This window comes from Pinus tabuliformis, chromosome Q (assembly GCF_031772625.1).
Source record: "Pinus tabuliformis cultivar Carrire ecotype Pingquan chromosome Q, CPIR1, whole genome shotgun sequence".
Taxonomy (NCBI): Eukaryota; Viridiplantae; Streptophyta; class Pinopsida; order Pinales; family Pinaceae; genus Pinus; species Pinus tabuliformis.
This window is the reverse complement of record NC_142296.1, coordinates 141,306,233-141,450,411: the sequence shown is the minus strand read 5'-3', so window position 1 is coordinate 141,450,411 and position 144,179 is coordinate 141,306,233.

Below are 144,179 nucleotides of genomic sequence, written 5' to 3'. Positions count from 1 at the left end.
ACTATGGGTTGTATTATATTTTGTTTTACGAAGTCGCCTTTCGTTGCATGCACTTGAGGAAGGGGGACAATATGAATTTATCTCTATCTAAATTTCTATTATGGTACCAAATCATAATCATTGCTGGTGTCACCAAGGTGGGAGATAGAGTTGTGCAAAATCCGACAGAATTGAAGAGCCATTAAACAAACACTGTGATAGGTGGATTGATCCATAGCAGAATAAAAGCCAAGAGGGGCATGGTTCAATCGTGGCCTACCAAATTGAGATCAACCCTTAGAATGGATTGTACTGATATGATTTATGACCAATTAAAGAACCTGATTTCCCATGATTATTCCAAGGAAGTTCTAATGCTTTTCCAGGTGTGTTCCAAAGCTTGGTTTAAGCTTGAGTGGAAGTGAAAGAAGTTGCATTTCTAGGTACAAGGAGCGATATGCCGATGACAACCTTTCATTGTACCATTTCATTATAATTACCCTTTGTCTCCTATATATACTAAGAACACCTAGTTCTAGGATAATCAAATCTTGGCTTATATATTGTACTAATCGTAAAAGGAGTCTTCTCCCTTGAAATTAATTGCAATTATTTGTTTCTTATTATTTGAAGGAACAAGGCTCATAAAATTTGGTGTCATAGCTATGATCATAGTTTTATACTCCAAATGCGTCATCTCAATATTTTCATTATAACGTCTCTTCAATTATGTTTCAAAACATGAAATTTTGATCAAAACTATACAACATCTCAAATTACATTTGATAAAAAATTTAGGTTTTGGTTCATTACACTTTTGTAGATATTCTCTATGGAATTTAGAGCTCATGAATGGTCCTAAAATCAAATTCAAATGATTGATCTTAGAATCTTTTTTATAATTCTTTTTCTAGGAAGATTCAAATTACAAAAGTCTTAGCATATTAAGAAAATATCTCAAGGTATGTTTAGGAAAATTTGTATAGCTTGATTCACTATGATTTAATAAATATATCCAATGTAATTTAGGGTTGGTCAATAATCCCAAAATTAACTTCAAATGAGATTTCATGAAATTTTCATTGTAACTTTTTTCTATGACTCTTCAAACTATGAACTTTTTAAAGATAGGAAGAGACATACCAAAGTAGTTTAAGTAAAATTTTCATTATCATATTTAAAGAATTAGACACATGATATGCTATACAAGTTTTCTTTTGGGAAGTGACCAAGACTAGGCATATTTTGTGAATGTTACCATAAATTTAACTTGGCACATCAAATTTTGATTAGACCTATGGCATTGTAGAGAAGAAATATCATAGTATTTTGGACTAAATTTTTAGGTTAAAAAGGCCTCAAATTTTAGATATATATTAGGAGAAACATCAACCATCTAAATAGTATACAAATTAGGGTTTTGAAAGGCACATAACTTAGAAATAACATAACTTTTGATTATAATATATATTTTTGGTAATTTAGAACTTGTGCTGAAAGGGAAAGAAATTGAATAGTATTACTTATTCAATTGGCTCCTAAGGGTGATTCAAATGTTAATTCACTTTTTTAATATCCAAAAATCTCATCCATCACTTGTTAGAAAATGAATATTTCCAATACTATGGGTCTAATTTGGAAGGCTAGTTGTCACATATGGAACAATGTATGAAGGAAAAAAAAGGGAGAAATGTAAAATTTCAAGGAAGAAATGAAAAATCTCAAGAATAGATATGAAGTTTGATCATTAAAAATAAGCAAGAAATATTAAAATCCATGGCTAAAATAAGGAAGAAATAAAAAAATATAAATCTTGAAACTACATAAATTTTCTAAAAGGGATATGGAGATTGACTGAAATAATGAACATAATGAGAAGCATAGTGTTAAGACTCAATCACAAGTATGGCAAATTTTATCATAATTGGAAAGCAAAAATATTGAATAGAAAAGCATAATCATGACTTTTCAATCCGAGATCCACATCATCAAGGCTTCCACTCAACACTGATGAAGTACTACATTTCGAAAATCAATATTAGGAAGTTTGATGGTAATGGTCCTATAACATGGATATTTTAGATGGAAACATATTTTGATATATACCAATTGATAGCCTTACAAAAGGTAAATATGGAATCCACATATGTGGAATAATATCAATTAGTATGGAATAAAAGTTTCTGACTTAACAAGAACTTGATTGAGTTATTGTTTTATTAAAGGTTGTGTTTAGTGAAAAGTGGTGATGCAACATCACTGTTTTTCATTTTAGAGCTAAAATTCCATTATTTTCAACTATGGCATTAAAATCCAAATATCATGACTGTAAAATACACAAAAATAAAACCTGAAATGCAAAAGTAGTGATACAACGTCATCCTTTTCTTAGAGTTAAAATTTGAACCTTTTTTCATTCATGGTATCAAAGAACGAATATGATGACTATGAAAAAACTTAAAACTCAACACCTATGTAATGTACCTCCTGAGCCTACCCAGGAATTTTTCCCCTAGGCTCCATTAACATAAAGATTTCTTCATTTATAGTTGAGTTTTAGTGGCCATCACAAGTGTATTTAATCGGTCATTACAAATACAATGATTATATTATTCTTTAGATAAGCCCTTAGTCATTAACCCACAACTAGGACAAAGGGTTAAATCATAGCATACAGTTATTAAAACTCTTTGATATCCCTATCCCAACATGATTGGAATAATGTTTGAGTTTTCTATAACTAATAAGGATAGGAAACATGATTAAAATCCTAATACCCATATGCAACATGTCACACCATCAATTCTTTATGAAACATGGAAGAGCATTGAGCTTCATTATGCATGACATTGATAGTTGTGAATCATCAAGAATTCTATGGGAGACATTCCTCCATAACTGTTCCACATGCATGAACATTTGCATAACAATAGAGCATGTTATCCCTCCTGATCAAATGTAAAGATGATTATAATAACCTTGACATGGATATACGATCATGTTGGCATTATGATGTAGGTGTTGTGCTTGGTAGCAACTCACATAGATGATAGTTCACAGTGCAACAGGTTAACAACAAAGGATTATAGATCAGACTTCGGAAATGGTTTAAGAAGTATACACTGGTTGATTTTGTCCAAGTCGGTATACACACGGGTTAACAGAACAAAAGAAGCATATACATAACACGCACTTTCACAAAAGGAAAAGCGCGCATGGGATGGAAAATAAAGTTGTTGGTCCAAGGTATTGGTCTGAGGTATTTGGTGTGAGCTATTAGTCAAAGGTATTTGGTTCGAGGTATTGGTCCTAAGTGGTTTTGGTACGATATATTGAGAAAGGCCTAAACCTATATAAGGACGAGAAGATCATTACGCCAAAGTGTGCAAGTGAATGGGTTTCTGAGGAATACTTCTATCTGAAGTATATGTTATGTTGCAAGGGCTATGATTATGAGATGATCTGAAATATTTTGTGCACCTTGGATACATTGTTAGATTAGGATGATAAGAACTAAAATGACTTATTATTGCATGATATGATGTTGATTGGGCTAGATCTGAATACTAACGAATGTTTTATTCTGTAAATGTTATGATCTGGGTATGACAGAAGTCTAGAATAGTTGTGAAGTTTTAAGTTAGTATTTTTAGATCTGTACGCTGGTTCGCTTTGATAAAAGTGCGTATGCACGCTGGCTCCACACATCGAAGTAGCATATACATTATGAAATATGATGTTTGAAGTTGTACTTGGTTCTAATTGTTGGTACAAAGTTCTGGGTTTTGCTCTGTGTTTTGGTGATTGTGTTTTTGATGATGTTCTGAATGTTCAGATTGATTGATTGTGATTTGCTTCAATGGTGATGAGTTTTCAGTGATTGGTTGTATTGCAGTGATGATTTATTTTGAGCTTCAATGTTGCTGATGGGTCCAGTATGAAAATTTGATGAGACTTGGCCTTCACATTGTGGTTTTGTATTCCAAGAGTATCCAGTGTGAAAATTTATGAAACGTGGTCCCTGGAGGATAATGAGGGTTGGAGTCTTCAGTGAGGAAGTTGAAGCTTCCTACTAGTAGTGGCTGGTGATTTGATTAGGGGGTTGGAGCTCCCTTCCAGTAGAATCTAGAGAGAGTGTGAAGGTTGTAGCCTTCTCTAGGTCGAAGCCTACGTACTAGTAAACATATAAGCTAGTACAAGAACTAGGGGGTTGTAGCTCTCTTCTAGTAGAAGCTAGAAAATGAGAGAAGGTTATAGCCTTCTACAGGTGGGTGCCTATGTACTGGTATGAATCTACACCAGTACAAAATTGTAAATAGGTTTTTATTATATTAAAAGAAGATAACAATAGGTGGTTTTTGTCCCACATTGGGTTTCCACTTTAAATCTTGGTGTTCATGGGTGTTGCTTATGTGTGATGGTTTATTCTATTATTATTGCACATGGTTATTGTTTATATGGTTAATGAAGTACTAATCGCGTGATTAAAGATTAGCATATGAAGAATTAATTGAATCATAAATTTGCTGGATATATGGTGGTTGCTTTAAACATAATTGTGTGTACACACCAATTACCTTCATTAAAGTAGCGTATATAATTCTGAGTATGAAATGAAAAATTTATTGATTTGATAATACTAATTCATGCCCCATCTTAGTATTATTTCCAACAATTGGTATCAGAGGCACGTCCTTGAGAAGAAGCTTGATCAGTTGAAGGGAGATCTTTCAAAGTGAACAATCACGAAGGCATGGGATCTATCAGACCACCAATCTTCAATGGGAACAACTTGGTATATTGGAAAACATGAACTAGAGCGTATCTTTAGTCACTTGGAGCTGATGTTTGGGAAATTGTGGAGAAAGGATATCAATATCCAGCAGCAGTCCCCACAGATCTAGCAGAAAGGAAAACATATGAAATCAATGGCAAAGTTGTCAAAACCTTATTCGAAAGTCTATCAGAATCACAATTTTTCAAAGTCATGTAGCTCAACACAACCAAGCAAATATACAATACAATCATTCAGAGCTACGAAGGTGACTCCCAGGTAAAACATGCTAAACTACAAACTCTCAGAATCCAGTATGAAACTCTCAAGATGCATAGTGATGAAAGCATTTCTAGTTATTTCTTGCGAGTAGATGGGATTGTAAATCATATGAGAAATCTAGGTGAAGAGGTAAAGGAAGCTACTTTAGTTGACAAAGTTTTGAGATCTTTGTCTTCTAAATTTGAGTCAAAATTGTCTTCCATAGAAGAAAAATAGGATCTTCAAACTATTACTGTGACTCAACTCCATGGAATCCTAACTTCCTTTGAAATGAGAAAAGGAGGTCCATCAGATATGAGAGAATCTGCTTTTAAAGCATCGGCAAATGGAAAAGAAAAGAAAGAGCACAATGAATCAGGACACATTTCAAAAGAAGAAGATGAGGTAAATTTTGTCAAGAAGCTTCAACGGGGTTCTAGAAGATTCAGAGGTAAGCTACCATTCAAATGCTTTACTTGTGGTAGAGTTGGTCATTACACTACTAAATGCCCTCATGTCAAAGGAAAGATGTCTGTAGAAGGTAATAGAAGATATTATACTAATGATGATAGTGATGGCTTGTCAAATAGTGATGAAAATGATTAGGAAATTAAACTACTCATGACATATGAAAATGATGCCTTAGAAAAGGAATATTTCCTTAAAGAAATCAGTCAACTCAAAATCAGTTTGGCAAAAAAGGATACATTCATAAACACAATGACACATCAACTCATTGAAAGGGATAAACACGATGAAGTGCTAGAATGTGGAGTAGTAAGTCTAACAAAATAAATTGAAAAAACAAAGACTCTGAATCTTAGATTTGCTAAACGATTGGAAACATTAGATGAAATCATCAAAGTTAAATGTTCACCTATTATAAAGACTGGTCTTGGTTATCATGAAGGTGAGTCTAGCTCTCAAGATGAGGTAAGCAACTCCAATGCAAAATCTGAAATGCTCAACAAGGAGATAAAAGGTCAACCCCATCAACAACCAAGGAAAGAAACACTTCAAAGAAAAACATTTCCACCTAACTATGGAAGGGATGATTGTTTCTTTTCTGTGACAAATAATGTTGTATGTTTTAAATGTCATAATTTTGGACATGTTGCAGCCACATGCAGAAGTAGAATGGTTCAAGACTGTCACACAGAAAGATCATCAGTTTCTAGGTACTTTAAGGGATATTTTTTTGCTTGCAATATGTTTGGTCACAAAGCTATTGATTGCAATAGAAGGAATGTCAAACATGTAATATGCTATGCATGTAACAAGTTTGGACATAAAGAAAAGGAATGCAAGAGAAAATTTTTGCCACCATACCAAAAGGAGCAAACATCATCACACTCGAAGGTATTAAAGAAGAAGGAATTATTGTCAGAAAGATGTGGCGTAGCTCAGTTTACACACATAACAGACCCAGGGGGAAATGAAAGTGTAAAACGTCAGTATTCCAATTCTCATATGCAGTTATTATGAATAGAAGTCATTTATATACATGAGTTAGAAGTTGCATAGTTGTGTATATGGTGTTTTGAAGAAAAAGAAGTGGGACGGACTTGGGAAAAGGGGTTTGATATGGTTCAGTCAATTATCAATTATCTATTCTATTTTGATTAATGCTGGTTACAGTCTGATGATGATATGTGGAAGTGTTTTTCTCCCTCATAAGCTGTTAATAAGTTGATGAATAATTGGTTGATGATGATAACTTGATGATTCTTACTAACAAATGTAATGATCAAATAGTAAATAGTTGGCACAGGTTAAGGGGGAGCATATGCTTCTAATAATGCATTGTTGGCATTATATTAGAAGACTTTGGTACATGATGATAATTATATTGCTTGATTCACATAGTTGTTTGATTCAGGTGACTCTTTTGATGATGGTCATATACAGGCTATTGATCTTGATGCTGGTGACAAACGCTAATGGTGTAGATCATATATGGTATATGATAGTTGTTGATGACTACCATGGTCTTGTTTAGATTTTTGATCTTTGTTATAAATGTCATGTATATCATTTGATGTAAAGGTCATGAAAATACCTAATTTGTAACCCCACTATGCATGGGAAGGGTGATGTGATAATTGTTATTCTAGTCATGTATAAACATTTGGTATATCCCCACTTGGTTGGGTGGATGAGTCAAATTTGGTGTATCCCCACTTGGTTTGGTGATTGATATATGTATGAGTCATTGGTCTTAAGGAGGTCATACTCACTTAGCTGAGTTATAGAGTCATGTTATTCTTTTGAAAAATATATTTTTAGACTTTGCATGTACTCAGGGGGGGCATGGACACCATAATGTATATCAAAAGGGGAAAATATCTTGGTCCTACCTTTGCCCTTGATGTCAAAGGGGAAGAGTACCTTGGTGTTGCAGTTTCCATCAAGTCCAAAGGGGGAGATTGTTGGCATTATGATGCAGTGTTTTCCTTGATAGCAACTCACATAGATGACAGTTCATAGTGCAAGGGGTTAACAACAAAGGATTACAGATCAGACTCCATAAATAGTTTAAGAAGTATACATTGCTTCATTTTATCTAAGTAGCGTATACATGTGGGTTAACAGAACAAAAGAAGTGTATATGTATACACACACTTTCACAGAAGTAAAAGCACATATGGGATGGAAAATCAAGGTTTTGGTCCAAGGTATTGGTCCGAGGTATTTGGTCCAAGGTATTGGTCCAAGGTATTTAGTCTCAGATATTTGGTCTAAGGTATTGGTCCTAAGTGATTTTAGTTTGAGGTATTGAGAAAGGCCTAAAGCTATATAAGGAGGAGAAGATCATTAGGCCAAAGTGTGCAAGTGAATGGGTTTCTGAGGAATACTTCTATCTGAACTATATGCTATGTTGCAAGGGCTATGATTATGAGATGATCTGAAATATTTTGTGCCCCTTGCATACATTGTTTGATCAGGATCATAAGAACTAAAATGACTTATTATTTCATGATTTGATGTTGATTGGGCTAGATCTGAATACTAACACATGTTTTATTATGTAAATGTTATGATCTAGGTATGACAAAAGTCTGGAAAATTTTGAAGTTTTAAGTTAGTATTTTCAGATCTATATGCTAGTTCGCTTTGATGAAAGCGTGTATACACGCTGGTTCGACACATCGAAGTAGCGTATACATTCTGATTGTTGATGTAGAGTTCTGGGTTCTACTATGTGTTCTGTTGACTATCCTCTGGTGACGGTGTTCTAAATATTCAAATTGATTAATTGTGATTTGCTTCAATGATGATGGGTTTTCAGTGATTGGCTGTATTGCAATGGTGATTTATTTTGAGCTTCAATGATGCTGATGGGTCCAATGTGAAAATTTGATGAAACACGGCCTTCAGATTGTGGTGTTGTACTCCAGGAGTATCTAGTGTGAAAATTTATGAAACTTGGTCCCTAGAGGATACTGAGGGTTGGAGTCTTCAGTGAGGAAGTCGGAGCTTCCTACCAGTAGTGGTTGGTGATTTGATCAGGGGGATGGAGCTCCCTTCCAGCAGTAGTTGGAGAATGAGTGAAGGTTGTAGCCTTTTGTAGGTCAGAGCCTACATACTAGTAAACATATAGGCTAGTACAAGAACTAGGGGGTTGTAGTTCCCTTCCAGTAGATGCTGGAGAACGAGAGAATTTTGTAGCCACAGGTGGGTACCTGTGTACTGGTATGAGTCTGCACCAGTACAATATTGTAAACAGGTTTTTCTTATATTAAAAGAAGACAAAAGGAGGTGGTTTTTGTCCCGCATTGAATTTCCACCTTAAATATTGGTGTTCATGTGTGTTTCTTATGTGTGATGGTTTATTCTATTATTATTACACATGGTTACTATTTTTATGGTTAATGAATTATTGATGCACTGATTAAAGATCAACATATGATGAATTAACGGAATCATACGTTTGCTGGATATACACCGGTTGCTTTAAAGACAGTTCCATGTACATGCAATTTACCTTCATTGAAGTAGCGTATATAAATCTGATTATGAAATGGAAAAAGTTATTGATTTGATAATACTAATTCACCCCTCCTCTCAGTATTATTTCCAACAGATCACACAAGAGTCACATGTATTATTCAATCCATCATTTCCATAAGAGAGGTAATTTAGTCATCCATATCATTGAATTGTATGATTTAACATCCTAATAAGTAAGAATTAACATGAAACATATACCATGCACATGAATCTCATCATAATTGGGGGAAACACCAGTAAATCTACTAATACATAAGCATCTCATGTAATTCATTCAAACATTCTCATGGCAAACAAAGTTAGGAAATCATCTCATAGAAAAAATAGCACTATAACAAATAGAGAGTAAGAAATCAACCTACAAAACATCCATGCAAGAGTATTCAACCAGGAAGAAAATGAACATCACTTGGAGGGAGGAGCTGAAGATCTTGCCAAGGATCAACTATCCACAATTGATCAATGCACTAGGTATTTAATACCCTCTTTCATGATTTCGTTACCATTAGCGGCATCCCGCTTTTATGGGTTTTTCCATTGTCCTAGGTACTTTTCAAAAAAGCTTGTCTTTATCTCCCACGAGGCTTTTCCTTATAAAAGCTTTACTTTATTTCCCGCAAAGCTTTTATGGCCGATGGATCTTTATCTCCCATCCATCGGATGGATCTCTAATCCAAACAAGCTTATCTAGAATCAGAACTAGAAGCTTTATCATGAAATATTCATATCTATCCCATTCCTCATGGGATTTGGCAAGAATCTCCTCTCTTCTAGTGCTCCACCCTCCAAGTGATTTATTTTATTAATTTATTTAATAACACATTTTCTTTTCATATTACATATCACCTAGCCTTCCTTAGCTTAGGTTTAGAATAGTTTAACCCACAAAGGATGATATCACACCTATATTTCCTCATCTTAGGTTTACAATAATTTAGCACACAAGGGAGGGGCGTTACATACTCCCCCACTTAAATTTTACACCACCCTCAGTGTATCACTACATCATGTCCTCGTTCACAGGTAGATGGTTTCTGAATCAATAGCTGTCATGGATTTGCCATATGATGCAAGTTTTTGGATGTACATTGGTCACAAGGAATGCTCCTAGCACATCTCCTTCCATTGCTACATATGTCTCAAGGAGTGCTCTCCTTTCATAGCTATCTGTAACATTGTTTTCAAACCATTTGTGACAATTTATAGATGCAAAATTTTAACTATGATAAATATCATAATCTATTACTTAATACTATGGAAGCAATTATTACTTATCATTTATTTTATCTAAAGAATGCATGTTCTTTGCCTGTGTTCTTTCAATCCTTTGTGTTCTTTTCGAACACTTGCTTCTTGCAGTCTCTCTACATACAATACGTCAATTAGCATATTTTCCACATTAACATTCCTGCAAGGTCATAATAGATTAGCTCACATAACATATATATTCATCGTAATTGTATGTATGCCAAATGCAATTAACCATGGTTAGTTATACCAATCTTACTTTCCTTTTTTCTATGTAACCTCCAGGTCGGTTGCCTTGCCAAACATTTATCTAATGCCTTCATGCATACCTACACAATATGTATTATACACACCGATATACATATCATATTTCAAACATGTAACATATGTAGTCATACGGGTACCATATGCAATGTTGTACATAGTACCATCTATGCTACAACCCATTATACCATTCCCATGGTATCACCTGCATGACAAAAACTTTGTCCACATATTTTTCTATCATGTTAGTATCATGACAAACCTTCCTTTATCTTTTTCTAGCCATTAAACAAATGTGCTCAGTTGACAAGGAATTTGTATGAGCTTGGTTCATTTCTGAAATCAGAGAAAGTTTTATCAAGTGTAAATCATTTTTAGATTTCATGTGGTTGTAACACAAAATCAGTAATATAGTATGCATAATGTTGTAGCATTTTTTTATTTTGGTAAGTTAGTATCAATTAGTCAAAAAATGTAAATATATTTCAAAAAATGTTAAGTTAGGATATGGACAAAAAGAATATTAAATTAAATAAAATGTTAAAATAGATGCCCTAAAAGATGGAGGAAAAAAATAAAATGTTAGCTTAGAAAGAAAAGAAAAAATAATAATAAACTCTGAAAGTGTTGCAAATCCAAATGTCACTACTCTTAGTTAATTTTGTTTTTGCAAATAAAGGTTGTGCGTAGATTTTTTAAATGCCACACTAAGTTCATAAAATCCAATTGTACAGTTTAATCATGATTAGATTTGATTTAAATTTTTTGTCAATAGGTATAAAATAGAATTGGCTCAACAGTTTAATCTGAGCCAATCGAGGAAATAAGGGATAAAGGTAGATTAGTCATTAAAAGGAAATATTGAGTTTCTAGCCTAAATTCACTCGGATGAATAAATGAAAATGTTAGGAGTATCAAGGGTAGGTAGGCATATGAGAAATAATTGGAGCATGAAAGGATCTTATCCTAAGTTCTATCATTAGATAACGCGTGCATGCGATGTCGCATTTTACATTAACTATGAATTCTAAGCACCAACGTTACTTGATAAACACCTTAAATTCATTCATTTATTCCCCCATTACACAAAATTGTCACATCCACCATTAAATCGTGACCCCACAATCACTTCCGCCTTACATGTTAAATCCCTTCCACCTTACCTTTCATCCCACATGCTCCCTCGAGATCCAATGGCCCACTTCCCTCCTCGGCCCTCATTTGCCATTTGAACTTTATCGGCGGGGGGGTTCGAAGTGGGAAGTTCTCGAAACTACCTTATTAAACCACCTTATCCTCATTTAAGTCTTCTGGGACTAAAAATCCCGAAACGACTTAGCACCTTAAGATACTCCCGAATGTGGTTTACATGTGACTGTTTACCACCACTCTATGTCGCCATCCATGTCCGCTCCACATCACTTCTTCCATCTAATCAATTTCTGCCTATCCATTGTTCATTCAATTCATAACTCCCATGAATTTATGTCCCAAAGACTCATTAATTAATACCATTGGATAATTAATGTAGATTTAACCGTTCATTCAATAGCTCCGCTCCAATTTTTCCATTAAAAGCCTTGTTCCTCCATGAAAATGGTTACACAGTGCATTTCTGTAACCAAATTGATCACTCAAAGTTTCCCTCCTTATAGCTCAAAGATGGTTCGACACTTAAGTAGCTATTTTTTCCTATTCAAAAGAAAATCGACATCTAGGTCCACTTGTCTCTTTTTCAGTCATACTGTTTTTACTGTGATCACTCTGTTTCACACCAATTTTTCCATTTCTATCATTTTTGATCTGAAAAATCATTTTATAAAATACCTCCTAAGGGAAAAGAAGTTGCAGAAATCCCAAATCCACTTGTACACCCACAGGTTGATTTCCATCCTAACCCCCTGGTTGACAGGGATTGTAAAATCATTAAGACTTTTCAATTTGATCTATATGACATTTACTGCTGAATGGAATATCAATTAATTGATCAGATAAATGAAATAGGACTTTGGGACTCCCTCCTTCCCCACTACATTTTCCCTTATATACACAGAGCACCTAAATTTGTCAGGAAATGCCATGAATCCTATGACCCTAGCCAAAGAGCAATTATTTCAGCCACATGAGAAATCCTTTATTTAATCAATGTTGAGTCCATTGAAAAGATGATGCAGGCCCCTATTACTACACCAACCCATTCTTTTTCCCATGAAAGCCTGATATAAGCCTATTAGAAACTAGATTTTACTAAAAGACCCCAGACTCTTGAAATTTTCCTAGCTATTGATAGTCATCTGTGTAAAAGAAACCCTCCTTATGACTCATCCATGTTCCCTGATAGAAGCAAGAAAATCACCACCATTTTTTCCTATATGCTTGGTTATAACTCTAATCAATATGTTAATGATGCCATCCTACCTAGGTTTCTTATCTATCTTTTCTGTTGATTCCAAACTGACTGTTATTTATAATTTCAGCCAATTCTTAGTTGAAGCCATACATGAGAAATTTTTCCAGTTTAAGACTGAAGAAGCATTCAAGTATGCTTCAGTCCTTGTATACCTTTTCATATATTTCCATGGAGACAAATTTCCATTTACCTTCAGAAGCTAGATGAGGAAGGAAACCAACAATCAATGATCTTTTGGATTACAATGGGAATGAAGGAGAAAGAAGAGTTTACATATAAAGAATTTATGGAATTGTTTATTAATCCAGATATCTGCCTTATAAGCAACACTCCAGTACCAAGAATCAGTGATGAGATTTTCAAAGTATTACAGCTGGTCGACCAAGCCACAACAGGAGATTGGTATCTTTACCAGAACTACATAGAAATCAGGGTTTATGGTTGTGAGATTCCACCCTAAAAACTTCCCAAGTACCTCCCCGTCAGAATATTTGCACTGGAATATTTTAGGCAAAGGTTAAATGCAGATGAATTACACTTTGTGGCAGTAAAGAAGAGATCTCAATTCGAGCTAAAATCTCAGGTTGGTTCATTCATTTGCAATACCAGAGCAACAGGAGAAGAAGCAGACAAGTTACTAAAGGAAATGAAGTTTGGTCTTAGTTTCACTTGGTCTTATGACCCAATGGGAGTGATTTCTAAACTGAGGGTGGAAAACAAGTTTACTACATATCACCATACAACCAGGCCTGAAATAGAACAATACAAAAATCAGTTGGAATGCACAGAGAACACCCTCCAAGAAGCTGAAGAGTAGGAAGTTTCTACTTCAAATGTACAAACTCCACTTGCACAGGAAAAGACAGCTAAAAGAGCAAGGGAAGAACAATCATCCCCTACAACTGAAGCATCAAGTCAGGGCTTTAGGATTGTGCATAAGAAAAAGAGACCTAGGATCTCTGTGACTGTTGGTGTATCACACGAGTCTCAAAAAACCACATTTGATGGACATTGAGAGACAATGATCTATACATAGTCTGGTGGATAGTCTACCCAGTCCCCAACTCATTCCACTACTTCTCAAGAACAACAGGTAATTCAAACCAATGGAAGCATTCAAAAGGACAAGGAGGAGGAAATCTTTCATGTTTTCAGTGAGATTAAAAAGAAGAATGAAGAGTTGAAATTGAACACCTACACCTAGTTTTGGAAACATTCCTTTAGCTCTCAGGCTAGACTTCTTTCAGTCTTTGACTCTGAGAAGGGAAAAATGAAGATGGCTTTCCTGCAAGCTCAAATTCCACTACCCAGAACTCATGCACATTATCATAAACAATGATCATTTGAGTTTAATGTAAAATATGTGCATCTAATTGATCAAATTAAGATGCACAAACAAACTGGACATATGATTTCTTCCACCTTAACTGATACTGCCATGAGATTTTCAAAGTTGTAGGTTACCTTAGCAAACACAGAGTCACAACTCAAGTTGGAGAAATTCTCCTCATTGGCAAGGGACGCAAAGATAAAATATTTAGAATATTTGGTGCTGAATACGGGATATGATCCCTCCAACATAAATGTTGCAGAAGAACTTGTTAAGAAGAAAATTGTTGAGCTCTTAGCATTAAGGAAGCAACTTAAACTACTGGCTTCTAAGGACCCAATTGCTAAATAGATTGAAGAAACTAAAAATCAAAAGTCTGACATGATGAAGCTCATCATGGAACAAAATATGCAAATAAAACAGATGGAATAGAAGATGGAGAAACTAGCCAAGGAGAAAGGGGAAGTTGTCAAAAGAGCTCAAACTGCAATGGATATAGTACCCCTTGCAGCAATCCCTGTAACTAGGGTTTTTGCTTCAGCCACAACATCAAATACAGGTACAACAGAAGAATCTGAACAACTTGTTGAAGCTATTCAAAACTTGTCTATTCAGACAGGAGAAATCAAGAAGTTGCATAATGAACTCAAGGAGTCAGAGCATATGAAAATAATCGCAGACAATTCACATGTAGCTGAGTTGTAGAGAGAAAAAGGTCATATTAAAACATTGCAGAGGGAACTCAAAGAATCTTACCTTGGAAACAAACTGGGTTTGGCAAGGGAAATTATGTGGGAAGAAATTACTGAAGCAATTAAGGATATCTAACCGTATATCAAGACAGTATTTGATCAAAAAGACCTCTTGGAGAAAGCTCAACAAGCTGTTGAAACTATTTCTAAAGAGCTTGAGGATATGCCAGAAATTGCTTCTGATATAATCAAGTTCGTCAATTCTAAAGACAACTATGAGCTTGAGGAATTAGGAATAAATGACAGGACAACAACTATATTTAAAGTAAAAAAGATCATGACCAAGAATAACCTCATCCCTCAGTTGGAAGAAAAGTGCAGCAGTGTGAATACAATAGTTCAACAATTTTTCAGTAGGATTGAACCCTTCCAGCAAGGGTTTTTCTCTCTATGTTCGTGAGTAATGAAAAATTAATTCCGATTGAGGATTATGTTCGAAAGCTTACAGAGGTAGGCACCAATGCAGCTTCAGTTTCAAACATAATAGGTGCAGCAACACCAAGAGTGGTGCTAAATTCACTCAGGAACACCTTCTTCATTTTAGATGAAATTAGGCATATATTTCCAGTAAAACCCACTTTCACGAAGTATACAGAGATGGATGAATTTTACAGAAGGGTAACAAACATATCTATCCCAGATAAGAAATGCTAGGAAGAATTAACAGATCTACTCAACTAGAGGGTGATCAAACAACATTTAGCTTTTACGGGAATAGTTATCACAAGTTCAACAATTTTCCATTTTTTCAACAATAGTCGTCAAACAACTCAACACCAAAATAGGCTAGTTCGGCTAGCAATTTATATTCATGATTTTGTAATTATCTATTTTTGTAAAATAGTTTAAGGTATTTTCCTAGTTCTCAAATTGTATAAATAACTCTCTTTCATGAGTTATTAACGGTTGCACCCTTGAATAAGCATTTCTAAACATTGAACGTACTTGAATTTTTTGGATCATTAATACAAAAGAAAATGGATTTTAAATTCTGATTCATACAGTTTCATTTTTCTGTAAGTTCATTCCAGTTTTATTTCACAGTATTTTCTTCATATATCCTTATGTTTCACAAAGGTAACCAGGTAGGAGTAATTGTGTTTCAATTATTCTTATAAGCTTATGAAGTGATCATCTATAAAGAGAATGAATTATATAAATTGTCTATTTTATTAATTCCCTCTAAATCATAAAATCATCAGCATCTGTTGTAAGCTTAAGCATATCTTGTTAAACCTTCTGAACATAGTTTAAAGGTTTTCTTACTTATGATTATTTAATTTTCAATTTGAAGATTGTGATAGTCATACCACCTCTCTATTTCTGCTCACCACCATGCAAGCTATATCACTGTGTGGATTTTAATAGCAGCCCTATATTTAGATATTAATATTATTCAAAAGGTTAGGCATCACTGTTTTAAATCTATTTCCTACACTGGTCCTCCAAATTTAAATAAAACCCCCAAAACAATTATCTTAGATGCCCTCGCATGATTGCTAACTATTATCATCTCAGAGATACAACACATAATTGCATCTTAAGAAGACTATTAACTCATAGTTTAGTAATCGTTAGATCAGTACTTAAATCATTTATCTTGGGTGATTTACTATTTCCCTTTTTATATTTCAACAACTTAACCACCCTGTACTATACTTTACCAACGTGATCATTATGTCAATCATGTTCTTTTCTTCTGTAGATTATTCTCCTTTTATAGGCACTCGGGTAGCCACATCTTTAAGGTTGTTGTACAATGATTTCTATATAAATTGCCTAATGAACCAAAACTAGTATTGGAATTTATCATGAGTTTGCAAGACAATTCCCACCATCCATTAAACTCAAGACTCTTTTATGCCATGGATGTTTGACATCTATCATCAACCAAATGATAACTACAATATTGTTATAAGGCTATAATATTGTACACCCATGTGCTTACATGGACAATTCATATGCCTCATTATTATGTGTAGATTTTAGCATGATTCTTTCCGCAACAACTTTATCTTGACAACCCATTCACTAGGCTTATGATAGAAATATACCAAACAATCCATGACAATGCATGACTATATGTATCATACAATAAAAAAATAATGATGCAACATGGATTTCCTTTATTGAAGCAGTTATGCCCAACTATAATGTCAATGTCATTATAATATGTGTCAATTTCGTCAATGTTAATAAGCAACAACATAATAACCACAAGCTCTTTTGGTCCATATCCTCAGGATGACCCTTTTCTCATTACTTATTAGCATCCCTTATTTAGTTATTGCGCTAACATTCAACACTTATCCCGCCTGATCCTATATTTTCACAATTAACCTAATGTTATTTGTTTAATCGTAACATATTCATCAGTTGTACTCTTTGCTTGATTATCATTATAACATGATAAGTTATGCTAAATATTACCTTAGATATAATTCAAGAAACCAGAAGTCCTATACATGGATATAAAGGTCAAATTCTGTATACTTGCATGACATTCCAAGGAAAAGATAGTTTCTCCTACAATTCAAGGTATAAATAAACACCAACCTTAATTACTACAAGTACTAACTTGTGAATAAGTCTAGATTATAATCATTAAAATCTTGTCCAAATGAGAAGTTCAACGATGAGTCCAGGAGGTGTCTCAATTCCTAAATTGGAAGGGTTCCTGCTTGTTAAGTATTAACCCCAGCACCTTATCTGTACCTCCACAATAATTTCATATTGTTTAAGAGGGACTCTTAAGCTTAACAGACTCCTTTTTATTATCAATCAAGAAGCATTAGATCTTGCTTCTTATTAATTACCATGGCTTACATATTATTGTATCCAAGGATTCTTATGTGCACAAGTATGCACTTCCAATGCATAGGTCTTCGTATATTCATGAAAATGCTATTATTTAATCATTTTTTTTTTTGAAAACAATTCCAACTCCAAAATGCCTTGTATAGAGGACTAAATAAAAAATAAATGTGCCATTACCTGCTCCTTAATTCTTAACGTTGTTCATGGAAACCTTTTTCATTGCATAACACTTTACTAGGATTTATCATTTCCTCTTTTTTTATTATATAAAATCATCCTTTCATTTGGCCAAGTCCCTACATCATACTTATACTAGTGTCAATTTGCTTTATTTATAATTGAGGTAACGTGATGACTATATTACTAACTTCATCACCTACTATATACCTCTTAGAATAATTTATTTCATTCCCAGTAGAAACTGAATTTAACCATTCCCAGCTTTAATTTTCTACAAAGACAAGAATATCCTAAGCTACCTACAAAAATATTTCAATCAACATAATCCTCCATTACATATATTCTTATTATAACATGAACTAGAGGTTTGTGGCTTCAACAGAGAAAAAAAAAAACGATTAAATTCACAATTTTTCACTCAATGGACTTGCATGCAACCCTAACCATTATTGTGAATATCAGTAAACACAAACATGAGCTCAAGCACAACCATACCCTTATCGAAAATTGAAGGAGCATAAGAAAGAGCATCTCCTCGGTGCAACTTGAACCCTAATAAGGAATTAAACAGTGTCCCACGTTCACATTGCTTTATAAGTCAACTTTAATAGCCATATTATTCGATCTTCAATGGATGATATAATATTATATATTGATCATTTTCGGAGGAAACTAGCACACTACAAATACTTGATAATTTTGTTACTGCCAATGCAGTTACGACTATATTCTGCACACAAATGATCATTGCACGAAACCCATTTGAATGCATGTGAGGTATTATTATCTTAGTTTGAATGAGAAATGTTGTACAGGTTATCTTGGGTCATAGACATATACCTTAACATAGTTTTGAGAACAGTGAACCAAAGGAAGTTTTAAATTTGCATGGTATTTCATGATAACAAGTTTTGTAATTGGATTACACTAGCATATTTAACTGATTCAAGACTTTACTAAACCTAAGAATCTTATATGATTTGTGTAAATTTAAAACTAGCCTCTGAATGCATTGAACAATCAATTCCATTACAGCATTAGGCAATTATCTAGTCTCTCTCTGATAAAAAGCCACAATTTAAATGCATTACAAAATTTTCTGAGGGGAATTTCAAGACTAAGAAATCAAATGTTGTGAGCTATTGCATTTCACCTCGGCATAATTTACAGCGAAACCAAGATAAGTGACTCCCATTTATATTATTATATTTTTTTTATTAAAATGATCAACCCAAAATTTTTGCATGGATGAAAGTGATTTGATTTCATGTCGGTGTTGAATATTGTGGCGGAGGAATTGTGTAATGAACGACTTACTTGTTGTGGAGTGGCAACTTCCAGAGAAATTATTTTTTGTATCGGCTTGCCACAACTATGATAAGCAAAACATCATGGATGCCAAACAACTCCCATACAGTTCAACCAACAGCCTTCGACGATCCTATTGAGCCCCCTCATGGCGCGTGATTTCTTTCGAACAACTCAAAGCAATACAATTTCATTGGCCTACTGGACTCCTTTTCATGCAACACAATAACTATTCCAATACGCTTTCACAACTATTCGAAGAGTATTCCATCTATTTTTCATACGTTTTATTTATGCATATATGTAATCTGTAACTGTACATCGAATTTGTATAACAACACAACAACCACTTCTATAATATTAAAGGATAACGTTCATGAGGATCTCATTTATTATTGTATTTTATTACATATACATGATTATGTAAGTGATAAGAATTCAATGCTGATTTGCATATGTAACCACATAGTAGAATCCACATAAATGACCCTGAAAAATGCACCATCCAAGTAGAGATTATTGGCCAATTTTGATTCCCTGCAAAACCCACATAATTTGTTGCCTTCAAATACAGAGGCTTCTGCCGCCTGATCCATTCTAGGACTTGTTGAAACAACTGATGTCTGCCATTACTATTTGTTACTTCAACTCAGTGGCATACTCATATATATTTGTCCCTTTAGAAAATGATTAACAAAGTCTCTACTATATCATGAGGGACTAATGAAAAAAGGGGGGTTTACGAAATGTAGAAATGAAAATCTGGGCATTTCAGAGGAAGGTTACATTTTTGAAGAGTACACGAAACTTCAAGATTGGTTTTGCGATCATGTGGCACACTGTAAAAGGGTAGTTGTAATAGTAACCACCACTGAGGTGAGCGCGAGACTTCATGGGAAATAAAGGCTTTATGTTCTTTCCATATTAATTCTGAAGTCTCGATCCCACTCTTATCTGTTCGTTACTCAGAGATAAGATAACGATATATGGTGACCTTTATCCTCAGCTAATCCTCATCCTACTGCCAGCGATAGATACCCCATCTAAAGAAAGAAACAACGTTGACTTTTGTTAGAGAATCAACCCATCATTTGCTTTTACTCATAGCGTTTTTATCCCATGTTAAACAACATAAAAGAAATGGAGCCCAACCTTTCCTACCTCTCCGTAATGCAGTTAGAAACCACAATCAACCAAAGTTTTGTGCTGGAAAATTTTCCTTCTCTATTCAATGTGTTTCCACCTTTTGTCCGAAAGCCGGTGGACAAAGGAACAACAATCGCTTATCCTAATTGCTTTCCTCCTTGGCAATAGCCCATGGTTGGAAGAATCTCACTCTGATTCATGACAACTTTACCCAACATCTCATGCATGCCTTCCTGCATGCATTTTTTTTTATAGTTTTAGTTTAGTTTCTAACCAAATATTACCTATTAATTATTCTCAACTGCCTTCAGTTAACTATCATCATGCTCGGAGAGTATAATACTAAAAGGAAATTTCACGAAATTTTTCTACTATTGGAGAGTAGTAAAAAAATGCTACTTTCCTCATCAACGTATGAGAAATAAAAGTAGCACGCCCAGGGTAATGACTAAAGCATCAGGCACATACTCACAAGGGAGGAGCAATAATTTGTTGTTTATTTCCGTTCGGAAAAAATTCAACAATCAATCCTCTAAGTATCCCTATCCCTATCTTCTATACCAGAGAGACTGAAACTTGGAGACTCGTAGAGATAGAGGAATGATGCTTCATTCTCCACCCCGACCTAATTTTTGTGATCTAATTTTGGGAATTTAAGGTTATTCCCACATTCGGTTAGGTAATGACACTGAAACTATTAACTCATAACAATCTTTGTAATTCTTGTAATTGTTTAACTTTGGTTTAGCACTAAGCCTCTGCTTCCAACTACTATGATCAATTGAAAATATATGCTCACATTGTGTCCTTCAGTTCACTTTCCATAGTGAGACTAGTTGTCTTACCTCAGAGACATCTCCATTCTTCTGAATAGATACCAGAATAGACTTAAAACAGAAAACTCACACAACTTCATTAATTTCTTTGCTCAATTACATCACACTTATATAAGAAATAACACAAGCTAATTCCTAACCACTCATAACTAATTCTGTTCAACCACCTACAACTAATTCAGTTCAACCACTCATAACTAACTATTTCTGCATTATTCTCACATCCTCCCTTAATGGAGAAATGGATTTTCTACAATACCTAACTGACTTCTAAAAACTTCAAATTTGATTTTACCAAGGGGCTTAGTAAATATATCAGCCACATTATCCTTGGTGTTACAAAATATCAATCCAATTTCATTTGACTCAATTTTCTCACGTACAAAGTGGTACTGTAACTCAACGTGTTTTGTTCTAGCATGGTAAACTGGATTATGTGCTAATTTGATAGCACTCTGATTATCACAATTGATACATGTTGCACCACTTTACGCTTCTTCAAGATCCGCAAGAACTCTCCGCAACCAAATAGCTTCACAGGTGGCATTGGTCAAAGCTTTGTACTCTGATTCTGTTGATGATAAAGAAACAGTTGGCTGTTTCTTACTACTCCAAGATACGACCCCTGATCCAATATGAAATGCATAGCCAGAGGTAGATTGTCTGTCATCTGGATTTCCTGCCCAATCTGAATCAGAAAAACCTGTCAGTGCAACATCAGATTCATCAGTATACATAATACCAAGATTCACTGTTCCCTTTAAGTATCGGAGAACTTTCTTTGCAGCATTCCAGTGATTTCCTGAAGGCTTAGCCATGAATTGACTAAGAATACTGACTGAGTATGCAATGTCTGGTCTGGTAGTGGTGAGATAGTTCAAACTTCCCACTAACTGACGATATAATGTTCCATCTGCCTCTTTCGATCCATCTTCTTTGTACAACTTTGCATTCTGTTCTAAGGGAGTTGGCATAGCTTTGCAATCTATCATATTGAACTTTTTAAGAATCTCCTTTGTATATTTGCTTTGAGTGATCAAAGTTTTACCAGGTTCTCTCCATACCTCAATTCCTAAGCAGTAATGCATTTCATCCAAATCTTTCATTTCAAATTCCTGTGACAACTGAACTTTAATTTCTTCAATTAACTTGTGAGCACTGCCTGTTATAATGAGATCATCCACATACAAAGATATTAAAGCAACATTTCCTTTTTCATCTTTCTTAAAATACAAGTTAGGATCATTTTTGCTTTTCACAAATCCATTATGAAGAAAGAAGGTATCAATCTTTACATACCATGATCTTGGTGCCTGTTTCAAACCATACAATGCCTTTCTTAACCTGCAAACCAGATGATCCTGTCCCTGTTTGACAAACCCTTCAGGTTGAACCAAATAAACTTCTTCCTTTAAATCACCATTTAGAAAAGCAGATTTGACATCCAATTGATGTATATTCCAATTATGTTTTGTGGCTAAGGCAATCAGTAATCTAATTGTATTCAACTTAGCTACTGGTGCAAAAGTGTCTTCATAATCAATTCCCTCCTGTTGAGCATATCCTTTTGCTACTAATCTTGCCTTAAATTTATCAATTGTACCATCTGCTTTAAATTTTGTTTTGTACAACCATTTGCTTCCAATTGGAACTTTATTTTCAGGAAGTTCCACTAATTCCCATGTTTGATTGTTCATAATAGAAGCATACTCATCATTAATAGCATTAATCCATGGTTCATGTTGTTTAGCCTGCTCATAATCAATTGGTTCTTCAACATTCATTATATTAGACATTAAGGCATAGTCTCAATACCTTTCAGGAAGCCGAGTCTGTCAGGACGACCTTCTTGGTGTGGGTGTTCCATCCATGATTCGTTGGCTTTGAGGTGTATCACCTCCTTGTGATGACTCACTGCTGCTAGATGTGCTCATACTGCTGCTAGCATCCTGATCCTGTACCTGTACCTGGACCTGTTCCTGTTCCTGCTTAATCAAAGTATCAAGCTTGAGATGTGCATCATTAGAAATATGCCATGTATCATTCTTTGTGTTACTTTTATCAGTCTGCTCATGAAACAATACATCATGACTTGCAAATAGTTTATGGGAACTTGGATCAAACAATTTATAGGCTTTCTGATCCGTACAATATCCAATGAAAACACACTTGATGGACTTGGCATCAAGTTTGCTTCTGTTAGCCTTAGGAATATGAGAAAAAGCAGTACACCCAAAGACTTTGAAATGACTCACATCAGGTTTATAACCATAAAGAACCTCAAAAGGAGTTTGAAAAACTAATTTCTTAGTGGGACATCGATTCTTCAGATAAACAGCAGTGTTAATAGCTTCTGCCCAGAAACCATTAGAGATGTTCTTACCTTGCAGCATACTACGAGCAGATTCCACCAAGGTTCTATTCCATCGCTCAGCAACACCATTTTGCTGAGGGGTATGTGGCACTGTGAATTGTTGTTGAATTGCATTAGATTTACAATAGGTGTTAAATGCTTTTGATTTATATTCACCCCCTTGATCAGATCTGAGTATTTTAATACACTTTCCTGTTTGTTTTTCAACCATATTTCGAAACTCTTTAAAATACTCAAATATGTCACTTTTCCTTCTAATGAAATAGACCCAGGTATATCTAGATCTATCATCAATAAAAATAACAAAGTATGAAGCACCACCAAGAGACCTAGTTTGCATAGGTCCACATACATCAGTGTGAATTAATTCAAGTATATCATACTTTCGTTTCTCAGTATGAACAGGAAACTCTTCTCTATGCTGCTTACCAAGTGCACAAGCTTCACATGGTAAATGTTCACACTTCATAACAGGAAGACCTTCAACCATTGATTTCCTTTGTAACAACGATAAATCATTGTAATTGAGGTGCCCATACCTGTGATGCCATAATTCTGCTGTCGATGCCTCTTGAGATGTCAATGCAACATGGCGCTTGACTGTCACATCCAATCTGTACAATCCTCCAACCCTGGTACCTGTAGAAACAACCTTGTAGTGGTCCTGAACATCTTTCACTATACACCCCAATTTACCAAATTCTACTTTTAAATGATTATCAGTGATAGTGGAAATAGATAGCAAATTCTTTTTGAGAGCAGGTACATACATCACATTATGAATCTGTCGCATTTGTCCATTAGGTAAGTACACATTTATTATGCCATAGCCTTGAACTTTAAGTGACCTATCATCTCCTAGGTAAATGTGTGTACCATCAGATTTCTCATAATATTTATCATACCATTCTTTATTACAAGTCATGTGTGCCGAGGCACCAGAATCTATAAACCAAGCATTCTCATCATCAGTTTCAGCAGACAATGCAGCATCAGAAAGAAATAACTTAAGATTTTTAAATCCATCATTCACTGAGGTGTCTCTGTTTATGTAATTTCCATTATGCCTGCTCTGTCTTTGATTTGATTCATTATTCTTTCTCCTATAGCAATCTTTAGCCAGATGTCCAGGTTTTCCACAATAATGACATTCAATGTTCCTTTTAACATAAGAATCAGGAGGTGCCATACCTTTCTGTTTTGCTTGAAAACGTCCTCTGTTTCTGTCCCATGGTCTCCCTCGGAATGGTCTTTGGCCTCTTGCAGTCAAAGCCAAATCAGAACCATTTGACTCCAGTTCAAAAGTTTTCATGCGCTCTTCTTCTTGAAGAAGAATTCCAGCCAATTCTTCAAATGTAGGAGGTGTCGGTCTAGCTGAGAGAGCTGAAATAAAGACTTTATAGTCTGGGACTAACCCCTTTAAAGTAACAGTTACCAAGTCTGTACTAGAAACCTTTTCCCCAATATCACCAAGCTTATCACTAAAGTCTTTAATTCGGGAAACAAAGTTGCTAATGCTTTCATTGGTATCCATTTTGATAGATAGCAGCTTTGTTTTTAAAAATAAAATACGGTTTGCATTAGAAGTTTCATACAAACCTTTGAGAGTGTCCCATGTCGCCTTCGAAGTTTCACAGTCCCGAATGTGAGGAATGATATTGTCCTTCACTGACATGCGTAGCAGCACCTTTGCTTTTATTTCACGCTTCTCCCAATCTTGAGTGTTAGTAGGAGGTTGAGGCTTGGTCTCGTCACCTTTTACAATCGGCCAGAGATTGTATGCCTCCAGTGTTGTGATGATCTTAAATTTCCAATTTACATAGTTTTCTCCATCAAGTTTTGAAGACTCATTTAAATATGAATCTGCAAGGGGATTAGCCATTTCTCCACCAATGACCAAATTCAATCCAACAGGAAAATAAAACTCTGCCTATCTGTTAATTAGCTGTTAACACAGATAGCGAAGGTCGGGTGCACGATGCAAATTTTGGGAAAGACTAAACAAACTTGAGGTAAACTGAGAAAACACGGGGTCTATGGAGCAAAACCGAGCCAATCTTCAACAAAACTTAAGCACGACCTTCTTATTCAAGAAAAACAGACACTCACAACAAATGGAAGCTCTTACCCATTTACAGCAAATGCTCACGGCAGATCTCAAACGCTCACGGCAGATCTCGGCCTCACTGTCTCGCTACAGTTCTTGACAGCGTTCTGGACAGCGACGGTTCTCGACAGCGTTCTGGACAGGGCCAACGACGGTCTCGCTTCTCGACGGACGGTTCTACACAGCACCTCACTGTCTCGCGTCCACCAGCAAACAGTTCTCGATACGCACAGTCGTGAGACAAAGCTCACACACTCCACAGGGCCGTCAGGGATCACAGGGTTACTGCGCACACTCTAATGGCAGAGTCTTACTGCCCACGAAGAGGAGAGAGGCGCAGACAAAAGTGCTCTGATACCAACTTAAAACAGAAAACTCACACAACTTCATTAATTTCTTTGCTCAATTACATCACACTTATATAGGAAATAACACAAGCTAATTCCTAACCACTCATAACTAATTCTGTTCAACCACCTACAACTAATTCAGTTCAACCACTCATAACTAACTATTTCTGCATTATTCTCACAAATAGACCATTTTTCCCACACTACCTCGGCATAATCCTTATATGCCTTCTTTGTTTCCAATTGGAAAAGCAATAACACCTACCATATCATTATGAGAAAAAAAAGTCGATGAAGTGCTAGTTTAAAGTTCAAGTCACTTTAGGAAGATTGACACTAGCTCCCATTGTCTATTTCTACTCAGATAGGTTTGAGAATTCGCCTTTGTTACTCTCTTCCTACAATAATACCCCGAAATGTAAACCCACCAGATGTTACAATAACACCCAATCTATCACCTGCATCATGCTTCATTCCTTTTGTAATGATCTAGGAAGAACATGCTTGTCAAATGGTGAGTTCTACATACATTTTCCGCATAGGGTAGTTTTCTACACAAATATAGCTACAAGCTAGTAACAAAACATATATTAATACATAACATCCTAGAAATAGTCATGAAACAACTAAATCAACTTAGTAAACCTATAGTGATCCATTCAGAAGTACATTCTAAGAATGTAGAATTCTAAAATCAAGTGCGAAATGCAATAGGTATATAGATTCATTGTCTATGTCAACCTCCACGCATTGCATTTAGCTGAATGTAACTCTTCTCCTTCCAACCTATGTATGTTCCTCTTCCTTGCTCACAAGGATTTTGCATCGGCCAGTAAGCATGCAAGAAAATGGAAAAATTAGCCAAATTGATCTTGGGGGTTGTTCTTTACATATTTTTCTGAAATTTCATGAAACATTCTTTGGTATCCTACTATCTGTTTTTCTTTAGATGAGATGTCAGACAATTGTAACATTTCCAGAAATTGTCACTTCTATAATTTGCAATGCTTTGCAATTTAGATAGTTTTTTTCACCTTGTTGTATGCAAAATTGGGTGCAGCCAATTTGGACAAATTCTAGGGTCTGAATTGCTATAGATTTGAACAGATAACCCACATAGTTGTGTTGTTGGTCAATGTTCAAACATTCTTTTTGCATTATTTAAAAATTAATATGCATGTAGTCTTCTACTCCTACAACAAGATCCTTTGACACTTTTTTTTTTTTTTTTTGCACAAAACTTCCCACAGTGTGGGTTCGATTAGATTTTTCATACTTAGGTAAAATATGCCTCTTCATGTTGATGGTGTAAATTTGTACATGGTCTAAATCACCACTTCTAGTGGACCGCTAATATGTTTTTGAATGGGAATTCAGATCACAGATAATGACGTCTTATATCGGCCAGAAACTCGTTTCTTAGGGCTAATCATGTAGAACATTCATAGTTTTTTCTTGAAACCTTCGCTTCTATTTCTCTATTTCCTTTTTTTTTTAAATGTTGGATTAATTCTTATCCTTATTCATATTCCACAGATTGGCCCATAGGCCGAAAGGTTTGAACTTGAAGCTCCGATACCATTTGTAACGTTCCTCCTGAGCCTACCTAGGAATTTTTCCCCTAGGCTCCATTAATATAAAGATTTCTTCATTTACAGTTGAGTTTTAGTGCGTATCACAAGTGTATTTAATCAGTCATTACAGATACAATGATTACACTACTCTTTACATCAGCCCTTAGTCATTATGCCACAACTAGGACAAAGAGTTAAATCATAGCATACAATTATTAAAACTCTTTGATATCCCTATCCCAGCATAATTGGAACAATGTTTGAGTTTGCTATAACTAATAAGGCTAGGAAACATGATTAAAATCCTAATACCCATATGCAACATGGCACACCATCAATTCTTTATGAAACATGCAAGAGCATCAAGCTTCATTATGCATGACATAGATAGTTGTGAATCATCGACAATTTTGTGGGAGACATTCCTCAATAACTGTTCCACATGCATGAACATTTGCATAACACTAGATAATGATATCCTGGCTGATCAAATGTAAATATCATCATAATAACCTTGACATGCATATGTGGTCACATGAGAGTCACATGCATTATTCAATCCATCATTTCCATAAGAGAGGTAATTTAGCCATCCATATAACTGAACTGTATGATTTAACATCCTAATAAGTAAGGATTAACATGAAACATATACCATGCAAGTGAATCTCATCATAATGGAGGGAAACACTAGTAAATCTACTAATACATAAGCATCTCATGTAATTCATTCAAACATTCTCATGGCAAAGAAACTTAGGCAATCATCTCATAGAAAAACTAGCACTATAATAGAGAGAGAGTAAGAAATCAATGTACAAAACATCCATGCAAGAGTATTCAACCAAGAAGAAAAAGAACATCACTTGGAGGGAGGAGCACCACCACCCAACCATGAATCACCTCTGATTCAGCCTGAGTCAAAGATCTTGCTAAGGATCAATTGTCCTCAATTGATCAATGCACTGGGTATTTAATACCCTCTTTCGTGATTTAGTTACCATTAGCGATGCTCTGCTATTATGGATTTTTACATTTGCCTAGGTCTTTTTCAGAATATCTCGTCTTTATCTCCCATAAGGATTTTCCTCATAAAATCTTGCCTTTATCTCCCACAAAGCTTTTATGTCTGATGGACCTATATCTCCCATGCATCTGATGGATCTCCAATCCATCCAAGCTTATCTAGAATCACATCTAGAAGCTTTATCATGAAAGATTCATCTCTATCCCATTCGTCATCGAATTTGGCAAGAATCTCCTCTATGTTGGTGCTCCACCATCCAAGTGATTTATTTTATTAATTTATTTAATAACACATTTTCTTTTCATATTACATGTCACCTAGCTTTCCTCAGCTTAGGCTTAGAATAGCGTAACCCACAAAGGAGGGTATCACACCTAGCTTTCCTCAGCTTAGGTTTACAATAATTTAGCACACAAGGGAGGGGTGTTACATACTCCCCCCCCGCCCCCAAAAATTTTACACCATCCTTGGTGTATCACTGCATCATGTCCTCGTTCATAGGTAGCTGGTTTATGAATCAACAGCCCTCATGGCTCTACCATCTGATGCGATTTTTCTGATGTACATCAGTCACAAGGAGTGCTCTCCTTTCATAGCTACTTGTAACATTGTTCTAAAACGATTTGTGAGAATTTATAGTTGCAAAATTTTAACTATGATAAATATCACAATCTATTACTTAATAGTATTAAATCATCTATTGCTTATCATTTATTTTTGGAGAGTTTTTCAAGTTTGTTAATTTTTATTTTTTATTTTTTTGGGTTAAAATTACGAATTAATTGACATTATGGCCAAAGTGACTAATACCTTAAAAAAACACAAAATGGAATATAGATCTAAAAGTGGTATTAGATAAAACAAAAATACTAATTGATTATGTTTTTAATTAAATTATATTAAAAAAGTGAAATTGAGAAAAAAAATGTAAATAATGTTTATTTTAAGGAAAAAATCAAATTTTAAGGGTAGAAAAGAATATAAAAAAAATTATTTCCCTATTTAAAAAGAAATAGAAAACACCTTTTTCTTAACAACTAAGGAAACCAATTAAGAAAACCAATGAGTTTACTTTCAAAAATACAATATATTTATATATATATATATATATATATATATATATATATATATATATATTTCTAATTTATTAGGAAAAAAACTAAAATACAAAGAAATAGAAGAAAAAACATAATTAGAAAAATTAACTTTAAAAACAAAATAATTTAAAAACATATATACATTTATAAATTAAAAATTACTAAACCTTCCTATGGGGCATCTCCTCTCTCGAGTCTCATCCTTTCTTGGAAACCTTGCTTCTTGTGAGGTCCTTTCTTAATTTCGACCCTATGACTTGGACATTCATTCCAGAATTCTCTCTTGTGGAAACCTCACCCCGGTCCATGTGTGTCTAATTTACGATTCCCCCCTCACTCTTTGCTAAATCATCCCCCTCATGCAACCAACATGCCCTTACTAGGAGCATATAATCAAGGTAGAAAATGGGCTCAACTTAGAGTTGGAGGCTTGATAACAAATTTTTGGAATTTAACCCCATCTTATTTTCAGGAAAAACTCTTACAAAATGAGAGGGAAGTTGTCAATCAATGACACCTTCTCTCTGAAATGTAGGTACTAGAAGACATGGCTGAGTAGATGCTCAATTAAGGTCACACACTTGGATGATATAATCAATATATATATATGGTGGACCTTTATTTTCATATGAAGTATTTTTTGGGTGAAGTATTACTCGACAAGCATAAAAAATGGGAGGACATTCTCCTTTCCATGGAGCACCTACATTTCCACACGTCATATCTAACTCATCGATTGGAGTGCATCGACAAACACTCTGCCATCCCTATCGCTACTAGTTGCTCATTGAGAAATTGTTGAGATTTTCTGTTTTAATAAAATAGGCAAAAATCTCTGTAGATGACAACAATAGGATTTTTTGTTGCTAGATTAACTCCAGGTTGTTGGGAGAGAGTTAATGCATCCTAAATTTGATGTGAGAGGATTTATGAGGCAGTTAGATTCTCCTTGCTATAAAACAGGTATCCATATGGATGGTTTTAGTGGTGTGAGAGTTTGTGAGGATTTGATTAATTTTGTAATCTCCTGTTTGATTAATAAAGATTGCCGATGCCTATGTTTGGTGGACGTAGCCCAGATTGGTTGGGTGAACCATGTTAAAAAGTTGTGTCTCTTGTGCATGTTTTAATAGCTGTGTATATGTTTTTTTTATGTTTGCTGTGCATCTGATCTCCAACAATTGGTATCAGAGCAATGTTGGAGTGCTGGAGGTGCTGAGATTGCCTGCTGGAGGTGCGTGTTGGAGATTGCGTGCTGAAGATTACCTGCTGGAGCGTTGATATGGTATTGCTGATTGCTTTCTGCTGCACAAAACATCACTTGCTGTGTGCTGCGTTGAATGGCGTTGATTGGTGCTGCCTGGAGTGCGTAAGCTGCGTAGAACTGGAGTGGTGCGAGTAAAGGCGGGCAGCTGTATTGCTGGAGTCCTGCGTGGAGTGCTCATTCAAGATTTCAACTGTTCAGGTAACAGTAACAGTCCATATGCTTGTTCCTCAACAAGGAAATTAAGTAACTAGAAACCAATTGGAACGTCGTATATGAAAAACAACAGTTAAATATTGTTTTGTTATAAGACAAAACATTCCAACGATAAACCCCGGCCAGAGAGGTTGTAAGTAATTTCCAATGTAACGCAATTTTGGCACGTAAATCAGAGTTATTTTAATGACCTGAGGAAAATAGAGCAAGATATGTGTCCTATTTTCTAGTTATCATGGAGCGCCATGTCTATCCCGCTACTTGGTAATGTATTCAGAGTTTTAAGTCTTACTGCGGAAGATTGTTTTTTGGAAAATCGAGTACAAAGTAGTTTGCACCGTTAGACACTGCAGAGAGCCCGACAGTAAGGCTGAGAGATCAATTGATGGCAGTTTTCCAGCTGCCATACTTGAACCTTGTGAATGGAAGCCAGAATGTCACGTCTGCCAGCGAATGAGGCCACGGGACTGTGATGATTGATTATTTTTATTTCATATTCTCAGAGAGTAAGGCATAGGCAGTTTACTTTTACTGTAATTTTGCACAGCAAAAAGTTTGTTTTTTTTTAAAACAAAGGCTACAAGGCATAGGCAGTTTTTTTTATTGCTGGTATTTAAAAGTTGGATATTGGAGATTATTGTGTTTTTTGGTTGATACAAAATGGCGAAAACTCAGAGTGCCCGGTTTGAAATTGAGAAGTTTAATGGCAAAAATAATTTCGAGATCTGGAAGGTGAAGATGTATGATTTGCTTGTCCAACATGGTGTGGCAAAGGCATTGTTGGGCAAATCCAAACAGCCTTACAACATCACAGATAATGAGTGGGCCGAGATGGATGAAAGAGCGATAAGTGCTATTCGACTGTGTCTGGCAGATGATGTCCTGTTTAATATCGTGTCGGAGACAACGGCTGCTGGTTTGTGGATGAAACTGGAGAAACTGTACATGACCAAATCCTTAACCAATAGGATTCTCCTGAAGCGACAATTGTACAGTTTGCGAATGAAGGAAGTTATATCGATTGCTGATCATTTAAATGCTTTTAATACTCTTCTTGTGCAATTACAAAGTATAGAAGTAAATATTCAATCCGAGGATAAAGCTATTACTTTATTGTGCTCGTTGCTTGAATCATGGGATCATTTTGTTACTTCTATAAGTCTTAGTTCATCAGAAACTATTGAGTTTGATGATGTAGTTGCATCCTTATTATCGAAAGAAACAAGGAGAAGGTCGCATTCAGAAACCTCTACATCAGAAGCTATGATGGTTAGAGGTCGTTCGAAAGAAAGACACCCCAGGAGGCCAAGCGACTCACGTTCAAAGTCGAAAGGGAAGAATAGTAAGCTAAAGTGTTGGTTTTGTGGCAAATCAGGGCATTTAAAGAAGGACTGTTGGAAGTGACAGCAGCAAACTTTAAAAGCAGATTCTTCGACAGAGAAGAAGGAGGCAAATACGACAGATACAGGTTCAACATCTGGTTCAGGTATGAGTGCTGAAGTATTATCAGTTAATGTGTCAAATCATGGTAAACATTGGTTGTTAGATTCCGGTGCATCAAACCACATATGTATCCATAAAGACTGGTTTAAGACATATAAATCAATTGATGATGGTGTTGTGTACATGGGTAATGATGTAACATGTAATATTGTGGGAATTGGGAGTATACAACTGCAAATGTTTGATGGGACAACTAAAATGTTGACTGATGTGAGGCATGTACCAGATTTAAGGAAAAATTTGATTTCATTAGGAGCACTTGATTCAAATGGATATAAAACTGTAATTCAAGGTGGAGTAATGAAAATTTACAAATGTATTTTACTAGTTATGAAAGCTAAGAAGGTAGGAAATCTATTTCAATTAGAAGGAAGTACAGGGTCAGATTATGTGTCTACGGTGTCTGAACATGACAGTAGTTCCATTCACTTATGGCATCAAAGATTGGGGCATATGAGTGAAAGAGGGTTAAAAATTTTGGCTGATTGCAAGTTACTTCCAAATCTAAAGTCTGGAAAGTTAGATTTCTGTAAGCATTGTCTGTTTGGAAAAGAAAGTAAGCAAAAATTTAAAACAGGCAAACATACTAGTAAAGGCATACTTGATTATATCTGTTCAGATGTTTGGGGACCAGCCCCTACAACTTCATATGGTGGTTCGTCTTATTTTGTATCATTCATTGATGACTTTTCTAGGAAAGTGTGGGTCTACATGTTGAAAAGGAAGTCTGATGTTTTTTCAGTTTTCAAGTAGTTTAGAGCATTGGTAGAAAACAACACTGGTAAAACAATAAAATGTTTAAGAACTGACAATGGTGGTGAGTTTACTTCCAAGGTGTTTGACAGCTATTGCAAGGATGCAGGGATCGAGAGACATAAGACCACGATTTATACTCCTCAGCAAAATGGAGTTGCTGAACGCATGAACAAGACTCTTCTAGAGAGAGCAAGGAGTATGCTAAGTAACACTGTGTTGCAAAAGGAGTTGTGGACAAAAACGGTGGCAACAGCTTGTTATGTGATAAACCAATCTCCATCGACAGCGATAGGCTGCAAGATTCCGCAAGAGGTATGGAAAGGACACCCTTGTGACTATTCTAAACTCAGAGTGTTTGGTTGTGATGCATATGCTCTAGTGCCTAAACATCAGCGAACTAAATTAGATCCAAAGTCTAAAAGGTATATCTTTGTTGGGTATGGTGTTGGAACAAAGGGATATAGATTGTGGGATCATACTACCCGCAAAATCATCATCAACAGAGATGTAAAGTTTAATGAATCCTCTCTTGTACAGTTAGATGTAGATAGTAGATTGAAACAGGATGATGTATCTGACTTTCAGCACATTCAGTTTGATAGCATTTCTAATGATAGTCATGATGACCATAGTTCAGATACTAGTCATGAACAGGTTTCAGAATCAGAACATGAACAGGGTTCAGGTATAGATCATGAACAGGTCTCAGATACTGATCGTCAAGAAGTTCCTACAGATGGTAGTCAGCCAATCCAGGAAGCGGCAGAAACATCCTTAAGGAGGTCAACAAGAATCAAACGGCCACCAAGAAGGTATGATGATTATGTTACTTCAGTTGCATTTACTGCTAGTGATGATGAACCTCTGTGCTATCAGGAAGCAATAGAAGGTTCGAAAATTGATAAGTGGAAAGCAGCCATGAAGGACAAAATGATGGCCTTGGGTAAGAACGACACATGGGATCTGGTTGAGCTTCCGAGAGACAAGAAAACTGTGGGGTGTAAATGGATTTTCAAGCTGAAACGGGGTGTGAATGATACGAAAGACAGGTACAAAGCAAGGCTGGTTGCAAAAGGGTTTTCTTAGAAAGCTGGCATTGACTTTCATGAGATTTTTTCACCAGTAGTTAAAATTGTTTCAATTAGAATTGTGTTAGCATTAGTTGCTTTGCTTGATTTAGAGTTGCAGCAATTAGATGTTAAGACTGCATTTCTACATGGAGACTTAGATGAGGAAATATATATGGAACAACCGGAAGGGTTTGTTCAGCATCGCAATGAGAAATTTGTCTGCAGGCTCAAGAAGTCATTATATGGCCTGAAGCAGTCGCCTCGGCAGTGGTATAAGAAGTTTGATTCTTTCATGTTGAGTCAGAAATATGTTAGAAGTGAATATGATCATTGTGTTTATTTTAAACAGTTAAATAATGGCGTATTCATTATCTTGGTATTGTATGTTGACAATATGCTTTTAGCAAGCAAAAGCATAGAAGAAATCAATAGGTTGAAGGCTCAGATGGCAAGGACATTTGATATGAAAGATCTAGGAGCAGCAAGACAGATTTTGGGCATGGAGATTTTCATAGACAGGAGCAATGGTAAGCTATGGCTATCACAACAGAAGTATATTGAGAAAATACTTTTGAGGTTTGGTATGAATAACATGAAGCCTGTGTTAGTCCCTCTCGCTTCCCATTTCAAGCTTTCTTCGAGTTTATGTCCTAATTCAGATGAGGAAAAGGAATTTATGTCTCAAATTCCATATGCTAATGTAGTAGGGTGTTTAATGTATGCGATGGTGTGTACATGGCTAGATATTTCACATGCAGTTGGGGTTGTCAGTAGGTATATGGAAAATCTGGGTAAAGAACACTGGTCAGCAGTGAAATGGGTGCTTCAGTATTTGAGAGGCACAAGTAGTTATTGTATTACTTACAATAAGAGTAGTGAATCTGTTTGCGGATATGTTGATTCTGATTTTGTAGGTGATTTGGATAAGAGAAGGTCAACTTCAGGGTATGTCTTTACTCTTGCAGGTGGAGCTATTAGCTGGATGTCAAAGCTACAAAACATTGTTGCTTTATCCACTACTGAAGCAGAATACATTGTTGCTTCGCATGCTTGCAAAGAGGCGGTTTGGTTGAAAGGTTTGCTTGGTGAGTTTGGTAGGTTACAGGACAACATCAGGTTACTTTGTGATAGTCAAAGTGCAATACATTTGGCTACGAATCAGGCCTATCATAGTAAATCAAAGCATATTCCAATTAAGTACCATTTTGTAAGACAGGTTATCACTGAAAGGGGAGTCTCTCTTGAAAAGGTGCATACAAAGGAGAATTGTGCAGACATGTTCACGAAACCAGTCTTGTTAGAGAAGCTATGCTGGTGTTTAGCTTCTCTTGGCTTGCAGAAAAGATAAAATAATAAAGAACAGGGCATCAGGCTAATTGTTGTCAAGGTGGAGATTGTTGAGATTTTCTGTTTTAATAAAATAGCAAAAATCTCTGTAGATGACAACAATAGGATTTTTTGTTGCTAGATTAACTCCAGGTTGTTGGGAGAGAGTTAATGCATCCTAAATTTGATGTGAGAGGATTTATGAGGCAGTTAGATTCTCCTTGCTATAAAACAGGTATCCATACGGATGGTTTTAGTGGTGTGAGAGTTTGTGAGGATTTGATTAATTTTGTAATCTCCTATTTGATTAATAAAGATTGCCGATGCCTATGTTTGGTGGATGTAGCCTAGATTGGTTGGGTGAACCACGTTAAAAAGCTGTGTTTCCTGTGCATGTTTTAATAGCTGTGTATATGTTCTTTTTATGTTTGCTCTGCATTTGATCTCCAGCATAAATAGTAAATATCCAATCCAATTCATTGCAATAGATTCAAATTACTCGTGTTAGCCTATTATCTCTTGTAACGTTTTAAGTTTTTCAACCACCGGTTTCTTTGTACTTCTTGTAATCTCGAGAAGAGCCAATTTTCAGCATATGTATTTTGTAGATTATCTAGGAAATGCTTTGTCTTCTAGCTCCTTAAAATGAGTACATTTTTGGATACAATCAGGCACCATTGGTGACCAGCCAATCTAAAATCTCTTGCGCTCTCATGTAACATTTCATTTGGAAGGAAATATAAATATTTGCTTCATTATGTGTGTTTATATATATATTATGACATTCTATCATTCAATATTATGGCAATGTGTAATTCCGTATGTGTAATTACGTCTATACTCACGATGGAGTTGACACATTTCTCTTTTAAAATTAAAATAAAATATTCTCTAAATAGAAACGAAAATAATAAAAGAATAAAAATGAATATGCTATGCATGTATAGTTAAGCGTCTGTAATATAATTTCATGTAAAATAATTAGAATTTTAAATAAACTATTTCAAGATGTATGTTAACTTGTATATATCTATGTATAGAAAATAAGTTTTATGGTTAAAATTTTTGAAGTAGTCTTAGTATTTTATAGTTTGGTCCTTTAGGTATATGTTTTTTTTTTCAAAATAGAAAATAAGATTTTTTGGACGTGCAAATTTCAGTTATATACTTCATACAGTATCCAAAAATACAATTGAAACATGTTTAAGTTATATACTCTATATAGCATTCAAAAATTGAATTTAAACAATGAAAAATTACACATTGTATTTTGTCCTCTAGAAGTGATTTGCACCTCAAGAAATTTGATCTCTCTCGGCTCATATTAGATCTGAGCTTAACATGGATTTATACTATTTATAATGATGATAATTATGTTGTTAGGCATGTCTATTTTGGAGTAGGGATTTCAAAATTTTAATTCAATTATTAATAATTATTAGTGGATGGTTGGGATTTAATCTCCACATAATATTCTAGAATATTCATAGTAGTATATACAACTGAAATGTTGATATTTATCTCCAAAGTAGTTATGCCCATTTTTACCTTTTAAATAAATTGATTAATTAAAATAATATCATAAGAACAAGTGCCATATGAAATGAGTTATGGCTTTTTGAACACTTGATAAACCATGGTATTGGTCCATAGTATTGTAACATAGCTTATTCACATATTAAGAATCTACATGATAAAATGGTACACATATTTAACTTATGTATCATTTTTTAAAATTAAGAATAATAATAATAATAATAATTTAAAATGAAATTATAATTTAGTTAGATTTTTATGTTTTTTATTTTTTATTTTAGCAACATGAGATGTATCGTGAAGTAAGTGTTTTGATGTTTGTTATGGATTGATGCCTATATGGCTACATTAATGTTTATAGTCTACTAAGATCAAATTTAATTCATGATACTTTGAAAAAATATAATGAATTATTTATTCTATTTTAAATTTATCTATTTTTAGATTAAAAACCTTTGGAAAAAATAGAATAAATAGTCATAATTTTTATAAGTTAAAATATTTTTTTTATTTTTATTGTTGTTTATTTAAGATTATATTCTCTCAAAATGACTTCATAGAAAATTAGATGTCATTGTTTGAACTAAGTCATATCATAGTGTACCACAAGGGAAACCAATACTACTAATAATGGATAATAGTCTATGTCTATGAAAATGTAAACAATTATTACTGCAAAGTTCATAACTACTAAAATAAGCTTAACTATTTAAATTAAATGACATAAGCCAAAGGGTTGTAGAAACATCAAGTGTCTGATGAAGTAGCTCGGGTCGAATTCTAGGCACTACCACCATCTAGGGCTGGAGGTTTTAAGCCACATTGGATATGGCCTTCTAAGTGAGGTAGTCGAGCATCTATGCTAATGAGAAAAGAGTGTCGGTGGCATTGAACGTGTTGAATTTCATTAAAAAAGGGGATGATTTCATTGCATTCCTCGTGCTTTTCCTTTATAACCCCACCCATAAGTGTCTTCATTTTCCAGTGGAGGGTAATAGAGGCAAGTTATTGGCTCTATATTCCTATGGTATGCCTAGGGTCGGGAACTAAATTGGCTACTTCAACTTGGATTTCATAATAACAGGAAGCTTAGCAATCATTAGTGGTAAAGGCTTCTAGTTGGTGAATTTAATCTTGGATTTCTAGGGTGTGAAGCAGTGGAAAATAGCTACATCATTTTCTACTTGGGATTGAGCTCACAATCGACCATAAGGGCCTATGCCATCAGATCCCCAGTGACAACACATCCTTTAGAAGGGTATGGTATGTTGGGTCACAAAAATCTAGAGTGAGGATGACCCCCATGTTGGAATTTGGTTGTCAATGATCTCAACCCAAGAAAAAACCAAAAGAAGACTCACTTTTGATGAAGAAAATGACAAGGTATATCAATGTTTTTATAAGTAATACCATCAACATTTTATTTTCCTCGTTGTGTAAATTCCAATGGTAGGTGGCATGCCACATAACTACTCGTGGTTGAGGAGATATGCTAGTTTACATGGGAGCCACATTGTATGTTCAAAGTACCCTAAAAGGAAATGTTTCAAAGTAATCTTGCTTATTGATTAAATAATGTTGTTTATTCTCAAATAATTTGATTAAATTATGCAGGGATTATCATCCCTCCAAATAAGGACTATCCCAACCCAAATTGACTGGCAAAGGAGGCTTATTAATTATAAAAAAAGAAATTGTAGGTTAATTTAGCCTTAAAGGATTAATAATGTCAGCTCTAAAATTTTTCAAATTTAGAAATTCAAATTTTTAATTTTGTAGGGTTTGCTCCATGAATTAAGGTCAGGTTAGCCCCTCTTCAAAGGCCCCCCAACTTGCATAAATAAAGTGGTCTGGATCTATCCATAGTGTGCATCAATTAATTCATGAAACATCAATTGAATATTATATTTCGTATTTTGCTTTGAAGTTAGGGGCATTCATTAGCTAAAGTAGGATGTTGAAATTTTGTCGAGGTTAAACAAAGTTTTGTATGGATCAAATATGAACTGTAAGGTCATGTTTTGAGGTAGATTCAAGCTTAGTTTCTAAGGCTTATTGAGGTCGATTCACACTCTTGTGATGCACTGCTTGGATATATTTTAAGACATTATTTGGCATGGTTCACCAATTTTTTTTAGAAGTTTTGGGCTTAACTTTTATACCTTTCTGAGGATTCCCTTCATTGGCTAAAACATTCCTATTATGTAATTTGTTGTGGAGTATTTTAGGGCTATTTTGTGGCTATTTTGGGATTCCTTTGAGGTTTCTTTGAATATTATTCTTGGGTCTTTCTAATTAGGGAAGAGTTTATGCTCTTCATCCCTAGTGAAGAAGTTTTCCAAGGCTCAGATTTGTATTCTTGAGGCTCACTTCAGATGACATAAGGTTGGTTTTTGAGGCCTATTTTCGAACATATTTTAAGACCTATTTTGAACACTTTCTAGGATAGAAATCTTAGGCATATTTTAACGGTGCCTTAACCCTCTTCTAGATTAATCAAGCTATGCTTTCTAAGGTATATTGCAGACCTATCTAAGGCCTATTCTGAGACTGATTCTAAGACTATTTCCAGAATTATTTAAGGTATGATCTAGTGTTTAATTCATTCTTCTCTGAGTAGTCCATAACAAGTATCATCATGATCCTTTTTATATTAATCATAACAGTTTAAGAGGTATGGAATCAAGCTTAATTTGATGATTAAAATGGTTGATCTCATAACTAGCCCATGATCATTCATAGGAAAAATTGACATTTGAATTAGGGGCACCATAGAAAGAAGAGTAAGGTCCGTTGGAAGGATAAAAAAAATCTTGGTTAGGGTTTGATCGGAGATTTTTTAGTTTTCCTTCAAAAGGGTGAATAAGATATTTGGATGAATCGTTCTAGTAGTAGAGATTGAAGATCATCATAAGGAGTAGTGTGTTAAATTGTTGAATTTTGTGCAATCAGAAGTAGAGGAGGATTGCAATCAAAGATATAACCTTTATGGAAGGACAAACTAAGAGCATCTTTGGGGTAATAAACTTGGAAAAATATGAAATATATTTGTGGCTCATTTATCATCAAACTTAACAAAGGTATGAATCATGTTTTGTGAATTGATTAGTATATGATTGAATTGTTGATGAGGAAAGAGTTGGATGTAAAACAATTATGAAGTTTGATATAGTTTCGCACATCATTATATATTTGAAGCATACATCAACTATAAGGGTTAATTGAATATGCTTGTAAGTGGGTCACTATCCCTGGTATAAGAGCCCACATTTATTTTTCTATCCTTTATTTTCAGGGTGATCAGATGGTGGAAGGCAAAGAGTGAAGTATTGCTCAAATTGGAGCTTAAAAATACTTCAAGGTGGTAGGATGTTGTTACCCCAAGTTGGAGCTTGCAGGGTGTTTGAGTATCCTTTCAATTAGAGTTGATAAAACTAGGGTGTTAGAGCTAGTAAATTAGGGTGTTGGACCATCCTTTTAGGAGTTGGAGATTCCTAACAAGTATAATGTTTTTCTATAGTACTAGGAAGTTGTAGCTTCCCATTCAGTTCGAGCAAAGGAATATTGTACTCATTAATTATTAGAAAAACATTCACTGGTTTTTCTCCCATAATGGTTTCCACTTTAAAATTTCTTGTGTAGTATTCTTGTGATTTGTTGTTGATATATGTTATGATTTTATGTTAATGCTATGCAAATTTAATAATTAACTAATTGAAGTGAAATATAGATTCAACCCCATCTTCGTATTTCCATCTCCCCATAAGACAAAAAAACCAATAAGATCATGAGACAAAATATGAAGTAACAAGTTTTACCAATAAAGACTAAGCTACCAAGGATGTCTAGAGTGAACTCTAGCAAGATGAAACAACTAGTTAATGGAGATGGAGGGACTCTGGATAGGGTTTGAAAACCATAAGAAACAAAAAGCACCAATAACACTGCACACAACCAAGGTACTCTAAATACAATGCACCAACAACCACCATGTAAAATCTATCAAATTGAAATAGTTGAAGGAGTTATAGATATTGGACATAGAATGAATTCTTGAGGAGTGGTCGGCCCACTAGGTTTGAAAATACTTTAGTTCAGGGACCTAAATTCACCAATCACCACCCCCTACTCAAGATTCGGTTGTAACCGCCACTATTAAAGATTTCAAAGGCATAATAAACTTGAAATAAGAAATGGAGAAAAATTCAATATTCACATTACTCAATAACTATTAAATAAGATTACATAGGATACAAGCAATAATAAATGACTGGAGTGAAACTCAACCAATCTAAACTAACCTGAAACTAACTATGACACCTAGATTGATAGTTATGACACCTAGCAGACAAGAAATGGGTAGTTGGAATTATTTTCTTCAACACTCCCCGTTAATTATAACAACAAAAAAATTACACTAAGATGCATGTTGGTTTAAGTCTCAACTAGGGATACACTAAATAAAAGTTTTGACATTAGCATGCTTTCCCTTTTTCTTTTGTTTTCTTCTAGATCTTGTAATCTCAAAATTGCTTCAACTTTGTATTTTTGTTGTAGGCTTCAAATTTCAGTTGATTCATTTGTTGTTGTAGCTCTTATATCTACCCATGAATTTCCTCTACTTATTCAAATATTGGCTTCCACATGTCCTCTTCTATAGTGTGTTTTTCATCATCAATCCTTTGCTCATGAATTTGTTGCAACATGAGATGAGAATTAAATTTTACCTCTTTAGGTCTCTTAAGACATGAAAATTTAGTAACATTTCCATTTTCTACAATGTCCATGTTGTCTTCAACATTCATTGTTGCAACCTCTATGAAAATTTCATTAAAACATCGTGTTGAAAGCCATGCTTCATGGAATTTTACTTCATCTTCCAATTTTGTTGTTTCTACTTTCTTGATGTTAAAATCTGCACACTCAAAATCAATGTTAGTTTTAAAAACATCTGTAAAACCATATCGATTGTGTTTTTCTTACTCTACAATCAAAGCTTTTTCCTCTTATGCTTCCTTCTCTACCTCTGTTGCTTCCACTTCCTCTTAGTTTTCAAACAAAAGTGGGCTTCTGTCAAGAAATAACATCATGTCAATTTGGTGTATTTGTTGCATCATCTGCAAGCATTCATCTCTGGCTAATTTCTCTTCATCAAAATTAACATCACCAATTTTGATTTTTGGATTGACCAACGCATTTACTATGTGAATGGAAGATTCAATGTCATCAACAAACTTTATCACTGGATTCACTAAATCTTCATCCACTTGTGGTTGTGCATAGTGGGATTCATGAGCATCTGTGTGTTATTTCTATGTTGTTTCTACAAATTCTTCACAATCATCATTTTCATCCACATTCAAGTGAGATTCACCAAACTCTTCATCTCTCTGTAGATTTGCTACTATAGATCCACTTTCACCTTCAACTTGAATGCTCCCCCCTACATCAAAACACCTCTCAAGGGTATCCCAGACTTCCTTAGCTGTCTTTACATCTGAAATGAGGAGAAGAATGTTGTCATCTACACATTATTTTATGCATTTTAATGCGAAGGCATTCTTTTTCCTTTTAGCTTCCAACTTTTCCAGAGAGAACTAAAACAACTCTTGTTGTTTCTTTGACTTTCTCAGTCTCTTGGATTTTCTCATTTGTTGAGCATTGGCTGACTATGGCTCAACAAGAAAGTCGACCTATAGACATCACGACTTCTTCACAATGAAAACACCTTTGCCATGGCTTCTTTGTTGCTCTTGGAAAATTCGAAAAAACTTCACTAACAAATCTGACTTTGACAATGATGACTCCACTTATGGATCACAACTCTCCAAACAACATGGCCCCTTATTTTTTAACTCAAATAAATAATTTTTTTAAAACAATAATCTGTTTAAATAAAACCCATTTTTATTAAAAAAAGAGAACGTTCCTTTTAAATAAAAAATCACTATTATAATGACCACAACTAATTGCTCATAAGAAGGCCCACTATTACAATGCTCCCTTGGTTTTTTCTTTAATAGACTCTTTTTTTAAACTTTGAATGCAAATTCTATTAAAACATTTAAACCTTGTAGCTTTAACTCATGACCGAGCATGAACCTTCATAAAAAAAAAATAATCTAATAAGACTTTTAGTCTATGTGTTTGTTCTTAATTGGAGGCTCAAAAATTTCTTATTGTACCTTTATCTTTTTTTTTTGTGCTCCAAATATACATGTTACCAATTATCCTTTCAAACAAAACTTTGATGACATATTTGTACCTTTTTAAAATTCACTTATATAATGCACTGTTCAATGTTTTGTGGGTGCATTAGTTGGAAATTTGTGCGAGTGTTGGGGAGTAACACGATCCTTGAACTAATTGAGTAATGTTATAACTCTTTTCAAGTAACACGACTCTTTAAACTACTTTGGTGCATTCTAACATGGTCTTCACTACCTCTAGGGTGCATTATTGGTAACCCCTCATGAAATTTAAAAAAATATTTATGACTTCCACTTTTATCCGACTTTCTCCTTCGTGACTTCTATCGTCTTGGCTACCACCTTTTTTCGTACTCCTCCTTGTTGCCACTTCGCTCTTCTCCTCACGCTCTTTTTTTTGCTGCTCTCAAGGATTATCATGCAGGCTACACTATGATACCATGTTAAAGATTGTAGAGGCATAAATAAGAGAGGCATAATAAACTCAAAATAGGAAATGGAGTGAAACTCAATATTCACATTACTGAGTAATTGTTAAATCAAATTACATAGGAGACAAGAAGTAATAAATGAATGGAGCGAAAATCAACTAAACTCCACTAAAATAAACTGAACTCAAAATGACTATCACACCTAGATTTGTATTTATGATACCTAACACACAAGAAAGGGGTGGTTGGAATTATTTTCTCCAACAACCACCAATGTTTTAGGGGTCACCTCCTCATCCATTATTGTTCTTCTGCTCTCACATATGTTCATCACCAAGCCCATCCACTAAGGGCCAACATCCCTTGAGGAAGGACTTCCCTGTAATACAACTGTCACAGAGCCATTTCCATAGGACAGAACTTTCCCCTGAACCTGAGCTAAATCACAAGAAGTTCCATATGACACACAGTCATAAAAAGTTGGATTTGAGATCCACAAAGCATGCATTGTGGGGGAATCATCCTACCTACAATGGGGGAATGTTGGAGGCACAAAAAAGAGATCAGAGGGCCAAGGTTATCCCACTAGGATCTTACAAACAAAGAATAGGATGTCATATGGTGGCAAAGGGAATGAATGCTAGTTAACATGTGTGACTGGATGGGGTCGGATAGGCATGCCATCACCCCCTTCTAAATGTGATGGGAATCGACAGGGTGGCAGGCTCCCAACTCCTCATCCATTAATGTGAATTCCAACACCCTAATCAAGGATGTTTTGTTATGATCGAGGATGATTTGAAGTTTCTCCTTCTAATTATACCATGCCTCACCATACCATGCAACTGCCAAGTATATTCTTTTCTCTTGGAAATCCACATTAGCTAGAGAATCAACTACCATTTTTCCATAACATTGAGAATGTGAGGTAATGATTGAAGGAATGGATGGGATCAAGCTTGGAATGCGGGAGATGAGAATCTCTAGTCGTTTTATTTTCCACAATATTTCCAATGGAGTCCCATTTAAATTTTCTTGATTGTTGTAATAACCAGCTGAGAGTTGTCATCTACCTATAGTTTAAAGTATCCTTCATTTTTGGTAAGACATAGACCTGTCTCCATAGTAAGGAACTTTACCACATTACTACAAGTTGTGCCACAATTTCTAATATAAAACATTAGTGCGCATCCTTCACAATTGCATAATATCTTGCCATATCCTCATTAACCAAGGTTTTAATTAGAAGCACCATCAAAATTCAGCTTCACAAAGCCTTTTGGAGGACAGGTAAAGGTTAATGGAGAATCACTTCTTCTACTCACGGACTTGCTTTTGATTTGAGAGATCATCAATGGTGAAAGTTCCAGTTTGTATAGAATCCATGTCTCATGCTAATTAGCTTTCCAATCCTCTTGAATCCAACCCTCTAATAAGATGGTCTCCCTAACGTTTTGTTTAATGAGTTACCCTACTTGTCCTTCTTCAGTTTCCATTTTTTGAATATCCTCTTATTTCTTTCCTTCCACATCAACCACCATACAAAACCCTGTGACCAAGATCCATGTGCAATTAAGTACCACATTTTTGAAGATTCTTAGTTGCCATTGCTCCATTGTGTCTAGAAGGTTGTTGTAGTTCCAATATGGGTGCCAAAATAGAAGTAAGATTTGAGTCCATAGATGGTCATCAAAGGGATAGAAGTTGAGTAGGTGCTCCATATCATCCTCCTGATTCCTAAATAGAAGTTAGATCGAAGGACCCTCAAACGCCCTTTTCTGAATTTGATCTCATGAAAGGGTCTTTCTTTTTCCAATCAGCCACAAGAATTGGGTGACTTTGGGCCAATGACCTTGCGTCCAAATTTTGAGCCAAATTGGCATGTCATTGTGTTTAGCCAACAATACATAAGCTTCTTCTTTTAGGGTAAACATTCCTTTGGTTTGATATTCCCCACATAGTTTATCTTGACCTTGGTTAATTGAGATTTTATTGCTTTGCAGCTCTTGAGCTACTATGGGGCTAGGTTCTCATCATAGGTAATCACGCAAATCCTCCCATGTCTTCCATCCTAAATTAAGGAAATGGTTTCCAAAAATCCACTAGTGTTAAATTGTTGTAAAAGCTTCAATATCTTGGAATTCTTTTAAAAATACCCAATCGAAGTAATTGTTGCCATGCATCTTTCATAATACTATCATGCGGCCCTTCCTAATTTCCAAAAAGAAAACATGGATTTGAATAAAACTCTTATTTGCTAGAGCAAGATTCCATATAGAGGAGCTAAGAGGGTATTCTAATCTTCTTAACTTAATCGATTGGGAAGAGGGTTGCTCGTACTTAAATTGCGAAAATAGCAAAGCTAAGCCAACCAAGAAAAATGTTAGGCTACCAATACAGCATCCCAATAAAACGTTGGGATTGGATTAATTTTTATTTTTTATTTTTTATTTTTTTGGGAAGAAAACACGAATCCGGATAATTTTTTTAAGACACCAAACACGTCAACCTCTTTGTATCATACAGATTCTCACAGAAAATGATGACCATGTAGTGGCACAACTTCGTTTTTCACGGACACTCAACGCAACTGTTGGACACCTAATCCTAATGGGTTAGTGTGGAAGTCGAATGGACAAAAGCAGTCCAAGAGACCTTGGGATCTGAAACCCAAGAGTCATATGTTGTACTATAAATGTATATCTGATGTTAATAAAAAAAGTACTCACTGATTTATCTTTCCTATTCTATGTTTCCCATGTGTGTTTAACATGGTATCAGAGCAGGCGTATTCCTGCCCTGCAAATTAATTTGAGCCATTTGTTTATGGCCTTTCTGTGCAGTGTATTTCTGCCATATTCCTTTATACAGACCTGTGCATTGTCTGCCATTATTCTGCCATTATGCTCCTGTACCTGAAAATCTGGTTGTTCTCTCTCCTGAGCTACCCAACGGCATAACTGTGCAGCAGCTGTCATCTTCCATAACCGCCCCTGCATGAAATCATTTGCTGTCCAAGCCGTTTCCTCAAGCTACGCCTACTTTAACGCTCTGAAATCTGCGCCTACTCCCTGGCTCCAGTGGATTCTGGAAACGCTTTCTGCCTCTGTCGTTCTGGCCACTGACATGCTGCGACTGTTCGACCTGCTGCAAACACTGTGTGAGTGTCATAGACGTTTTATATTCTCTGTAACTCCTGTTTTCCTGCCACATATTCTGTGCGTATATTGGACGGTGACATTGTATTGAAGGAGGGCGGAACTACTGATGCTACTTTCATCGATATGCCGAAAAACACAGCTGCTCCTTCGATTTCAAGGCTGCCGGTTGTGAGGCCATTGCCAAAGCCAACCCTATCGTGAAGGCTACCAAGATTGATAAACTCTGACTGGATTTTAAATGCTTTTAGATTCTATTTGACAAAAGGCCACGACATCATGAAGAACCGGATTGATTCTTGGGTGGAGTTCAGATCCTTGAACCGCCTCACATCTTTTCGTTATTAATTGGCTTTCAGTGTCTTTTGGTTTCGTTTAATGACAAAATGCTGGTCTCTGCATCAAAGATATGAAAATCTATATATCTCAAGGCCACTTCGGGCTGAGGTTGTGGTTGAACCGACTCTGTCATATCTTTCTAATCGAATTTCTTATTTATTCGAAAATCTGCACTCCCTCCATTGAGATTCGTTGAAAATTTGTTTCGGGATTAGACGCGTGCACCTTCCGAGCAGAATGATATTGTTGTTGTCGAGTGAAAGTTTTGAGAGCAAATCGCAGAGAACTCTCAAAATTCCAGCGGTGGATACCAATTTTATTTAAAATGTGTACAAATGTGGTCAATACGCGGTAGAATGTTCACGGTGGCGTTTACCATATGGGTGACACGGGTCCAATAAATCTTTGACGGCACTAAAAACTGGACGAAGCAAAATTTCGTGACTTGAGAGTCGCAAATGTAATCTCCAATCATTATTATTATTATATCTGAGAATGGGGGCTCCAGCATTGGCGTTTTAATTTGCTTACAGCTACATTCCATCTCCAGGCAGGTCGTGTATCCAATCTCAGCAAGGAGCTTGATTTATTCTCAATGGTTGGGCCGAAATTAAAGGTTGCTTCACTACTCTATTTGCACCATATTTAAAAGGATATCCTGCACAATAACTTGCTCTATTTGCACCAGATCTTGCACTGCAATTTCCAGATCCAATTTTGTTGTGACAGTGCCATGGGAAGGAGTCCAATCAGCCTATAGGAGGGTCGAATATATTGTTTTTCACCAGCAGTAGGAGGGCTGAGCTATTTATCATTCAGAGTACAAATTCCAAGAAGATTTTCTACCACCATCAGTTGATATTGAAGTCATTGTGTCCAGTAGTTGAGGAGCTTGCACTCGTTGATATTAAATATATGGTGATTGTCATTTTCAGATCCAAGGATGTGCAAATAAGGAGCCTGTTTCAGATTTATTTATGCTCAGAATTTCAAGAGAATATTAAGGCTGAACCAGGTGCCAGAGAAAGCTCTATCTTTGTTGTGGAGGAGAGCCAAATTCTTTATAAGAAGATGGGACAAATTTCCTAAGTACCAAGCACAAAACCGAACTGGATAAATGTACAATGATCCTATGTTTCAAATGAATGAAGAGGGACAACAAATCTGATATGAAGGAGACCATCATCGTATATATAGGTTCACATGCACCAGATTTGAGTATTCTGCCATAATTCTGTAGCAGACTGCCTATACAGAAGATTGAGTTTATTTCAGTGGCGTATGCAATCAACTTGTTCAATTTCTTAATAGAAGGAGCCTATACCAGGTGTACTCCTCCAATAGCCTTGTAACTTCCAGGCCTAAAGCAATCTTTCTAAAGTTGGTTCGTGACCTGCATAGGCCAACTTTGTATTTTCTACAGCGACTTCCATAAAGAATGATCTAGCCCCAAGGCTACAAACTTGTATTTTCTGTGGTTGTTTCAGTTGAGCAGCATATCACTGTACCTGTGCTTGAAATCTTAATGAGTATAGACTATTGGAAGTGATGTTTGGTGATGTACCTCTGCTATAGAGGATCTCAAACTTCCTCATCTCATTGGATGTGTGGCTGTGAATATATTGAAGACACTCCATATTTATTTCCCTGTCTTGGAGCTGAATACGTTGCATATATTATCACTGTGGTGTTTTCTCTGTAATGATGGAGCTTCTTTGATGTTATAACACTTATCTACAGCCACTGTTCTTCCTAACATTTGCTGGTATATTCTACTTCAGATCTCTGTTATTATTAGAGTTGATATATCAGAGGTATATGTAATCCATTCCTGTAGTTGAAGTTCGAATTTCAAAGAAGGAAGAAGTCATTTAATTGTGCATCCATACAAAGCGTATCTTGGTATACCTGAGCATTTTAAGGGTGAAACATATCTATTGTATCTATGTTGGAAGGACTTTGAGCCTCTCATTCTTGCTGGACACAAATCTGTTAGTGATTGGCTAAATTCTTAGCTGGAATTAGTTGAGTGCCTTTTTCAATAGCTGGGGTTTGTCTAGACTTGCTGAGTGTTTATTTCTTTGTTAAGACAATGGCTAGATTTGATGATGTATTAGAGTTACTGAATACACTAATACACTCCACTATTGGTGGGAAGGTAAATGTTAGCAAAGACACTCTTTGTGACATTCAGACCTGCCTGCATGATGCACAAGAAAAGATCGATTTTTTGCAGCTTGAATCACAGCTACAGCAAGAAGAGCTACATCAAAATAGACACCATTCTGAACCTGTTTCTGTTCAGAACATTGAGACAACCACCCATCAGCAACATATTAATAATGGTACAGTTCATTCAAATAAAGCAGCAGTTGAACATGCAGATGCAGAAACTAAATCTGCACTTCCCAAGCCCATCATCAGACCTTGGGAACAGCTTGTCCACAACAAGCACAGAACTGGTCTTGGATATGACAAGGACTTGTCCTTTCATATTCCAGACTATGCCAAGCCCATTCAGTTTCAGAGTGCTGGATTCATTTATGACAGTTCACCTGCTCCTCATGACAGTTCAGCTTCAGCTGTTCCAGACTCTGCCCCTCTTCCACAACAACACCAACAACAACAACAACAACAACAGATCGTGAAATGCCAACACTGTGACCGAGTTGGCCATTTGAAAGATCACTGTTTTGATCTTCATCCATGTAAGCACTGCCATAAAACCAGTCATTCTTCACACAGATGCTTCAGAAACAAACATCCTGCAAGAACAAAGATTCATCTAGGATGGATCGCTTCTTGGCAATGGGCATCAACAGCCAAGAAGATATTCCAAACACATGTCAGAACTTGTTCCAGAATATTGAACAGTCTTGCAGTTGATTTTTCTCCATCTTCTCACCTTGTACCTAACAGGGGGGGAAATGATGGTCATCTACAAGTTTCAAAGTCACATCAAGCGAGCCTGAGCCACAACCTGCCACACCAGTTTCAGAGTTGTAGCCAGAGACAAAGATGCCCCTGAACATGCCTTCAGTTGGCAATCTGGGACACTTCCTCTAGCATAAGACTCCAACTTCTTGCCAGTTTTGGAAGAGTTCTAGGAATCGGAGAGTTGTTGGTCATCCTTAAACCATCACAGATTAAGAACACTTCCTCTAGCAGAAGACTCCAGCTTCTTGCCAGTTTTGGAAGAGTTCCAGGAATTGCATTAAGCATTCCAGAGTTGTTGGTTATCCTTAAACCATCACAGGTTGAGACTTCCCTTTTCAGGTTGAAGTTTTACCTTTTATGCGGGGTGAGACCTCCCTTTTATGGTTGAAGGTTTCCCTCTTTAAAACAATAGGATCACTTCCTCTAGCAGAAAACTTCAGTTTCTTGCCAGTTTTGGAAGAGTTCCGGGAACTGCACTAAGCGTTCCAGTGTTGGTGGTCATCCTTAAACCACCGCCCTTTTTACCAACATTTCATAGAGCACATTCAGCCTAGTGCTGCCATGTATTTTTTGCACATTTTGTATTACAGCTCTTTTCTTGGACTCATACATAACCCTTCGGATTAAGGGGGGGAATGTTGGACACCTAATCCTAATGGGTTAGTGTGGAAGTCGAATGGACAAAAGCAGTCCAAGAGACCTTAGGATCTGAAACCCAAGAGTCATATGTTGTACTATAAATGTATATCTGATGTTAATAAAAAAAGTACTCACTGATTTATCTTTCCTATTCTATGTTTCCCATGTGTTTTTAACAGCAACCATGGGGCCATGCCCAACCGAGCATTCTGCACTACGACTAACCCAAGCACTCAGGTTTGTCTAGTAATAAATTTGTGAAAGTTTACGATTTCTAGATGTTTGATTCTCATTGCATTCTTGAGATTTTTAGAAGAAGATTTACCACAACGAATGCCAAATACATTTGTCAATGCATTAAAAAGATGAAGTTAGTGGACGTTCGAGTACTCGAGTTTGAAAGGATATGCTCAGACATTTATCATCATTTGGCTCCCAGTTCGTGAAAGCTGCTTCACGTACTCCTGATATGACTGGAATCAATAGCAGAAACGCAGAACCAGACTACCCATTTCACATATACGGGTTCTCGCAGCACCTATTATGCCAGAATTTGCTTTTAATTGGCTTCTTATTTGATAACGGTACAGGATGAATATTGGCAGTAACAAAGGGACTAGTGGGAATGTAAGTCATGTGGCTCCCCATGGATGCATTTGTGAATGAACGATTAGCACAGCTGGTTAGACAATGGAGGAAACATATGGGAGAAGAAATCGTCACAAGAACCAGAAGGACGCCGATTCCCGACTAGGATTGTAACACTCCTTTCCACCACCAGTGCAATGTACGCTCCGAGGAATAACTGATGGTCATGTTAATAGCGTGGTCATCAAGTAGGGAAAAAGAAAACACTAGGGAAATTAGATTTTTGCACAATCACATTAGTATATGGTTGATTGGTATCATTTTCATAAGTCAATTCAAGTATATCATGTTGATCAGTTTATATTAACAACATTTATTAATCTGGGTGTACTAGTTGAAGACCGATGCGGGGGAGAAATAATATATTATAAGTTATTATGATTGACCATGGTTAATGAAAAATGATTATGGTTACTTATGGTAGAGTGAAGTAAATAATAATCTACCGCAATTGATTATATATTATGGTGTGCTAATTTAGCATATATAAAAAGAAATAGTAAAAAGCTAACATGTATAGCTAGAAATAGTAAATAATAGTTGGCCATAATTAATGAATCATACTTAATCAAATTATTATAAACTAAAATAAATAATACTTGAACATTATTCACTATGACGGATCAAATATAACGGTAGATGGTAGTTGATTATGCTGGATCATAATTAATAAAAAAAATGATTCCCCGAATATTCGAGAATCTGATGGACATTAGTGCGGTTAAAAAATTGACCGCGTCTATGTCCATTGGATTCCTGAATATTCAAGAAATCTGCGATCAACTTAAGGATAGCCAATAAATAATTGTTGAACATTATTCACTATATATTGACTATGACTTGACTATGAATGATCGAATATAACCGTATTATATCTATATTATACAAGATATCATTATTGTATAGAGAATTTTGTCCAGGTGAAGGGACTTACAGCGGTGCATTTGTGCATGGCTCCCATTACTTCATCGTCCTATTATACAGTGATTGCGACAAACCCTTTTCGTAAAGTATTGACCTGTAACTGGCAAGTTTTGTCATCCTCTAATATCGTAACGCATAATAATAATAAGAAGGATGGCATGCAATAGTAGTCCTTGCCGATTTGAAAAGGCATATTTTACATTGACTATAATCCATTTTACATTTGCTATAATGTGTATTTATGGTAATCAAGGCAATTGCAAAATGTGTATAATAGATAACCATGAAAGATATTTATGGCAATCAAGCTATTTGCAAAATGTGTATAATAGATAAAGGTGGAAGATAGCTATTTGCAAAATGTGTATAATAGATAAGGGTGGAAGATATATAATTTGAGACATTTTTTATATATGACATAGTAAAATAGAATAGATAAAAGAGTGCATTCCACTACAATTTGAATAATTCTTTGATTGTATCTATCTATTACTCTAGATTTAAATGCTGAAGGGAGCTAAAGATTGGCAAACAAAGACCATACATGGAGCTTTCTTATTGATTTGAGGGTGACAACTGTGAGTGTTGTGGGGAAAAATGCCTATGCAGGACGATCCTATCCTCCTAAGGCGTGATAGTGCCTTAGCAACAAACGAATGCAGCTACTTCAGTTTCTTTCCTTTATGAAAATGAAAGAGAGGAGATTGGTAGACTTACCGTTATCTTTCGGTTGTCCCTCGATCTAGATCCTCTCCGCTTTGTGTGTCCCCAGCTACTTGCCTCCTCACTTTTGCACCCACAAGATCACAAGAGAACAGCTACATGCAACAAGAGAAGGACACAATACAAAGGCAAATATACATATTCATAAATGATTTAGGATTAGAAGTAAATCAAATACACTAATGCAAATCATACAATAAACACCAGCATATAGGAAAGAACCGAGAAGCTTTATTGATTGATAAACAGGGTTCAGGAAGAGATACAACCCATAGGGTTCCAACCCAGCATCTCCTTCCCAGTAGCAAGGAATTCCTTCTTCAGCCCCTTTCAAAAGCATAAACACCCAATGATCCAACCACAATCCAACAACAATTCTTTGCAATACAATCCAGCCTCCTTAGACCTCATGAGAGAGCTCTATATATAGGAGTTTTGGAGAAAGGATGAGTCAGCTTGAGGCTGGCATGAAGCTGACTAGTGTCCTCTCCCACTTCAGTTCTTGAGTCCACTTGGAGATTCTTACTTCCACTTGGAGATTTGGAACCTCTTACTCATCACCAGTCGAATTCCCTGATCCAAGTGTCATTTTGGAAGCTTCCTGGGCATTGACACCTTGAGGAATGAGTCTGCCACTTGTCCAAGTACGCTCAGCGCAGGTGGCCTTCTTTGCAGTTGACATTCAGCGCAGGTACAGAGTGGAGCACTTGACATTCAGTGCAGATGCTCAGTGGAGCAGTTGACATGATCCAGAAATTGCTTGTTTTTGAGTGTTTTCAGGTGGAGAACTTTTATAAACTGCTGTGATTTGCTGGCCTTGTTCCTCTAGGGGTAGGAACAACATGTGTAGGGACTTTGGATCCCTTAATTATTGACATTTCATGCTCAGTGATGCAAGGCACAAAAATGTCTATAACAGTTGCCCCCTAAAGTATGAGGCCGTTTATCGGGTGAAATGCTTTATCCAGGGGAGTCTGAAGTTCATCAATTTGCTGGGAGGAGACCTGTAATAAGATACAATACAATACATTATGATTCATTCTGCTTTCATGATCTAGCTGAGGTGGGCGTTCCCATGCTCAACTTTATAAATACATTTTGGTACATAGAACAGACGATTGTCTGATGGTAGACTGATAGTTCTGGCGAAACTATCATCCTTTGAGGAGGATGATCATCTGCTGCAATGATGTACATAACAAATGTCTTTATTTTCCTGAATATATTATCGCAGCCCGGATGGATGAAACTAGATCCGGGGTCTTCAAACTCGTTCGATCTTCACTTTAAGTACAAGTCGATCCATGTGAGAATTGCGCTGAAGTCGAACATGGAAAGACATCGCTTGATTACCGGTCAATGATGTAAACCGTTAACAAGCGCGAGAGGAATCACCGATAATGATAATGACCCTCAAGGTACTGCACTACAATTCATGTGGTGTGAATAAAGGACTTGGCGTCGAACACCACGCAAAATCTTCTGGTCGAAGGTCATTGATGTATACCTGTCGCCGGAAGTGAGAAACTTGCCATTGAGGCATGCAAGCTTCAAAGTACTGAAGGGGTTGTTCCTAGATCAACTTCTTGGATAATGAGCTGATGTCGACAAGAAGCGATCCGTCAAAGGAGGGCCTTAATGAATCCCACATCAGTGACACGGAACGGAGCTAATGATTTTAATGGAGATGAAAACAATCTGTGACATATGATTCAGGGTGGCGGTCATGAAATGGATGAAGGATAATGTATGGCAGTGGATGGGACCTGGTTGACTCTTTCTGAACGACTTCTCTTGAACATATGGCGACATTGATGCGATGGATCGGTAGCATTACCCCAAATATGGATGGTGTGGCAAAGACCATGGTGATGTGACCGGTGAATGAAACTACCCAACCCGATGTGATACGGAGGAAAAGTGTCATGTTCAAGAGCGACCTGCTACCATCAAAGACTTCTCGATTTTTCCCAATTTTTCCCCAGTCATTTCTGACCAGTACCTCTTTATTTTTGTCAAGATTGAGGAGGATAACATATGCTTGTTCTATAACCTGCCCTTCGGGCAAGCCCATCGCTATGTTTTAACGAGCCTAGCGATAGGGAAACTCGTTCTCGTCTGAAGACAAGTTTATTGCTATTTAATAATTTTAACGAGTCTAACGACAAGGAAAACTCGGCCCTTTTCATTTTTAGAGAGTCTGAAAAGGTACATAAAGTCAACTCCAAAATTCCTTTTTCGTCATCTAATCCCTTAAGTCCGAAAAAGTATAAAACAATACAGAAGGGATGAGTTTTCGGTACTTTTAACGAGCCGAACAAAACAAGCGCTCGATCTTTTTGTGTAATAATCCCTCAGGTCCAAAAAGATTAAAATCTAGAGGAGGGATAGCTCTTCCTATCCTTTAACGAGCTGGAAGGCCAAAACTCGGCAATCTTTTCATATTTTATGAGTCAATTGAAAAGAGCTTAAAGAAGACTCGTCTTTTGAGGAACGAGTGATGAACAGGGATAGCAGCTGATTCCAGGTACAGGTTGGAATTTTCCAATCACGGCAGTGTCACAAGGATGGCTAGGTGAAATCACTCTTCGCAGCTGTTCCTCAAAATGGGTAAACAATCATATGGAGATAAACGATCGGCCAAATGAATGGTGGAGGTGAAGATGCACAAAACACGACCAAGGTCTTTCTATGGTTGATCAGGTTACATTCTTAATGGTTATTTACCGGGAAGTTCATTTTTTAACGAGCTTAAACTTGCTCAAAGCTTATGTTTATTTTTTAACGAGCATGAACTATGCTACTAAAACTGCTCGAAAGCTTATGTTTATTTTTTAATGAGCATGAACTATGCTACTAAAACTGCTCGAAAGCTTATGTTTATTTTTTAACGAGCATGAACTATGCTGCTAAAACTGCTCGATATACCAGTCATATGATAAGATTGTCTCATTGTGAGATCCCTATTTTTTATGGAGCTTCATCTCACTACGCTTTGCTTCGTACCCTTCCTTTATGCAAGTTTGGAAATGGCTAACCCCAAAAAATAGATAAATAACCGGTTCTGACACAGCTAACCCAAAAAGCAGGTAAATAGCCGCTCTTTTCTTGCACTCCAAAAGGGTTTGCATGCCCCCAGGTATAAAATATGATTTCAAGGTTGCCCCTCCTCCTTCTCACTTCTGTTTTTCTTTGGGTGTTCACAGCTACTTGTCATTGCAAGAGAAGAAGACTACTCAAAAGATAAAACATTGGTGTTACTGAGGGAGGCTTACCTCTTTCTGGTTACCCAAAGATTGTCTCGTTAGATAAAACACTTCCTTGGCCTACCTTTTCAGGTTACCTAAAGATTGTCTCGTTAAACAAAATACTTCCTCGGCAATGTCCACCAAAATAGACAAAGATGGGAGACGGGCCCCGTCTCTCCCAAGTACCTTGACAAAAGAATCCTATTCTAGAACAACCCTCTTTCCTTCATGGACGGGGTACGGACTAGTCATATTCTTTCGCAGAAATCCTACCTTATACCCAAAGTTCTCCACCGAAGCAGACCAGGACGCATGCCCCCTGGGTTCCAGTCATGTCCTCCCGAATTACTCGCGCTCATTAGGAGGACGGACCATGGGTTGAGACACTTCTTGCATGAATAGACCATTTAGGGATGGTAAGTGACTATTTGCGATGTGTGATCCGGGAAACGAAAGTTGGTCCACGAGCTTGACCATTCTTCCTCCATGTGGAAAACACATTACTCTAAAGAGTGAGGAGACTACTGCTCCTATGCAATATATATAGTCTCGTCCAAGGAGTAGGTTATAATCCAAGGGTCCTTGAACGACCATCACGTTCATTTGAACGGTCTTCCCCTTCAGTGTTATTGGCACATTGGGGAGGATTCCTAAAGGGCGACTGGTTCCTTTATCAAAGCCTGATAGATTTCTCATCTCAGGCAAAAGTGCAAGTGAACCAAGCGCTTTCCAAGCAATAGAGGAAAGGATACTCACAGATGCCCCCTCATCAATGATAGTGCCAGCCATTACCATTCTGTATATTTGACAAATAATTCTGAATGGTACACTGGCTGGCAACTGGGGTCTGCCTAGTTGGCTCCAATCAAAGGACACAACCAGGTTGCTTGGTGGTGGGACTGAGTAAACGGCCGGATAGCGCTCTGATGAACTTCCTTCCTGTGATAAAGGAATGGCGGCATTGCCCCCTTGATCATCAGAGTCAGTGCTGATGAAGAGAATCTGGACGGTGTCGTCTTGATTCTCCTCTGTGATGGTGTCATTCGAAGATGGAGCCTCTGAAGGCAAAACCGGGTCAACTGCCGTATCAACCTTTTGACTTTCGTCAGGCATGGATCCAGACGGTTCATCTTCAATGACAGGTGCTTCGGCTGACCACCTGGGCGGGTCAACCGGATTCTCAACTAGCGAGGGACATGGCAAGAGTTTTTGATATCCAGGAGGAAGATTTGCTCGTAATATCGGGCGATCTTCCAGAACTCTTTTTGCCTCGTCTAAGAAGGGACAACGGTGGATGGCGTGATCGCCTTCACACAGTCTGCAAGGAAATTTAGCTTTCCTGCTCTGTCCTGGAGCTTCACTCCCACTAGTTGACGGTGAACAATCGACATGGCTATCAGAGGTCGATGCTACCGAATTGTGTAGACGGGGGGACCAGTCTCTTAGTATCCGAGGGATACATGGACAATCTCTATGGAAGTGGTCTCCCCTGCATATGACGCATGGCGATTTAGGCCTTACGAGTGCGGTGTGTGGATTTTTGTTAGATGCCGATTGTTTGCCCCCAGCCGCCTTAGGCTCCTTCTGCTTCTTTTCTTTCTTCTTCTTCTCCTTTTTCTCCTTAGGAACTCGGTTCTTTGACCGACCAGTTCCGTCAAGCGAAGAGGAAGGAGGAGAGGAAGATGAAGTAGAAGGCTGGGAGGCAACTCTTATCTGATCTAACTGTTGACTCGACTGCTCAGGAATGGTGGCATTCTGAACGACATTGGTTGAAAAGAGCCAAACAGGTAGGCCAATTGTCAATCCTGGAAGCGACAATGTGGCCATGTGGGGCGCACCAACATCTCCCCAAGAGGGGAAGGGACTAGGATTCCCACCAAGGGGAACTCCTTGGTTGGTGTGCTCCATCTTTTCAACCTGAAGATCAACGCGGGAATAAGGGTGATTGTTTCGTTTAAAATAAATTGTTAACGACGCTTTTAGACACAACTTGCTTTTTCAGTTTTAAAGAGTCGAGAAAAAGCTAAAGATGACTCTAGTCTCCTTCGATATTTTAACGAGCCCGAAGTGACAAATGCTCGGTTGGACTTTTTCTGTTATAGAGTCTGGAAAAGGCCAAAAGAAACTGCTCTGGAGATCTAGGCAGAGGGTGTGCCAAACTTTTCGCAAAACCACAGAATACGTTTTACGGTACAGGTGGTCGATCTTCGTGAATGTTGTGTTCACTGCATTGCGATCAGTAGGGTGGCCGACACGGCTTCCTAAGGATAAAGGATATATGCCTATAGGGGTCTCCCAATATATATGCGATGGTACGTGGGAGCACAAGTACGTATTAGTGCAATTGTCCCTCAGGAGGAATCACCCACCTTCTTAGAGATCGACAGTCACTACGTTTAACGACGCCGGAACACGTCTCTACCTAGACCTCTACTGTGAGCGTTATGTTGCAAAGCGTTGTTAGGTTCATTCAATATATTTTAAGTTGATCTTTTTTAAAGTTTGTCTTTCAGGATCACCACGAGATGTATTGGTACAAATTCCTAAATGAAATCTAAGATGATAAGCAAGCTTTATAATCTTTCAACTTTGAAAATCCTAGCTACTAAGGGAAAAGAGAGCGACTATCTTTTCTCAAAGAGCAATCAACACACTCTAATGCACTCTTCCTAAATCAAACATGCAATCTTATCAAAATGCAAAATGCACAATGCAGGTGTTTGTTTTCACTTTCTTAGTATAAATGCCTACAAAGAAAGCTTTTTGCACAACTCCGAATTTGCTTTTAAATGACTGAAAATAAACAAGTTTACTTTTTCCCAAATCAGCAAGGGTAGAAGAGATTACAATCACTTTGCGATTTTTCGAAAGAAATACTTGTTTCGACACTTAAAATTGACAAATTCAAACCAATAAGCAAAAGCAAATGATAATCAAACTGCAAACAGCCAATGAACTCTCTCCTAAGACCACAATCAATCAATCAATCAGATCTGAATCAAGGCTACAGGATGACTATTTCGCTCATGCAAAGGAAAACTGTAAATGACGCCACAAACACATAAAAACACTTACAGTCTTTTTGTACAAAAATGAGGCGGAATACAAGCAAATAAAAGGGATTACAGATGTGGAACCTATGCTGGTTAAAGGCTGCAAAAACAGAGATCAAAACAGGGCAAAAGACAGCAAGGAACCCCAGCTGCACAAGGCCACACTGGTTTAGCGCAGGTACAACACTATCAGTTTGACATTCAGCGCAGGTAGCCTTCACGGGACCTGCGTTGAAATGCAGACTGCCTTCACAGTGCCTGCACTGAAAGGAGAAACTCTCGTCTCTCTTGGTTTTCGGGTCATAAAATGCTCAAAAATCAATTGTTTCAGGCCAAATCAGAAACACAAGCAAGGTATAAACAGAGGGATACTTTGAAAGGGTACTAAAGACTATCACAAAGGATCATCAAGTCATTCATGAGTCCATTGTTAAGATCATAGACAAAAACCCAGTAAAGGATCAAAGCAGCAACATTCTACTTTGCAAAGCAGTTCGATTGTTGTCGTTGAGTCTATGAAGTAAACAATGATGCAAGCTCAAACAAAATGACTAAAACAAAGTTCTTCCCCAGCGGAGTCGCCAATTTGTTGTGGGGAAAAATGCCTATGCAGGACGATCCTATCCTCCTAAGGCGTGATAGTGCCTTAGCAACAAACGAATGCAGCTACTTCAGTTTCTTTCCTTTATGAAAATGAAAGAGAGGAGATTGGTAGACTTACCGTTATCTTTCGGTTGTCCCTCGATCTAGATCCTCTCCGCTTTGTGTGTCCCCAGCTACTTGCCTCCTCACTTTTGCACCCACAAGATCACAAGAGAACAGCTAACTGTGACAAGAGAGCAACTACATGCAACAAGAGAAGGACACAATACAAAGGCAAATATACATATTCATAAATGATTCAGGATTAGAAGTAAATCAAATACACTAATGCAAATCATACAATAAACACCAGCATATAGGAAAGAACCGAGAAGCTTTATTGATTGATAAACAGGGTTCAGGAAGAGATACAACCCATAGGGTTCAAACCCAGCATCTTCTTCCCAGCAGCAAGGAATTCCTTCTTCAGCCCCTTTCAAAAGCATAAACACCCAATGATCCAACTACAATCCAACAACAATTCTTTGCAATACAATCCAGCCTCCTTAGACCTCATGAGAGAGCTCTATAGATAGGAGTTTTGGAGAAAGGATGAGTCAGCTTGAGGCTGGCATGAAGCTGACTAGTGTCCTCTCCCACTTCAGTTCTTGAGTCCACTTGGAGATTCTTACTTCCACTTGGAGATTTGGAACCTCTTACTCATCACCAGTCGAATTCCCTGATCCAAGTGTCATTTTGGAAGCTTCCTGGGCATTGACACCTTAAGGAATGAGTCTGCCACTTGTCCAAGTACGCTCAGCGCAGGTGGCCTTCTTTGCAATTGAAATTCAGCACAGGTACAGAGTGGAGCACTTGACATTCAGCGCAGATGCTCAGTGGAGCAGTTGACATGATCCAGAAATTGCTTGTTTTTGAGTGTTTTCAGGTGGAGAACTTTTATAAACTGCTGTGGTTTGCTGGCCTTGTTCCTCTAGGGGTAGGAACAACATGTTTAGGGACTTTGGATCCCTTAATTATTGACATTTCATGCTCAGTGATGCAAGGCACAAAAATGTCTATAACAGTGAGTCCATGTGTAAGATCATTTTCCGAGAATAGCAAATGAACTGTGAGTAGTTGTTGAAAGAGAGACTCCCAACCTGAAACAAAAGAAAAATTAGTAAAAGAACTCTAAATTCACATTTCCTTAATTTCCTATTATGCAGCCTAATAGGATTTGAGGGTGACAACCGTTGAGTCCCTTTGTAACTTCGTTCTCCTAGAATAGGAAGAGAATAGCAAATGAATTGTGAGTAATTAGCTATGAGTAACTTTACGTTTTACACATTTATATTATTTCTTTTAAACTCATAAATCAATAATCCCATATAGTTTCAGTGATTTATTTAAAATATAAAAATTATAAAAATTGGCCATGGCATGACAACAGGATAATGACAAACTATTATCCTCTCTTGCTTGTAACGTCAAGAACTTTAGGTTTTACATTTATATTATATTTTTTAAAACATAAATTAATAATCGATATGGTTTCTCTCATTCAAATAAGAAATGGAGAAATTTATTCCTATGAGATAATATATGAATTTGTTTAAATAAAAATAGCAAACGAATTGTGAGTAGTTGTTGAAAGGGAGACTCCCAACCTGAAACAAAAGAAAAACCACTCAAACAACTCTAAATTCACATTTCTTTAATTTCCTATAATGCTATAAAGCCTAGTAGATTGTAGCACCGAGTTTAATTATAGTTCCATTCTACTTAAATCAACAACATGTTTGCATTGGTAATAAATGCCTTCTAATGCTTCTTTCAAAGTCTTTGAAGTAAATACTATGAGACGTTGAGTTAGGGATACCATGTCTGCTATCATAGGCCAGTTCTCAACATTTTGGGCATTCTCGACACTGGAAACCAGTACTTCTTCAGGCCATCCTGTTATAGGGAAAAGTGTCTACACAGAACTGCTTATCCCACTAAGGTGTGGTAGCTACCTTAGAAACAAACAAAGTAAAGCTACTTTCATTTTCCTTTATGAAATATAGATGAGAGAAGAACAAAGAAGACCAACCTCTGTCTTGTGCTAATCTCCTAGTCTGATTCCTCTCTCTTGATAGTCTTTCGCTACTTGCTCCCTTGTACGCCCAGCTTCACAGAGTACCTGTACGATCACAGTAGCATAACACTATACAAGAACATGGATCTATAATCATAAACAATCTAGGATCAGATGTAAATTGACCATAGAAATGATTAAAACATAAATGACACAAGAGTATGGAGGAAAACTTGAATAGCTTTATTGATAAACAAGAAAGAGCCAAGGGAGTTACAACCAGTTGTTCTGACCTAGCATCATCCTCTGAGCATGTAAGCCCTTCTTCACCTCATACAAAGCTTAGATCACCCAACACTATGATGTTGTCTCAAGAAACCAACAACAATTCCTTACAATATGCGAAATTCCAGCCTCTGGATCTCTGGGATGAGGGATCTATATATAGATATCTGTAAGGGAGATGAGTCAGCTTGTGATTTGATTACTATCTTCCCTCTGATAGTTCTTGCTTCCACTTGGAGATTGATGATCTCTTACTCATCCTTGGTCGAATTCAGAGAGGCAAGTGTCACAGGAGAAGTTTCTGGAAGATTCCATGCCTCTACACCTCACGGATTGACACTGCCATTTGTCACTTCTCGCCCATCGCACACCATAGAAGGGATTTTTGAAATGCAACGCACCCACAGAGTGTACTTAGGTGAGATGCAACGCACTTTGCCTATGGAGCAGTTGAAATGATCCTGTTTTGACCAGTTTTGGGCAGTTTTTCATGGAGAACTTTTGGGAAAAGCTGTAATCAGTTGACCTTGTTCCTTTAGGGGTTAGAACAACACTTTTAGAGACTTAGGAGCCCTTGGTTTATGGACATTTCATGCTTGGGGTTGCAGTGCCCAAAAATGTCTATAACAGTTGCCCCCTAAAGCATGAGGTCGTTAATCTTTTGATGTCGGGTGAAATGCTTTATTATGAGGATCCGAAGTTCTTTCAAGCTGGGAGGAGACCTCAAATAAGATACAATACAATACATTATCTTCATAATATTTTCATGATCTAGCTGAGGTGGGCATTCCCATGCTCAACTTTATAAATTAATTTTCATGTACATAGGACAGACAATCGTCTGAGTGTAGACTGATGATCCTGGTAGAGTCATCATCCCTTTGATTGGATGATTATCTGTGCAGCAATAATCTACATTTGATGTCTTTATTTCCCTGAATATATATCGCAGCCTGGATGGATGAAACTAGATCTAGGGTCTTTAATCTCATTCGATCTTCACTCGAAGTACAAGTCTATCCATGTGAGAGATGTTCTAGAGTCGAACATGGAAAGACATCACCTGATTACCAGCCAATGATGTACGCTGTTAACAGGCGCGAGAGGAATCACCGGTAATGATAATGACCCTCAAGGTACTGCAGTACAATTCACGTGGTGTGAGTAAAGGACTTGGCGTCGAACACCACGCAAAATCTTTTGGTCGAAGGCCATTTATGTAAACCTATCACCGGAAGTGAGAAACTTTCCATTGAGGCATGCAAGCTTCAATGTACTGAACGGGGTGTTCCTAGATCGACTTCTTGGATAATGAGCTGATGTCGACAAGAAGCGATCTGTCACAGGAGGGCCTTAATGAATCCCACATCAATGACATAGAATGGAGCAAATGATTTTGATGGAGGTGAAAACGATCTGATGACATAAGGTTCAGGGTGGCGATCATGAAAGAATGGAGTGTAAATGTATTGTAGCGGGTGAGACACAGGTGAATTCTCTGAATGACTTCTCTTGAACATATCGGCGACACTGACGTGATGGATTGGTAGCATTAACCCCAAATGTGGATGGTGTGATGGGACCATGGCGATGTGACCGGTGAATGAAACAACCCAACCCGACTTGGATGCGGAGTGAAAGTGTCATGTTCAAGAGCGACTTGCTACCAACAAAGTTTCTTCAAGTTTTCTTCCCAATTTTTCCCCAGTCATTGCTGACCAGTACCTCTTTATTTTTGTCAAGCTTGAGGAGGATAACATATGCTTGTTCTATAATTTGCCCTTCGGGCAAACACATCGCTATGTTTTAACGAGCCTAGCGATAGTGAAACTTGTTCTTGTCTGCTATGGACAAATTTGTCGCTATTAAGTTTTAACGAGTTTAACAACAAAGATAACTCGATCCTTTTCAATTTTAGAGAGTCTGAAAAAGAACGTAAAGGAAACTCCAAAATTCCTTTTTCGTCATCTAATCCCTTAAGTCCGAAAAGGTATAAAACAATACAGAAGGGATGAATTTTCGATACTTTTAACGAGCCAAACAAAACAAGCGCTCAATCGTTTTGTGTAATAATCCCTCAAGTCCAAAAAGATTAAAATCTAAAGGAGGGATAGCACTTCCAGTCCCTTTAATGAGCTGGAGAGGCCAATGGCTTGGAAATCTTTTCATATTTTACGAGTCAGTTGAAAAGAGCTTAAAGGAGACTCGTCTTTTGAGGAACGAGTGATAAAATTGGGTAGCAGTGGATTCCAGGTAAGGTTTGGAATTTTCCAATCATGACAGCGTTACAAGGATGGCTAGTGAGTTCACTCTTCGTAGCTGTTCCTCAAAAGGGGTAAACAATCAAATGGAGGTGAATGATCAGCCAATACAGAGTGGAGGTGATGATGAGAACACGACCAAGGCTTTAAAGGCTGAAGTACTACATTCACGATGGTTATTTACCGGGAAATAGTTTATTTTTTAATGAGCTTAAACGTGGGGAGAAACATTTGCTCATGACTTATGTTTATTTTTTAACGAGCTTGAACTATGTTCTAAAACTGCTCGGTTAATCCAGTCGTATACTAAGAATGTCTCATTTAAAAACGGCAATTTTTAGAGTTTTGCCCCACATCCTTTCTTTATGCAAGTTAGGAAACGACCAATCCTACGAGTTTAAAGGGTTAGAGGACCTACAAATTTAAAAAATAAATAGTCTCTCTTCGCCTGCACGCCAAAAGGTTTGCATGCCCCTAGGTATAAAACAGAGTTTCAAGGTCACCTTTCAAATCTCCAACAAAACATTTGTTTTATCAAGAAAGGTCTACCTCTTTCAGGTTACCATAGATTGTTCTATTCACAGCGCAAACAAAACACTTCTTCGGCGATGTCTACCGAAATAGACAAAGGTGAGACAATCCACTCATAGAACTTTGACAAGAGAATCTTATTCCAGTCTAACCCCCTCTTCCAATCACGGACGGGAGTACAGTCTAGTCATATTCCTCTCGCGGAAACCTACCCTATACATGAAGTTTTCCTGCCGAAGCAGACCAGGGTGCATGCCCCTTAGGTTTCAGTCATGTCCCCCGAATAACTCGCGCTCATCAGGTTGACGGACTGGAGATTGATGAGGCATTCCTTGTGTGAAAAGACCATTCAGGGATGACATATGAATATTTGCTCTGTGTGATCCGGGAAATGAAAGCTGGTCTACGAGCTTGACCACTCTTCCTTCGTGCGGAAAACACATTACTCTAAAGAGTGATGAGACAATGGCTCCCATGCAATAAATATAGTCTCATCCAAGGAGTAGATTATAATCCAGGGGTCCTTGAACTACCATTACGTTCATGTGAATGGTTTTCCCTCTCAATGTTACGGGCACATTGGGAAGGATCCCTAATGGTCGATTGGTTCCTTTGTCAAAGCCTGTTAGATTTCTCATCTCAGGCAAAAGCGATGGTGAACCAAGAGCTTTCCAAGCAGTCGAGGAAAGGATACTCACAGAAGCCCCTTCATCTATGATGGTACCAGCCATAACCATTCTATATATTTGAGCAATAATTCGGAATGGTACATTAGCCTGTAAACGGGGTCTGCCTAGTTGATTACAGTCGAAGGAAACAACTAGGTTGCTTGGAGGTGGGACCAAATAGACGGCCGGGTACGACTCTGACGAACTTCCTTCCTACGGTAAAGGAATGGGTAAATTGCCCCCATGTTCATCAGAGTCTGTGCTTACGAAAAGAATTTGGACGATGTCATCCTTATTCTCTTCTGTGACTGTATCATCTGAAGATGGAACCTCTGAAGGCAAGACCAGGTCAACTGCCGCCTCGACCTTTTGACTTTCATCTGGTATGGGTTCAAATGGTTTGTCTTCAATGATAGGCTTCGGCCGACCACCTAGGCGGGTCAGACGGCTTTTCAACTAGTGACAGACTCGGCAAGAGTTTTTTATATCCAGGAGGAAGTCGTAATGGTGAAACCAGATGATCGTCCAAGACTCTTTTAGCCTCGTCTAAGAAGGGACAACGGTGGATGGCATGGTCACCTTCGCATAGTTTACAAGGAAATCTATATTTTCCTTTTTGTCCTGGGGCTTCACATTCACTAGTCGATGGTGTGCTTTCAACATGATCATCAGAGGTTGATGACGCTGGGTTGTGCAAATGAGGAGACCAGTCCCTTAAGATCCGAGGGATGCAAGGACAATCTCTATGATAGTGGTCTCCTTTGCAAATGACACATGGCGATTTAGGCCTGGTCGGTGCAGTGTGTGGATTTTCGCTAGACGACACTTGGTTGCCCCATTTCACTTTTGGCTCCTTCTTCTTCTTCTCTTTCTTCTTCTTTTCCTTCTTCTTCTTAGATACTTGACTTTTGGATTTACCAACCCCATCAAGAAAAGAGGAAGGAGGAGAGGAAGAATTGGAGGACGTAGAAGGTTGGTGGGTAACTCTGGAATCGTCTAGTTGCTGACTCGATTGTTCAGGAATTGCAGTGTTCTGAACGACAGAGGTTGAGAAGAGCCATACGGGCAAGCAGATTGTCAATCCTGGAAGCGACAATGTGGCCATGTGGGGTGCACCAACATCTCCCCAAGAGGAGAAGGGACTAGGATTTCCTCCAAGGGGAATTCCTTGGTTGGTGGGTTCAATTTTCTCAACCTAAGATCAACGTAGGAAAGGGTGATGATTATTCCGTTTAAAATAAATTTAGATGCTTTGACACAACTTGTTTTTTCAATTTTAAAGAGTCAAGAAGAAACAAAAGATGACTCTAGTCACCTTCGATTTTTAATGAGCCTGAAGTGACAAGTGCTCAAATGGACCTTTTCCGTTAAGGAATCTGAAAAGGAACGAAAGGGACTGCTCTGGAAATCTAGGTAGAGGGATTACCAAACCAATCGCAAAACTGCAGAATACTTTTTACAGTACGGCAGTCAATCTTCCTGAATGCTGTGTTCAGTGCTTTACGATCGATAGGGCGGCAGACACAGCTTCCTATGGATAAAGGATTAAGCCTATTGTGGTCTCCCAAACTAAACTCGACGGTACGTAGGAGCACAAGTCCGTACTGGCACTTATCGTCTCAAAGTGGAGGAATCACCCAACCATCAGTGAGAACAACAGTTACCAGGCTTTACGATGCCGGAATACATCTCTAGCCTAGACTTCTAGATGTTGTGCGTTCGGTTCCAAAGCATTGTTAGATTCATTAAATTTATTTTATAGTTGATCTTTCTTAAGAAATTTGCCTTTCAGGTTCACCGCGAGATGTAGATGTATAATTCCTAAAATGCAATTTAAGATGATAAATAGTCTTTTATCTTCTTTTTACAATGAAAATCCTAGCTACTAAGGAAAGATAGACAGTATTCTTTCACAAAGAGCAAAGAGCACACACTAAATGCACTGTCCTAAATCAAACCAATCAAACAGTCTAAATGCAAATGCACATGCATGTATTTGTTTTCGGCTTTCTTAGTATGTGAATGGTAAAAAGAAACCTAATGCGCAAATCTCAATTACTTTTCAAGCGACAATTACTAACAAGTTTCTTTTCAAAATAAAAAATGGAGACAATCACAACACTTTACAATTTGGAAATGAATACTTGCTTTCGACACTAGAAAAACTACAAATTCAGACCAAATACAAAAGTAACAGGGTAATCGACCATCAATAGCAACCAAACTCTTTCCTATGACTGAAAACGACACTTGCGACACTTTCAAATCAAAGGACGACAGTACGATTACGTTACTTTTTGCAAAGGAGAACTGAAAATGACTCAACAAATACACAAAAACATTTACAGTTATTTGCACATTGGAGGCAGAATAACAGCAAGGAAAAGGGGTTTCAAACAGAGATATACTAATTACAGGCAGCAAAATTCATGAATAGAACTGAAAATAATGAATCACAGAAACCAAAACTGAACAATGTCTAGTCTGATCAGCGCACCTGTAACACAGTGAACTGGATCTCTGGGATGAGGGATCCATATATAGATATCTGTAAGGGAGATGAGTCAGCTTGTGATTTGATTACTGTCTTTCCTCTGATAGTTCTTGCTTCCACTTGGAGATTGATGATCTCTTACTCATCCTTGGTCGAATTCAGAGAAGCAAGTGTCACAGGAGAAGTTTCTGGAAGATTCCATGCCTCTCCACCTCGCGAATTGGCATTGCCATTTGTCACTTCTCACCCATCGCACCCCATAGAAGGGCTTTTTGAAATGAAACACACCCACAGAGTGTACTTAGGTGAGATGCAATGCACTTTGCCTATGGAGCAGCTGAAATGATCCTGTTTTGACCAGTTTTGAGCAGTTTTTCATGGAGAACTTCTGGGAAAAGCTGTAATCAGTTGACCTTGTTCCTTTAGGGGTTAGAACAACACTTTTAGAGATGTAGGAGCCCTTGGTTTATGGACATTTCATTCTTGGGGTTGCAGTACCCAAAAATGTCTATAACACATCCACATTAAATACTTTGGATAGGCCATTGGGTGCTGTAACATAGTCTTCAATGAATATGGTAACAATTTCAGATTTGTAATAGAAGAATCCGTCCTATCAAATGCATTTTCGGATTGTTAATTTATTTTTCCAGAGAAGAACCCATTCTTAATCTATTGAAACACAAATTTAGTTTTAAATATGACTTCTAATACTATTTTTATTTTTCAAATATTTTCATTGTGAGTTAAAGCTTTAACAAATCTATATATCGTGTTAAATCCAACTATTTCCATTTTTAGTTATCCACTTTTTTGGTTAAAGCTGAACAAATTTATATATCATGTAAAATCCAACAACGATTAGAACAATATTTAATCTATACCATTTCCCCATTTAAAAAACATATATGGCCTGTAAAATTTAAATACGATTGAAACAATAATTTCTCTGACATTCTGTTTTCTCCCAAACTGTATCAACCAGATTGTGTAATAGACAGAAAAAGATATTTCACCGAATGCATCTTGTTGCAAAATGTTGGAAATTTATCCATATTGTAGTAGATATAGCAAGCCACCAACTCCACGTGATGGTGTCCACGGTGATACTTTAAACAAAGTCCATGCACCAGCAGGGTTTTGTATTTCTAAAAGAAACAACCCGATTAATTTTCGGTATGGCGCTAGGGATAGGCATGTTCGCCATGGCATAATCAAACGAGTTGAAAATGCATGCTATCGAACAGATCGAGGGACCAGTTCTATATATTGGATCACTTTCCCGTTAACTTCCCAACGGGAAAAGTCTCTGGCTTTGAAGCTCTGTTCGTTTTTCGTTTGATCTTATTCAGCTATGATGGAAGTCCTTCATTTCTTTAAAGTAGCTACTATGCATTAAATTGATTTTTGTAAGCGATGATACTAGTCATTGGATTTACGAGCTTGTTTCGCTATAGACTAATGGCTCAGTTACACAACATTGTGCTAATTTCATTGCAAGGATTACTATGGATGGTTGCTCAAGCTTATGGATATGGTGGATGGAAATCTAGCCATGCGACGTTCTACTATGGCAGAGATGGTTCTAGAACTATGGGTAAGTAGGACATTTGGTTAGAACATATTTCAAAATTTTCTTTATAGTATGGTAGATTTTGGAGATTTTGTGGAATTTAATGGATAATTGGTAAATAGGTTGGAAATTTAATATGGTAGATTTTGGAAATTTTGTGGAATTTAACGGATAATTGGTAAATATGTTGGAAAGTTACATTAAAAAAGACACAATATGTATATATGTAAATATTTTAGAATTTGAGGTGAAACACTTAACCTCTGCATCACAATTTATTTTAAAATATTTTGTCAATCTGCAATTTAATTAAATTAATCTGTCATAAAGATACTATAAAATTCTGGTAAAACTATTATTGTAAAACTATTATTTTAGATAAAGGTATATTGTCCAACGTCCTGGACTTTCGATTGTAGATTCTAGATATATCTCAAACTTGAAGAAAGATCATTTGTTTTGAAAATATGCAATACACATATGGATACCGAAGAAGGTAGCCTATGAAACTGAAAACGAGATTGTAGCTTAATGGCAAACAAGCAACCAAGGTAGATCCCCAGTTTTGTTGATCAAATCAAACGGAAAAGAATTCCCAAAGCTTGAGGTTGTATGTATCATTGTAGTTTGGTTTTAGGAACTGTTTGAAATTCCAATAAAGGCTCCCAAATGGATTGTGATCAGTCATATAAGGGGGATATCTAAAGCAGTCCCCTAGCATGGCCTAAGTATGCATGTAAGTATGAATGACATTTTCTTGCAAAACTGAGTCGGCCATACAAATTAATCTGAATTCTGGCTTCTTTCTTATTTCTTCTTTATCTTGTGAATATAAATTAGTTGTACTATGATTTTTCATATATGCTTGTTTGCAGGAGGGGCGTGTGGATACGGGAACCTATACAGCCATGGTTATGGCACTAATACTTCAGCTGTACGTACGGTTCTTTTCAACAATGGACTCAGTTGTGAAGCCTGCTACTAGATGAAATGTAATGATGATCTAGAGTGGTGTTTGTCCAGGATAGTGAGGGTCACAGCCACTAACTTCTACCTGCCAAACTATGCTCTCCCGTATAGCAATGGTGGCTAGTGCAACTGACCGTTGCAACATTTCGATATGGCGGAGGCATATGGATTTTGTGCTTGGCCAGGGAGGGTTGACCTTTCAGGACCAAACAAATAAGACTTTGTTATTAGGTACCTCGCTCAAGGGGATTGAATCAAGCACTATATGAAAATACCCAGCTCGGGTATTAGGGGTTAGCCTGACCATACACTGTAGATATATACTTATCAACTTCTATACGCCTAGCAGAATGATTTATTCAGGGTAGTTTCAAGCCAATTCTGAACTAGACCAAGCAAGAGAAGTACGAGGTCAGGAATTTTTGTGGCCACAACCACCACCCTATCAAAACTTGCCTTGGCAACAATTTCTAATGGGTCCCCTTTAGTCCCAAAGAGTTTAACTCATTGACGAGCCAAATTTTTAGTTCTTAATGGTCAAGACCCCCCTTTTTATCCATGTTGCACGGTCCATCCATCACCCAACCTAGCCCTCCATCCATTCCCTCCATTAGAACCTTTTTAGCCCTCAAAACCTTCCACTGCATCTTTTTTCCAAACATAGCTCTTTATAGCGGAAATGCTCAAAATCATGCATAAACCCCTCTTTTTTGCCTATCACAATCAACATTGAAATGTAACACATACATGGCTTCCAGACCTGATGGTTCTATTAACCAAAATTCATGTATTTCGGGTCCAGATCCCCATCGCAATATCACAATCGACCCGACCCAAAGCTTTTATATAATGCACACCACTGTTCACTAGACCCACCAATTATTATGAACTGGAGCATATATCATTTCAAGTCGGCATTATGGCCGGGCATGGTTTCCCATATATTCTTTTGTTTTTCGAAAAAACATTGAAGTCCGGGTTTTCAAAGGCAAGCCTATTCTCACAGACCCACCGGTGGTATTAACACGCACACACACACACACAGATATATATATATATATATATATATATATATATATATATATATATATATATATATATATATATATATATATATATATGCATGGACCCGCTAGCTAGTATGGCTACGAAAATTTTTCCTGATTTCAGATTGAAGAAGAATAAATGCTATGTTGAATTTATTTTCAGACCATTCATGCCTGATAACATCTCAAAATGGTAGATGTTCGAAGATGACAAGCAAATCCTTGAGTTCCTGCACTACGAGAAGACTTTCAAGAATGCAGTCATCGATGAAGAAGAACATGACAAGCTTATGAATGAGAGGGAAGGTGAGGAAAAGGATCAGCTCAATACAATCCCCAAGCCAATTATCAAGATGGAGGACTTGTATGACCTGTATGATAAATTCAAGAAGCCAACTAATTGCAAAACGCATAGCTCATCCATGAAGTACGAATCGGTCAACCTTGGGACCAAAGAAGACCCAAAAACTGTTAATTTGGGCTTGGGGTGCTCTCCACAAGAAAAGGCAGCATTTGTCAAGCTATTTAAAGAATACAAGGACATCTTTGCATGGACATATGGAGACCTTTGATACCAGTGTTATGCAGCATGTGATTCCTTTAGAAAAGGAGGATAAGCCCTACCAACAAAAGTTGCGTAAGATGCATCCAAGTCTAGAACCATTGGTGAAGAAAGAATTAAACAAATTGCTAAATGCTAAAATCATTTTTCCTATTAGAAACACACACTCGGTAACCAATCTCATGCCAGTAAGGAAGAAAAATGGAGATATTGGGCTGTGTATCGATTTCATAAACCTAAAAAGGCATCGCAAAAGGATAACTATTGTGTCCCCTCTATAGAACACATCCTTCAGTGCGTTTTTGGGTCTGAAATGTTGTCCCTATTAGATGGGTTTTTAGGATATAATCAAGTATTGGTATCTCATGGGGATCAGCTGAAGACAACCTTCAACACTAAATGGGGCACTAACGCATATTGTAGAATGCCTTTTGGACTTATTAACGTGGGTGCCACATTCCAGAGAGCTATGAACATAGCTTCCTGAGGGTTGATTAACAGATCAGTAGTGGTTTACATGAATGACATCATTGTGTATTCATATAACAGAAGAGATCATATTTATCACCTAAGACAGATTTTCGAATGATGCAGAAGGTATGGAATATCAATGGATCCTAAGAAGAGCGTCTTTGCAGTCACAGAAGGGAAATTACTGGGTCATATTCTCTCTAAATAAGGGATTGTTATTGATCCTGAAAGAATAGAGACCATCATGAGAATAAAACCCCCTGAAAATAAGAAGGCCATGCAATGCTTCTTCGGGAAGATCAATTTCGTTAGAAAATTTGTCTCAGGTTTCGCAGAAATAGTGCGCCCCATGCAGCTGATGATGAAGAAAGATGTTGTGCATAAATGAAGCGATGAAGCTATGAAAGCATTTCGGCGAATCAAGGAAGCCATCGCTGAAGATTCTGCATTGGTCAGCCCTGATTTTGGCAAGGAATTCTTCTTGTACACTTTTGCTTCTGATGTTTCATATGCGCAATACTCACCCAGAAAAATAACGAAGGAAAAAAAGTCCCTATTTCTTATATGAGCTCTAATCTCCAAGGGGCAGAACTCAACTACCTAGACATGGAGAAACAGGGCGTTGCAGTTTTCAAGGTTGTAAAAAATTTCTGCCCTTATTTACTAAAGGACATGACCAAAGTAATCGTTCTCCATCCTGCTGTAAGAGCCCTCTTCATGCAGAAGGAAATGGGTGAATGGAGAGGGAATTGGATAACTGCCCTTCAAGAGTTTGACCTCGAGATTAAGCCGGCATAGGTAGTTCAAGGGCAGGGACTTTGCAGGCTAGTAGCAGAAGCCTTGGTGGATGAAGAAGGAGTGTCCGAAGAACTAGAAACGCAGAGCATGAAATATGCACAAATGGAATTCAGGGAGGAGCCCTTGTGGATTAACGAAGCCCTAGTGCATGAGCGAGAAATGTCAGAAGCCCTTTTGGACCCTGAGTCATGGTACTACGGCATATGGTTCTATCTGATATGGGGATCATGTCCTGAACACATGGATGCATCACAAAGGAGAGCACTCAGATTGGAATCCAATCAATATCATTTGGCCAATAACATATTATACAGAAAAATTATGATGGAATTTGGCTGAGATGTTTGGAAAAAGATGATGCTGACCATGTCTTGAAAGAAATGCATGAGGGCCCAGTAGGCGGTCACTATGGTGGAGAGACCACTGCTCAAAAAATACTAAGAGTAGGATATTATTGGCCCACAGTGTTCAGAGACTCGCATGCCTATGCTCGCAAATGCTGGGTGTGTCAAACCGCTACATGATGAGAAAGAAATCATGTTGTCCTCCTAAGGCCCATTATGATTTATCACCCATTCCAGCAATGGAGCCTATATGTCATAGGCGAGATCACCCCAAACTCTTCACAGTAGCATAAGTATATACTCACAGCGATCGACTACTTCACCAGATGGACTGAAGCCATCCCACTTCGTAAGGTAAACGAAGATGAGGTAATATCATTTATTGAGAAATTCATTATCAACATGTATGGCATCCTTGATGCTCTTGTATTTTATAATGCTTCTTACTTTTCATCACGGAGATTGACTGAGTTTGCTATTGATAAATCAATCCACATGAGGTATCCATCAAACTATTACCCCCAAGGAAACGAAGTTGCAGAGTCTTCAAATAAAATCCTTATGTGCATAATCCGTGAGTCTGTCGCTGACAACCAGAGGAACTGGCACAATGCCCTAACAAACGCCCTTTGGCCCGATAGGGTCACCCTAAAAGTGGCCTTAGGAAACTCTCCATACTTCCTCGTCTATGGAAAAGATGCCATCCTGCCTCCCAACATTACCCTTCCCTCTTTTTAGCTCTCCCAAGCTTCAAGAGGAACCCCTTTAGCCTTACTCCAAGAAAGGATCGACCAACTGGTGAAGTTGGAGAAATTGAGAGAGAAAGCCAGAAATACATTAAAAAATCACCAAATGATTGTGAAAATATGATTTGATCATCATTTGGCAGAAGATAAAGACTTCCAAATAGGAGAGATAGTCCTAAAATGGGACAAGTTGAATGAGACAAAGGGTAAACACACAAAATTCCATCACTTATAGCTGGGCTCATTCCAAGTTGAGGAGAAGATTGGTAAGGCAACTTACATATTGAAAATTTTATAGGGAGAAACTGAAAATCTCCGTGTTAATGGCCAACATCTCAAGAGAGACTTTCAGTAGCCGCCACATCGTGGTTACCTCTTAAGTACGTTAGAATTCATTTTATTTTTGTGGTTAGTTTAGTTCCATTTCTTTCTTTTCCTTTTGTTTTCTGTAGAGTGTGTTTTCCTGTTGTTTTGGAATAACAATGCTTTTCAGCCAACTGATTTCAGCCCTCCCATCCTGTTCTTACCTTTCTTAGATTTTCCCTCATTCACCACCCTCAGCCTTTCCCTTCCTCATTAACCTGCTCATGATTTTTCTATTTCTAAGCCCATCATTACCTTGCAAACCAAACAAATTTTCAAGAAGCCCATGAGAACTTGAAAATCAGCAGTGGAATGCAAACCGAAACCACTCATTGGCATTTGTTGGGAACTAGGTGAGATCTATTGATAACTTGGATATCTGGAGCATGTAGGGGCATCCATATAAAACAAAAAAATGTGTAACTACAGCTGGACTAGCATGGAGGAACACTGGATTTTAAAATCCCACTCAGACCTAGCCTATACTTGCTTGTAAGGTTTGTGGTCATTCTCCATTGGTCCCAATCACGACATTAAGTTTCCCAATACCTATCATCTACAAGCAAACCTCCTTTCATGGGCTAAACGCATTGACATATACCTGTGGCAAATCCAATTGTGCTCTAGTCCTTGTGCCTGAAACTGGAAGGACTTATTTAAAAAGAAAATGAAATGTCAGGTCCTTATGTCAACCTGGAAGGACAGGTTGTTTGTGAAGATGGTTAGAGTAGGGATTGTTGCTGGGCTTAGAGTACTAGTTGATACAGCAAGCCCAACCTCGTTTAAGTGGTTTAAAAATATGGCAAGATCCATGACCGCCCCCCATTCAATCATATGAAAATACAACATTGAAATTCTTATATAAAGTGCAGACAAACATATTTATATCAAGTTAACGAAAAATAAAGAGCTGAGGTACACACCTAAACAGGTATGGACAGACCAGTGGTGGCCCAAAAAGGATTTTTAAAAGTGGGAAATAGGTAAAGGGAGGTCAATAAACCCCACAATACTACCATTGGAGAATGCCTATCAAAATCCTATCAGTAAGTAAAAGCTATTTGTCTCTATCCCACCCGAAGCAACTAATGTTGAAGTGGAACCCATGCTTTTCCATCTATATAGTTTGCATTTCAAGTTTATCCTAGCACCCTTATGTTCTATTGATCCCAGGTTTATTTGGAAACACAGATAACTGGTTCGCCTAGTAGTTTTCCATTTGTTGTTGCCACAACCACTACCCTATCATAACTTGCCTTGGCAGCATTTTTGAATGGGTCACCTTTAGTCCCAGAGGCTTTAACTCATTGCCGAGCCAAATTTTCAGTTCTTAATGGTCAAGGGCCCCCTTTTTATCCCTGCTGCATGGTCCATCCATCACCCAACCTAGCCCTCCATCCATTCCTTCCATCGGAACCTTTTCAGCCCTCAAAACCTTCCATCGCATCATTTTTCCCATCATAGCTATTTCTAGTGGAAATGTTCAAAATCATGCAAAAACCCCTCTTTTTCACCTATCGAAATAAACATTGAAACGTAACACATACATGGCTTCCAGACCCGACGGTTCTATTAACCAAAATGCATGTATTTCGGTTTTGGAGCCCTATCACAATATCGCAATCGGCCTGACCCAAAGCTTTTATATAAGGCGCACCATTGTTTACCAGACCCACTGATTATTATGAACTAGAGCATATATCATTTCAAGTCTGGCCTTATGGCTGGACATGGTTTTCCCATATATTCTTTTGTTTTTTGAAAAAACATTGAAGTCCCAGTTTTCAAAGGCAAGCCTATTATAACAGACCTGCCGACGGTATTAACACATATATAGATGCATGTCGTGTCTGGGACTATATCGCATATCAAAATCAGTAGGGTCCCAGAGCTTATATATATATGCCATTACCCTATACTACGGACCCAATGGTTTATTAACCACGATATCTATATATATATATATATACATACATACATATATATCTATAAAAATATATATATATATATATATATATATATATATATATATATATATATATATATATATATATATATATATATAGATATAGATATATAGATATATATGTTTCGGGTCCGGGATCCATTGCTTATGGCTATCAGCGGGGTTCGGGGTCTATATATATGGCACACCATAACCACCCAAACCCGCCGATGATTATAAAGCTGGGCATATAAATTTTCAAGTCTACCCCAATGGCCAAACCCAAGGTTTCCCTGTATATTCTTATGTTTTCGAAAAATATTGAAATTGGGGCTTTTTAAAGGGAGTTATATATTGCGGACCCACCAAGGCTATTAAATTCCATTTACATATATTTTGGGTCCACCTAATCCGATCCTCCACTATTGATCTACCCCTCGTGGATCCAATGGTCCATGCAGATTTCGAGTGAACTAGTTACTCGAGGAATACCTACCCGAAAAGCATATCCTCTTTCCTCCTAGCTGCCACGTTTCATTTGAAGAATGGAATTGGGGCCATCCTCGCAATACTCGTTACCACTTATGACCCCTTTCAAAATATCTTATGGTCTTGTGTTTTACAATGATTTTTAATATAAACCGAGTTTTGCTTGTTGGACTTAATCTATGCATAAATTTAAAAATCAGGGGCCTATTCTTTCACGTGATGTAATAAATGTTCAATAGAGGCAAGAATTATGTTTTAAGGCATTTCTGTTGTATTTTTTATAAGCATGACTGGTATCTATTATTTCTACAGGCAAGGAGTAACGGATGCATAAGTAGATCCAAAGAACCCTTATATGCGGATGTGTTCTGTTGAAAGAGCCGACCTTTGGCATTCTCATTCGGTTTTCAGGTGTTGCTTACATATTTCAGAAACGAAATTGCCCCAGATCTCATCATGAAGAGATGACACACAGTCATCCTCTTCTAATCAACACCTACTAATTTCCCCAAGAAATGAAGCCTTCCACTGACTGGAGACTCCTTCTACATGTCAACAGTGACACTGATGGCTCTAACTCTGTGTACTCTGATCGCTATATTGAAAAGAATAGGGGAAGACGAAAGGTCGGGGGGTCTGAGGCATAAATACTACCTCTAGATAGGAGAGAAGGGATTTTTGTTTGGAGAAAACAGCTTTGATTTATTGTGAATAAAGAGAATTGTTTGGTTCAAGAAGGAACCTGTTGTTTCAATTTTTTCCCCTTTTCTCTGATATGTTTAGAATCAATGTGTTGTTGCTGGTATAAGGACAAATGTGATTTTCTTTGTGCACATTGATAACTCGATGTTCATGGTTATTCCTCGCTATTTGAATGTAATTCAATAGCATTGATAATTCATGAAAGGTTGTTGATTCTAGACTTTGTTAAACATCAGTTGCAAGTGTTATTTGTATGGAAAGGAATGCATATCATTGTATAATTAATTGCATTGTGATTAGGATTTAATACAACCTTGTTCTTGTGTGGACCAGTAATTGATCCATTTGGATTTGGGATTTATACATGATGTTTAACCTCATTTTGTTTTTCTCTTGAAAGATAGATTAAGATAAATTAGGACTAGATTAGAGCAGTTAGAAGTAGTGTAGATAGGGTTGAATACATAGTCGTTGGCTGTTTTATTTTGTTGATTTAATTGAAGTCTTCTTCCTAGAAGCAATCTTTCAACCTCTATTGCAGTTCATGGGGTCTCTTAAAACCCATTGGAACTAGCCATCCCAAATGAAAGCAGGCATAATTGGGGTCTGCAATCGAGTTAGTTCCCCTTGTTGGTATAGCGAAAATTTTCCATGTCAACAAATTGGTGCTAGAAGGAGGGCCTGAACTGTTGTCCACGGATTTTCAAGATTTCATCTATAAGTGCCATGTATGGATTCAAAAAGATTAATACATGGATTGGGAAGGTTGAAAATACCCCTCGTCTCATTCGGAAAAGCCTCATTTCAAAGAAGAGAGACTGTGGAAGTATCGTGTCACTCAGGAACAACCAGTCAGAAGACTTACTCGGGCTTATGCGTGTTCCCTATCACAGCTCCCTATCTTTCAATCTTTACCTCCGACAGAAAAAAGAAAACCAAGGGTCTATCACATAAACAAAGAGACATCTACAGCCCCTTCTCTTGAAGATATTGTGCTTGATTCTTTGCAGAGTATCAACTCTCCTTGGGAAGAAATCCCTGGGGATTCCCTGTTTGAAGGCAATCACTGGATTGATTTCTAAAATCCTAACGAAGAAGCCCTCAACCAGAACATCCCTATCCTCGATATGGCTAATATTCCTCCACCGGGTGGAAACCAACTCCCACCTCCTCCGGGAGGACTGCTTGCCTGGCTCGCTCAGGATGTTGTGGTGATACCTCGGCAGCAGCATCCCTTACCCAAGAATGAAGAAAAAATACTACCTGAATTTGACCCTGAGCAGGGAGACATCGCTAAAAACCATATCAATTTGTTCTTCCTGGCTGCGCGCATGCTGGGGGTAGCTGATGAAGATATAGTTTGTCGCCTATTCCCTTTTACCCTGGTTGGTGCAGCTTCCACATGGTACTTTATCTTGAGAATAGGATCAATCACTTTGTGGGATGCCTTTCAACAGGCCTTTTTAGGTAGGTAAGGTGATGACGAAACCCCTGCGGCCTTAGTTCTAGAACTATCCCATTTGAAAATGGAAACGAAAGAAAATGTCAAGGATTTTAACATCTGGTTCAACACCTTGTTCAACATAATCCTAGCCACCGCTACACCTACTAAGGAGGTGCTCATGGAATTCTACATCATTACTCTCCCTGTCCCTACTACGATGTGGGTCAAGAGGAGTAATGCACAAAACTTACAAGGTGCTATTGATGAAGTAGTAAAAGTCGAGAATGAAATGCTCAGTCTCATAACATTCCACCCTACAACCAAAGAAAAGAAAGCCTCTCAGGCATCCAAGAAGAATAATGGGAGTGATAACACGGGGGCTGAAACCAAAGAAAAGGATACCACAGATGTAGAAAGTCTGCTTCGGATCATTAAGAAGTTGACAAATACAGTCATCGATATGAAAAGGAATTCTGGAGAGAGTACAAGTGGGAGTGTAGGAGAGTATAACAACAGAAAACCTTTCAAAACTTTCTATCATAAGAAGGCAGAAGGTGGTCATGGTCCACTTGCACTGCGTGCTCCACCCAATGAAGGGAATTTAAATACAGAAGAGCTGGATCTCATCAAATCACTCCTTAACCAGGAAGAACCTATATTGGAGCTAGAGCTAGAACAAGAAGATGAGGAAGAATACCAAGTAGAGGAGCCCTTGAAAGAAGAATCTCAAATCAATATACTATGTGATTTCTATACAAACGAGAATGATGATGACCAAGGAGACAGTATGGCAGAGATCCACACTCATGAAATCCACACGCGAAGTAAGGGGCCATTTACGGGTGTGATGAAGCCTGTAGATCGGACCAAGAAAGATGTTCACCCTGTGAGGGCACCTGCTCCCAAAGTCCCTGTTGAGAAGGGTAGATCTAGTGGTCAGTCCAAGAATACCCCAGTAGCAAACCATCCAGAGAAAGAAAATGCATCTCCCGCTGCAATAAAGGCGACTCAAAATGGTAAGCTCCCTCCTAAGAATGGCAAAACTAGTATGTTCACTCTGCCCTATCCTATTTATAACATTGAATACAATATTGTGGATGATCTTAAGAAATCTAGGGCTAATATCACATACTTTGATTTGTTGAAATTAAAGTAGCAAAGAGATCTCCTCTTCAAAGCTACGAATGAGTGGAACTGCAAAACTCCCACCACCCTGAGTAGCCAAACACAAAAGTCAGTCTCTGGACCTGTTAGTATTCCCAGCATAGCCCAAAAGCTAGTAGCGATGGAAGCCACCTTATCAAAATTGGATTGAAACCCCCAAGATGTCAGTGTAGCCATGATAGGGAGGAAATCTAAATCCATGACTCCACCTTTCCTTATCACATTTGAAATCCTCAACATGAATGTACACAATTGCTTGGTAGATTCTAGTGCTTTGTCCACTGTGATGCCTTATGCTGTTGCCAAAAGACCACATGCGATAGCCAAGAAAATTGGGACTCGAATTATGCAATTAGACAGGACAAATGTGAAAGTGATTGGGGAATTGAAAGATGTGTTAATTCAGATGGGTGCTAAACCACAATACACACAAGTCATTGATATAGTGGTAGTTGATATACCCGAGGCTTATGGAATGCTTCTTAGTAGGGATTGGTCAGCAAAACTCAATGGATATTTCTCAACTGATTGGTCCCATATCTTACTGCCTCAGAAGGGAAAAGGTGATATGCTGAGAGTTGATCGAGAAAGATACACGAAGTATGTGGTAACAGAACTAAATGGTCCCAATCAACCTGTAATGTTTACCAACTCCATCCTTGGGAACTATAATTTCAATGTTTATGCTACAGAAACCTGTTTTGGAGAATTCCATGCAGAAACAGTTGAAGAAACTTTGACATACACACAGTTGGAAACTCCCTCCCATAATCCAACTGATGAATTATCATGTATTATAGTAGATGATAGGAATAATTTTGTAGATAGCAGTTCAATTGATGTAACATTAGATTCTTTATTTTGGACACTCTATTTTGATGGCTCTAACTACGTTGAAGGTGTAGGTGCTGGGAGCATTCTTATTGACCCGCAAGGGAACCAACATTTGATGGTCAGCTGGTAGGAGTTTGCAAGCACCAACAACACAGCAAAATATGAAGGCTTGATGCACGGCCTGAAGAAATCCATTGATATGAAGGTCAAAAATCTTAGTCTTCGATCACTCATAGGTAATCATGGATCAGGTAAGGAAGAGGATACACTGCAATTCGCCACACCTGGTAAGGTATCAGCATGAGGTATGGGGCTTAATTGACAATTTTGATTCTTTTAATATCACACACATACCTCGAGGGAAAAACCAAGATGCTGATTTGATGGCTAGTATGGCTACTAAACGTTTTCCTAATTTTAGATTGAAGAAGAATAAAGGTTATGTTGAATTTATTTTCAGACCATCCGTGCCTGATAACATCTCAAACTGGTAGGTGTTCAAAGATGACAAGCAAATCCTTGAGCTTTTTCACTGCAAGAATACTTTCAAGAATGCAGTCATCGATGAAGAAGAACATGACAGGCTTATGAATGAGAGGGAAGGTGAGGAAAAGGATCACTTCAATAAAATCCTGAAGTCAATTGTCAAGATGGAGGACTTGTATGACCTGTATGATAAATTCAAGAAGCCAACTAATTGTGAAACACATAGCTCATCCATGAAGTATGAATCGGTCAACCTTAGGACCAAGCAAGACCTAAAAGCTGTTAATTGGGGCTTGGGGTGCTCTCCACAAGAAAAGCAAGCATTTGTCAAGCTATTTAAAGAATACAAGGATGTCTTTGCATGGACATATGGAGACCTAAACACCTTTGATACCAGTGTTATGCAGCATGTGATTCCTTTAGAAAAGGAGGCTAATCCCTACCAACAAAAGTTGCGTAAGATGCATCCAAGCCTAGAACCATTGGTGAAGAAAGAATTAAACAAAATGCTGGATGCTAAAATCATTTTTCCTGTCAGACACACACGCTGGGTACCCAATCTCGTGCCAGTAAGGAAGAAAAATGGAGATATCAAGTTGTGTATCGATTTCAGAAACCTAAACAAAGCATTGCAAAAGGATAACTATACTGTCTCCTGTATCGAACACATCCTTCAGTGCGTTTCTGGGTCTAAAATGTTTTCCCTATTAGATGGGTTTTCAGGATATAATCAAGTATTGATATCTCATGGGGATCAGCTGAAGACAACCTTCAACACTAAATGGGGCACCTACGCATATTGTAAAATGACTTTTGGACTTATTAACATGGGCACCACATTCTAGAGAGCTATGGACATAGCTTTCCAAGGGTTGATTAACAGATCAGTAGTGGTTTACATGGATGACATCACTGTGTATTCATATAATAGAAGAGATCATATTTATCACCTGAGACAGATTTTTGAAAGATGTAGAAGGTATGCAATATCATTGAATCCGAAGAAGATCATCTTTACAGTCACAAAAGGGAAACTATTGGGTCATATCCTCTCTAAAGAAGGGATTGTTATTGATCCTGAAAGAATAGAGACCATCATGAGAATACAACCCCCTGCAAATAATAAGTCCATGCGATCCTTCCTTGGGAAGATCAATTTCATTAGAAAAATGGTCTCAGGTTTCATGGAAATAGTGCGCCCCATGCAGTTGATGATGAAGAAAGACATTGTGTATAAATGGAGCGATGAAGCTAAGAAAGCATTTCAGCGAATCAACGAAGCCATCACTGAAGCTCCTGCATTGGTTAGCCCCGATTTTGGCAAGGAATTCTTCTTGTACACTTTTGCTTCTGATATTTCATATGTCGCAAAACTCACTCAGAAAAATAACGAAGGCAACAAAGTCCCTATTTCTTATATGAGCTCTAATCTCCAAGGGGCAGGACTAAACTACCCAAACGTGGAGAAACAGGGCTTCCTAGTTTTCAAGGCCGTAAAACATTTCCACCCTTATTTACTAAAGGCCAGGACCAAAGTAATTGTTCCCCATCCTGCTCTAAGAGCCCTCTTCATGCAGAAGGAAATGGGTGAACGGAGAGGGAATTGGATAAACACCCCTCAAAAGTTTGACCTCGAGATTAAGCCAGCACAGGTAGTTCGAGGGAAGGGACTTGGCAGGCTAGCAGAAGAAGCCTTGACAGATAAAGAAGGAGTGTTCAAGCAACCAAAAACACAAAGCATGCAATATGCACAAATGGAATTCAGGGAGGAGCCCCTGTGGATTATTGAAGCCCTAATGTATGAGCGAGAAACATCGGAAGCCATTTTCGACCCTGAGTCATGGTACTACGGCATATGGTTCTATCTGATATGGGGATCATGTCCTGAACACATGGACATATCATAAAGGAGGGCACTCAGATTGAAATCCAATCAATATCATTTGGCCAATAACATATTATACAGAAAATATTATGATGGAATCTGGCTGAGATGTTTGGAAAAAGATGATGCCGACCATGTATTGAAAGAAATGCATGACGGCCCAGCAGGTGGTCACTATGGCAGAGAGACCACTGCTCACAAAATACTAAGAGTTGGATATTATTGACCCATAATGTTCAGAGACTTGCAAGCCTAAACTCATAAATGCTGGCTGTGTCAAATCACCATAGGATGAGAAGGAAAGCCTATTGTTCCCCTAGGGCCCATTATGACTTGTCGCCCATTCCAGCAATGGGGCCTAGATGTCATAGGTGAGACCACCTCAAACTCTTCACAGCAACATAAGTATATACTCACAATGATTGACTACTTCACTAGATGGACCGAAGCCATCCCACTTCAAAAGGTAAACGAAGACGAGGTAATATCATTTATTGAGAAATTCATTATCAACAGGTATGGCATCCCTGACGCTCTTGTATTTGATAATGCTTCTTAATTTTCATCACTGAGATTGACTGAGTTTGCTATTGATAGTTCAATCCACATGAGGTATTCATCAAACTATTACCCCTAGGGAAACAGAGTTGTAGAGTCTTCAAATAAAAACCTTATCCACATAATCTGCAAGTCTGTCATTGACAACCAGAGGAACTGGCACAATGCCCTAACAAATTCCCTTTGGGATGACAGAGTCACACCAAAAGTGGCCTTAGGAAACTCTGCATACTTCCTTGTCTATGGGAAAGAAGCCGTCTTGCCTCCCAACGTTACCCTTTCCTCTCTACAGCTCTCCCAAGCTTCAAGAGGAACCCCTTCAGCCTTACTCCAAGAAAGGATCAACCAACTGGTGAAGTTGGAAGAATTGAGAGAGAAAGCTAGAAATAAATTCAAAAATCACCAAATGATTGTGAAAAGATGGTTTCATCATCAACTAGCATGAGATACAGACTTCCAAATAGGAGAGCTAGTCCTAAAATGGGACAAGTTGAGTGAGCCAAAGGGTAAACACACAAAATTCCAACACTTATGGTTGGGCCCATTCCAAGTTGCGAAGAAGATTGGTAAGGGAACTTACAGATTGAAAACTTTACAGGGAGAAACTGAAAAACTTCCTGTTAATGGCAAACATCTTAAGAGATACTTCTAGTAGCCACCACATGGTGGTTATGTCTTGAGTAGGTTAGAATTCATTTTCTTTTTGCTGTTAGTTTAGTTGCACTTCTGTCTTTTCCTTTTGTTTTCTGTAGAGTTTATTTTCCTGCTGTTTTGGAATAACAATCCTTTTCAGCCAACTGATTTCGGCCCTCCCATCCTATTCTTACCTTTCTCAGATTTTCCCTCATTCACCACCCTCAGCCTTTCCCTTCCTCATTAACTTGCTGATGATTCTGCTGTTTCTAAACCCATCATTACCTTGCAAATCAAACAAATTTTCAATAAGCCCATGCGAACTTAAAAATCAGCAGTGGAATGCAAGCCGAAACCACTCATTGGCATCTGTTGGGAACTAGGTGAGATCTGTTGATAACTTGGATATCTGGAGCATGTAGAGGTATCCTTATAAAACAAAAAAATGTGTAACTGCAGCTCGACTCGCATGGAGGAATGCTACATTTTAAAATCCCACTCAGACCTAGCCTATACTTGATTGTAAGGTTTGCAGTGATTCTCCATTGGTCCCATCCACCACATTAAGTTTCCCAATACCTATCATCTACAGGTAAACCTCCTTTCATGGGCTAAACTCACTGTCATATACCTGTGGCAAATCAAATTGTGCTCTAGTCCTTGTGCCTGAAACTGGAAGGACTTATTTAAAAAGAAAATGAAATGTCAGGTCCTTGTGCCAACCTCGAAGGACAGGTTGTTTGGGAAGCCGATTAGAGTAGGGACTGTTGCTGGGCTCAAAGTACCGGTTGATACAGCAAGCCCAACCTTGCTTAAGTGGTTTAAAAATATGGCAAGATCCATGACTGCACCCCATTCAATCATACGAAAATACAACACTGAAATTCTTATATAAAGTGCAGACAAACATATTTATATCAAGTTGATGAACAATAAAAGGCTGAGGTATGCACCTAAATAGGTATGGATAGACCAGTGATGGCCTCAAAAGGATTTTTGAAAGTGGGAAATAGGTAAAGAGAGGTCAATAAACCCCACAATACTACCATTGGAGAATGCCTGTCAAAATCCTATCAGTAAGTAAAAGCTATTTGTCTCTATCCCACCTAAAGCAACTAATGTTGAAGTGGAACCCATGCTTGTCCATCTATATAGTCTGCATTTCAAGTTTATCCTAACACCCTGATGTTCTATTGATCCCAGGCTTATTTGGAAACAAAGATAACTGGTTCGCCCAACAGTTTGCCATTTGTTGTGGCCACAACCACCACCCTAACAAAACTTGCCTTGGCAGCAATTTTGAATGGGTCCCCTTTAGTCCTAGAGACTTTAACTCGTTGCTGAGCCAAATTTTCAGTTCTTAATGGTCAAGACCCACCTTTTTATCCCTGCTGCATAGTCCATCCATCACCCAGCCTAGCCCCCCATCCATTCCCTCCATTAGAACCTTTTCAGCCCTCAAAACCTTACATCGCATCATTTTTCCCATCATAGCTCTTTATAGCATAAATGCTCAAAATTATGCATAAACCCCTCTTTTTTGCCTATTGCAATCAACATTGAAACGTAACACATACATGGCTTCTAGACCCAACGGTTCTACTAACCAAAATGCATGTATTTCAGGTCTGGAGCCCCATCATAATATCACAATCGGCCCAACCAAAAGCTTTTATATAAGGCATACCACTGTTTACCAGACCCACCGATTATTATGAACTAGAGCGTACATCATTTCAAGTCTGGCCTTATGGTCGGACATGGTTTTCCCATATATTCTTTTGTTTTTCGAAAAAACATTGAAGTCTTGGTTTTTAAAGGCAAGCCTATTATCACGGACTCACCGGCGATATTAACATATATATATATGCATGTCGGGTCCAGGACTATATCGCATATCGCAGTCGGTAGGGTCCCAGAGTTTATATTTATGGCGCTCACTTATACTCCGGACCTGATGGTTTATTAACCATGATATATATATATATATATATATATATATATATATATATATATATATATATGTTTCGGGCCCAGGACCCATCGCTTATTGCTATTAGTGAAGTCCAGGATCTATATATATAGTGCACCATAACCACCCGAACCCGCCAATGATTATAAAGCCAGGCATATAAACTTTCAAGTCCACCCCAACGGCCAGACCCGAGGTTTCCCCATATATTCTTATGTTTTCGAAAAACATTGAAATTGGGGCTTTTCAAAGGGAATCATATATTGCAGACCTGCCAGGACTATTAAGTGCCATTTACATATACTTTGGGTCCACCTACTCTGATCCTCCATCGTTGATCTACCCCTCGTGGATCCAATGGTCCACGCAGATTTCGGGTGAACTAGTTGCTTGAGGAATACCCGCCCGAAAAGCGGTATCCTCTTTCCTCCTAGCTTCCACATATTGTTTGAAGAATGGAATTGGGGCCATCCTACCAATGCCAGTTACCGCTTATGACCCCTTTCGAAATACCATCTAATCTTGTGTTTTATGGTGATTTTCAATATAAACTGAGTTTTTCTTGCGGGACTTAATCTATGCATAAATTTAAAAATCAAGGGCCGATTCTTTCACATGATGTAATAAACATTCAATAGAGGCAAGACTTATGTTTTAAAGCATTTCTGTTGTATTTTTTATAAGCATGATTGGTGTCTATTATTTCTGTAGGCAAAGAGTAACGAATGCATAAGCGGATCTGGAGAACCCTTATATGCAGATGTGTTCTATTGAAAGAGCCGGCCTTAGGCATTTTCAGTGAGTTTCCAGGTGTTTCTTGCGTATTCCGGAAATGAAACTGCCCCAGATCTCATCATGAAGAGATGACACACAAACATCCTCTTCTAATCAACACCTACTCATTTCCCCAGGAAATGAAGCATTCCAGTGACCAGAGACTCCTTCTACGTGTCAACAGTGACACTGATGGCTTTACCTCTGTCTACTCTGATCAGTATATTGAAAAGAATAGGGGAAGATGAAAGGTTGGGGGGCCTGAGGCATAAATACTACCTCCAGATAGGAGAGAAGGGATTTTGGTTTGGAGAAAATAGCTTTGATTTATTGTGAATAAAGAGAACTGTTTGGTTCAAGAAGGAGCCTCTTGTTTCAATTTGTTTCCTTTTTCTCTGATATGTTTAGAATCAGAGTGTTGTTGCTGGTATAAGGACAAGTGTGATTTGCTTTGTGCACATTGATAACTTGCTCTTTATGGTTATTCTTGGTTATTTGAATGTATTTCAATAACATTGATAATTCATGAAAGGTTGTTGATTCCAGACTTTGTTAAACATCAATTGCAAGTGTTATTTGTATGGAAAGGAATGTATATTTCAGTATAAGTAATTGCATTGTGATTAGGATTTAATACAACCTTGTTCTAGTGTGGACAAGTAATTGATCCTTTTGGAATTGGGATTTATACATGATGTTTAACCTCCTTTTGTTCTGCTCCTGCAGGATAGGTTAAGATAAATTAGGACTAGATTAAAGAAGTTAGAAATAGTGTAGATAGGGTTTAATACATAGTGGTTAGCTGTTTTATTTTGTTGATTTAATTGAAGTCTTCTTCCCAGAAGCAATCTTTCAACCTCTATTATAGTTCACGGGGTCCCTTAAAACCGGTTGGAACTAGCCATCCCAAATGAAAGCAGGCCTAATTGGGTTCTGTGATCGTGTTAGTTCCCCTTGTTGGTATAGCGAAAATTCGCCATGTCAACAGGTATGCAGTTAGTTTTTTCTGAAACACACCTCATTTTTCATGAACTTCCCTTCTTCTGTCTCCTTTACCTGTAGGAATCAACCCGTACACTCTAACGCCTTTGGTCTTTCCTATTTGCCTGTTTTTGAGTTGCATGTTCAACCTTCCTTGAAGTTTTCTGGAAGAGGGTGAAGTTTACCACTAGCAAGTTCATGCTACGTTCAACCTTCCTTGAAGTTTTCTGGAAAAGGGTGAAGTTTACCACTGGCAAGTTTGAGCTGCGTAGGAGAGGGAACATGTCAGCCAACTGGAGCCTATTCCGCAAAACCAGTTGCCAAGCCAACCCTATTGAGTGACAGGTGTTAGATTTAGGGTTCTCTAGATGTAAGGGTAGGATCGCCATATAGTTGTCATTGAAGATTTCCAGGCTGAAAACAAAGAACAAATAACCCACTTTTAGCAACTTAGGATATGTTAAAAGGGGAAATTAGATAGAAAAATGAAACCATGCAATAAGACCTCCAAAACAAAACCTTGAATAAAAGTTTTTTTTACCAAATATTTTTTAAAAACATTGGTTAAATAGATCGGCCCACCCAAATTAATATGAAATCAATCAACGATTGATTGCTATAGTCCCGTTGCCGTAGGTAGGGATTAATAATCACACCTTGGGAAGCTAATAATACTAATGCTATCTCAGGGGTCAATTTTGAAGCTCATGTCCTTGAGGATGAGCAAGCCTTCACGAGGGTCAGGGCCACCATATCTCTTACCTTTCCAAGCTCTAAAAGTTTCTCCTCTCTAGGTGAAGATTCTGCTACCAAGAGACTGGGAAGTACTATTGTCCTAACAAGTTAAATTGCTTAAGAAATAATTGTTATTGGAGACACAAATTATAATGACCTCATTGCATTGACAAATGGACGGATTTAGGTCTCCAATGCACTATGCGTTGAATTTTAATTCAACGACTGAACTTTAATACATACTTTCGTTGGTTTTTGCACTGCAAATGTAACTCTGACTTCCCGCGAACTTACGTCCAGCGGAGCGCAGCGCATTACATGGTCATGCGCGTAACACTCTCACTACCTGCAGACTGCAGCGGGCATCCTTAAACCAAATGTAGTGTCGATGCAGATCATGGGAGGCGCCGAGTCAACCATTGACGTTGCGGAGCTTAGGGATTGTAGCAGATATTTTTCAGCGTTTCACTTTCTGAGCCATTTTTCCAGCAATAAAATCGTGCAGGTTTCAGCCATATTTGAGCATCCCTGTGTTATAACAGCAATAAATTAATTGTACAGGTTTCAGCCATATTTGGGCATCCTGGTGTTATGTATAAAATGAAAAGATCAATCTGCCATGCCACTGTCACCATCATGCTGGAGAGTACGTGACTGAGTACTCTCACTGTGTAACGTGAAAATGGTCGATCTTAGATACCAGTCACCATCAAGTTGGAGAGTAACTAAAGTTTACAAAGAAATAATATAAAGATCGATTGGAAATTTGATTGATTCTATTTAGTTCATATTTGTTCAAGTAACTTTTTTCATGGAGTTTGATCACTTTTTAAAAACCTAATAAATTAAAACAAAATTTTAGTTAATAAAAAATAAATTTATTGTTTATTAGTTTGTCTTAGAATTGTTGACCTTACAGATTCCCATCGCACTGTCAGCACTATCGACAAATATTGCTTCAGATTCCCATTGCAGTGTCAGCACTATCCACAAACATTGCTTCTTGCTTTCTTCTCTCCCTTCTACGTTAATTTTAATTTTCAAATACGAAAGTATTTAATATCATGGTGAGAAATCAAATGTCCAAATGGTGTATGTGAAATGTAGTTAAGTTTAGTATAAACAAGTTGGCCAGAACAACGAGAATGGTCACGTTTGAAAGATTGTGCTCAGTTGTTTGGATATTTTTCAGATAATTTAATTCTTTAATAGGGGATTTTTGTTTTAATACTTTTTCATGAAGTTTGAATTTAAAGTTTTGGTTATGGGTTTAACTCATTTTTATAATTTTATAGAAATTAATTAATTTATATTATAAGTTATTTAAGTACATTAATTTATTATAGTTATAAATTTAATTTGAACTTTGTTTTGTAATTTTTCTGGAACTATATTTTTATGATGTTTAATATATTATCTTGATAGAGGTGGGAAGTTGAACTAGTGATTTCACATCAAAGAGTGCCTTAACAAACCAGCCTTGTAAGTGTAATTATTTCAAGTGTAGGCATCTTCCACCATCACCGTACACCGCCATGGCTCTTCATCTTCACGAGGTCACCACTGCCATCCTTGCACCACCTTACCTCATCAAACATTTGAAAGTCACCACTGTTAGAAATTAATGGAGAATAGGTTACTTAGTTATGATTTCCTCTTTATTTGACATTCAGTTCCTATTAATTAGGAATCTGTTTTCTGCCTATGTATCTATTTAATTCCTGATGATTAATGAATAAGTGAAGCGAATGCATTTGCTGGAGGGAGCTCCTGGTGATCTGCACCTGTGAGCTCCCGTGTGTTTGTCCAAACTTCTGTCTTCTGCATTTTTTATCATGGTATCAGAGCTTCAGGGTTGCTGATATTGTAAGCTGAGTGATGGCAGTGACTGTCTCCGTGATTGTGGATATCTGGTGTGAAGGAGGCCATAGTTGAGGCCGATTTTATTGTGTTGATCGGAGGAGATACGGAGGTCGGATCATCAGGAGGTGTGGAGGCTAGGAGCGAGTGAATCATTGTTGAATCGCGTTGACCATGAAAGGTGAAGGGACGGCGAGTAATTTGAAGAGCTCGGAGCTACGTGAGGAGATCGGTGGGCGGCGTTCTTGAGCTCACAGTCGATCCGTGATTGTTGCTCGCGTGAAATCCGTGGAGGAGGGTGGACTGCCGAGGAAGAGGCGTTACTGCTTGGGTGGCTGGCATCGAATAGGAGTAGGAGAACTGGATCGGCTGACATAAGGAGCTTGGCAGTGTTGAAAGAGCTTAGAGGTGGTGTTTAAGGAGCTCAGCAAAACAAGCATTGAAGGGAATTATCGTTGGAAAATTCATTTTGAAGAAGCACGTTGAAAATTGAGTGTGACTTACTGCACACACAAAGGCATTGAATCCAATCCTCTTACTACACACACGAAGGGTGGATCGAACAGCGTTGAAGCTGCTCCTCGGCATACGATCCAGCCCTGATTGGAAAGGTGACCCTCTGCGCTTTGGGTTGCTCGTGGAAATCGATATTCTTGAATCGATATTTTGTGTGATACCAGATCATTCGAGGGCTTTCTTCCCATCTTCTGGAAGTTCCCGGTTCGACCTCACCTTCGCTGGCGGCTTAATAAAAAAAAAAAGTTGTCGGGTAACCTGTTTTTTTTTCAAGATGAATTCTCAGATGGCAGATTATTTAAATGAAAGCAGCAAATTGGATGGTTCCAATTACATAAATTGGAAATTTAAGCTTCAGACTTTGCTTGAAGGTTAGAATACCTACAGCATTGTCATCGGTGATGAAGGTAAGCCAACTGTTGCAAATGGTGGAACGAATGCAACAACTCAAGAATGGGAGAAAAGGGAGCTGAAGGCAAAGGTCCTACTAAAATTTTCAATTAAAGATTGCATCATCCCTCATATTCGGGATTGCAAGACAGCGAATGAGATTTGGACAACTCTCAAAGACATGTATGAAATCAAGAACACCAGCCGAACCTTGTTCTGCATTTTTTATCAACCACCACCTGCAGAAATGAAAGGGCAGCACCGTCTCACAAAGTAATATTCTAATTTTCGTAACCTATAGGAATTTTTGTATACAGATGCTTAGTCGAGGCAGTTCGTCCACTGTCTATGTAATTCAACCGATGTAGCTGTGATTTACTGAGTTCTTGTTATGTTTCTTTTATCTGGTATCAAAGCTAGTTGGTGAGCCAGTTTGGAGTTCGTTGGAATCTGACAAAGAGCCTTTATTCCCTGAAATTTTATGAGAGGTCGTTGTTGTGTCCTTGAAATTCATTGTTCTGTCATTGAAATTCAGTGAGAAGTCGTTGTTGTGTGAGGAAGAAAAGAAATGTTGTGCAGAGCGCCTGTGACTGAAATAGTTGGATATTATCGAGGAATTGTTTCCTAGTGGTGTAGAGCTACACTGAAAACAAATCTTTTTTCCACAGTGTAGGCTTGCTGCATAATGTGATTGCTGCAACGATCCCAGTAGAAGTGCAGAGGATTGCATGCTGAACCCGAGCTTGCCGAGAAGATTGTACACTGAACCTTCTGTCAGTACAAAACCAATGTTTTAGCTATCAGTTCTTTTGTTGTGTTTAAAACTTTATATGCCTTTCCTTGAGTATTATGAGTCCACTTTCTCTTCATATATAAATCTCTTCTCTGCCACCTCAAAGTTAATTGTTAAGTTATTATCTTGACTCATTATTGACTTACTACCCATGAGTATCTTGGTTTTGTTTTCTATGGAGAATGGTCTAGGTTGTCTAAATTATTTTACTATATGGTAGAGAAGCATCTACATCATATTTCCTAGCATTAGAATTTAATTTTCTTGTCCATTGTTATAAGTAATTCATCCATATTTCCATAGTATTTCATATTCACTTGTTATTGCTAGTGAATGAGGTTAGGTTGTCATCCTCTTTTTTAATTGTCGTGAGATTGAAGAGCTATAGCCATATTGTGAAAGTAATCTTACATTCCACCTTAAGAATTCGGCCTTCTGTGAGAGATGGCTAGAACTACCAATATTACTCAGTCATCAGTTGCTATCATAAATGAGAAAAACTGAGATTCCTAGTTTATTTGAATGAGAACGTTGTTGCATTCTCGTGATCTTTGGAGATTTTTTATTGAGGAGTATCGAGAGGCAACAGAGATGGCTCTTACACATGTTGAACGAACGTAGTTCAGAAAGAACAAAAAGAAGGACAATAAATCGCTTTGCCTTGTTAGCACTCCAGGAAACTCTCCTAGGTTGCAACTCGGAGATGCGTGGTAACATATAATATTCAATATTTTTCTTAGAACTATTGGAATGGATGATGGTTTAGATCCAGTTACATAACCATTTTAGCTCTATTCCCACTCAAGGCATGAATGAACGCTCTCAACAACACAAGGCTTTAAACCACTAATGCTCAATAGTTTGTAGATTTAATGGATAGATGGAGAATACTAACTGTATCAGCAGATTGCCTATATAAACATAAATGAATGACTAGCTACAAGTAGCAAAACTCACTCTACTGGCAGATTCATATATGACCACATATGAATCGTTAGCTACAGGCAGCAAAGAAACTTGCAAATCTAAGTTATCAAAGAAGAGATAAGATGATAGTTATCTGGCCTTAGACACAAAGGAAACATGAACAAACTGTTCAAGTGCAAGCATAGAACAGCAAAGAGAATGGATGTTGAACATATAATGGAAAAAGAGGCTTGTATTTCTAGAATGAAGATGAGAAGCTTGAAGGAACAGAGGAGGAATAATCTCCAAAAATTGAACCTGTATTACATCTCACTAACAGTTATTTATAGCCTATTTACAATGCTCTTGAGCTCTCTAGAAGGCTCGGAGTCTTAATCTATCCTTCTATCTCTTCAACTGATTGATTCCCTCAATAGGCAGCATGGTTCGGAGGTTTCTTCTTTTGAGAGAAAACTAACCATATTCAGATATTTTGGGCAGCTTGTTGTGATGCCTTGGAGCTCTCCTGAGCTAGAGATGCTTTGTTTAATGAGCTGCGTTGTCGGCTCCATGACCCTTTCTGTTTTGATTTGGCTGTGTTGCGCTATCTATGCCACCTGATCAATTTTGTTTAGGGCTAGCTGCACGTGCTCCATGACTATTTCTGTTAGGGCGAGCTATGCTGCGATGGAAGAGCTATCAGGCCTCTGTTTTCCATTTAGATATTTAGAAAGACCATTTTTTCTGTTAAACATAGAAAAACACAGTAGCCTTGTGAAAATCCCGCCCATTCCTATCCTTTTCGGACTTTAAAAATCATTAGATGCGGCTTATCAGTCTCTCGGGTCCGCCCTTGTTGCTGTCGTAAGTCGCAAAGAAGCCTGCCCTGTGTATTTTCCTCCTATTGTGAAATATGCATAGAACACTAAAAAAAAACATGTGAAATTGGCCTTAGGCGGACCTGAATATATATATATATATATATATATATATATATATATATATATATATATATATATATATATATATATATATATATATATATATATATTATTTCTGAAACCCATCGGGTCCGGCCTTATCGCTGTCACAAGTTGCATTCAGCCCTATCCATAGTCTTCCTTTTATATTTTGAAATGTGTTAAAAACACAAAAATATATGCGAAATAGCTTTGGTGCGGATCTCAAATATTATATATTTTGATTCATGGACCCTTTCGGACCCGGGTCTCATCGCATATCGCAAACCCAATTTTCCTTCGTATTTCGTTTATACAATGAAAATACACCAAAATCCATTGAAAATGGCCCTTCAAAGATCTCAAAATATATACATTCCCATCTATAATGCCATCGTGTTGGGTCCCTATAATACTAGTGATTACCCCATTAATATTGTAGTTGCATCCCTTATTAATATTGTTGTGCCCCTGTTATCGCCATATTGTTATTACTGTGCCCCATAGAATCCCTCTATTGTTATTTTTGTGGCTTTATATTATTATTGTTAGGTCGGCTGGGTTATATTGTGACTCCTTAGACTCCTATATATAGAAAGGAGGTTTTGTCATTTGTATCATCCAAGAATTGTTCATTTATGTAATGTAAAGGAGGTTTCCCCCTCGAAGAGGCTGAATTCTAAGGCGTTGATCTATCTTTTCTATCTTTTCTTGAACTGGTTTCATAACATTTGGTATCAGAGCTTTGGATTCTAGGGTTTCTCTGCTCCAAACAGGTCATCGTGGCATTTTCGCTATAACTTCTTTTCTACGACATTTAAGAAGCTAAAAAAAAAACCCATTTTAGAATAAATCGCACTGAATCGCGGGTCCAAATTTCAGATCCTTTCGTGCTATATTTGTGGAGATATGATCTGAGGAATTTGGTCTTTTTGCAGATTCCTCAATTACATTCCAAACAGGTGACCTGGGGAAAATCGTCATAACTTTCTCTCTGAGCATCAGATTGAAATTTCATAAGAAGGTACAGAAGGAGGATGACTATAGTTTCTTGTATATCTTTTTTAGAGCCAAAGGTCGAAATAGGGACACGTGGCACATCGTACAGGTCACTGTGGGAGATTTGACATAACTCTTCCTTGGAGAATCCAATTGGGATCAGACTGATGGAATTGGAAAGAGGACACAGAGGGCTACTATAGGTTGCAATTTTAGAATTAGATGATCCAAAATTACAGAGATACATCAAAGGAAATATCGAGCTCTTACAAAGTGAAAAAAGGTGTGTAGATTCTTTTAAATTTTTGCTTAAGATTGGTTTGAAAATTTATTTTGAAGGAATTCAAAGAGCATAGTAGAGCATTATTATCGGTAACGAATGCCCCAAGGAAAGAAAATGCAAACACCTAGTAAGCAACCTGAAAGCCCTAGCATGACTCATGAAGAAGAGGAAGAAATGCTACATGATATATCAAAATTACAAGAACAAGTGGAACAAATGTCATGCTCACAAAAGCTAACAGAAGCTAAGATAAATGGTGTGGAATCTAAGATAAAGGGCATGGAAGCTAAGATGGACGATTTGAAGATAGATTTGAAGACATATTTGAAGACAGACATGGCAGATTTGAAGACAGATTTGACAAATTTTCTATAAGAAATACTTACTAATGGTGAAAAGGTTGTAAAGGAAACTCATGATGTGAACAAAAAAAATGTTAATCATGATTGCATAGACTCTAATGTGGGATCTAAGACCCACCAAATTCCAAAAATCGATATGAGGAAGTTTGATGGCAAGGATTGCGCAACATGGATATTACAGTTGGAGTAATTTATCAATCTCAATAATGTGCAAAACACACAAAAGGTACGTATTGCAACTTTATATTTGGAACCAAATCAGTTTGTGTGGTATCAATGGCTTTGCTCTCGTAAACAAGTTATCACTTGGGCAATTTTTACGGAAGAATTGACAGCACATTATGAGGATACAAAAAGCAACACTTTTTTTAGCCAATTGATAAGTCTCAAACAAAAGGGTTCAATAATGGAGCACATTGAGGAGTTCCAAAAATTGAACATAAGGGTAAAAAATATTCCAGAGGAGCATAGGATTGATGTGTTCATAGGGTCTTTAAAGGATAATATCCAACATGATGTTCACCTTTGGGAACCTGATTCAATAGAGAAGGCATTCAGGTTAGCAAGAAAAATGGAAAGCAAAATTATGGCAACTAGGAAGCATACCACTCACAACTATAAAGATGGAAGTGTTGCTGCCCCCAGTCTTCCACAACCTATAAGGTTGACACCACAACAATTGGAAGAAAAAAGAGCAAAATGGCTTTTTTACAGTTGTGATAGCAAATACACTAAAGGTCATAAGTGTGCTGAGAAGAAATTATTCTACATAGATTGCGAAAAGGAAGAAGAAAAGGAGCAAGAAAGGTCAAAAGAAGAGAATATACTCCAGGAACAAAGCCTAGATAAAGAAGAAATGAATCCGACCATATCTTGTAATGCATTGGCTAGAATTACCGCTCCTCAAACCATCAAGATAGAAGGACAAATCAAGAAGAAAAAGGTAATAGTGTTGATTGATTCAAGAAGTACCCACAATTTTATTGATTGTAAGGTAGCAAAAGAATTGAATTGCTTCTTATATCCAGCACCAGAGTGTCAAGTGATGGTTGCAAATGGAGGAACAATAAATTGCTCTGGAAAGTTCCATAATATCAAGCTGTTGATGGGAGAATATGTATTGACTAGTCCAATGCTTTCCATTCCAATGGGAGGTGCTGATGTTGTACTAGGAGTCCAATGGTTACAATCCTTGGGTACAATAGCTTTTAATTTTCAAGAACTTTTCATGAAATTTTCTGTGGAAGGAAAGGAAGTTGAATTAAGGGGTATTGCAGGGAAACTAGGAAATATAATCAACTCTAACAGTATGACAAAGCTTCTAAAAAATGAAAAAAGGGGTTTAATTGCACAATTATGTTCGTTAGATGTTTCCACATTGGAATCATCTATTTCTCCAGATCTCCAAAAAGTCTTGAACAATCATTCCAAGGTATTTGAGACTCCCAAAGGTCTCCCACCTATTCGTGATCATGATCATGCTATTCATCTAATTCTAGGAAGTGTTCCTCCAAGCATCAGGCCGTACAAATATCCCTATGCCCAAAAGAGTGAAATTGAACGTATGGTTGTAGAAATGCTAGAGGTTGGTATAATTCAACCAAGTCAATGTTCTTTCTCTGCTCCAGTAGTATTAGTGCACAAGAAGGATGGATCATGGTGCATGTGTCCAGATTATAGGGAGCTCAACAAGCTCACTATTAAAGATAAGTTTCCCATTCCTGTCATTGATGAATTACTGGATGAATTGCATGGATCAATTTACTTCACCAAGTTGGATCTTCGTTCAGGATATCATCAAATCAGAATGAAGATTGAAGACATTCTGAAAATAGCATTTAGAACTCATGAGGGTCATTATGAATTTTTGGTCATGCCTTTTGGCCTTACCAATGCACCTTCAACATTTCATGGTTTGATGAATTCCATTTTCAAACCATTCCTTAGAAAATTTTTGTTAGTATTTTTTATTGATATACTAATCTACAGCAAGTCTTGGAAGGATCATGTTGAACATGTTGACAGGGTGCTACAACTATTGGAGGAGAAACAATTATATGCAAGAAGATCCAAATGTTTCTTTGGAGTACAAGAGGTGGAATATCTAGGTCATATTGTATCTCATGAAGGAGTTAAGGTAGACCCTAGTAAAATTAAAGCCATTAAGGAATGGAAAATCCCCACATCCATAAAGCATCTGCGAGGATTTCTTGGGTTGACAGGGTATTATCGCAAGTTTGTTTATAATTATGGGAGATTAGCAGCACCTCTAACAACATTATTGAAGAAAGATGCATTTTCATGGACTCCAGAAGCAACAAAGGCCTTCGAACATCTTAAAGAGGCAATGTGCCAAGCATTGGTCTTAGCTACACCAGACTTCACAAAAACCTTTATTGTGGAATGTGATGCTTCAGGAAATGGAATTAGTGTTGTTTTAATGCAAGATGAAAGACCCATTGCTTTTGAAAGTCGTCCAATCAAGGGAAAGTTTTTACAAAAAGCTATTTATGAGAAGGAAATGTTGGCAATACTCCATGCACTTAAGAAATGGCGACCCTACCTAATGGGAAGACACTTCAAGGTAAAAACAGATCATGATAGCCTTAAATACTTTTTAGAACAAAGATTATCCTCTGAAGAGCAACAAAAGTGGGTCACAAAGATGTTGGGTTATGAATTTGAAATCATCTACAAAAAAGGGAAGCAAAATGTGGTGGCATATGCACTCTCAAGAAAGGATGAGGATGTGGAAGCATTGTTGTACACCATTTCTATTATCCAACCAGATTGGATAAACGAAGAAAGGGAGGAACAAAAGAATGACGAAGAAGTGTGGGCACTTATTCAAAAGTTACAACAAGATTCCAGTACGTCTGATACATTTAGCTGGCAAAATGATTCTTTATGGTACAAAGATCGCTTATACCTCTGTAAGAATTCCCAACTAAAACAAAAGATTCTTATGGAATTGCACACTTCTCCCTTAGGAGGGCACTCAGGATTTTTAAAAACTTACCATAGGGTTAAGAAGAATTTTTTTGGGATGGCCTTAAATCGAATATTCAAAAGTTTGTGGCGGAATGTTTGGTTTGCCAACAAAATAAAGTTGAAACAATTAATACCCCGGGTCTATTACAACCTTTATCCATTCCAAGCCAATGTTGGGAGGAGGTTTCAATGGATTTTATCACAGGTTTACCCAAGTCTAAGGGAGAGAGTGTCATCATGGTGGTAGTTGACAAACTTACCAAGTATGCACACTTTTGTGCATTATCACATCCATTTAAAGCCAGTACAGTATCTACTGCATTTATGCAAACAATTCAAAAGCTACATGGAAACCCAAAGATTATTGTAAGTGACAGAGATCCCATTTTCACTGGAAATTTTTGGACAAAATTATTTTCTTGTCTTGGTACTTAGTTAGCTCATAGCTCATCTTATCATCCTCAATCTGATGGGCAAATTGAGATAGTAAACAAATGTTTGGAAGGATATCTTCGTTGCTTTGTATCTGATAAACAGACACAATGGGTCAAATGGTTGCCTCTAGCTGAATGGTGGTATAACACTTCCTTCCATACAGCAACAAAAATGACCCCATTTATGGCACTTTATGGATATTAGCCACCATCCATCACATCATATTTAAGAGAAAATTCTAAGGTTCAAGCAGTGGAACATCACATCGAACATCAACAACAATTCCTCCAACTCTTAAAGGATAACCTTGTGTTGGCACATAATAGAATGAAACAACAGGCAGATCAACATCGTAGCGAAAGAAGTTTTGATGTAGGTGATTGGGTATTCCTACGGCTACAACCATATAAGCAAATGTCCCTCAAGCAAGCTAAGAAGGATAATAAATTATCACCAAAGTATTATGGTCCGTACAAGGTGTTGCAAAAGATTAGTACTATGGCATACAAATTGGAGCTTCCTGTAGCTTCTCGATTGCACCCAGTTTTCCATGTTTCATGTTTAAAGAAAGTTATAGGCAACAAGCTCCCAGTTCAAACAATATTGCCAGAACTTGACGAGGAAGGAAAAATTATATTGGAACTGGAAGCAGTCACAGAAACAAGAACTCGACAGCTACGAAATCGATCAATTTCGGAGTATCTTATCAAGTAGAAGAACTTATCTGCTAAAGATTCCACATGGGAGGATGAGAATTTTCTACAGAAGCATCCAGAACTACTCAAGCGTTGAGGACAACACTTTTTTGAATGAGAGGGGCATGTTGGGTCCCTATAATACTAGTGATTACCCCATTGGTATTGTAGTTACATCCCTTATTAATATCGTTGTGCCCCTATTATCCCCATATTGTTATTACTGTGCCCCATAGAATCCCTCTATTGTTATTTTTGTGGCTTTATATTATTATTCTTAGGTCGGCTGCGTTAAATTGTGACTCCTTAGACTCCTATATATGGAAAGGAGGTTTTGTCATTTGTATCATTCAAGAATTTTTCAATTATGTAATGTAAAGGAGGTTGCCGCCTTGAAGAGTTTGAATTCTAAGGCGTTGATCTATCTTTCCTATCTTTTCTTGAGCTGGTTTCATAACACGTTAGGTCTAGCTCTTCGAGTCGCCCGTATCTATGTGCGTAGGTCCCACCCCATTGTAGTACGCCGATGTGATACAGCGATGCGATCGGATCACAATCGCTAATCGCTCATTCCCCGGGCTTTATATACATATATACATATATACATATATACATACATATATATATATATATATATATATATATATATATATATATATATATATATATATATATATATATATATATATATATATATATATATATATATATATATATATATAACATAGCTCCCCGCCAATGCGACCCCCCTATCCGATCATCGACGATCGCTGATCAGTGGTGTCATGTGCCTGTTTTAAGCCTGTCACCTCTGCCTGGTCGATATACAATTTACTACCTAGATCTTGGCCGTTCATCGGGCAGATCTAATGGTGGTTGTGCAATGCCCACTTTAAGCATGCGATAATGAATTTCATGGTTTTGGAGTGTTTTGAGCCTCTTGATAGTGTATTTCTGCCCTTCCAAGGGCTTTCCTCCTTCGACCATTTCGATTTTGAATGATCCTTAAGAGGATTTTGAGTAAATTTGGAGACTCTAAAGGGCATACTTGGATCCATTTTGGACCGTTTGCCCACAAGGCTAACACTGGCTCCCTCTGGAGATGAAAACCTCCCTGTGAGGTTTCAAGAACTGTAGGTGAATTCCTTTCCTCTAAAAACAAGATCAAATCTTCCTCGTAGTGTTCCATTGGGCATGGAGTCTTTTAGCATGAAAAAAAAAATTGAAAGAGAAACATATTTACAATACCAAGGCTTTAAGGCCTTAAATGAAATAAGGTTTTAAGAACCGCCCATTTATTGGGCTACCAAAGGTATCTCCTCTTTCTAGACTGTGTAGAATGAATGTATTTTTCTACTAAACTTGAGCGATGACAAAAGGTCTTGTCCATAAGGAGTCAAACTTGCCATGATTACCCCTCTTTCATTTAAATGCATCCCATTTAAGCACCTAATTACCAGCTTGGAATTTGTCCACTTTTGCCTTCCTGTCAAAGGTTTTTTTGATTTCCTTCTGATGAGCCTTTGACTTCTCAACCAACTACTGTCTTATCTATTGTAGTTCAACCAGATTATTCATCCTTCTTACCATGTCATTCTCTTCCTCTTGTTCTTCTTCCAAGAATTTAGCCATAGGGAGAATCAACTGGGTAGGGAAAACATCATCAGCTCCATAAACTAGCTTAAATGGTGAATTCCCTATGGATTTTTTGATGGTAACTCTGTCAGCCCATAGTGCAAACTTCAACTTGGAATCCCAGCTCTTTTTGTTGTCCTCTAACAGTTTTTTGATTACCCTTATCAGACTCTTATTAGATGATTCTACTAGACCATTTCCTTGAGGATAATATGAGGTAGAATGCACCACTTGAATGCCCATGGATTCAGTCATGTCCATTAATTCTTTCGCCTTGAAAGTTGTTGTATTACCAATGACTAGTTTGGTTGGGCAACCAAATCTACTGAAAATATTCTCATTCAAGAGCTTTATGACAACTTGATGATTAGCATTCTTAGTGGGTATAGCCTCAATCCACTTGGTAAAATAATCAGTGGCTACTAAGATCCATTTATGTTGGCCATTGGAATGTGGGTTGATCTGACCTATAAAGTCCAACCCCCACTGCTAGAAGGGACCATTAGCATGTAGTGGCTTTAAGGGCAGAGATTTTAGCTGCTGTCTTCCTGCGAACTTTTGGCATTTGTCACAAGCTTTTACAAAAGAAAATACATCAGAAAATAGAGTAGGCCAATAATATCCAACCCTCAAGATTTTGTGAGCTATGGCTTTCCAATAATGATGCCCTCCACAGATGCTAGAATGGAACTGATGTATGACTTCCATAGATTTTTCTTTATCTAGACACCTCAAGAGGATTCCTGATGGGTCTTTCCAATAAAACAAATTTTTATCAATATAGAATTTGGCTGATCTGAGTTTAATGGAACGAGCTTGACTTGAGCTAAGCCCGGGAGGGACTTCTAGCTTTTGCAAAAAATGAACTATGTTGTAATACCATTCACATGTGGCTAGATTTTTAGCCATAGACTGATTCTTCTTATGCTCTTCCATTGTTCCCTCTGCCTGCTCAGAATCTAAATTTAGACCCATGGAATTTATATCTAACATGTTGCAATTTTCTTCAGCCATAAGTTTAGACAAGCCCTGCCTTTGACAAGCTTAGTGGGCTTCACCTCTATGTTAAACTCTATGAATTTGGAAATCCATTTAGCGCTCTTCCCATCAATATCTGGCTGAGTTAAGAAATCCTTTACTGAAGCTGAAGGTACATATGCAACTACTTTGGAATGCAGAATATAAATTCTGAATGCCTTTAAAGATTTTATGAGAGCATAAGCTTGCTTTTCAATAAGGTCATACCTTAGTTCAGCATCCCTTAAAGTTTTGCTGAAAAGGCCATGGGGTGCTCTATTCCATCATCATTTTTCTACAACAGAACTACTGCAAGTGTATCATAAGAGGCAAAAGAGAAGATACATAACTCCTTAGTGTAATCTAGGCTGATGAGAGTGGGAGCTTCCATGATGGCTTACCTGATGGCTTCAAAAGATCTTCTTGAAGCTTCCGTCCATTTTATTTCTGATCCTTTCTTCAGCATGGAAGTGATGTGTTTTACTAACTCTACAAAGTTTGGAATGAACCTCCTTACAAAGTTAATCTTACCCAGGAAAGATTGAATGTCGCTTTTTGAACTTGGGATGGATAGTGTCTGGATGGCTTGAACCCTTGCTAGATCGATTTTTACACCTTCAGCAGAAATGATATGTCCCAGGAGTTTGCATTCTTTTAGAGCAAACTGTGACTTCTTTGGGTTCACTAAAATTCCAAACTGTCTGCACTTTAGGAAGACCTTCTTCAAATGTTGTAAATGGTCTTCGTAGCTGCTAGAGAAGACTGTTATGTCATCAAGATAAATAAGGAAAAAAATTTCCTTCTCTCCCACAAAGGCTATGTCCATGGCCCTCTGAAAAGTAGCCCCAACATTCATCAGTTTGAAAGGGATCTTAGAGTACATGGAAGTGCCCCAAGGAGTAGTGAAGGTGGTCTTTTCCTGATCTTCAGGATGTACAACAAGCTGATTGTAACCTGAAAATCCATCTAAGAAGGACATGACTCTAGTCCCTGAAACTCTTTGCAGCAAGTGTTCCATCTTAGGCAGGGGATAATTATCTTTTTTAGAGCACTTGTTCAGATTTCTGAAGTCAACACAAAGCCTAATTTCTCCATTTTTCTTTCTCACTACCACAAGATTAGCTATCCATTTTGAATACCTTAGGGGCACTGTAATTTTTGCATCCAACAGCTTCTTGATATCTTTCTCAATCAAAGGCAATAAGAGAGGGTTGATAGGTCTTAGCTTCTGCTTAAAAGGGGTGGTATTCTTTTCCAGTGGAATATTATGCTGTATGACGTCTACATCATAAATTTTAAGATCACTGTATTCCCAGGCAAAAATGTCAGTGAAATTCTTCATAAGGGTGCAATGCTTAGAATTCTAGGTAGAGGAAAAATGCATGGATAGATTTATGTTTTCTGGATGCGTTGGGCTCCCTATATTATGTTTACGAATAGCAGACTCATTTTCTATTTCGGCAGGCTTATATGGCACATAGTTCTGGTCGAAAAGATTCTCTAGAGGCACCAATCCTTTTGGTATGTGATTACTAAGCTTCTGGATGATGTTTCCTCAGCCGATCTCACTTTTTAGCTTGGGCTAGCTGCATTCTCCCATGGTTTCCTTTCCCTGATCGATGTGTGTTTCAGAAAATTCCTCAATGACTTGCAAAAACCTGTTAATTTCCTCATCATCTTCAAAAACCATCCAATATTTGACATTTTCAGGCAGAGACAATCTGTATTTTACCTGAACTACATATGTCAATTTAGGAGGAAAAGGAGGGACAAACATGCTAGCAGATATAGCAATGGAATCAACAAGCTGATTCTTCATTCTTGGAATATAAGAAATGCCGAAATCATTAAAAGAATCTTTGAGCCTCCATACCTCATCCCTATATGCTTTCACCCTTGGATGCTTAGCTTGGAAAGTTTTATTTACCTGCTGAATAATGAGATCTGCGTCCCCAAACACTTTCAGACCATTGATACCCATTTCTTTAGGAATGTTCAAGCCCAAAATCAAAGCTTCATACTCTGTGACATTGTTTGTGACCTAAAAGGTTAATTTGAAAGACAAATGAATGTATTCCTGTGTTGGGGACATAAGGACTACACCTACCCTTTGTAGCTTCTTTAGAGCAAGCCCCATTAAAAAGCAAATCCCAAATCTATGGGTCTCCTTCCTCAGCAATTTCGCAAACTGGTTTGTTAAGATGCATGGTGGCCAACTAGGATTCTTCAATATGAAGGATACATGCTCCGAAATTAGTTTCAACAACGTATATGGGATGATTGGCATGATTCTTTTCATCGTTGATTATATAAGCCAACTGCGCCTCTCTGTATAATCTCTTGCTCTCATCTCCAAAAACTGGGATAGTAGCATAAGACAAGTCATTTTCCAATGATCCACCTAATCTCTTGATCCAACCTCTGGAAAGTAACATGCCAAAGTTGGGAGGTACATCAACTACCACAATATCCATGATCATACTTTTCATAGGTAGCTAAGACAAGGTGATGGCTAGGTCCTTGATTAATCCTAGACATTTCACTTTTCTAGAGTCAAAAGAAAACAGGTCGTGATAAGGCTTATTGATGTCAGACCCAACTCATCCATGACAGCCTTGGGCATTAGATTATGGATGGCTCCAGTGTCCAGAAGGTAGTTGTGAAGGATTTTATCATAAATGGTCAGAGAGACATAGAATGATGGGGAGATGTCTTCACAATTTTCAATCATTGGGCTGAGAAGAACAGTTGTTTGGTCATCTTACAGATTCTCACAATTAGTGGAGGCTTGGATGGCTTCAGGCTCAAGGGCCTCGAGGATGGTTCTTTTGAAGGACTCATTCTTCAATAGTTTAATCAGAGGCATGGGTATCTTTAGCTTCTGAATTTCAGATTGAAAATTGAAAGGAGAAGGAGACTTTTCAAGACCTCTTGCCTCATGAACTTGAGCTGGGAGGATGATGGGATCAACTGCCGGTTGTTTTTGCTTATGAGCTTGCTTTACTGCCAGGACATCAACTCTTTTAATAGGATTTCCCTTGGCATTATTTATCTTTGACCTCAAGTTATATCTTTGCTAATCTACAGTTTGTAGAATAGCTTTACCATCCCATTCTTGGCTGATCTTGTCATTGCATAATGACTTTTCATAGGCAGCTAAGGTCAAAAAGGAAGCATTGCCTTTGTCTTTGAGACAATGGATCTCATCCTCTTCTTCAAACTGCTCTTCTTCCATGACTGCATTTTCAAAAGGATCCCTCACCCTTTGGTCTTATACATCTTTGTTTCTTTGCAAAACATGCAGCTACTCATTAGCTCTTCTATATGGATTTGGATTTGGATTTCTAGGAGCAAAGGTATTAAGCACTCTTCCTTTCCCTGGGTGTTGCTCAACCTTTAATTTGGAGATTTTAGAGGCTAATGACTCTATCATATTAGTCATTTGATTAATCTTTGGATCTAAGGATGATGAAGACTCGCCCCTCTGTCTTCTCCTATCAGTATTACCTTTGAGCTTTTCTGCAGCCATGATGTTTGATTCTACTTCCAAGGCCACATTTTGTATATCAGCCAAAGTAGCACATCACCTCTCCCTTGACAGTATGCAGAAGTCAGAATCGAAAGCACTGGCATAGGTGAGTCTAGCAGAGGTAGTGGTGGGGTTTACTTCAGCCAGTATCTTGTTGTACATGCGGTTAAACCTCTTATTAAAATCATACAACAACTCACCATTCTCCCTCTTTAAGTTGCCAAACTCGGTGTGGTAGTAGAGTAGATCCTTCTTATCCCCCCAGTGCTTTAGGAATGCATCATCTAAAGCCTCAATATCTGCTATAGATCTTTGGGTCAGTTCTCTGAACGATTTTGTAGCCTCTCCATCTAGGATTTGGACAAAGAATCTCATCCAGACATCATCTTCAGTAAGGTCCAAGTTATCAACATAGCTATAGAATGACTCAAGATGTTATTTAGCAGTAACAACTTCAGTCCCAGTGAACTTAGGCATATACTTTTAATATTCTCTAGTGGGCATGGCATTCAAAGTAGTGGGCAGTACAAGAGGCCCATACCTAGCAGCTATGATTCTATCCATTTTGGTAGGTGCTTGTGGACTTGCCATAGCTGTGGTGGATATAAGAGTACTGGCAATCTAAATGATAGAAGGTTGAGGGGTGACTGACAGGACTAAAGGAGTCTGATGGATAGGAGGTGAGGTTTCCTTAGGGCTTAAAGCAAAAGGAGAACCTAAAGAATAAGGAGCTTTATGAATCTCTAAGAGTTTTTCTTCACTGCTAGTATTAGATGCTATACTCTCAACATGTATTTGTTCTATTACAAGCCTTTCTTGAAGAGATATAGAAGATTGTTTAGGTTTACCTGAAACTGATGCTCCTTTCTGCAATACCTTTTTCTCTTTGATAACTTTTTCAGGGTCAAGCACTGGGTCTGCTTGTAGCTTTTGAGGATTTCTCTGAGTATGCCTCACAAATTGAGCCAGAACTATGAAGTGGAGTTGCCAAGAGGTTCGACCTCCAATAGAGTCACCAGATAGATGATTACAACCAAAAAGGTGCCCAGACTTTGTCTATCATCAAAGCTAGATCTATGTCGTTTCCCGAGGAAGCTGAGGTTCAGTTTCGTCTCCCCGGAAACAGTGCCAATTTATGTTAGCACTCCAGGAAACTCTCCTAGGTTGCAGCTCGGAGATGTCTGGTAACATACAATCTTCAATATTGTTCTCCAACTATTGGAATGGATGATGGTTTGGATCAAGTTAGATGACCATTTCAACTCTATTCCCACTCAAGGCATGCATGAACACTCTCAACAACACAAGGTTTTAAACCGCTAATGCTCAATAGCTTATAGATTTAATGGATAGATGGAGAATACTAACTATATCGTAGATTGCTGATATAAACATAAATGAATGACCAGCTACAGACAGTAGAATAGAATACTGATTGTACTGGCAGATGCATATATGACCACATATGAATGGTTAGCTACAGGAAGCAAATAAGCTTGCAAATCTAAGTTATCAAAGAAGAGAAAGATGACAGTTATCTGGCATTAAACACAAAGGAAACATGAACAAATTGTTCAAGTGGAAGCATAGAACAACAAAGAGAATGGATGTTGAACATATAATGGCAAAAGAGGCTTGTATTTCTAGAATGAAGATGAGAAGCTTGAAGGGAAAAAGGAGGAATAATCTCCAAAAGTTGAACCTTTATTACATCTCACTAACAGGTATTTATAGCCTATTTAGAATGCTCCTAAGCTCTATAGAAGGCTTAGAGTCTTAATATATCCTTTTGTCTCTTCAACTGATTGATTCCCTCAATAGGAAGCATGGTTCAGAGATTTCTTCTTCTGACACAAGGCTAACCATATTCAGATATTTTGGGCAGCTTGTTGTGATGCCTAGGACCTCTCCTGAGCTAGAGACGCTTTGTTTGATGAGTTGCACTATCTGTTCCATGACCTTTTCTATTTTGATTTGGCTATGTTGTGTTGTCTATGCCACCTAATCAATTCTGTTTAGGGCTAGTTGCGTGTGCTCCATTACTATTTCCATTAGGGAGAGCTATGCTACGACGGAAGAGCTATTGGGCCTTTGTTTTCCCTTTAGATATTTAGAAAGACCATTCTTTCTATTAAAGACAAAAAAAACATAGTAGCCTTGTGAAAATCTCGCCCATTCCTATCCTTTTCGGACTTAAAAAATCATTAGATGCGGCTTATCAGTCTCTCGGGTTCACCCTTGTTGCTGTCACAAGTCACAAAGAAGCCTACCTTGTGTATTTTCCTCCTATTGTGAAATATGCGTAGAACACTAAAAAAAAAATGTGAAATTGGCCTTAGGTGGACCTGAATATATATATATATATATATATATATATATATATATATATATATATATATATTATTTCTGAAACCCATCGGGTCCACCCTTGTTGCTATCACAAGTCGCATTCGGCCCTGTCCACAATCTTCCTTTTATATTTTGAAATGTGTTAAAAACACAAAAATATATGCGAACTAGCTTTGGCACGGATCTCAAATATTATATATTTTGATTCCCGGACCCTTTCGGGCCCAGGTCTCATCACATATCACAAACACAACTTTCCTTCATATTTCGTTTATACAATGAAAATACACCAAAAACCATTGAAAACAACCCTCCGTGAATCTCAAAATATATACATTCCCATCTATAATGCCATCAGGTCTGGCATTTCGGGTCGCCCGTATGTATGTGTGAAGGTCCCGCCCCATGGTAGTACGCTGATGCAATACATTGATGCAATCATATCGCAATTATTGATCGCTCATTCCCTGGGCCTTATATATATATAACATAGCTCCCCACTGATGTGACCCACCTATCCAATCATCGACGAATGCTGATCGGCAGTGTCGTGCGCCCACTTTAATCCTATCACCTCTGCCCAGCCAATATGCGATTTGCCACTTAGATCTTGGCCATTGATTGGCCAGATCTTACTGTGGCTGTGCAATGCCCACTTTAAGCCTGTGATAATGAGTTTTCATGGTTTTGGAGTGTTTTGAGCCTCTCGATAGTGTATTTCTACCCTTCCAAGGGCTTTCCTCCGACCATTTCAATTTTGAACAATCCTTAAGAGGATTTTGAGCAAATTTGGAGACTCTAAAGGGCATACTTGGATCCATTTTGGATCGTTTGCCCACAAGGCTAACATGCCTTATTTAAAAAGGCTTAGATGAAGTGATAACTTCAAAAGTTTTAAATGCAGAATCTTCCAAGAAGGTGTGGGACACTCGAATCCTGTTATCACAGTGTATCGAAAGTGAAGAATGTTAAGTTGCAGAATTTGAGAATAAACTTCAACAATATGAAAATGAAAGAGTGAAACTATGGATGATTTTGTGACTTAAATCATGAGTGTTTTTAATCAATTGAGATAGTATGGAGAAGACCTCTCAAACAAGAGAGTCATCGAGAAATTCCTTTGAAGTTTGCCAAAGAAATTTAAAGGGATTGTTGTATCCATAGAAGAGTTCAAGGACACAAGTCAAATGAAAGTTGAAGAGTTGACTGGTTCATTGATTTCACATGAATCAAAGATACGATGATGGAATGTTGGAGAATTCCTTCAAAACTCAGCTTCAATTTAATAGAGTAAGAGGCAGAGGAAGATCGAGAATAGAGGAATAGGTGGCAGACTAGTTGATAAAGGAAGTCTGTGAGATAAGTATGATCATGAAGAAAAATTTTAGCGATGCCTTTCTAATTTAAGGGGGAGTTACAATAGAACCTGGCATCAAGGAAATCAAAGGTATTATATGTCTAAAGTTCAATATTATTATTGCAAAAGATATGGCCATTTTTCTACTAAGCATTTGAAGAGGTAGGCATATGTTGGTAAGCAATTTGCACACATCTTAGAAGAATTTGAAGATAATCAGAAGTTAATATTATGACTTGTAACGTGACTCAAGAATGTTCAAATGATATTTGGTTTTTAGATAGCCACTGCAACAATCACATGACTGGAAACAAAGATTTGTTTTCCAATCTAGACACCAATATTCAGTCTAACATCAAGCTGGGTAGCGATATTAAGGTATGCGTTACAGGAAAATGTAAATGAGTGATTGTTTTTTATACAATAGATGGTGATAGAAGAATAATTGATGATTTTTATTATGTACCTAGCTTAAAATGCAATTTGTTGAGCATTGGACAATTGATTGAGAAAAGGTATAGAGTGTTCTTCAAGAATAATTTGTGTACTATCATCGACAAATATCTAAGCAGGCAGCTAATAGCAAGAGTACAAATGACAAAGAATTGGACGATTCTGCTTGTAATGAGAAGTGACTTGTCTCCCTCCTTGAATTCTTATAAAACTAATAATTTAGATGAATCATGGTTATGGCATTTAAGATATGGTCATTTATATTTTTCTGGTGTAGATTTGCTATAGAAGAAACAAATGGTAAAGTGGTTACCCAGTATTCAACAACCAACAAGATCATGTAAAAGTTGAATACTTGCAAAGCATCATAGACATAAATTTGTATCTAGAGTTTTGTATAGGGTGAAAGCTCCATTAGATATTGTTCACATAGATTTATGTGGACCAATGCAAACACTTTCTATGGTTGGTAATATTTATTTTTTAACTTTTATTGATGACCATAGTTGAAAAACATGTGTTTATCTCGTGAAATAGAAATCTAAAGATTTTTTATATTTAAAAGATTTAAAGCTATGGTTGAAAAGGAAATTGGAAAGCATATTAAAATTTTGAGATCATATAGACATGGTGAATATATGCTAAATATTTGATTGAGTTTTGGCAATCACATGGAATCAAGAGGTATTTTACTACACATTATACTCCACAGCAAAATGGAATAGCTAAAAGGAAAAATCAAACTATTACGAATATGGCTTGAAGTATGTTGAAGTGAAATAATATGCCAAATGATTGTTGGGGATAAGCATTAGCTTATGTTGTTTATATTCTTTGCAGAAGTTCGACTAAGAGTGTGAAGGATCGAGCTCCAGAAGAAGCCCAAAGTGATAAGAGTTGTCATATATCTCATTTAAGAATTTTTGGATGTGTTTCTTATACACATATTCCTAAAGTATTGAGAACGAAGTTAGATGATAGAAGTGAGAAATGTATCTTTATTGGATACAGTGAGGAATCTAAAGCATATAGGCTCGATAATCCCATCACCAAGAAATATATTATTAGTAGAGGTATTGAATTCAAGGAAGAAGAAGCTTGCAATGGAAGCATAAATAAATCTGTTGTAGAGACAACTATATTATCAAATTGAGATGATAATGAAGATGAGAAAGAAGTACAAGGTGGACAATCGATTCCATATACAACTGCTACAAGCACTTCAACAAGATAATGACCAAGAGTCAGTCCATTACAATTCAGAGCACCCAAAAATATTGAACGTGGTGAAGCATCAGGTTATGGTGTACAACAAACAACAGATTAGAGGTACGTAATGAATCTAATCCTACAATAACTACATTAAAGAATATAATTAAAGGTCAAAAGACTAGAAGTTTAAAAAAATTGTATGAGCAGATTGATGAAATATATCATGTTTCAAATTTTGCATTATTTGTATATGATCTAGTGAATTTTGATAAAGTTGTGAAATAAAAATTTGGGATAAAAGACACAGATGAAGAAATTGATGCTATAGAAAGAAATGATACTTGGGAACTTGTAAATGTGCTTAAGGTAAAAATACTATAGCTGTTAAATAGATTTAGAAAACTAAAGTAAATGCCGAAGATGAGATTGAAAAGCATAAACCAAGACTTGTAGGTAAGGGGTTCAATCAACAACCTGGTATTGATTATAATGAAACGTTTTCACTTGTAGATAGACTTGACACAGTAAGAATGGTATTAGCTATTATTGCACAAAATAAATGGAAAATATATCAGATGGATTTTAATTCTGCATTTTTTAATGGTTTTATGGAAGAAGAGGTTTACGTGAAACAAAATGGTGGATATGAAATTGATGGTCAAGAAGATAAAGTTTACAAATTAAATAAAGCATTATGTAACACCCTCACTTGTGGGTAAAACCTTGCAAACCTAATATAAGAAAAAATAGGTCTGATGTGTAATATGAAAAATAAATATCATATGGAATAAATTAATTAATTAATCACATGGAAAAGCGAGACACCAAGAGATGAAATTCTTGCCAAACCCCATTGAGGAATGGGATATGATAAATCTTTCATGATAAAGCTTCTAGATTTAATTCTAAATAAGCTGAATGGATGACGATAATTATCCATTGAGAAAAACATAAAAGCTTTATCGGAGAGAAAGGCAAGCTCTTATGAGGAAACACCTCGCGGGATAGAATGGTGAGATTTTCTGAGAAAAGCCTAAGCAATTGGATAAAACATCCACCTAAAAGCGGGATGTTGCTAAAGGAAAATATATCATGAAAGATGGTATTAAATACCCATTGCATAGATCAATTGGAGGCAGTTGATCCATGGCAAGAACCTCAGCTTGAGGGTGAACTGAAGAGTCAGTTCTAGGTTGTGTGGTGGTGCTCCATTTTCCAAGTGTGTTGATTCTTCTGATCTAATTAGATTCACTGGCGTGGGATGTTCTGTATGTTGGTTTCTTATGCTCTATCTTGTAAATTCCTTTAGCAAATGAGAAAATTTTACATGAGTCTTCGTCGCTATGGGAATGTTTGAATGAATTTCATGTGACTGTTATACATGAGTAGACTTACCTGTGTTAATGGTTTTTATGAGATGATTTTAGATGGATGCATGTGACAATTATGGCACATTAATATAGTCTAAGTTAAATGGAGTAAAGGAACATAATATGTGAGTTTGAAGCATTAATTGATATGTTGTCACCTCTTTTAACTTAAGTGTTATCTCAGTGGTGAACAATTATGCACGAGGTCGTATATCTATATATATATATATATATATATATATATATATATATATATATATATATATATATATATATATATATATATATATATATATATATATATATATATATATATATATATATATATATATATCTATATTTTTGTTCCATCGCTTGAAATCATATAGCTTAAGGTTCAGAGTATCTATGACATGCATTTTTCCTTATGGAGTGATTCCATCTACTAAGTCTTGTTATGCATAGGATATATGTCAGTATTATTTTGACTATGATAATGATAACAAATGTGTATTTATGTTAATGATTTCACTAATGCTTCATTGAAGTCATATTTCTAAGATGGTTATATATTAATGTTTGAGATAGCTATTGAGTCTAACATTAGATGAAATCTCTAGTTTAAATTGGCATGAGACATTTGTGCATGCAGAAAAGTCAGGGGATAATGCTTCTAATTTTATAAGTTGATGGTTTAGGTCATCTATGTGAGGCATGTCATAAGGATTGCAACCAAAGAGGCTAGTCTAGCTAGTTGTGCATGTTGAAAAAAGTTTGGGTTAGTAGCATTGTGACTGTGTCTATAGGACTATGATCCTGATGCATGGCCAAGCTGGCGATAGTGGACTTAAGATAATACTCCATTAATAATTGGGTGGATTAACCAAAGGATTTTATAGGTTGCATGCCATGAATAGTTCTTCATGCTTAATGGTTGATCTCATACAGAAGTCATATAAATGAATCGAAGGGTCCCTATCATGGATCCGGTCAAACATAGAAGGAGTATGCCATACTATGGCTCCTTAATTCGATGTTGTTTGATTATTAAGAAGAGGAGTATAGTGCATGAATAATACTTGTTCATGTTATGATAGAAAATATTACTTGTGATGAGGGTTAATCCTTAACTGTAAATGAAGGAAATTAGAAAGAATGAGGCCCTAGTAGTGAATTCTCAGAGTAGGCTTAGGAGGTATGTTACAAATGGTATCAGATCCCAAGTTCAAACCTATTGGCCTATGGTCCAATCCACCTCTGCAGGATATGAAAAAGTTTCAGGTCCTAAAAGTGGCCTCACAATATTAAGAAGTCTACTCGAGGGTCGAGGTATAAGTTAAAAGTAGGCAAGTGTCCTTCAAGGTTGAATCTAACTATTAAAATGATTTGTTGAGGAAATATGGAAGTAATAACATTTATATATTAATTGACATTATTCAATCAAAGCAATCTATTGATTATATGCGGTCCTGTGATATAATGATTCTTAAGGTTTGGGTTTCTATTTCATGGCAAGAAGAATTTTAAGGGAACCCTAAAATGCTACTTCAACAAAGTCATATATTGAGACATGTCCTCTTGAAAGACCATATGCTGTAAAAAAAATTGGATACTTTGCCAAATCATTTGGTGGAACCCTTCATTGTGTGTATTTCATCCTTGACTTTTAGAAACTCATTAAAAAGACATTTCTAAGTGTTCAAATGTGCTTTGTATATGGTTCAAAGTGGGAAATGGGTTTCCTTCCCCTCACACATCATATGTCCTTGAGAAATGAAAACAACTATCTCTGCCCTCACGTTCATGATGATGTTGATGCCAATATGGTTGCGTTTCAGATTGTTAGATTGGTAAAATCGGTTACCTATCGAGGAACCCCAATCCCAAATCTAGTTTCTTTATGATTATTGTCGGCAAAGAATTTAAGTTTCACATGGATTATTTTTGTTACAATAGAAATTTCTTGGAGAAAATGCTGAGATAAAATTTGCGTTGTGTGCACGTTGTGTTGGGAATTTTCTCCATCATCCTACCACATCAAACAAAAAAGGATTTAGCCTTCTTGTTATGCTTTTGACAGAATCCCAATGACTGCCAGAGTGATTTAGTCATTAGTCTAGGCAAGAAACTAGGATCAGCATTCCAAGCCCACCGAAATAGAATCTAAATCAGATTGATATATATGACATATGTGGGTTTTGCAAGACAAGTTTCATAGTTGCATGTTTAATATGCGCATCGATCCAACGATGATTCATGGGTTGAAGGATATATATATATATATATATATATATATATATATATATATATATATATATATATATATATAGATATAGATATAGATATATACATATATCTATGGGTTGGCATATATATGTGTGAATAGTTTTGTTTGGAGTCCTCACAGTTAGAATAAACCTAAGCCTTACTCTGTGCAGGCTTTAGTTGGCACAACCGATAAAGCCAACGCGCTAACTTCTTCTTTTTTTTTTGGCAGGTAAGCACCCATGAGGATTTGAACCAGTGAACTATCACAAGGAGTGCCTTAACAATGCACCCATTCACCATCAATCTAAAGCCCATGGGCTCAACGTGCTAACTTCTTGACACCGGGTAAATCTGTATCTGTTTTCTAGAGGATTGGTAGCTATACAAATCCATCCTGGCTCGTCTTCATTCATAACTCAGAACCTTAGCGACAAGAGAATAGTAATAGTCACCTTTCCATAATAGATTATGTTGTATGGTGGGTGATTGTTTCTCGACCTAGTAGAGGAATTTTAGTAGGAGCGAGGAGGGTGCACATGTTTTTAATTTGTCAATGTATACCATAGTATGCGATATTGTTTTTCATTATTGTGCTTATTATATGTAATCATGTCATAGTTTGTATTTTGAATTACTTTTAAGTAGATAGTACAAGACTAAATGACATGATGTCATCCGAGGTGAAATAAAATTGCACATAAGCATGTGTACCAGTGACATAAGTTATTTTGTTCCATGCATAAAACATGAGTAGAGTATGTGAGTTAATTTTCTTTTTTTTAAATATTCTCCCATTAGAATATAAATATTTCTTGAGTTGCTTGAATTATATTAACCCTTGGAGGTTGTGTCTTAGCCTTTTCATACATATATGTATGATTTATTATGTTCTTACTATGAGCAACAAAGGTATGCATGACGAGATTATGTGCATTTAGGCATTAACATCTCTCATGTTTCAAAATAGATATCTTGAAAGAGGTATAGTCGGGCTTGATGAGAAAACTATAAGGTATTAATCCTTACAATTATATGAAAATTCTTAAAACTAAGTTATTATTAAATGCTTTGGGAGCACATAAAAACTATATACCATGATGTACAAGTGGTTTAAAATAATTATGATAGACCTTGTGTGATTATGGTATTTAAATATTGAATAAAGAATTTATGGAGTGTTATGTTGCTAATCATTGGATATGGCTATGAGGATTTGTTCATGATTTGTTGATTTAGAATGTTATTGTTACCTTGATTTGAGACTGATGTTGCTTTGAGACATTGAGGAGTCTCACATGTAATGTGGTCATATGAAATGTGAACATAACTATTGTTGATATTTCACTTATTGTTGCTATCATATAGACCCTTCAACAAATAGACTTTGATTAAGATTGATTATGAGATGATGCTCAAGGGGAGCATTTCAAGTGTATGGGTACCAGGAGTTTATCTGGTGTGTCGCATGGTAATGAAGTGGATAATTAACATGTTATTAATGTTAATAAGTTACTTTTATTACCCTCATAGATGAGGAGCTTAAGAATTTTATTTATTATGTAAGTGTCAAAATTTAAGCTATCGTTAAACTCTCTTATGAGGGCATAACAAATTTATATCATATTTGAAATATGATATTGCAAATATGCATAGTCGAGTGGGATAATTAAACAATTGTTAATCATCATAAAGCATGGTCATCATATTAATGCAACCTTGATAACAAATAATGCATCTTAATATGAGCACTTGAGTTGCACAAGTACATGTATGATTTTCATATAGGACTCATTGTTGGGTTGCAATGAGTTGCATGGATATGTTTTCATATGTGAAGGAATCACAATTCTCACAAACGAGATTATGATCAAACCAAAGAGAAATTTACCATGTATGAGGGAGAATATGTGGTGTATTTGACTCTGGTTAGATACCATAGATGTCAAATATTAAACTATGTTTATCTTAAAAATTATTAAATAAATTCCTAAGTGAGTATCCATATATATGAGCAAAGTAGGAAATAAGCATTGCACCTGTGTTAAATATTCAAGTTTTTCGATAGATATAGTATAGGGTGGAAAGGGAGAATCCCTGGAAAACTATATGGGAATGAGACAAATATTTGTCATGTTGAATTGTAGGAGGGAAAGAGTAAAAGGAAAGACAAAATTGATTAATTCAATAAGTAATAGTGATTGGTGGATTTAATGATATGGTCATCATATCATTTTACTCATATTTAAAAGTGAATTTTGATATTTCATGGTTGCTATGTAAAGGCAAAGCTTAGTAAAAGTACAAACTAATTGGGGTAATCACCTTGTTCTACCCATTACCAAAATCAAATTATGAGTTGTATGTTTCTAATTAAGGACATAAGTTAAGGAAATTAAGTTATGCTTCAAAGATCCTAAGAAGGGATGGGAGATGTGAAATACAAGTCTTGTATGTAATATGAGACTAAGTACCTTAAAGTTTTTTTCCAATTTAATCTTGTTGTGTTGATCAGTGCACATGCAGGTAATGATGTAATTCACTTTGGATATGGTTTTCCAAAGGATGAATCAATTTAATAAGAAAATACTCCAAATACTCTTTAATGGAGGGAATAAAACCTTCTCAACAAATTATGCATAGATAATTTAACATGCATAGGTTGGAACCTATGGGATATTGGTTGAGTAAAAAAATGTCATAGCTTAGATATGCAAGAGGCATAAAGAACATATCAATCTAACCTAAACTAGGGATGAGGTCGTTAAGTGTGTGCATAAATGTAATACAACACACTGTATACATATTAAAAATGACACCATACACTAAAAATGATATGGTAAGAAGGTCAATGGACTAACACCAAAAGTACATCTAATGTACATACATAATGGAAATATAGAAGCAACTCCTTGTGCCTCTTGGTTGATAGTAGAGAGACTGTAATAAGATTAAGAGCACCTTTTGATGTGTGAAGCCATGCAACTTAAGGTGCACATTAATGAAAATATCCATATAGATACATATGAAGTTATGTTAATATCTCACAGAAGAGAACGTTTCAGAAAGGTTCTCTCAATAGGATGATTGAAAATATTACAATTATACCTTTTGAACAAAGTAATATGGGAATAAGGGTCAATAGGTTTCTACTTAGTTGAGTAAATTATACCTGCAAATTGGAAGTGATGGTGTTTGATGCATTAGAAAAATATAGGGTAGCCTAATGATTGTTGCATAAACCATGCAGGAATTCATGTTAATAAAATTGATTAATAATCTCTTTGTCTTAAGGGTGATTTAATGGGTTAACATGTAAATACCTTGGGGTCACGCCTTCACATAAAAGGGTGTGAGGTTGTGAATATTGTAGCTCTCATTTCTAACTCATATATGGGAATTGTATGCATGTGCATACTGTTTATTGAATGGGGTTTAGACCTACACGAAATTCATCATAGCCAACAAGGGTTGGAAGAAGTACAAAAGGAGCCATAGTAAATCATATGACATGATTTGGTTAAGTGTGGAATAGTTGTTAAGTACCAACCAAATTTGTTCTTGGTTAAAAACAAGCTAAGATGGTTATAAGATGGATATTAGGCTTAAAATATCTATGATAGACTGAGTATCATAGTTAATAGTTTTCTTTATGATTAAGTAGAAGGTGTATCCCATTGCTGTTAAAATCTTGTCCAAAGGATAGATTGAATCCCAAAACTAATTAGGGGTATGATAAAGTTGTAGTACGCATGATTACTTTTACAATACTATTATGTTGATATTGTGTTGCAATCACATAAAAGAGGAAAATGATTTGCTAAATGACAACACTTGAATACTATGACATTTAACTTTTCAATGGTTGTAGAAATGGAACAGGTCCATGAAATTCCTTATTCTCCTAGCAGTAAACTAAGCACAGTTTGTTCCACTTACCCAAAGGTAATATAAATAAATGAAGGAATTTTGGCATAATACTGACATGGTTAGAAACATGTGAATGAAGAATATGTCATGGCAGGTGAGGCTATGGACATTGTTATGAGTATAGATGGTACTATGTACAAACGGTATATATAATACCCGTATGAATACATGTATTACATAATAATAATATATGACATGTATAGCTATGTGTGTGTAGTACACAAGATGTGCAGGTATGCATGAAGGCACTAGGTGGTTGTCTGGCATGGCAACCGACCTGGAGTATGTACAGAAGAAGGAATCTAAGAAGAGGATTCAAGGATAAGTAACAATGGTTTATTTGCAGTTGTATATATATGTGATTGTAATCCTAATGAGTACATATGATTATGATGGTTATGTGTGATATAACCTATTATGATATTTTGTACATATTGATTTGGAAAATGTACCAGTTGGCTTGTTGTATGAAGAGAAATTGCAAGAAGCAAGTGTTCGGCAAAAACACAGAGGCTTGGAAGAATGCAAGGGAAAAACATGCATTTCTCAAATTAAAATAAATGATGGGCAATATAAGCCATCACTACTTTAGTAGTATTGTGTATCGAATTATGATACTAATTGTGGTAAATGTAGATTTCGCATCTCAAATCTCTCACAAAAGTGGTTGAATCCAATGTTACAGGTAGCAATGGAAGGAGATGTGCTAGGAGAACTCCTTTGTAACCAATATATTTCTATCAGAAGATCTGCATCAGATGGCCAGCCCATGAGAGCTTGTGAATTTGGAGACAATACTTGTGAACGAGGAAATTAATTGTAAGATGCAGTAATACACTAAGGAGGGTGTAAATTTCATGGGGGGTGAATGTAACGCCTCTCCCTTGTGGGTAAAACCTTGCAAACCTAAGCTGAGAAAAGCTAGGTCTAATGTGTAATATGAAAAATAAATATCATATGGAATTAATTAATTAATTAATCACTTGGAAACGTGAGACACCAAGAGATGCGATTCTTGCCAAACCCCATTAAGGAATGGGATAGGATAAATGTTTCAGGATAATGCTTCTAGATTTAATTCTAGATAAGCTGAATGAATTGGAGATAATTATCCATTGAGAAAAACATAAAATCTTTGTGGGAGAGAAAGGAAAGCTTTTATCAGGAAAAGCCTCGCGAGAGAAAAAGACAAGATTTTTTGAAAAAATCATAAGAAATTGGATAAAACATCCACTTAAAAGTGGGACGTTGCTAAAGGAAACTATATCATGAAAGTGATTATTAAATACTCATTGCATAGATCAATTGGAGTAAATTTATCCATGGCAACAACTTCGACTCGGGGGTGAACTGAAAATTTAGTTCTAGGTTGGGTGGTGGTGCTCCATTTTCGAAGTGTGTTCACTCTTGTGGTCTAATTGGATTCACTTGCGTGGGATTTTTTGTATGTTGGTTTCTTACCCTCTATCTTGTAAATTCCTTTTGAAAATGAGAAAATTTTTCACGAGTCTTCCTCGCTATGGGAATGTTTGAATGAACTGCATGTGACTATTATACATGAGTAGACTTACCTATGTTAATGGTTTTTATGAGATGATTTAGAAGGATGCATGTGACAATTATGGCACATTAATGTAGTCCATGTTAATTGTAGTAAAGGAACTTAATATGTGAGTTTGAGGCATTAATTGATATTTTGTCACCTCTTCTAACTTATGTGTTATCTCAGTGGTGGACAATTATGCATGAGGTAGTATATATATATATATATATATATATATATATATATATATATATATATATATATATATATATATATATATATATATATATATTTGTTCCATCGCTTGACACCATATATATATATATATATATATATATATATATATATATATATATATATATATATATATATATATATATATATATATATATATATATATATTTGTTCCATCGCTTGACACCATATAGCTTAAGGTTCAGAGTATCTATGTGATGCATTTTGTCTTATGGAGTGATTTCATCTACTAAGGCTTGTTGTGCATAAGGTATATGTCAGTATTCTTTTGACTATGATAATGATAACAACAATGTATTTATGTTAATGATTTCTTTAATGCTTCTTTGAAGTCATCTTTCTGAGATGGTTATATATTAATGTTTGAGATAGCTCTTGAGTCTAACATTAGGTGAAATCTCTAGTTTAAATTGGTATGATACCTTTGTGCATGTGGAACAATTATGGGATAATTCTTCTAATTGTATAAGTTGATGGTTCAGGTCACCTATGCTAGGCATGTCATAAGGATTGCAACCAAAGAGGCTAGTCTAGATAATTATGCATGTTGAACAAAGGTTGGGTCGATAACACTGTGACTATGTCTATAGGACTATGATCCTGATGATTTGCCAAGCTAGCCATAGTGGACTTAAGATAATACACCATTCATGATTGGGTGGATTAGCCAAAGCATTTTATAGGTTGCATGCCATGATTAGTTCTTCATGCTTAATGGTTGATCTGATATAGAAGTCATATAAATGAATCTAAGGGTCCCTATAATGGAGCTGGTAAAGAATAGAAGGAGTATACTATACTATGGCTCCTTAATTTGATGTTGTTTGATTATTAAGAAGTGGAGTATAGTGCATAAAAAATACTTGTTCATGTTATGATAGAAAATATTGCTTGTGACAAGGGTTAATCCTTAACTATAAATGAAAGAAATTAGAAAGAATATAGTCCTAGTATTGAATTCTAGGAGTAAGCTCAAGAGGTATGTTACACATTATATAGATTGAAACAAGCATCGAATATGGTATAGTATAATTGATGAATATATTAATAACAATGGATTCATCATGAGTCCACATGAGTCCACTTTGTATAAAAAATGTAAGCAAGGATGGTAAAATTTTGATTGTGTGATTGTATGTTGATGATTTGATTTTCACTCGAGATCTCTCAATAGATGATTTTAAGACAAGCATGAAAACATAATTTGATATGACTGATTTAGGCCTAACGAAATATTTTTTTGGTATTGAAGTAACTCAATCTGAAGATGGTATTTTCGTTTGTCAATCTAAGTATTCAAAGGATATATTGAAAAGGTTCAAGATGGAAAATTGTAAGACAGTTGTAACTCCAATTGCAATTGGTAGAAAACTTAGTAAAGATGATCAAGGTTAAAATATTGATCCAACCTTATTTAAAAAATTGGTTGGAAGTCTTATGTATTTGACTGCAAGAAGGCATGATATAATGTTTGTTGTAAGTTCAATTTCTAGATTCATGGAGTCTCCGAAGAGTACCCATTGGCTAGTTGGAAAAAGGATTTTAAGATATGTTGTTGGAACAAGAAATCATGGTATCTTGTATACGTTTGATTCATATTTAAACTAATTGGATATACATATAGTGTTTTTGCAGGTAATACTGATGACAGGAAGAGCACATTTGGGTATGTGTTCAGTTTTGGTTCAGGTGCAGTTTCATGGGCTTTAGTGAAGCAATCCATTGTGACTCTATCATTAGATGAAGCAGAGTATGTTGCAGCCACAACAACAGCTTATCAAACCATGTGGATGAGAGGAATTTTGAAAGAGTTGTTGCATGAATAGAAAGAACCAACTCATATTTTCTGTGACAATAAATATGCTATTGCATTATTAAGAAATAATGTTATCCATAAGAAGAGTAAACATATTGATACGAGGTATCACTTCATTTGAGAATTAGTAAGCAATAATAAAATATATATGGAGTTTTGCAGATCGGAAGACCAATTTGTAGACATATTTACAAAACCCTTGGAAAAATAATTGTTTGAAACTCATAGGGAAAACATAGGAGTATGTATGGTGTAACGACATTTTGATGTAATAGCAAACCTTTATTTGGTGAAATAATTAAGGGGGAGAATGTAAGTGCAATTATTTCAAGCGCAAACATCTTCCACTGTTACCGCACACGCCATGGCTCTTTAGCTTCCAGAGGTCACCACCGCTATCCTTGCATCGCCTTACCTCATCAAACATTTAATAGTCACCATGACCTGTAGAAATGGGAAACACTGCCTCACAAAGTAATATTTATATTTTGATGTAAGAGCAAACCTTTTTTGGGTGAAATAATTAAGGGGGGGAATGTAAGTGTAATTATTTCAAGTGCAAGCATCTTCCACCATCACCGCACATAGCCATGGCTCTTTAGCGTCCGGAGGTCACCACCGCCGTCCTTGCACCGCCTTACCTCATCAAACATTTAACAGTCACCACGACCTGTAGAAATGAAAGGGAAACACTGCCACACAAAGTAATATTTTAATTGTTGTAATGGACAAGAACTTTTGTATAAATACAGATGCTTAGCTCAGGGAGATCATCAACTCTCGACCTTTTTGTTTGTTTGTGTAATTCAACAGTTGTGTTCTGTTTCTTTTAACCCGATCACCATCTATCCAAAACCCCTTGTACCTAATTTAATTTAAATTTGAAATTTATTTTTTAACCAATTAAATTACATCTCATCAAATTTTTTTTTAAACCTAAATTAGTTACCACCCACTAACTTTAATTTTTTTTTAACCTAGACTGTTTACATAGCAGATTAGAAACTTTATAAGCTTTTGAATTTCATTTACATGGTGTGTGGCTTCATGAAAATCCTGCCCATCCCCCTCAAAGAAGTTAATGAAAACAAAAGGCTTTGCCTACCTAGGGTGAAAATAAATAAGTTTGATTGAGTGTTTGAATTTTGAATTTTATTTTTGACGGTGGAAATAGATTAGCACCATTCCTAAAACAGCTAAAATCTTGAAACTTGACAACTATAACCAAAATTTCCCAAAAATTATGAAAGTCAAATTTAAAAAATTCTACCGTGTGGACAAATGAAAAGAGCATGGACGTAAATGTACAAGAAGGTACTTTCTTTGAATGATATCGAGCACTACGGATCAGGATAGCCTGCAGGAACCGCTTGACTAACCCTGCGTTCAACCCTGAGAAGCCTAACACTCGACTCTAGTCACTAGCAAGAGCTGTCTGTTTTTGCAGAAGAAGGCTAGCATAGTAGCTGTGTGCCCGCTTTATGTAGGAGTAAGGCCTCTGCGTATCTGTCTACTCCCGAGGCAGAGCCAGTGGAACATGATTGATGTTTGGGACAACACGAATAGGGTAGGGTTAGGTTCGGATTACTTAAGGGTAAGGGCAAGGTATGGGCAATGGGCAAGAATGTTTGACTGACAGTCAAGAGCGTGGCCGCAGTAGGGTACGTAAGCATATCTTTTTGGGAAAGGGGGCAATTTGGGAAAGGGGGCAATTTGAGTGTGGGAGCAGGGTGGAAAATCAAAATATACTTATTTTTTAAATTGGATGGTTTTCACATTTTAAGGCAGTTTTAATATTTTTAAAGAAAAATAGTAATTGTTTTGTAAATTTTAAGTTGTATTTGAAAAGAAAATCACTTAGTAATTCTATTTCTGTGAAGGAGGGATGGAATTTGATGAGCAAATTGATCATCAGAAAGTCATTGGCTATGATTGCTTTGTTACAAGCTAGTCAACATTCCAAATTAAAATGATTAAAAAAAATATTAGAATTGAAAATACTTTCAATTTTGATAAGTGTTTTAGATTTGAAATTCTTACTGTGTTTTCAATTTCAATTTTGATATATGCTTTAGATTTGAAATTCTTACTATGGTGTGAGACAGCAACTCATTTGAATCATTATAATAATCCTCCCGTCACGACACCACAATTCCTATCACTTCTGTAGTCTGCTGGATCTCAAAAACCATAATAACCCCCCTTTTTTTTTTTCCTTTTTCTTTTTCCCACGAAAAAAAACATTCATTGAAACTGATAAAGTTTTACATGATCATATGTTTATATAAATTTATATTGCTTAGACCTAAACATTCATAAATGTCAATCTTTCTAATTACGAAAGAGATCCGAAACCGAAGTCCACTCCTTTAGTAGAGGAAGGGGATGAAATAAAAGAACATAACAATCCTACCGAAAAAATAGCCTCAATGACTTTAGTGAAACATTATTATGCATTTGCATGCATCAATAAGCAAGAAGCCCTTTGCGTAACGGGAAGCCATGACATCGTCATAGCCATCCCCTGGTCGCTAGCGATGAGCATATGCATGCAGGAGGCCGCAGTTGTTGCCTTTACAGGGTTTTGTCTATTTCTACAAGTAACAATCTACGCCTATGCCCCCAACCCAAGGCGTTGCGCTCAAACTTCAAGTTGTTTCAGTATTTATTCCAGCTGGTTCAAACTGATAACAAAGGTTGGATAATATTGTTCCAACGGTTCCGTGCAGGCAAACACAAAGCACACATGAACCTACCTTAAAATTTCTCCCCTTAGTAACTAGGCTGTTGCCATAGCAGAAACGTTCCTTTTAAAATTTCTCCCGCAGAATTCCATCACTTTCGGCTACCCTTAGTCACTAGGCTGTTGCCATAGCAGAAACGTTTCTTCTAAAATTTCTCCCGCAGAATTCCATCACTTTTTTGGCAACCCTTAGTCACAAAGCTGTTGTCATACCAGCATAGTGTCTTAAAATTTTGTGTGAATAGATATATGAAGGGATCTATATAATAACATGAACTTATTAAATTCGTTATCTTATATATTTTGATTGAATGTATTTTTTATTAATTAAAATGGTTAAATTTTATTTAGTCAAAGAGTTCGACAAGAAGTTCAGGACAATTAGAGTATTTGTCAATATAGTTGGCTTCCCTCTCGCAAAAGGGGTGGGGGCAATCCAAAGGGTACGTTTTTGTGTTCTTTACTTTTCAGTATTTGAAATATAGAAGTGGTGGAGAGAGTCGATGTGGCAGCGTCTTTGAAATGCTTAAATAAATTTGGATCACACATTGTTTATATAAGATTAAATAGAAACAGTATGCCTTCCATTAGATTCATTTACTTCTTCTTCTTATTATTCTTCTTCTTCTTATTATTATTATTATTTAAGAGAGCTATTATGAAGCATGGCTTTAACATAAAGTTTTTAAGATCGAAAAGTAAGTTTTGGATATTTAAAGTAATGTTTTTGTTTTTCATAGTTTTTAATTGAATTGTTTTTCTAAAATGAAGGAGATGAGGTTTTTTGGTTTTGAGGTCTATTTTTTTAAAACTTCTTTCTATTCTTCATTCGTTTTTTATTTTATAGTTTCCTTCCATATAAATAGAAAAGCATCAACTCTTTCAGTTTTTGTTACTTATTTCCTTAGTATCTCCCATTTTGTTATGTAGAGTGTGTTTCAATATGTAGGGATTGGGATTACATTTTTCTCGCTAATTCTCCCCTCCTTTCGTATTTCAAAAGTTCAAAGCATGCCATAGTAGAGGAGCATTGATTTTACCAACTCAATGGAAAAGAGTTTGGAAAGGTTAGACATGAAGCTCATGGATAAAATTTTTCCTAAACTTGTGGTAGGTATGGAAATATTGCATTTTAAAGATGGTCCAAATTTTTAGTAATATGTATAGTCATCCAATTAAAGAAAGATGGCCTCTTAAAATCCCTTGTCCAAAGTAACTTCCACACACATGCATGCACATGAATTTTGGTTGCTTTTTAGCCCAACGACTATAATGAATTTTCCCAAACTATTCTCAATAAAATTTTATGGTTTCTATGTCCCAAAATTTTAGTAGTAAATTGGGCGGTGAAGTAAAGAGGGGTTGAACTAACGTCCTCTATTGGATTGAAATTAGGAGTCCATTTGTTGAGATATAAGCTTTGTAATCCCATAAAGTATGCCCTAGAGTGAAAGATCATATCTTAAACCTTCCAAATGGAACAAATACAAATAAACCTCTTGCACAAGAAAAAAGGGTGTTTTCCTTGCACCATTCACAAACAAAACTCTAAAATAGATTTATCATCTAGTGAAGGGTTGTAGGGTCCTCCCCTTTAGTAAACTTACTATTAGGGTCCTACCCTACCCTCCATAGTTATGGGTACCTAGGAGTTAGTTAATTAATGTACCACAACATCCTCTTTCAGTAAGATCCGATATCACTAATTAATGCAAAGGACCATTTTTATGGAATAAGGCCCATTAGGTAATTGGTACTTATTCATGTTAAGATTAATAGTGACTAGGCTTTACAAAGTGAGAAATTATTTATAGATATGGGAAGCTATGTTGTGGTTTTATGAAGATTATGCCCTATAAGAGGCAAGAAAACATTGCTTACTTTCGAAATACTTTTGCATGTGCTATGCTTAGATTTTCCTCTTTTAGTTCTTATAGTTTAAATTTTGTAATATCTTTGTCTTAAATTATGTGGATTTGTTATATAGGTATGAAACATTAGAAAATTATTTTCTAGTTTTGAGATGTGTTCTAACAGCTATATATATGGAGATCTATTAGTCAAGAGTCATCTAGTTGGACTCTTATTGACGATGGTGGACCTACGAACATTCAGGGGATCACCCAGTATGAGGTCCCAACTAGAGATCACACCATTTGGTGTGGGAGTCCCATCCGGTATGATGGCCTAGTTGCCATTATCTTAAAGATTTGCCTGAGCTCTTGCTTATCAGCACAGGAGAGTGGTCTGCTTTGTCTTTGAGTAGTGAGGTTCGTGTGCTTGGTGATTGCTAGTGTTACCTGTGTCAAAGGTTCTTTCACCACAGAAAGAGAAGGTGGGAGTGAGTCCAAAGTCAAATGGGGGGAAGTACCAACTCTCTTAGGAACACACAACACAACAGGATGTGCACAACTTTCGGAGGAGCAGTCCACATGGATACGTCAATCACAACACACAAGGAAAGATAACATGTACAACGCACAGCTGAGGAGTCTGCACGAGTGCGACGCTCATCATAGCAAGTTTACATGAAAGGTATGTCTGATGTCTGGGGAGGTAAACAACATGAGCAGGACATCGTTAATAACTCATACAACACATTTTCATTAATATATATGTATTACAACAATTGATTGATTTCAAGTGTTAAACGTAGGTTAAAGCAACATGTATTACAAGTGTTCAAGATTAGACTTACAAAAATTACAACACATGTGTGAAAATGCACTAGCCTATTAGCAGGGTTCTTAATTAAGCATAATTTACAAGACACATCGTTACACCATACATAACTAACCCCCTGTGTAGGGCATTGGATCCACTACTTACCCCTCAAAGAAAATTTACAGACTCTCAAGGCTATGTGGGAGGAGCTGAGGTGAAAAAGGTTCTTTGCATGTACAAATGAGGGGGTATCTATAGCCAAGGGTGAAAATGACCCTTGTGGCTATTCAACTTCCCTCATGATTGTTTGACTTCTATGACCTTTGAACTTTGCATGACCCTTGATATGGCAAGTGGGTCTCTTGGAATTCCATGTTACATTACATCGATTGACAGTATAGCCCAAGATAGAGATGTGGATCATGTGACACATGACAAGACTCGACATGACAATGCTTGGATGTTCGTGTCGCTGTTGGTACATGTCGAGCTGCAGTGCTGCTGAGTGATGGATGTCCTCATGGTGTGTCATAGTTTCACCTATGCATGGCATGGTAAACAGAGTCTTTGGTGGTCGTTGGTTCGCTTGATGTCATGTTGCCACATTGCTTCCCTGCTTGCACATGGTCATTTGAGACATCTTCGTTCATTCCTGAAAATGTGCTTCCGTCTATTTTTCCATTCACGAACTCACGGTAATCTGTCTATGAACACATTTTCGCATGTTCATCTGACCATTTGCCCGTCCATGAACACATCCTTGCACGGTCGTCCATCCACAAACACATCTTGCATGGGTCATTTGTTTGTTCGTTCAAGACAAAGTGATCTTGCATGTTCTATCCTTTGTCATCCCATCTGTCACCACATCACGTTTGTGCATGTATCTGTATCTGTAGTCACTCATGATGAGACGACATCAAATTCATAAATCTCCTAGTCTACCATGATGCATGGTCGCTTCGGATGCACAGAACTGGGAGAGCTGAAAAGGCTAGCTAGGATGCGGGTTCCAGGCACTGCTAGTGAAAACTGCGTAGGAGTCACTGGGAGATGGAGTTGGGCATGATGGTCTAGTTGTGATTATCTGCGGGGTCTGGCTCGGCTGGCGGATAAATCTGCGCAAATTTCGGGAGGAGCAATCTAGGCTACTAGAAGACTAGGCAGACAAGGACTACGGATTTTTAGAGGAGTACTGTCTAGCTACAAGGTAACTGACAGGCAGGCTTTGCGCAGTTTTTATGGGAGTAGGTAGTGAGACACTAGTCAGAGAAACTGCACAATTTTTAGAAGGGACTGGTAGCGGGCAGTGAGGCACTAGCGGGAAAAACTATGCAAACGCTAGGAGGCTCATCTGCTAACCAACTTTGCATAATTTACGAGCTGAGCTGACTACTGGGTAGTAGAGGGATGGCTTGGGAAAACTACGTAGTTTTCTGAAGGAATAGCTGACCAAGTAGGAGGTGACTGACTGGGAAAATTGGGCAATTTTCTGGGGGAAGATAGGGATGGAAACTTGGTCTCTGTCAGGCCCGTCTCCACAATTTCCTTAGTTAGTGGAGCAGGCATGGTCAATAGCCTCTACCCCATTTTTTGGTGGGTGCTGGTCGAGTCAATGACGGATGAAGGACTGGCTACGATAGGGTGGTCTGGTCATCAGAACTTTAGCAAAATGACTAAGTGCATGAGTGAGTGAAATGGTGCATACATGATCTTGTGAACACACACTCTCATGACTTGACGATAGGATGTCCCAAAACATCAAGAGACACACTTGCTCAACATGACTAATCGACAGTGTGAGCGATAAGCACGACATGTGTGATTGATCGTTGGACAGCCATGACAATGCCTGCACGACAGTGAATATGACTTCATGTGTGAATGTGACATGTGTTTACATAGTGAATACACGACATACACACAGAGTGAGGACTTTGTGTAGGACCAGAACCTGGTTGCAAGCAAGACATTGTTATCAACACGTAACATTGGTCTGTTGAAAGGTCAAGCAAGGTAGGTGTGCAGACTCATGCAATCTCATGGGGTGAACCCAAGTGCGTGCAAACATCCAATAGGATTCTTGAAGGAGACTCAAAAATTGGATGCGAGCCAATATTTTGGAGGGTGTTGCAGTCGCTACAACACTTGGCGACACACTGGTATAACTCTAGTTTCTTTGTTTTGGTCCATTAGCAAGATAAGGCCTTGGCCTTTCTCTGAGTATTGATTCGGTGTGCGGGTTGCTTTGGATTCCCCACTTACCTCATGGATAGGTGCGGTTCACCATTTTCCAACTCAGTAGAACACACCAAAAATTTCACCTTGATCACAGTATTTTAAAATCGGGAAGGGTAGTTTGGCTCGTGAGTTGAAGATTTTTTAAAGTATAAGTTTTTCATCTCTGGTGTTACTCTGCTGTGAGTAAGCCTAGACAGTACCCCGATAGAGTCACGTAGGAACACATGCATTGCTCCACTACCAATGATCCTGGTCAGTACCCTGGTGGGGTTGCATGCGTCACCTGTCTGCCTAGGAAGTATTTCTCTTCTTTTGCCTTTGTATTATTTTAAGAGTACTGTGCATAGGCACTTATTTGTTTTTGGGCAGAAGAGGGATCTCGACTTATTGAGAGAAGAAGAGGTTGTTCCTTCAGAGAAGCATGTATGACCTCTGACATAGGTTTTCTCATTTAGATATTTCCCCTTCTCCATTTCTACTAGTTGGATGAGCATGAAAACACAAAGCAGAAGGCTAAGTATAGGCATGGGGCTTCTTGGTGTGGACACAGGTTCATGGTTGGACCATAGTTCCCCTTGCAGATGACTCGTATTTTCTATCAAGACTTCATCGGCTGAAGGTTACAACCAAGCACAGAGAAGACAAACACAATATTGGCAAAGTGTTGTAGTGTCACAAGTCTCTCAGAGTTCAGCCACATGTTCATTCAAAAGTCGGAACTTAGTAGTTTGCAACATTTATTTCTAGAAACAAAAATAGTAAGGTATCAAGCAACCAAAACAAAACGTAAACAAAAATAGTAAGCATAATGAATAAACAAAACAGAAATAGTAAGTAAAGCAAACAAAATAAAAACAAGAAGCAGAAAATAGACTATGTACATGGTGCAGGGTGCAACTCGACCTACTGAAAGTAATGCTTGAAATCTTGTCCATTGATAGGAAGATTTTCAATCCTCCCGTCAAGTGATTGCAGACAGTACGTGTGTGGTTAAAGCTTCTCGTGGACTTGTATAAGGATATGAGGTTCCACTACAGGAAACTGGTGGTATCCCAAGAGACCTTTAGGTGAAGAAGACACTACAACTTCAGATATTTCGTCCAACATAGGCTCTGATGGTGGCTTGGGGTAGTTTTTTTATTTCGGGAATGGTTCAAGTTTGTGAAATCAATGCACAAGCAAATTTCCCCAGATTTGTTATGTAAAAAAATTAAATTAGAAACCCATGTATCGTGATGAACTTTGTAGGTAATCCAAACATCCAACAACTTAGTCAATTCTTTCTGTATAAGGGGTTCAAACAACATATGTGTTTTACCGAGTTTTTGCCGCAATCGCTTGGCTCCTCCTTTTCTTGGAATCCCGTGTTGGATTATTCATGTGCCTTATGTACTCAAGTCATCATATGCCCATGTGGACACATCCCGGTATGTTTTGACCAAGCGGACAAATGCTTGTTGTTGTTGCAGTGTGTAGTACGCACCGAGACTAACTATCTTCGGATCATGATTGGTTCCAAGGTTGCTCTATTCATTGGTAGTGGTGTACCTATGTGTTCTTCTATTTTTTGGCGCTTCATAGCGGTATTGCAAGTCATAGAGCTTGTTGAGGGAAACCACACCCTTGGGGATGGGGTTGCCTTTCTTACCATCAACTGCAGTTTGCAGGGGCTGCTCATGCTCATCTTCGTAAGTTGTTGTGTCCTTGAAAGCATCAACATTGTTCATGGAGTTTAGTATCTATTGACAATCACCAGAAACACCTAGCTCAGTTATGTTATCAAAGACAAAAGGCTTATACAAAATTTCAACATTACATGTCCCTAAGTATTGACATGCTAGCAGCTGCGTTTGCCAAGGCATTAGCAACTCCAATACTTGTTCTTGGCACAACAATGATATTAAATGCTTGGAAGTTAGAGATCAATCACCATACCTCTAGCTGGTAATTTTTGAGATGAGGTGACAAACAGTGAATGGTGTTACATACCTATCGTACCATTGTTTCTGAATCACCTACCACTTTGAGTGCGACCACGTTGAGGCTAATGGCTTTTTGCAATCCCAAAATGAGTGTTTCATACATAGCAACGTTGTTTGTGCACTTGAACTCCAAGCAGCTTGAAATCATGTGTTATGTATTGTTTGGGTCGACCAAGATACACCTGGCCCCTAAGTCGTCATGTGTCTTTGATGCGTCAAAATACATTTCCACAACTTGTCTATGCACAGACTGTTTGATGCACTTGCACTATTGTTACTATTATTGCTACTACTACTACTAATAATGTTACAATGTACTATACATGTTTCATTTCTGTTAGTTTTTTAAGGAAGGAGACCCAACTATGTGTCTGGTGGGTTTGGATCTAGTCGTGCAGGATACACCCCAATGTTGCTTCCAGGAGATAGTTGACAAACATGAGTTTTGTGAAGGCCAACGACTCATTCTTGCCATTGATGGGAGTGACATTATGCTTCATATACCTCAAAGATATCACCTAGATTTGATTGTTTTTTCCCTTGTACGAAAGCCACATGTGTGACCAGTCCATAGCAAAATATCCATTCACCTTGTTGGACCGGTCTCTGCTGAGTAGTAAACCGTATGCTTCTAGTATGTCCACAACAACAATGTTGATGCATTGGTGGACTCAACTGTCATGAGATAGTTAGATGCTCACATCTTAGAGCTCACCAATGGCTAGTACAGGTGTACGATCAAGTTGGATGATTTTCGCAGATGTCTTGCTCCATTGTGCATTGATCTTTTTAGCAACAGAGAGTGGCATGACGTTGGATGCCATGCCAAAATCAACCAAGAAATTGTGAACATTACAGTTGAAAATTTCAAATGAGAGTAGGAATGGAGGGCAACCTAAGTTTGCTTCTTCCAAATGGAGTGTGTTTGTTGAAAATAATACTGAGAGGGGGGGGTGAATCAGTATTATCAAGTTCTTTTAACAAATCTTCCATATTTACACTTTGAATTATTTTTGCATATCAGTACCATAAAATAATGAGCATGAACAAGAAAAATAGATAGTCACACCAAAGAACACCAGATATAAGGTGGAAACCCAATGTGGGTGAAAACCACCTGCTGCAATATGTCTCTATCTTCTTTCAAATTAGAAACTCCTGTTACAATGATTTTGTACTAGTGCAGTCCTTTACCAGTACGCAGGCTGCAACCTGCAGAGAGCTACAACTCTCTCTCGTTTTCCAGTCTCTCCTGGAAGGGAGCTACAACCCACTACTTCTTTTCTTTCAAGGACCACTTTTCATAAATTTTCAAACTGGATCCAACAACAACATTGAAGCTCATAATCAAACAACCTTCTGAATCACCCAATCACCAGATCCATACATATACAATGATATTATGAGAGTTATCAACCAGATCTAGTACATAAAGATAAGTCATTAATCATGCTGTTATCTGAACTCAATACCAGTAACCAAACATCAGTTATGCACCCAAAACCCTGCAGAATAGTCAAAGGCAGTTAAAACAAATTTTAAGCAGCGATCGCAACTTCACTGGTATAGATCTGCGGATATCTATACTACCTCCGCACCTGCGCCTTCTGTGGCGCTGCGACCACCGCACCTGCACCTTCTGTGGCGCCTCCGCACTGCGCCTACTGTGGCGCCTCCGCACTGTGCCTTCTGTGGCACCTCTGTGGCATCTCCGCACTGCGCCTTCTGTGGCGCCTCCACACTGCGCCTTCTGTAGCGCCTCTGTGGCGTCTCTGCACTGCGCCTTCTGTGGCGCCTCCGCACTGCGCCTTCTGTGGCGTCTCCGCACTGCGCCTTCTGTGGTGCCTCCGCACTGCGCCTTCTGTGGCGCCTCCGCACTGCGCCTTCTGTGGCGCCTCTGTGGCGTCTCCGCACTGCGCCTTCTGTGGTGCCTCTGTGGCGTCTCCGCACTGCGCCTTCTGTGGCGCCTCCGCACTTCTCCAGCTGCAGCGCTCGAGAGATCACCCTTCACAGATTCACTTTCAACTTCCCTTTCATAGTTCAAACTTTTAAAACAATAACCCAATATTTCAGATCTTAAGATATTCGATTTGCAAGAATGAATTAGCCAAGTGATCTCCTTTGCTTTATATAGGCAAGCTTCTTCCTAAAATCATGGATCAATACCATAGATAACCAATACAAGGGGCCCAAAAACATGGGGCTCAATAATACCAAGGACTAACCACCATGGACCAAAGGTAAGTTCTCCAACATATACACACTTTTGATGAGGTACCATGGTCCAAAACTATAGGTTCAAATACCAAGGACTAACTACCATGGACCAAAGGTAAGTTCTCCAACATGAAAGTGCGTGAACTTTTTCTCTACATGAAATAAACTTTTCTCTACATGAAATAAACTTTTCTCTGCATAAAAGTGCGTGAACTTTTCTCTACATGAAATAAACTTTTCTCTGCATATAAGTGCGTGAACTTTTCTCTACATAGAATAAGCTTTTCTCTACATATAAGTGCGTGAACTTTTCTTCACTATAATTTATCATCTGAGATGAGTGGGTTGCCATCAAATACAACATATGTATCATAAAGCCATACCAGAATCATAATGCCAACAATCTCCCCCTTTGGACTTGATGGCAACCTCAAAATCTTCAGCTCATTCTCCCCCTTTGACATCAAGGGCAAAGGGTTATGCTCCCCCTAAGAGCATGCTCCCCCTGAATATGAACCAGATCTGTAAAGAAGAAACATAATCCACCAAACACCATAAATGACCATGAAAGAGATAGAGACATATTGCAGTAATATTCAGATCAGCATCCATGATCACCTTCTGTACATCCTCCATAATGCCAACAATGCATTATAAGCTCCCCCTGAACTAGTGCTATTTGATCTTCAACCAATCCGTAACCCAGCACATGTATGCATATTCCCGTACAACCAACAATCAGAAGAGATTCAACAACAAGATGATGCATCAACAACCCCCAGCTTTTGCCTGAGGTATTCAAAAGTCTCCCTGGGCAATGGTTTGGTGAGTATATCAGCAACTTGTTCCTTAGAAGGAACATACTCCAACTTGACCTTCTGTTCAAGCACTTGTTCCCGAAGAAAATGATACTTGATTGGTATGTGCTTGGTTTTTGAATGCATGACTGGGTTCTTTGAGATGCTGATTGCACTTGTGTTATCACATAAGATGGAGATAGGTGGTTTACAAGTGATTTGAAAATCCTGCAAGGTCTGCATCATCCAAAGGAGTTGAGTGCAGCAAGATGCAGCAGCAACATATTCTGCTTCAGCTGTAGATAAGGCAATCGAACTCTGTTTCTTGCTGAACCAAGATACTAGTCTGGAACCCATAAAGAATGCGCCACCACTTGTGCTCTTCCTGTCATCCACGCTTCCGGCCCAATCGGCATCCGTATAAGCATGAAGTGTGAGATTTGTATCTCTAGGATACCATAAACCACAATTTTGAGTCCCTTGAAGATATTTGAAAATTCTCTTCACTGCCTGAAGATGAGTCTCCTTCGGATTTGCCTGAAATCTTCCAACTATTCCAACTGCATGCATGATGTCTGGTCGGGTACCTGTCAGATAAAGTAGACTTCCAATCATAGATCTGTAGGTTGGTTGATGTACTGTTGCAGATTCATCATTTGCACTGAGGCTACATCTTGTGACCATGGGTGTACATACTGGTTTTGCATCTTCCATGCCATATTTCTTCAAAATCTGTTTGAGATACTTGGTTTGAGACAAAAAGATTCCTCCTTCCTTTTGTTGGATTTGCAAACCAAGGAAATATGTCAGTTCTCCCAGCAAGGACATTTCAAATTCTTTCTGCATGACCAAGGCAAAGCTTTGACTCATAGCTTCTTCATTGCTGCCAAAGATAATGTCATCTACATACACAACAAGTATTAGCAATTTGTCATTTTCAACTTTTATATAAAGATTGCTATCTGCTGATCCTTTTGAAAAACCTTGTTGATGAAGATATTTGTCCAAACGATAGTACCAAGCCCTTGGAGCTTGTTTGAGACCATAAAGAGCCTTTTTCAATCTGTATACAAGATTTGGATCATTTCCAAGAATGAAACCATCTGGCTGCTCAATATATACTTCTTCTTCTAAGTCTCCATTCAGAAAGGCTGATTTCACGTCCATTTGAAATACTTTGAAGTTTTGAAAGCTTGAGAGAGCAAGGAACATTCGGATGGCCTCAAGTCTTGCAACAGGAGCAAAGGTTTCTTCAAAATCTATTCCTTCTTGCTGCGCATACCCTTTCCAAACAAGTCTGGCCTTGTTTCTAATTACTTCTCCATTTTCATTCAATTTATTTTTGAAGACCCATTTTGTTCCTATAACATTCTTATCTTTTGGTCTAGGAACCAACTCCCAAGTGTTGTTCTTTTCGATCTGCTCAAGTTCTTCATCCATTGCTTTGACCCAACATTCATCTTTGCATGCCTCTTTCACATTTTGTGGTTCAGTGGAAGATAGTAATGCCAAATAGCTTGAAGCTTCTGCAATTGTTCTTCTTGTTTGTACACCTGCTTCTTTCTGCCCCACAATCTGAGATTCTGGATGATTCTTCTGAACATATCTGGATGGAGTCTTCTCTTCTATTCTTGTCTACTCCTCTGGTTCTTCTTGAGGTTCTTCTTCTTCATCATTCTGTCTTTGAGGGTAGCCTTCATCTTCTTCGATGTCTTCATGACTTACTTGCCTAGGAATGTATCCCTTCTCATCAACCACTACATCAATGCTGTCAACAATTCTGCCAAGTCTTTTATTGTAGCACTTGTATGCTTTGCTATGTGGAGAATAACCAAGAAGAATGACTTCATCTGCTCTAGGTTCAAGTTTGCCAAGTTGCTCATCAGTATTCTTAATATAACATTTTCTCCCAAAGATTTTGAAGTGCTTCACCGAAGGAGTCTCACCACACCAGAGCTCATGAGGGGTTTGAGTGTTGTTAACACAGATATTTGTTTTGTTGAGAATAACAACCGCAGCATGTGCAGCTTCACCTCAGAAAGTTGCAGGAGTACTCGACTCATCAAGCATAGCACGAGCCATTTGTTGGATTGTTCTGTTCATTCTTTCCACAATTCCATTTTGCTGAGGAGTTCTAGTTGTAGAGAATTCTCTTCTTATCCCATGTTCTTCACAGAAATCGAAAAATTCATTCGAGGTAAACTCCCCACCTCTGTCAGATCTGAGGCACTTAATTTTGTATCCTGATTCATTTTCAACCAAGGCTTTGAAGGATTTGAATTTTTCGAATGCTTCATCTTTGTGCTCCATTAGTCCTAACCAGACAAACCTGGAGAAATCGTCAATGAATAATATCAAGTATTCTTCTCCTCGAGGTGTTCTTTTTCTGAATGGACCACATGTATCTGTATGTACTAGCTCAAGGGGCATGCTAGCTGATCCTTCCTTCTCTGGAAAATTAGTTCTGTTTTGCTTTCCAAACTGACATGATTTGCATATGGTGTTCTCTGGAATTTTGATATCTGGAAGATCGCGAACTGCCTGATATTTGCATGCTTTCCTTATTTGTGAAAAGCTTAGATGCCCCAACCTCCGATGCCATAGCCAGTGTTCATCATCCTTGCTTAGATAGCATTGTTGTTGTCCTTCTTCAAATACGTATAGATTATTTGGAGTTCTTTTACCTTTGATCACCATTTTACCTGTATCAAGATCACGAACAAGACATCCATTTGTTCTAAATATCACCTCGGTTCCTTGATCACACATCTGGCTGACACTTAAAAGATTATGTTTCAATCCATCAACATACAAAACATTTCCAGCCTTGACCTTTTCTTTTAACTGAGCAGTGCCTTTTCCTTTTATAGTTGCAGGAGTATCATTTCCAAAAGAAACTTTCTTTCCCTTTTCTAGAGCAAAACATGACTCAAGTTTTTCTTTATCACCTGTCATATGCTTCGAACATCCACTGTCAATGTACCATAGATTTTCCTATCCCTCTGCATAGAATGCTATCCCACATCTTTCTGTTTGTGGTTCCTTTATTCTCCATGTTTTGGTGTTTGAGGCTTGTTCCTTTGTCTGCTGAAACCTGCTCCTGCATTCAGAATCTTCATGACCAAAGTTATTGCAAATAGAACATTCAACTTCATTTTCAAGAGCCGAAAAGTTGTTATAGGTCCTTTTTGTAATCTCGATCATACTTTTTTGTTTTTGAGCTTCTCTAGTCATGATTGTTTTATATGCAACACATTGAGCTGCTTTGTGACCAAAGTTATGGCAAGAGAAACATTGTCCATTGAAGAAATTTCTGCGGTTATCAAATCTACCGGCCAAATGATTGTAATTTCTATTGTCATCCATTCTTGAACTAAATTGAAAAGATTTTACCTGTGGCTGGTTGTAGCTTTTGTTCACCCTTAAAACGGATTGCCCTTGATAGTCTCTGTTTGCAATTCGTCCCTGCCTTGCCTGATGGTCTTCATTGTGCTTTTGCTCATTCCTTCTTGCTGCATCAAGATAACTTTTTGAAGTGGTTGCTTGAGAAGTTTCTCCATTATAGCCCAGACCTGTCTTGTTTAGTGGAGAACGTTGTACATTGATAATCTCATCCAAAGTTTCAGATCCTTTGACAAACTGAAGATTAATAGCTTTTGTTTTCTCAATCTCTTTTCTAAGACCAACAATTTCACCTTCTAATTTTTCAAGATGTTTTTCCTTTTCATCAATTTGAAATTGTAGAGTATCAATGATCATATTCTTTTCTTCTATACATCTCTTGAGTCTAGTAATTTCTTCAAAAAGGCTATCCACATCTATAGCATCCATATAATCATCATCTTCAAATGCCATTAACAGTTTATAGTCATTACCTTGTTCATCTTCATCAGTAATCGATAGACCATCACTATCTTCATGAGTGTAGTAACTTTTCTTGTTTGCACTCTGTTTCTTGTTCCATCTAGCAGGTTCCTTTCCTTTATCCTTATAAGGACATTTTGCAGCATAATGACCTACTCTTCCACAAGCAAAACATTTAAAAGGTAACTTACCTCTGAACCTTCCAGAACCCCTTTGAAGATTTCTGACAAAATTTGATTCTTCTTCTTCTTCTAAAGGCACGTGACTTGCTTCATAGTAATCTCCTTTTCCTGAAGCCTTGAAAGCCGCTTCTCCTCTGTCTGATGGACCTCCCTTTCTCATTTCATAAGCAGTTATAATTCCATGTAGTTGAGACATGGTGAGAGTTTGTAGATTTGATTTTTCCTCTATAGCGGACACTTTAGATTCAAACTTGGGGGACAAGGATCTTAGGACTTTTTCAACCACAATAGCCTCTTTTATTTCTTCACCCAAGTTTTTCATGCAGTTAACAATTTCATCTACCCTAAGGAAATAGTTAGCCACACTTTCATCATTATACATTCTAAGATTCTCATACTGAATCCTGAAAGTTTGAAGTTTAGCACGCTTTACCTGTTCGTCTCCTTCATAGCTCGTGACAATTTTGTCCCATATTTCTTTTGCGGATTTATAGTGCATTACCTTCACGAATTCTGATTGGGATAAGCATCCCAATAGAGTATTGAATGCTTTCGCATTTGTTTCATATTTCTTCTTCTCGGCCGAATCTGTAGGAGTAGCTGAAGGAAAAGTGTAGCCTGTCTCTATGATATCCCAAACTTCTGTACCAAGAGATTGAAGATAGGCAGTAACTCTTATCTTCCAATAATTGAAGTTCGTCCCATCAAAAATTGGTGGCCTGATTGATTCTTCTCTCTCGTAGTTGCTCGTGATGAATGATCTACCTTCAAGCGATCAAGCTTCTCTGAAGGACCTGCTCTGATACCAATTGTTGAAAATAATACTGAGAGGGGGGGGTGAAACAGTATTATCAAGTTCTTTTAACAAATCTTCCTTATTTACACTTTGAATTATTTTTGCATATCAATACCATAAAATAATGAGCATGAACAAGAAAAACAGATAGTCACACCAAAGAACACCAGATATAAGGTGGAAACCCAATGTGGGTGAAAACCACCTGCTGCAATATGTCTCTATCTTCTTTCAAATTAGAAACTCCTGTTACAATGATTTTGTACTGGTGCAATCCTTTACCAGTACGCAGGCTGCAACCTGCAGAGAGCTACAACTCTCTCTCGTTTTCCAGTCTCTCCTGGAAGGGAGCTACAACCCACTACTTCTTTTCTTTCAAGGACCACTTTTCATAAATTTTCAAACTAGATCCAACAACAACATTGAAGCTCATAATCAAACAACCTTCTGAATCACCCAATCACCAGATCCATACATATACAATGATATTATGAGAGTTATCAACCAAATCTAGTACATAAAGATAAGTCATTAATCATGTTGTTATCTGAACTCAATACCAGTAACCAAACATCAGTTATGCACCCAAAACCCCGCAGAATAGTCAAAGGCAGTTAAAACAAATTTTAAGCAGGGATCGCAACTTCACTAGTATAGATCTGCGGATATCTATACTACCTCTGCACCTGCGCCTTCTGTGGCACTGCGACCACCGCACCTGCGCCTTCTGTGGCGCCTCCGCACTGCGCCTACTGTGGCGCCTTCACAGTGCACCTTCTGTGGCGCCTCTGTGGCATCTCCGCACTGCGCCTTCTGTAGCGCCTCCGCACTGCTCCTTCTGTGGCGCCTCTGCACTGCGCCTTCTGTGACACCTCTGTGGCGTCTCCGCACTGCGCCTTCTGTGGCGCCTCTGTGGCGTCTCCGCACTGCACCTTCTGTGGCGCCTCCACACTGCGCCTTCTGTGGTGCCTCCGCACTGCGCCTTCTGTGGCGCCTCCGCACTGCCCCTTCTGTGGCGCCTCCGCACTGCGCCTTCTGTGGTGCCTCTGTGGCGCCTCCGCACTGCGCCTTCTGTGGCGCCTCTGTGGCGTCTCCGCACTGCGCCTTTTGTGGCGCCTCTGTGGCGTCTCCGCACTGCGCCTTCTGTGGCGCCTCTGCACTGCACCTTCTGTGGCGCCTCCGCACTGCACCTTCTGTGGCGCCTCCGCACTTCCGCAGCTGTAGCGCTCGAGAGATCACCCTTCACAGATTCACTTTCAACTTCCCTTTCATAGATCAAACTTTTAAAACAATAACCCAATATTTCAGATCTTAAGATATTCGATTTGCAAGAATGAATTAGCCAAGTGATCTCCTTTGCTTTATATAGGCAAGCTTCTTCCTAAAATCATGGATCAATACCATAGATAACCAATACAAGGGGCCCAAAAACATGGGGCTCAATAATACCAAGGACTAACCACCATGGACCAAAGGTAAGTTCTCCAACTTATACACACTTTTGACGAGGTACCATGGTCCAAAACCATAGGTTCAAATACCAAGGACTAACTACCATGGACCAAAGGTAAGTTCTCCAACATGAAAGTGCGTGAACTTTTTCTCTACATGAAATAAACTTTTCTCTACATGAAATAAACTTTTCTCTGCATAAAAGTGCGTGAACTTTTCTCTACATGAAATAAACTTTTCTCTGCATATAAGTGCGTGAACGTTTCTCTACATAGAATAAGCTTTTCTCTACATATAAGTGCGTGAACTTTTCTGCACTATAATTTATCATCTGAGATGAGTGGGTTGCCATCAAGTACAACATATGTATCATAAAGCCATACCAGAATCATAATGCCAACAGTGTTTAGTGTTATCACTCAGGTTGTTCCCAAAAAGTTGTGAGAAAAGGGAATACAGCCGAGGTAACCACTAACCAATCTTTTAGATGCAGATTCTAGCCAATCTGCAGCCAGAGAGGGCTCTCTCTTTATAATTTAGCTTTGTTTTGGGGTATATTAGGCTAGTTATGAAGTACAAGGATTTGTTTGATTTTTGGATGGTTACATTCAAAGAACAGGGGTGCAAATATGAAAAGGACTTTCCATTGGGTTAATGGAGTCAATGAAGAAGAACTGTTGGGTATGGTTTCTTTGAGAAAAGGAGGAACTACAAAGCAAGATAATTAACCATGGAACAAACTGTAAGTTGAAATCAGGTGAAATGGGGTCAGGGGATGAAGGGCAATCAAGAATCCTTCATCATGCTAATAGAGGGAAAGTGGATGAATGTTACCAAGGAGTAGTTAGGAATTCCTTGGTTATATTCAAGGTGTAAGAACCAGGGAAACAGGAGCAGTTAAGAAATCCTGCTTATGCTAATTCTGAGGAAAACATTTAAAACAACAGGGATTAAACACAGAGTACAGTTAAGTAAGTTCTGAGTTATTCTTTTTCCTTGTCGTTTAGAACATGATATATAAATGATATATAAAACACAAGAACAGTAAAAAATGAGTTAGAAAGACTTATTGATCCATGAAGTAATTCAAGAATTCTGTAAAATGATCATCTATCATCAAATCCATAACCAAAGATTTCAACAAC